This window comes from Chroicocephalus ridibundus, chromosome 5 (assembly GCF_963924245.1).
Source record: "Chroicocephalus ridibundus chromosome 5, bChrRid1.1, whole genome shotgun sequence".
In the NCBI taxonomy this organism is placed as follows: Eukaryota; Metazoa; Chordata; class Aves; order Charadriiformes; family Laridae; genus Chroicocephalus; species Chroicocephalus ridibundus.
In genome coordinates, this window is record NC_086288.1 from 42,243,580 (window position 1) to 42,379,074 (window position 135,495).

Consider the following 135,495-nt stretch of genomic DNA (forward strand, 5'->3'; position numbering starts at 1 on the left):
CGACGGTGGGTAGAGAAAGACAGAGTGACCAGATCCGGGACGAACTGCCTGTTTCTGATCAGCCAACGCATCTCCCTCTGGTATTTCCAGCCCTCTCCGGCGTTGCTTTGCATTCCTCTCTTCTAGTGAATCGCTCTTCTAGTTAATCCTTCTCCAGACTGGAGGTTTTTCTGAAGAGCTTTGGGAACCTTCACCTGACCGGTTGCACAGGTGCAAAATATATTTATAATGCGTGGGAAGGCTGAGAGAGGCTGGAAATCGGGTTCCTCCTGCTGCACTGGCTCAGCCACATGGGTGCAGGGCTAGCTGAGGTGATGCTCGTCTCGCTTTTCCACAATTTCACTGTGTTTGACTGGTTTTGCTCACGTTTGACAAGGGTTTTGTTCATGTGATACGGGTTTTGGCATCTAATATCCTTGATCTCTCTGAGAGCTGACGGGAATGGGAAGATACTCGTGCCTTTTTGTAACTCTCGGGAATTTTGGGGTTGGATTTCTGTATGTGCAACCATTTCCTTTAAAACAGCATAGAGAAGGGGAAAAATGACTTCAGACATTCACGTCTCTGCAGAAGGCTGCTTAGGAAGTGACGGACAGGTTTTAACTTTCCCTTTGTGCTGGCTGCCCAGAGTAAGGCGGAGTAGGTTTGTTGACTGCAGTGTGCTTACCTAATGGATAATTCAACCTGTGCTTTGCATGAGAAACGTAACTGTGCTTCGACAAAACCCCTGTAGCTTTTCACAGTGGTCTGGTGGAGCTCCTGGAGCAGCGGCAGGGTTTTCTTGCCCGGTGGGTGCAGTTATTTGTCTGTTTGCTCACCGTGGGCAGTTTGTAGCTCTGGTGATCAGCCAGCGTCCGGGACTTGCTCTGGTTGAGTTCTTGGTTGTTTCTGTGATAAAGGCCTAGTTTTTAGCTAAGTTTTTTTTTTTTTTTTATGTTCGTCCCCATCATACGTCTTTAAAGTTCGTTCCTTTCAAAGCAATTGCTGTAGCCTTGAAGGGCCGCCTAGTTCATTCTGCGAGATGTCTGGTCTTGCTCTATCTGAATGTGCCATCCCTCGTTCAGTGCCGTGCTCGGCTTTTTTGTTGTATGTCTGTGGTTTTCAAACTTTTCTGCCTGACTTACAGTTCCTAAAGCAAAATTTTAGCACAGGTACGGGCATTAAGACAGCTGATGAGAAACTCTCATTTCTTGTTTACCTTTCATAGAATACTTAGGAGTCATCTGCAGCTGGGATAAAAGTATTGGTCTCATTCATTAATACAAGTATTTTGATAAATTTGGCCCCATATTGACCCATCAAGAACTTCCTGAACTGGTTCCTCTTCCCCTTTTTAAAAACTACGTGATGACATTGGTTTTTCCCTTCAGATAGTTCATTGCCTTCGTTATGGTCACTGCAATCCGGTGCTAAAATAGGATGTAAACAATCATAAAAATTCATGGTGTGACGCCTGTTTTGGAGATGGCCCTGTGTGTTGGTGTCCTGGTGCGGGACAGCTGAGCGCAGGGTCCCGGGCTGCTGGTGGGTGCTGGTGTCTCGCAGCCAGGGAGGAAGCCGCAGCAGGAGGCGGCTGGGCACGGTGGCTTGCCAAAGCCCCTGCGTTGTTAGACCTGCTTGCCATTTCACAGGCAGCAATTAACGCCGCAGACAGCTCTGAGAAGAGGGGCTTGATGACTTTAATTAGACATCTATTCAGATCAACCAGGGAAAGAACAATTATTGATTTTTTTTTTTTTTTTTTTTTTTTTTTTTTTAAAATGCCCCACGATTAACTGTTTGGTCTCCGTGCCTCCCGTCTGCCTGTGCCGCGGTTGTGTGCACACCTTTACCCCGCGGTGCCATACGTGGCCGCGGGGGCATTGGGGAGAGAAGGTGCACGGCGGCCTTGTTTCTCCTCAGACTTTGCCATGGAGGGATGTGGTGCCAGAGGAGATGGGGAAAAGCAAGGCATGGCTGAGGGGGGCAAACCTTGGTGCCATGCGAGGGGGACGGGAGAGAGCGCGGGAGGCATGCCGAGCGCTGCTATGGTTGGCAGTCCAGGGGCATCTCGGTTGGCTTCTGGCGGGAGGACATGAGGGTGGTGGCCACTGCCCGGCACCCAGCAGTGGGTGCTGCCGGCACAGCAGGACGAGCAGGAGGAGGTTTTGCCTTCCTTGTTGCCCCAGTGAGCGGTGGCCGTGCCGGGGCCTTACGGTGGCTGAGCCGAGGCCGGTTGCCTTTCCTCCTGCGGCTCCATGAGGAGCCGGGTAGCGTTAGGACCCAGCGAGCTGGCAGCGCCGGTGACAAGTCTGGAGCAGCACTAGCGCAGAGTAGTCTCCATCAGCCGGGCTGGATTTTTGTATATCCCTGTATTAAAGAATCCTCTGCCGGAAAAGGGCTTTTTTTCCCCCTTTCTGTGTGACCCAGAGGAACGTCGCCGGGGGGGACAACAGGGATGGTTAGATCGGCTGAAACGTGAAAAACCTGCTGGCCATGAACTGAGACCGTTATCTGAAAATAATAAATCTTCAAAATAAAGAGAAAAGCCAGCGGCAGCATGGCCCAGAGCAAGAGACACACATACAGCCGGGTAAGTTGGGGGGAGGGAAACTTATTTACAAACTCCTGGCTATGCTGTTAGATAATATTGTAACGTATCTTAATGCTATCTGTTGCAATGAAAAATATATCTATTTTTATACTGAAATCTAGATTGTGTTTCCTCTGTTTTCATATTTCTGGAATTTGATATCTTCATCACCGACAATGTCTGTTGTGATATACGGTGGGTGGATAAATAGTCTGAATTATATTAGCGGACGTGTCCTTTTGATGTAAGTTAGTCTGTCTTTGCTGTTAATTATCACTGATAATGCAATGAGGTGTCAGCTGAGCCTCCGGTGATGACAGAATCTTTCTAGGGCTTTGCAGCACCAAGATTCAGGGTTGTTTTCCTTTCTGCATGGTGTTTTTTCCTTCCTCTTTGCTTATTTTCCAGGTTGCATGGTGAGATACTGAGCTTCCGAGTGCCTGAAAATCATTTCCAGGTTTTACCATATTGCAGTTAACCCTGGCCTGTGCGGTGGGCAGCAGAACCGGAGCCAGGCACCGGCCCTACAGCAAAGGCCTTTCTTTGGGAGTTTCTTTCTTTGTCATTTTGTTCTTCCTCGCCAGCGTGGTGACATTGTGTCCCAGACACTCGCTGTTTTGGGGACCGGGCAGTGCGTTTTCGGCATCTCTGTCACTTGGTGTGCTTGCCAACTTGGCAGAGTGCTTTATAACTCCAGGGCTGGTTGCAGGGGTGGGAGGGCTGTGCTTCGGCAGAGCTGGGGAGGACAGACCCCTTCCCACCTCCCCGCTTACGCCCCAATCCATGTCCAGCCTGGGGGCTGCCCGAAAAAAACCCTATGCAGGAGCGTGACCTGCGACTGCTTTGCCTGCCTGGGCAAGGGCGTTTTGTGAGAGCACCGAGCCCGGAGCCGCCCGTCACCGGTGGGGCGTACGTGTGTGATTTGGTCTCTGGCCGAAATGATTTGCTTGCGTAGTCACAGGCTGCTGAACGGAGCAGCTGCCATTCAGAAAAAAGGCTCAGGGCTGCCGGCGATAACGTGCGGCTGGAAAAGTTGCTTTACCCACCCTGTGCAGGGTCAAAGTGTGTTTCCGTGTGGGGATGCGGCTGCGGAGCCCTCCCCTGGGCTGGGAAATGATGTCTGCGGGCGTACCGAGGCAGACTGCTCTAGCTTCCAGGACTCTGTGTTTGCTAAATGTTGCTGTTTTCAGTGGGTAAGAGTGGGGCGAAGGAGGTGAAATTTCAAACTGAGCCTTGACAGTTCCGTTCTGATAACTGCATTGCATTTCGGTCAGGCAGGATGGCAGCTGTATCTCATGGATGCGAGCAGGCTTATCTGCGTTTTACTCAAATTGCATTTTGAAATCGGTACCGCGGGGACCGAAGCTGTGCCAGCCCTTCTGGCTGGGCTGGACTGGACTGGACTGACTGGCTGTCCTGGCGGTGTCCATACGAGGGTTTTAGGGACGTGTGGTCACACATCAGTGCCGTGGCCGATGTTGTTGCAGTTGGAAACCTCCAAACTGTCCACATTTGACTTCTTGCTTCCCAGCGTTGAGCAGGATGAATCCAGTGCCACAGCGGTGTTTGCACAGTGGGGGCTTCATCCTGGTGATGCCTTGCTGGCTCATCTGCAAGTCTGACAGCAGCAGACCCGCGCTGCTCCGGCTTCTGCTGGGTGAGATGGCAGCTACCCCCACCGTGTCACCGGCTGACGGGTCTGCTCTTAATCCTGGGGTAATCCCCTCCTTTCAATAGGGATGGTATGGCAGCACCACACACTATCTATTCAGTAATAACTAAGCAGAAACTAGAGTTATTTCCAAGTCTTTCCTTATTCCAGCCATGTTGGGTCACGTCTTGAATTTGAGGCTAAGAGCATTTTAACCCAGAGTCGTGAATCTCATCACGGGAGCTTTTCAGCGGTGGTTGCTGTGTTCAAGGTTCGCCTGAAACTTTTGATCTGTACTTTGAATGACAGTTTGAGGTTCAATTAGTCATATCTGCACGGAGGGAGGCGTCCCTGTGTGCCGGCGTAATGATGTGAGTCTGGCTTCTGGAAGGAATACAATAAATATTCCTTGGGTTATCCACTATAATGGAGCGAAACGCTGAAACCGTCATGCTCAGATGAAACACAGTAGTGACCCAAATCATGCTCAAATCACAAGTCAAGTCACTTGGAATTGCATCCATTTTTCAGTGACTGATAACCACTGTCTTCAAATAACTGAGTAAATGGTCTGGAAATGTGTGTAATAGTTTGAATGGGGGTAGAAAAGGGAAAACGCAGTGCCAGGTAGGCAGCTGCGCAGATGGAGCAGGTGGGCAGTCAAAGTGCAGCCTGTGTGGCTCACTCCACCTGGAGGAGGTTTCTTCTCCAGCCCTGTCCCTGTCTGCCTGGTGAGCAGGAGGAGCAGCTCCTCCTGGGGTGTGTGTGACCTGCTCCTCCTGGGATGGTGGCTTACTCTGAGCCACCTGTGTAGGGACTGTTCTGACGGACACCGGTCTGGTGGCGCATGGGTAGTGACAGTCGCTCCAGTGGGTCAGCGTTCCTGGTTGCTTCTCTGGCTGCCTGATCCCCACCGCCTCCCCTGTCCCCCTTCTCGGGGCTCCCAACTTGGCCATCGGTACTCTGTGCTGTAGGTTTGGGAGAGTGGGGGGAAGGAATGCCGCCTCCGCTATCAGAGTACACTAATTTCTCATTTAATGTAATTTAGCAGCTTATTCACCCTTTAGATCACCGCTGCATGGGAGTGATGATTGAGCTGTTACGAATTGTCCACACTGATGCTTACACAGATCTCCTGAGGGCTCCTGCCTGATTCACTCTGTCGGCGGGTGAGTGGCCCCAGGGAGTGACTCTGGCCTTGTGCACGCACCCCTTCTCCCCACCCATGGTCTATGGGAGCTTCCTACAGTTCTCTGCTCCTCCATCCTCTTTACTCACCATCAGTGTATCACCACCTTGCTCTCTGTGCCCAAAACTTGGGTATCCAGAGCACTGGTGTGGCCTGCTGGAAGAGGTGATGTGACCAGAGAGGATGCTTATGCCTCCTTTGTTCATTTGGCACTGGCAGAAGATGACCTTTTCGTCACTGGTGGCAGGGGAAGAGTTCCCGAAGCTCAGCCCCACCTGAAGTTTTGTCTGTTGGTTTTCCTGAAGATGGAGCCCGCCAAGAGCCAACGGCAGACTTTGCAGCGTGTGAGGCGCACCTCTCGAGACGCGCTCTGCCTGTTAGGATGAGATCAGCGAGGAGCTGGCACGTTGCACTGTGTCTGGAGACCTGAGGAAGTTCTGGGTTGTGTCACCAGCTGCTGTGTCGGGCTGTTGTGCCCTGGTGTCCCCAAGGATGACAGTGCCCAAGTTTGTGGTGTCTCTCACCTCTGTCTCCTTCCTCTGCAGCTGGCAAGGGACCATGGCCGCATCTGACAGGAACGGCTGCAGGCGGGCACCAGCCTCCCTGGCCCGTTGCTGCCATGTCTCTGCCCTTCCACCTCCACTCAGGAAGGCCATCGGGTCTCCATCCCGTGGTCATCTGGCTGGGAAGGTAAATGGGGATGCACTATTTCCAGCTTGGACAGTTTCCTTTTAAAACCCGAAATTGTGGTAGTTAATGTTGTTTTGAATCTTCATGAGAATATCAGTCTTGAGTTGAGCCAGGGAGATTAGCCCCTGGCTTGTCCGGCAACACTGGAGAGCTGAAGCAAGACAGTCATCAGCGAAATCAGGTTGATCCTTGCTTCAGTCTGATGTACTGACAGCAGCGTGGGTCACGGCAAGCTGCAACACGAGAAAAAGAAAATATTGATCCTGGTGCGTTGTCCCAAGGCAAGGACAGTGGCAATCCATGGCTGGGGAGCTGGCCCTGTGGCACACCTGGATCTGCAGCTCTGGGTCTGAGTTACTGCTTAGGATTTTGGTTAAAGCAAAGCTGTGTGTGTTACCCAAACTGTGCTCCCCGGCACTGGGGGAGGAGCGTGGTGAGCTCCTGAATTTAAGACCGTGGAGATGTCAGTGAACGGCATGCACTGTCATCCTCACGTTGGAGAAGCGTAACTTGTCCCACAGTCTTATTTCTAATTAGTTAGAAACAAAAGTTAGAGAGCCATCACCTTGTCTTAAGGGCATGAATATGTTAGAGGCTTATTCTGTGCTCTCCCGTCTCTCCTGAATGTTAAGGATTCAGATAATATTTCTATTAAAATTAGTGCTGGTTGACAAATGGACCTTCAGTATATAAGTTTGGGTGGGTTTTTGCATTGGCCAGACTTACTTTTAGAACATACAGCACTACCTTAGTGTTACCTCTGCTCTTCAGAGGCATGGTTTCACGTTAACATCAAGAACAGGTCTTGAATTTGAGAGTGGATATTGCAGCAATGACCCAATTATCAGGGTATCTGAGTGGGGTAGTTGGTGTGGGATCGGCTTTGATGCGGAGGAGCGTGGTGCTTCTCAGTTTGAACTGCAGCGAGTGGTGCTGGGAGAAGCAGGTGAAGCCCCTGCTGTGACACTAATGATCTTGTGGGGTGATGGTTGAGATCCTGCCTTAAAAAAAGACCTGTGAGTGAAGGTCTGTGGACGTTTTGTGCGAGTGTGCTGTGATAGCGTTATACACGGTACGCTTGAGCTTTCTGCTTGAGCTCTGTGGTCATGCAAAGAGCACTTCCCAGGAGTGGGAGGTGTTTTGGTGTTGGTGTGAGCTGGGGCAAATGTTCTATTTTTTTCCCTTTGTAATGGCTGTGACTGTACCTGTTACCCCAGTGTGATCTGAACCTTTCTGCTCCTAGTCTGTCCTTCCCGCTGAGAGGCAGGTGGACTTGGGATGGTCCTGTTTCTGGTGGGTCCTGGGAAGCTGCAGCTGTGGTGCAGAGCTCCAAGGGGCTCAGTGAGGTCCACCCTAAAGTCCTTTTCTACCCCTCATGCTGTGTCAGCAGGTTCAGGGAGTACAGAATACTTACATACCTTCACAGGCATTGTAAAGTAGAGAAACAGACCTTTCTTTTCCAGTTTTTTTCCACATCCACCCATTGACCCACCAGATCTCCCTCCATTACTGCCGAAGGGCCTTTTGTGTGACCACAGTGACAGAAAGGTGTTTCATCATTGCATCGAGTTGACCGCATAAGGATGTGTGAGCAGAGGCTTCTACACCCTTATTTATGCACCGTGGGATTTGGAGAAGATCATAAAACTTGTAAAAACTGCTCGTAGAAGGTGGGGAGCCAAGGCGGTCTTGTGCAAGGGCCATTCGCTCGCTTTGCGTTGACCAACTTGGCTGCTGGCTGGGGGAGCTTGCCGGCTCCTGCTGAGGAGGAGGAGGACAAGGTGCTGCCGTACATTGCCTGGATTCTCCAGAGCACCATCGACCCCCTGCCCAGCCCGGGGCTCACATTAATCGTCTGTACGCAGAATCGGAGCTTTCTGTGGGGTGGAGGTGGAAGCATGTTTGATCCGGCAGACGTTTCCTCCAAACAGTTTCAGGGAGCTGCACCCATCCGTGTGTCTCGTGCACGTGGCTTTACAGAGGCCAGGTTGTGTCCCTCGTGTGTGCCCATCTGGGAATTTCCTACTCCCCAGTGAAGATTATGCCTTATTTTACAGATAAACCTCTGTTCTTAAGCTCCTGGACTGCCCTTAACTTCTCTTCTCTAACTATTCTTAGCAAATTTATTTTTTTGTTCTTTTTTCTTAAGTTGGGCTGAGCACTGACTTGCATCAGGAAATCCTTGCTCTGGGTCAATATGCACCTTAAGCATTTTCCTTTTTAATCGGTCTTATTGTTGCCATTTCATTCATGCTGAGTTTTGTATTGGTAGAAGTTGTCTTCTAGATGCCCAAAAATGATGCTGTGCCAGTGGAGCAGCAGCTTCTGGACTTCAGAAGTGTGATTTGTGCCCTCTCAATTTTGTCAATAGTGAGGTTCCATTTAGGAAGAGGAACGGGGGAAAAGGGTCGGGGCAGGACACCCATCTGGGGCAGGATGCTACTCCAGAAATTCCTTGGCGAGACATTGTAAGCAGAGTGTGTTTGGTAAGAGTTAATCTGAAATGGTTTTTTGCCAATATTACAAAATACAGCCTTTCTTGGGAAGGGAGAATACTGTGGATTTACTAAGCTTTGTGTTTGTTTTTTAAAATGAAACCTTATTTGATTGATTAAAAAAAATATAATAATTTTATATGTGTCTGAAAACTTTTGCCATATTTAATTGCATTAATTTTTGTCATTCAACACTAATGAGATCACAAGCATGCGAGAAACATGTGAACGATTTGGTTTATTACTTTCTTGTGGTGATGCATATGTTATTAATTGGCTGCTGTGTTAATTGTAACATCTAACTAATGACTTGAGTTACAAATAAACCCTGAGACTGACCCGTGTTCATAGGGGCTGAGGGGAGCTGCGAGGCAGATGAAGACAAAACTTTTTTGAGATGTCGCTATCGTTAATGAAATCCATTACCTGGAGGTGAAATATTGTTAAATAAATCTATTATTTGGAGGTGGAAAGTGGTTTGTGGAGCAGAGGGGCCTCGCTCCAGTGATGGAGCTGCAGGTCCCGCAGCCTTTCTGACAGCAGGACTTGGGTGAAGTTTTGCATGGCACGTTCATGTCTTTCCCGGAGTATGGAAAGCACTTGGATCCGTCAGCTCTGCCTCTGCACGAGCCTCCCCAGCCCCGTCCCTGGGCTCAGCACAAGCGGCCATCACTCTGCTTAGTCGAGGGAGTGTGCCCACGCTGCCGGCGGGACTGCGGCTGCCGGCATCGCTGGCTTTAAATCCAGGGAGTATGGGCACCGTTAGCAGCAGAGACGATGTGCACCAACAGCCGGGCAGCTGAGGTCCTGGCTGGGCTTATACAGACCCGGTGAAGTCCCTGTTCGCTGCTGGCCCCACTTGAGTAGGTGGGAGAGCAGCGTTGCTTTACAAATGCTCTCACCCCGTTGGGATACGGATGGGCAGTGTCCTCAGGGAAATGCTCTCTTTGGTCTGGGCAGGGCTTTGATGGGAAAGGAGGAGGTAAGTGAGGGAAAGGAGCTAAGAAATAGCTAACGCTAGTCTGGCTGTTGGTTTTGACTTACACAGTGTTTCAGCCCTAGAATATGTTCTTAAGATTATTATTTCTTTTTTTAAAAAGCGGTTTAATAGTGCTTTGCAGACTTTAGTTCTCTCCTTCTGAAGTGTGCAAATGTTAGAGATGGGAACGGATGCCAAAGGCTGAATTTCTACTGACCAGCAGCTTTGGGTGAAGTTCTTTTGTTCCCGGGACGGAAGCACAGCGATGCGCCAAAGCCAGCAGACAACGCTGCAGGAGCAGGCAGTATGATGGAAAAAAAGTGTCCTTCGTCCAGGATCGGACACATCGCGCTCATTGCAGCGAAGCGCCTACCGGGATTTCCCGGGACGCAGCAGCTGGGACAGCTATCTCTATATGCATGTGTTTGTTTTTTAAGTGAACACCCCCGGTAATTTAAAGCCTTTTTCTGTTTATGACTCGGAGGCTTAGTCTGAACCTAATGCTGCAGCGATAAATTACCTGCCAGAGCATACCGAAGCCATTTATTTACCCAGCTCATGTCTCTGCCAGTGGAGATGAGTTGGAGGGCTCAGCTCGCCTGTGGGCGCCAGGGTGGCCACATTCACTGCCCCGTGGTGAGGAGGGGCTGATTGCCTGGGGTATTGCCCCCCCAAAAAGGGCAGAAAATATCCACAGCCCCTTCTCTTGGCTCTCCGTGGGTGCCTCCGGAGAGAAAACTGGGGTTTTATGTCACCTAGGGGATTTTCAGTTGTTTTAGCGTGTGAAAAGTAACCTTCAAATGCTTTGCCTGTGTGACTTGGGTACGTAGAGAAGAAATACAAAGCCCTCTGTCTTACTTGCTTATGAAAATGCTAGAACTCCTTTAAAATGAATCTTTAAAAGGGAACGCTACCTGAGTTGACAGTTTTTTCAGACTACTCAGCAGGTTTACAGTAATTTGCATAATTTCGTGTTTTGCTGTGGTAATGCAAATTATTTTGGTCTACCCTTTCGTACCGCTACAGAGAAAAATCCTGAGCTGGGTATCTATTCATAGTCGGGAAAACTGCACATCCTGGAGGCTTTTACCTGCATTTTGATTTTTCCAGTTGCTTGACTGCAGAGCAGAGGCTCTCCGGTGCCAGGACAGCTGGGATGTGAAGGGCTTGCCAGGAGCTGATCTGCATGATGGTTGTTTTACACTCCTTTTCAGTAAAGTCTGGTGTTAGTTTTCTTTCTGCTGCACTAATTGGGTAGCTCGCTGCAATCTCAGGGTGGTTTGATGCAGGGAAAAGGTCTTTTCTTTCTGTTAAAGGACTGCTCGCTCCTCCGTAGGCATGGAAAGGAGTCGCTGTGGCAGAAAATCGGTGCCGGAGCATATTGCAAGTGAAATGTGGTAGAACTTCCAAATAGGCTGATGAGGTGATTCACTCGTTTTGAGTCTGCTGCTAATTCTTAGGGGATGGTCTCTGGAGATGGTTTTGCAAGGAACAAAGCTGTGCTCCTTTCTTTATTATGCATCTCTGCTTCATAATTTGTAAAACAGGCCCTGAAGAGGTTTTGCGGTTTAAAAAAAAAATAATCAGGAAATTCTTTTTCCATGTGAAGTCCCAGTTTTTCTTCCCTGGAGAATTTATGCGACTGCTGACGAGGAGGAGAGCAGCCCTGAGAAACTGGTGGTGTGATCTTCTGCTGCGGCTCTGCCGGTAATTGCCCCAGACTGGCAAATCTGGCTTACAAGACTCCTCACCTCCGCCTCTGCTGCCGGTCCTTTCCTTGTGGCGGGCGTCTGTCTGTGGCCACACTGAAACCTGCTCGAGAGATGGTGTTTTTAAAATCAGTTAGGGCAGCGCACTTGGTGGGTTCATCCGTGACAGAGAATGGGCAAGGAGCTGGAGGGAAGGATGTCAGGAGCCTCCTAAATTGTCTTTGCTGTCAGAGAAGCTGTAACGTGGAGCCTTGCTGTATCCTGTATCCGACTGCTTAAACATCGAGGTGTTTTGGTTACCGTTAATGTGTGCTTTTTCTCTGATTATGCTTTGGAAAGGGAGCAGGGAGCTCTCCCACAGAAGGCGTTCCCCAGACACCCATGTGCAGCCCACACCACCAAATGTGATGATGTTGCAGCAGAGATGGTGAAATAGTTGATTTTCGAGGCCAGTTTACCTGCTACCGCTCTACAGACTGATGCTATAGAAAAATAAAAATGAAATTATTTGTGAGGTTGTCTGGTGAAAGCCTGGCTGGGTTGTCTCTGCTCCGAGGCTCTTGTCGCGTCCTGTTCAAGGCACCTGAGAGGCTGGTTCCTGCAAATCGTGAAGCTTGTGCTCTGCTCCTCCTGAAACATCTCCCTGGGCTTTTGTCTGCCAGTTCCTGCCCCCGGCTGCCTCCTTGGTCGTGTTTCCGCTGGCACGGGTGTTTCTGAGTTTGTCCTGCTTTGCCATCCGTGCTTCTGTCCCAGCAGTGGAGCTGCGAGAGGATGTCTGGAAGCATCTCCAGAAGTTACCTGAGAAACATCCCAATCTTGTGATTTGGAAAGTCACTGGTGCAAGCTGAGCCTAAGCTGGAATATGTTATCATTAAAATAACGAAAATCTAAACGCTGGATTTGAATAAAAGGGTCTGCATGCCTGGAGCTGAACTTTGCCGCAGGAAGACAGCGTGATGGTTTTACCTTATGAATTAGCAGTAAACCTGCCCGCTTCCGGTAACTAGGTACATTATTTATCAATTTATCAAATTGGCCGGAGACAACGCTGTGATGGTGCAAGTCTGATATCTTCAGTTTATAATCTTGCTTCCTTATTTCCTCTGTAAGCGCGTTCTCTGTTTTAACCTTAGCCAACACATGTTGAAGCCGTGTGTGAACACTCGTAGAATGGATTTTCCACCACGATTTAACCGCTTGGACAAGTGTAAGACCCCTTAACCCTGGGGATCCGTGCCCTGTTCTGGGCGGGTGGTACCCGCAGCTCTGATTCCCAGCTCGTGGCGTTTCACGCACCTATAGATCTCACCTGCACTGCAGCTGCCCACAGCCGCCAGAAGCTAAACTGGCCAATATAAACCAGGGTGGATAAAAAGGGAAACGATTGTTTTTTAAACTCGCTGAGCAGGAAGCCATCTATTTGAATGGTGAATCTTGCTTTTCCTCTAGGATTCTTGTTTTCTTGCAGTTTTGCTGTCTTTTTTTTTTTTTTTTTTTAATACCAAGCGGGACACGTTGATTTTACATCTGCAAGTATTTTGCAGAATATTGTTGCTAGTCCTTCTGACAACTGAAAGGATCCAATATTTTGGCTGATATTTGTTTGAGTCTGTAAGCATAAGTTTCTAGATTTGAAGTCTTGTTTTTATCTATTTGCTAGAAAGCGGTGATTGATTTTGTGTTTTGTTTTTTTTTTTTTTTATTAAAAGATTATTCTGTGCTTTTGATTTCTGCCAAATGTTTTTGGATGAAAAGTGGAATTCAGCTTTGTGGGGAAAACTGGCATCACAGTTCTTAGTCACAAAACCTCCTGAGCATGATGGGTATATTCTGCATTCAAACCCAGTACATCAGTATGCAAAGGAAGGCAATAATTTGTTGCTTTGTCTGCTAAGCGTGGTGATTTGGGTTTCTGCGTCTGCCAGCCAGAAGCTTTCAGAATACGCTGGGTTCTTCGTCCAGGCTGAGGTCTACCTGCTGCTGCAGAAAACCCCGCTTAGCGCCTGGCTGCTGCTGAAACTTGTCTTTGCATCCATCAGCTTGAGAGTGCCCTTTCTCGGCTGTTTTCTGTGTCGTGGTTTGGGGGAGTGAAAGCAGCCTTCTGTTCTCATCTGAATAAAGAGTATATTCTTTCACTTAAGCCAGCCCCAGCAGCAATCAAAACAAAATATTTTCTACACAATAAACAGAACTACTGACAAATGGGGTGATGTAAATGCCAAGCGTGCTTCATTTTAGAGACCGCTGTAAGGACAACGCCGCAGTGTCGGGCTGAACGATGGAGCTTCAGCCGAGCAAGACAGTCAAACATCCCCCTCCCATCTTCATCATATTTAAAAGTGGTCGCCTTCTGAAGGCGTCAAAATTTGCAGAGGCGCTATTAGTATAGCATTACTTTTTAAACAATTAAAAATATGGAATTAATTTAGCTTTATGGCAAAATAGTATAAATTTCATCTATTTCACTCAGGCCTCTTTCAGAGGAGGAGGTGTTGGGGTTGGGGGGAAAGATCCCAATGCCTTCCTTGTCTGGCTTCCCATTACAAACTCTGTTACAGTTAAACTAAGACTGAGGGTCTCAAGTGCCTTTAGTGTGGAGTTCCTCACACCTATTGCCTTACGGATGGTCTAAAAGAGTTGATTGATGTGTTAATTTTACCTAAACAGAGGGGTGCACGTCAGGGATGGCAAGCTTGAAATCTGATGATGCGCCCTGAAATTTAAATGCGGATTAATGTTCATGGTGATAATGATTTGAAAGCCTAGTGCATTTACCACCAATATTTTCTGCTCATCCAGTATCCTCATAGGAAGTGCTGTTAGAATGGGTACCCTGGAGTCCTGGTGCAGAGGGGGGTCCCATGAATCCAGTGGGAGACTCATGTGGGTGGTCGGTCTAACTCTGCAGCCAGTGGAGGGCCACCAGGTCCTCTTAACCCCTGACAATAAGGAGGGGTAGGAAAGTAAACTAGCTCAGAAATGGGGTTTCTGTTCCTCAGCGTGTAACGCAAGAGGCTGGAAAGCTGTAGGCAGTTTCTGATATAATGAAAGAAGGACAGAGGAAGTGTCGATTAAGGCAAATATGACTGTGCTAACATCTGCCGCTTCACAGCTGTGGGTTTTTTTGTCCCAAAGCTTATAAAAAAACTTATAAATTTGGTTTATGGGCCCGGTGTGTCTATTAAACACTGAAGCGTAGTAGTTAATGGTGATTTTGCCATTGTTTGTGATGCCTGTTTGGCAGCTATAGCAGAAGGAATTACCTTTTGTTGGCTCCCAAAAAGAAAGGGTGGCGGAGGTGAGCGGGGACCAACCCCTCGGGCTGTGGGTGGCCCCGTGCAGTGTCAGGGATGAAGGGTGCTGGAGGGGAATGAGACACCGATGTCCGAACTGTGGCTCCGTCTAGTTGCACCAGCTGTGTTTAACTTGCTGTGCTTCTCCTCTCTGTCGTCAGGCATCCAGCACCGGCACCAGGATGAGCGTGGAAGCGGGCAGCAAGCCCCTCAAGGTGGGCTCCAGAGTTGAAGTCATCGGGAAAGGGCACCGCGGTACCGTGGCTTATGTCGGTGCCACCCTCTTCGCCACGGGAAAGTGGGTCGGTGTCATCCTGGATGAAGCAAAGGGCAAGAATGACGGGACCGTGCAGGGCAGGAAATACTTCACCTGTGAAGAAAACCACGGCATTTTTGTGCGGCAGTCACAGGTATGGTTTTCTCTGCTTGCTGGGCTTGTCTGGGGTGTGCGTTGCTTGGTTAAATAGAGGAAAATGGCCCTTTGCACCCAGGTGGGGAGAGATAAAGTAAGTTTCCTTCTCTCACAGAGAGAGAGAGTGTGATGTTTCTGGGGCTTTCCACGTTCCATTGTAAGAAGGAACAGAAACAGCTCGGAGCGCAGACAGAAGCCTCGCCTGGAGGCTGGGCTCCTACCAGACCTGGGGTTTGTTCCAATCTGACACGCAGCTTCTCTGCGCCTTTCGTGGAGTGTCTTGATTAGCCCAGTTTATGGGATCATCATGAAATATGTTCAGATGAACTGGGTGAAAAAAAGCGTGGTGAATTCCAGAGAGCATGGAATGGTTTGATTTTGCCTCCAAGATGAAAAGTAAAGTCTGCCGGTTCTCTGCTGCCTCAGAGTTACCGGCTGCATCATCTGTAGCCGATGAAGTTTGGGACCAATATCTGTGTGTTTACCTGGAAGTAAAGTCAGAGAATTTTAATTGAAGAATGTTTACCTTGAAGTATATAAAAAGCGTGACTTGGGTTTAGTTGTTGAGATTTTGCTCTTGATGGGTTGTAGGTAGGAACTAGGAGCTTGGCTACGTACAAACAAGTCTCTTGCGTTTTAATTTCTCCTGTGTAATCTTCATCAGCGCAAGCGTAGCAAAGTGACGCTTCTCTTGAGTCCCACAGGTCGATGTGCTCCAAGCAGGATATCATGGTGAGAGGCACTCAGCTGCTTTTCTCCTTCCTTGGCACAAAATGACCGGTTTAAGTTCCACCCTGCAGCATCTCGGCAGCAGAGCGTGTAGAGCGCTCTGTTCCACTCCCGCACACCCTCCTGCTGCCCCACCAGCCGTGGTGACTGGCTTCCCAGGCATTGGCAGTGGGTGACTGAGGAAGGATGGGGGAAGCTGAACATGAAATAAGGGGTTTTAGGAGTGGGAGTCCTGGGGTGGATCTCAGCATCCTCTGTCCTGGCCATCAGAAGGGCCTTTAGTTCCCACGTGGTCAGGGAGTGCATTAACAGTTCACCGATGAGAGGTGATGGTCCATCGCTCAGCTTGGCCTGCCAGATGGAAAAGCGAGCGCAGAAGTTTACAATTGAAAGTTCTGATCTGCGGGACCGGAATGCTCCGCTCCCAGAGCGGGTAGCTGGAGAGGAGCTCAGCACACAGGGCAGCCTCTTGGCAGGTCTCTGCCCATCAAGCACTTGTGAAATAAAATGGCAGTGCTGGCAGACCAGGGGAGGAATACGCAGGCAGTTACTGTGCTCCAGGCGTAGCATGGCCCTCTGCACCCGTCGGACATCTGGTGACGTGCAGTGGTACATGTGTCCCACGGTGCTGGCGTGGGCAGGTCAGTGTTGATGTGCTCACTCGGAGCCTTTCAGACGAGTTTCCATCTCGTCTGCTGGCGACGGCAGGGTGGTGGTGCAGAGGTTCCTGTGTATGGCTTTGCACTGGGGTATTTGGAGGTCCAACTGAAGGGTGGTCTATAGCGTCTTCTGCTCGAACTCAAAACCTGCTGGGTTGCAGGAGCTGTGTGCGGGAGGGCTGAGGCTCATTGAAGGGGCCAACAGCCGCCTCTCGCTGCGTTTCCCCTTCCTCATTTCGGTTTTGAAACGGTTTGGGTCTTTCTCGTGTGTCCTCAACTGAGGAGCGCACAGTTTGCTTAAAAATAAGCCGCTTTTCCACGGTGATGGTAAGTAATTTCTCTGCCCACTCTTCCCTGTGAAGAGCAAACCCTGGTGTGCGTGTACAGAGAAGACGCACCAGTGCCGGTAGCACTCACTGTCCCTCTGAAACTGTGAAAGGTGAACTTGGTGAGCACAGGGCAGTGCAATCTTTGAGGAGTATATCCAGCACGGATTGCGGCAATTCCTGTGCCTGCCTTGTTCAGCAGCTGCCGAACAGGCGCAGGGCCACAGCTCTGTCTTCTTCGGCCTTTTCCTCAAGCTCTTATTGCAGAGCATAGCTTCCCAGAGGGCTTCCAACACGAGAGCTTAGTGAGCCGGTGAGTCAGCCTGCACCAAAACAGAAGACCAGTAGAGGCAGTGGAGAAAGCTGCTAAAGGGTATCAGCGGCCGGTCACCTAAGTGACCATTACAGTTTACGCATTAATTTTTCAAGAACTGGGTTTAAGATAGAAATGGAAAATGGCAGGATTCCCTTTCAGCGGAGTTAATGCTCTGCTTGTGCTCTCTGCTGTAAATCTGTCTGCTGCTTCCTCCCATATTTCATTTCTAGGTCTCCCCAGCATAGCGGGTGGCTTTCCTGTGGTTACACACGGTGTCAGACCGCTGAATGGCAATAATAAATCATTTTTCTCAGGGGAAAATGATTTGTAAACAGGAAATGTTTTTCTCCTTGCTTATGAAGCAGATCACCTGCATCAATACAAGCACATCTCCTTAAACACACGTAAAGTTGTTTTTTAAGAATTTCCAAGATAAGTAACTTTCTGTTCTCCCCTCCGCTTAAAAACCTATCTCAAAAAATAAGCACCAGTCATACCAGCATCAACAAAGCCTAGCAGTATTCTTTTAATTTATTGCGGAGCTTTAAAAATGCACTGATGGGAACATTTCAAAGATTGAAAGATTTGAGCGGGGGGCGCATTGACTCGCTGCGTGGAGGGCGGGTGTCACGCCAGGAGCGGGCTGCGGAGGGGCTGTTGTGTCTCTGCTTCTGACCATCCCCTCCCTGCTTGTTTTCCAGTTGGCAGAGGGCTGGAGCGCTGTTTCCAGCAGCTGGGTCAACACAGACAGGCATTTCCGAGCAAGTGTTTGCTTGTTATCTTTTGGCAACCTTAACATTTTGCCTGCCTGGGACTTGTATTTGGGCTAGTGATTTTGAACATGAGTATTCTTTTATGGTTTGTGGAAACATTTATCATTGATTTTGACACCAAGCGGAGCTGCCTTTCTGCTGCTGCTTGTCGGAGGAGCTCATCAGCTTAAATCTGCTTCTGCAGCACATCTTGTATGTTGTCGCACTTCCCCAGTCTAACCCAAAAGCAAGCCCTGTTCTGTTTTCCTGCCGCCTTCTTGTCATTAGCCATCTCCCAGTAAGTCTGAGTCGTAGCTGGTGGAAAACCTCAAGACCTCTCAAAATCCCGCCCTCGGTTTGGATAAACCCCTCTGCACGACCTGGTGCAGCAGATCCTCCGGGATCCCGTTTCCATAGTCCTTGGGTCTGGTTTTGTCATTCCGCTGTATTTAGCAAACATTATGAAAATCTGTTTGTTGCCAAGTTACTCTGAAGATCGGGTGCTGCTGTGCCAGAGACGCACTTCCAGCATGATCCGAGGGGCCACTTGCCTTGTCCTCACTTTTAAAGCTGTGGTTTGAGTGTTCTCAGTGTTGGTGCAGCTGTCATGATTTCTGTGGCGTAATTTTGCTCAGTCTCTCTCTTCTTTTAGCTTAAGAATATGTTTCTGGTACATGGGCATCTTCCCAAAATAGAAACCTGTGAGTGACAGGTTTACAGATTATTTTTATTTTTAAACCGAACTCCCAGGTTTTCATGGAAGGGACAGGGCAAATACCTGTCAGGAAGAACTCAGGTGGTGTTGATCTTCTAAGGTGAAGGGACAGTTCTCAAGAGGTAATCTAATCCTTTCCAGCGTTATTTTCTGTATTTATCAGGCAAAAATGTGTGCAAAAATAGTTAACAAAGAGATAGCTTTAAACCCTTCAACTCTTAGATAGCTTAACATGGCTCAGACCTGAAGGTGTTCCTGCGTTCCCCTTCCTGGGGTTCCCTAGAGAGCCGGGCAGCTTTCAGATTAAAAAACCAAAACAAACCCTCCTCTGTTGGCTGTGTTACATTTTGAGTCACTGAAGTTCTCTGTTTCAGGGAAAAGCACTTTCCCTTATGAAGAGAAAGAAGACTTTTGAAATGACTTTTCCTAAGACAACACACAGAAAAATAAAAAATGAGTTTTCTGTCAAGTGTCGGTAACTTAAGATAACTGTCAGGCCAAGGTTCATGAGCTGATTGCTGTGTAGAGTGATCGTGGGACTGTTCAAGGTGTTCTGGGCTGCCGGATCCTGAATTTTGACTTTCTTTATTCCTTACTTGAATATTCTTTATTCCTTATGCGAATAAAGAATATTTTGCTGTTTTCAGGAAGCCTGTGGAAGGGAGGATGGTTGGATAGCTGAGCTTGGATGACTAAATTAAAAATCTTTGCCAAAAAAAAAAAAAGCAGTCTGTATTGTTTAAATCTGCTGCCAAAAATGGACCTGTTTTCTCATCACATTCTGTTTATGGTTTGGGTTTGTTTGTTTTTTTTTTTTTTTTTTTTTTTTTAATAATAGTTGTTATACTTTTTCCCAGATCCAGGTCTTTGAAGATGGAGCTGATACAACGTCCCCAGAAACACCAGAATCTGCTGCCTTGAAAGTCCCCAAAAGAGGTACGGCTTGTCCGTTTAGCCCCAAAACCTCGCCTCTCCCTTGGTCTGGACCAGGCGAGGTTCCACTACTGAACGTGTGTCGGGGGTCCACGTGCTGGGGAGGTGGGCGCCAGCTGCCAAGGGGTGATAGCAGGTATTCCCAGGGCTCTGTCCCGGCTTCGGGTACACGGTCACCCCACCCCAGCTCATCCACCTCTCCCATTGTCCTCTCTGCAAGGTCCTATGTAGTCTTTGGGGATCACAGAAGGAAGAACGGCACGGAAAAGTTGCTCCAGGCAGCTCTGTCCTTACCGTGAAAGTCTGTCTGGTGGGAAATCCTTCCTGGAGGGGTGGGCACATGGAATTAAGACTTGAACTGCTCTGATGCTGTGAAATTGCAGCTTACAGGTCCGCTAGCCGCTCGAGGCTGTGCCTCTTTCCCACCGCTCTGGCAGTGAAAGCTTTCTGCTCGGCGTTGAGCATTTTTTCTGCTTTTCCCCTTGTCAGGCCGCCCCGCAATACCTCGCTTTGTTTTGTACCTCGTGGGTTGCTCTTTTTTTCCTTCTGACAGGCTTGCCTCCCGTTGAGGTCTGTTTTTGTTGGGTAATTATTTAGCGGTACACTTAGGGATCCTAGGAGCTTGCGGAAAAAGCTCTGATAGCTTCCTGTCCTGGATGGCCTGTCGGCGATGTCTGCCAAGTTGGGGATTTCTTGTGAGTGAAGCGTTTGTTGAACGCTTAGCGGTTCAGAATAGAGTTGGGTTTTTTGTTGTTGTTTTTTCCCCTCTTCTGGCCAGTAGAAATTAAAATTCCCCTTCACTTGGCAAAATGAAATCTACCCTTCAGCTGCATGAAACATGCCCGAAGGCATCAGAAGGGGGGTGAGATGATTAGCCCAAGGAGGGGGGGGATGTTCCCGTGAGACGTTAATTTTGCCCGTCCCACGAGTGGAAGGGCAATTTGAATTGGCATTCAAGTCCCTTGGCGTTCTGCCTTCACCTTCTCCTGAAGGGAGCTCCAGGCTCCAACAGCTCACTGCCACCGCGGAGAGCTTGACTTTGGCACAGCCCAGCCACTTTAATTCATCTCTGCGTTGGATCCTCCAATTAGCATGTGCAACTGCACAGAGGAGCATTTAAAACAAGCCAGTTTTAATTTAGGGGTGAGGGTTTAATGCAAAAAAAATGGAAACTTTTCTGCTTAGTATACTAGTCCAAATGTTGGGGTTTTTTTTCCGGAGTGCAAGAAAGCCCAGTCCTTCGTGTGCAACTTCAGCCGCCTCTTTTTATGTGCTTGGTATTCGTAGTCATTGAAAATATTCCTTAATGTTTATATGATCTTTTCACTCTTTCTCAATTGAGACTTAACAGCTGAAAATTTAGTTTTCCTTGTTAGGATTCGGTACTTGTTTAGGGTAAGGTGCTTGTGTGGAGCCGTGCAAGGATTTTTTGCCCACTGCTTTTGTAGGTCTGGGCTTTCTGAATGTGTGTTCGCGGACACAGTGCTGAGCCTGTGCAAAAGCCACAAGCCTGCCAGCGCTGTGAGTTTGCTGTCATTTTCCGCCTCCCTCAGTTATTAGGAGCTAGGAAGAAAAGACAAGTGCTCTTTAGACCCTTACTTAAAGTCTTGAGAATTCAATAGCAACTGATGCGTCCTTGAGCCGGCAGACAGGAACTTAGGGACCAGAAATACATTAACTACATGGAGGCAAGGTAGCTTTAGAAAAAAGCAAGAAACCAAACCTCCATGTCTAGCACGGCTCTTCAGCAAATGCTGCTGCCTTTTAATTTCACTACATCTCTGTGTGTCCATCCGAAGAATCTTTAAATCCTGTGCCATCTCCCCTCGCATTATGTGGAAGTCTTTCCAAGCCTCTAATCTCTGCTGTCTACTGCAGAGTTGTCTCTGGTTCTTTTAAAACCTTTGTCTGGGGCAACCAGCAGTGACTGCGGCATCCGGAGGTGTACGGCTGCTTACTCACGGCACACCGCTGTGATATTTTCAGCGCTGTCTCTCCTTTCTCAGTACACTCTGAAGTTTGTTGTTGCTGCCCAGCAGTGTTCACTGAACTTCTGCGGTGATGCTCTGGCCCCTTTTCCCCACCTGCTAGCTCTTCCGCTCAAATAGGGAAATGAATAAAACACAAGCAGTTCAGGTTTCCCCTCCTGGTGTGCAGCATCAGCGTTGATTCCTCTGCCTTTTGCTCTCAGAGCCCATTTCGGGGCAGGAGCCCATGAACACCGTGCAGGAGGGGAAACGAATGCATTTAGCTCAAGTTTGGGCATTGCAGGATGGGTGTCACCAGCGTTTTCCACTTCTGTCTGCCGGCAACAGCACGGCTGGCCTTGAGTACGGCGAAGTGACGCTTGTACTGTGGGGGGGAGCGTTGCCTGCGGGGGCAGAGTGCACACACGAGCTGGAGTCCGGTCGTTGATGGTTGAACTGGTGAGCCAAGGGGCCGAGCCAGAGCAGCACCGGGTCGGGACAGGCAGCAGGGGCACTGGCCAGGTCCCTGGGGTGCCAGCTCCCTCGAGGTCCCGCAGCGGGAGGAGAGGGAGCCCGGGCACGCAGGTTCGCTTGTTGGCTGCGATGCTCCTTGGCAGGGATGCAGGCGCTCGGATGCGGCTGCTTGCCAGGAGTTTCCATGGAAACGGCAGTGCCGGCTGCTGCAGTCTGACTGCGGTGGGTGATGCAGATTGCTTTTCCCATAGATCCAGCACCTTCCTCTCCCAGACTAGCAGAGGTGTGAGGTACAAGGTGGAGGTGGCTCCTGTTTTTTTTATTCATGAGGCGCTTCTGCAGCGTTTGCTGTTGGGGTGATCAGTGCCACAGATGGAAAATTTCCCTGGTGGAATTGCAGCTGGGAGAGGAGGGGGGCAAGAAGCTCCCATGGCTGTGAGCGGCTTGTGGACCTACCACATCTCCAGAAATGGAGCAAAGGATGTAATTTAGCCAAACCTGCTAAATGCAGTGGTTACCTTCATTTCTGATGCACATAAGCCAAGATCCGTTTCCTCCACACTCACGTAGGTGGCACTCATTGTGCTGTCCAACTGTGCACACCGATAACCCAGAGAACGAGGGAGGAATCCTGAATTTGGGGGGTGGGGGTGAGTTTGTTTGAGCAGTGGGGTTTAGCTGCGTGCTGACATCTGACATCCCGCTGTAATGGCCAGGCTCTGTGACGGTGTGCTCCATCAGCCCTCTGTTAGGATGATAAAACGGGAGCACCTCGTAACAGCCGGCACCCCACGAGTTTAGCGATCCAGGGAAGGCCGGCAGCTGAATCGTCGGCAAATGTTCCTGGTGGCCGCCTGTGCTGCGGGAGGTTTGCTCTCGGAGAAGCAGGAAGGACCGTCTGCTGAGCTTGAGGCCACTTAGGGCTGTGGATGCCCCGCTCGGGGAGGGGACACGCAGGATTCCCTGGGCTGAGGCGGAGAGCGGAGGGAGCAGAGCTGCAGCCAGTCGGTTTGGGAGTGTCTCTGAGTGGTCCCTTGTACGTAAACTTCATGCGCATTCAGGTTCCTGACCTCATACGCACCGGGATGGAAACCTTTTATTTTGCTGTGTGAAGTAAATGGTCTCTGGACCTGTATTTCTGTTGATACTCGCATTAGATTCTCATTTGGAATCCGGCTGATTAGATGTTGTGGTACGAACCTCTAGACTGCCTTGTGTTTCCAATAGGGAGAGTGCTCTGAAGGCGACTCAGGATTCTCTGAATTGCAGTAATTTGACTCAAGAAAAGCAGCATAGCCTGACCTAGTTCTGACACGTGTGCCTGAATACGTGGCTTTCTCAAACTGTGCCAACGGGTCTAATAAGGGAGTCCCTGTTCCTCCAAACCCGTACCCCATTGTACCGCCGTTTCCTGGTTTATCCTCGTCTCTGCTTCACGCCCACTTCCCTAAGAACACCCATAAATGGTCCTTTCAGCATGCCTCGATGCTTGCTGGACTGAAGAGGTACTCGGTATGCGGGTCAGGCCAGAGGCGTCCTTTGGGCCAAAGCTCATGGTTCTCTTTCTGTTTTGTTTTTTTTCACAGATTCCCTGGATGCCGCCAAAGCCAGCAAACTGGTGAGTGCTGAGCCCGTGACTCTGCAAGCTGCTGAAACAAATTCCCTTTGCAGCGTGTGATTAGTGGAAGAGGCAGACTTGCACATGCCGCTCTTACTGACTTTTCATTAACTTATATCACCTCTCTAAAAGCTCCATTTTTCAACCCTGCAGGAGCAGCACATGGAAACACACACATACACAAAAGACACGGAAAGGACAGAGTTTTGCCTGTCTTAGTTAGCCCTTTTCAGTTCAGTGCTCTATAATGAAAATGCCTGTGGTAAAGTGCATTTCTTCTGGAACCCATGGGAAACAGGGCCGTATAAAAAGTAATTTTCAAGTAATGACCAGAAATCAGTAAGTTACTGAGGAATAAAACCCCAGTACAGTTTCCTGTATTACACGTTTTAATCTAATTTCAATCAGTGTTACAACATTCACGCCCTGCATGCCTCTTGGCTGTGTTCCTTTAAGTAATGACCCTTACATCCCGCAGGAAGAGCATATTCCTTGGGGTAATTGAAGTTAGCTTCCTCTGGCTTACACGTTTGGCTTACAGAGAAACAGCGTAAACTTCTGAGTAACTTTATTCGGGAATCTCAATGGCTCTTGAGGTATAAATGGGTACATGCTGTATCCAAATGTGATGGGTATTTTCTAAGGAACAGAAAGTAGGAGCGGGTACTTACCTTCAAATACTTTTGACCCCCACACAAGCACAATTAAATAGATACTTAAGGTTAAAACCACAAAAATGGCCATGCACGTATATAGATACTGAGGAATCTGTGGTGGTGCTGGGGACACAGTGAGTTTGGTTTATGTGTGCTTTGGGATAGAAGCTGGATGTTTCTCAGGGACGGACTGGTTCATCTTGGGTGTAGGCAGCTGTGGAAAAGAAAACAGCTTCTCTGGAGATAAGGGGCTTTTCCATATTGCCCTCTTGTATGCGTGACACCTGCGGTTCTGTGTTAGGGCAGCTTGCAAGCCCAGTCTCATGCGTTGAAGTTTCACGTAGTTACTGAGGTGGGAAAACTTTCCCCCACCTCGATGCAGAGCCGTATGCGGGTCCTGGTCAGACTGTGCGGTGTCAGAATCTGGCCGCAGCCGGAAATGGGTGATGGACAGGCGCTTTGAGGTGCTCCGGGGGTTAATCGGGCTCAGATGCCTGGGAGGTTGTGCCTTGACTGCACTCTGTGTCAAGCTGAGTGCCAGAGTAGAGGGTGGAAAAGAAACCCCCCACCTCATGTTAAAGGGATTTAGCAGATTTTGCAGGGGGTGCCTTTTTCTGCTGAGGGGGGGCACGACTTACCTACCGGTGCGTCTGGTCTGATTGGCCTTTTCCATTCCAGGGCCCCTGGCACTGGCGGCATCTTTTCCCCTTGTGTTCTCTGCCTGTGATGCATAACATTTAGTTTCCTGCTTTAATTATACACTGGAATTAATGTGTGAGTTGCTAGGTGAAACCGAGCAGCGTGCCTTGTAAAGGAGGTCAGACCAGACTACCCTTCCTCAAAATAAAGGCTGCAAAAGGGAGTCGTGAAGCATTGCAAGAAAAATTTCCAAAAAAAAATTGTTTCAGAACATTTGTAATGAAAGACAAATAAAATATTTATGAAGTGGAAAAAAAAAATCTTAGAGTTCATGAAATCAGGATGCTAAAATAGTAATTGTTCTCTAAATTCTTTGTGCTGCTCACATTCTGAGAAGGTTGCAGGAAAGGAGATGAACCAAAAGGGTTTGCACCCAGAAGGTTTAAGAAACCCCAGGCTAAATATCTAATGGTACCTTCTGGCTGCAAGAGTCACAATTTTTTTTTTTTTTTTTTTTTCTTTTGCGTAAGAGGTTGAGAATTTGGTGCTGGCCACTGTTGGAAGCAAAATGTTTTGGCCGATGGAGGTCCATGCTGTTCTGGGCTGGGGATGCTGCTGCTTGATGCGCTGCTGTGCTCTGGGGCGTTTGGTCTGATTTGTCACTATGGAAAATGCTAGAGTTCAAAATTAACATCCTGCCACCTTTTAAATACCAGTGGTGGTGTGACAGGCTCCCGAAGGTAACTTGAGTGATGCCACTGTGATGGGCATATGCAGATTGGTCTTCTGCCTTGTGTGTTAGAAACAGGCGAATTTGGGCTTTGCTGTTTGCCTTCCTGGATTACACAGCTCCTCCCAGGAGCTGCTGCGGCTGGGAAACATGGAAATTAGGTGAAAGACAAATGCTCAGAGCCACTTCCCCAGTAGCTCAGCCCAAACAGGTATCTTTGTTCTGTTGAACGTGCAGCTGGCAGGCTGGATGGCTGTTAAACGCAGGATCCACAGAGCGGGTTGGAGTTGGTCCTGCAGGACTTCAGTCCTTTACATGCTGACACCGTGAAGGGTCCCCGTCTCCTGCGAGCAAGTCTGATCAAACACAAGAGTCGGGCTTCGAGCCAGGGTAACAGCACACTGCAGAAGGGAGCAAAAGCAACTGCTGCCTCTTGAGGAGGCAGAGACCCCGCTCCTCCCAGAGAGGCTGCAGCGATGGGAGCCAAACGAACGCCCGGGGCACAATTTTACCTCGCGCAAAGCCTGAGCTCCAGGGCAAGCGTTCTCCAGCATCACTTGTCGTCTGGACCTCTTAAAGGGTGCTGAGGCGGTTTGCTGAAGGGGATGCTGGAATGGTTTGTAGTCCAAGCAGCAGGGGGCTGGGGAGGTTAGTGTGAGTTACTCCTGTCTTGCGGTGGGTGAGCCCCTCCGTGTGCAGGCTGTGGTGTTAGCAGAGCCAGAGCAACCAGGAGCGGAGAACTTCAAGGCAGTGTGGGAGCAGCCTGTCCCTCCCCAAGAAGAGCCATCCCCTGCCCCTTGAAAACTGTCTCTCCAGACCCCGAGGCGGCTGCAGGAGAGTGCTGCAATTGGCCGTGGTCCTCTCGATCCTTTTTTGCCTTATCCGTGTATGTGTTGGCTTGACTACGTGGTGACCATTGTCACGGTTTGTCTAAGGAAGAGCTGCTATTTTCTGAGGGTAAAACCTCTGACGTGCAGTATTTTGGGTGCTTTCCATCTTGAATGTGTGCTTAACAACTGGTGCAAAAGGTGTGTTTTCTGTGGTACTGCATCCTGTTCTCTGAAACTAGAAATTCATCCAAGACCTCTTCATTTCGTTGGACACTCCTGAAGGCCAGCTCTGCAGCAGCAGCCCGGTGGGAAGCTGGAAGCTGCTGCGGCTCACAGGCAGGCTGCCGTTTTCTGGGTGCAAATCCCACAGAAATGGGAGTACCTCTGATTTCACTGTCCCTTCCCTAGCCGCTTGTTGGCTTTCTCCTGTTCCCACCTCTACTCAGAAGGGCAGGGTATTGAGTTGGGGGTCTTCATGGCAGGACTTGTCAGCTCTGTGTTTGCATCTTCTGAGAAAAGTGTCTGAGGAAAAAAGAGGAAAGTCGGAGGGAGCGTTGTTGGGAGTTTGGCTGGCTGGAGAAGGTGTTCTGCAGATGAGGCTGGCCTGTGCGGCCGGGGAGTCTCATTGATACGAAAATGATAACGGCTTTGCAAGAAGAAGGCGCAGAGGTACCACGGGAAAAGATTTCCAGCACACTTTGGATGAAATGCAGTCTCTTCCCAGCCTGATTGTATAAACTCCCTGCCGCCACGAAACATCATCCTTTGGGCAGCAGTTGATGCAGGGCTTTGTCTTGGTGTGATCAAGAATTGCATTTTAAAAGCAAAATATGATGTTACTGTAAGTCGTGAACGGTCTTTGTGACCTGAGGCATGGTGGAAATGGACCCATAAAAAATGTGGGGGGAAAAAAAAAGTTGGATACAGCATCTTCTTCCCTTTGCAGTGTCTGACCCATAGGTGGGTCAGCGTGGGTGGTGAGCAGTATTTATAATAGCTGGATTTGCAGTGGGATCCCTCCTCCCCAGGGATTCCAGGTTGCAGTCAGCTAAGTATGATGTTTAACTCTTCTTTGCTAGCTCTGATGGCCACCATCAAGTGAATTAATTTTCCTTTAAGTGTGTCCTGGCATCTCAAAAGATTCTGTGCTGGAGGAGTGGAAGGTGGATCAATGACACTAGAGTAAATCGAGTAAATTGGAGGGTTGAAAACAAAGCCCTGTTGTCTGCTTTCCTCTGTTAAGCCTTCTTACATTTGTTTAAATTTACTTGACTGTATTTTCCTTTCTGATAGCATGTATTTTTGCAGCCCAATGACTTTTTTGAGAAATGTTCTCTTTCGTGAATAGCTAGCTCTGAAACTTGCGACGTTTGAACAGGAAGCAGATTGCTTCTCATCACCACTGTTGATATGATGTGAGCTCTAACTTTGTACCCTTTTATTCCCTCTTCATGCAGCGTGGAGTGAAACCTAAAAAGGTGGTGCTTTTTTTGACAATTAATCTGTGTGTTGCCGAGTCTCCTGGCCGCATGAAAGGCCCTCCAGTGCATCCCAGTTCATTGTCACCCATTGCTGCCGTGCCTCCATCGTACCATTGCATGTTTGCTCATTGCATGCGCTCCCCTTCGCCAGCCCCCGGCTTGCTCAGAGGATGGGAGGTAAATGCAGCAAAAGCGATTGCTTCTGAGCCAGGCCACGGCGTGGTGGAAAGAGTTTGCATTGCGGTATGGCTGCTCGAGGGAGGCACGGAGGCTGGCAGCCCGGCTTTGCGCTCAATTGTGAGATTTTCTGCTGTTGCAATTAACCGCGGGCGGGTTTTCAAGTGGGTGCCTGGTGCCGGTTACTGTGTTACCCGCGGGCTGTGCCCAGCATCGCTCCCGACGCGTCTGCGCAGAGTTTCTACATCAACCGGCTGTAAGTCTTGGACACCAGAGAGCCAGCTCACATGTCGCTGCTTCCACCTGAAGGACTGATTGACACACCTCAGCTTGGCTTTCACTGCTTTCTGCCTTCTCTTCCCCTTAATTAACGTCTTAATATATTCTATGATTCTGTGATGATTCCCCGACCTGTGGGTGTTCAAAGTACCAGCTACAGGCTAAGTGCTTTACGTGCTGTGGGAAGCATAAGCAGTGCTCCCTCGCGCTTACTGTCCGACACGGAAACATTTAAAACTCTAGATTTGTTTCGCTAACCAGGTGTGTTATCACAGGGCCATCATCCGGCCCATTATTGACCCATATGTAGCAGGTTTCTACACAATACAAGGCAACATTGCACAAAGAATTTTCTCGTGAGCAGTTTTAATTCATAGCTGGGCAGCGATAAACGAGGGAGCTGCTGTAGCGAAGGAACAAACCCCAAGAGTTTGGAAAAAGATACCATACTGCTGAGAAATACGCCTTGGTGACTCGGAGGCAAGTCTCTGTTTTGCTTATACGTGGTATTTGTCCTCTCCCTGGACTACCGCTTCCCATGCTCCTCCCCAAGGTAAGAACACCCCCCCAGACAGCTTGTTTATAACACTTGCCAAAGCTAAAAATCTGTTGTGTCGCTTATTACCAAAATGAACTAAAACTACAAAGGTCTTGGCAGAGAATCATCATTTCCTGTAGGCTGTTTGGGGAATATTTTTTTTGCCCTGGAAATCTTGCCAAGAGAAAAAGCAAATCTGGCCACTCGAGACTTGGAACAGGCGCAGTACGAGCACCAGAGAGAAAGGGATACGGTACCTGCTGAGTCCTTGGCGTACTCGATGCCAGTCAGTGGTATCTTCGCTACCTCTTTTGTTTCCAGCCACTTTCCTTTCGATCTTGGGGTGGAGAGGTGATCCAAACAGCAGCATTTGTCCATGGGAAGTCCGCAGGCGCAGAGCAATGCAGAAGCGCAAGGGGAAGCTGTGGAGGCACTGTAGAGGGATAGCGGGGAACAGCCTTCTCTCCTGAGCTCCTACATGACCCCTCTAGTCCGAAGTCTCTGCATGTCTCTGAGGCTTCACGGACGCGATGCACGCATCTGCCCCGCGTCTCGGTCACCGCTGCTGTTCTGCACGTGACTCTGACTTGTACCCAGCTGTTTCCTGTGGCTCTGCTGCCTTGGTTGGAAGAACTTCTGGTTTTGGATGTTTTGTTTCTTTACTTTCCCATCCCCGTCGTTTCCAGGCAGTTAGGTTGATAGCAGGTTGCCATACGTACGCTGCCGTCTGCTCAGAGCTTTAGCTGTGTGTTGCTTTTAAGAGAAGTGGTTGTATGATAATAGCTGTCCTGAGAACCCTTCCTGACTCGCAATGCGTGGAGACAGGCTCAGACAGGTACGTCACAACTCTTCTCAGAGGGACAGGCCAGTGCCACGTTTTTGCTGATGTCACCTCAGAATTTAACGTTTTCGGCCTTTAATAAACTTGTCAGCTCTCCACCCCCCTCCTTTACAGCTCTTGACCTTGCACAAGTGTGTGAAAATTGCAGTCCAGTTGGTATGATCACAAAATAACTAGCATAATTAGCAGATAAATCCTTATTCATGAGATTAAGGTAGCTCTTTGCATGTTAAATATAGACTTTAATCGTATTAAAAGCTGCTGCTTGCTGCTTTTTTGTGCCAGATGGTCCTTATCCTCCCAGCTATTGTCCCCCTCACTGTTTGTACTGTTTGCCTTGGTTTTGCTAGTGTCTTTGAGCTCGTCGGGAGCAGTGGAGTGGGGCTTCTTGCCGCTGAGGTCGTGGCTGTTCTGGCCTTTGCTGTTGGTCGCATGGGCCGTGCTCTTGCCAGGGGTGGCAGCCCCCATTGGAGGGACCTTGGTTGTGCCATCTTGAAGCCGGGAGGTCCTTCCCGTTAGCTGCGATGCTGCGTAGTGGTCCAGGGGTGAGGGGGTGTCAGGGGGTGTCCTTGTTCCTCACGTAGGCATCTGCTGTGCATGCCTTGCTTGGGGTGCCGGCAGCTGGTCAGAAGCTGGTGGTCCAGGCTGTCCCCTGGGACACAGGGAGCTGCTGGCCTGTCTCGGAAGGGTTTGCCAGCCCCCGCTGCGGCTGCTGGTGTGCTGGGTGGGGTGGGAAGAACACCACCAGGCATTTATTTTAACAGCAGGAAGAGGGTGTTTCTCTCCTAATTTTTGCAGCGAAATGGGTTGCGTGCTCCTTTATCTCCTCGGTGCTACCCGGGTCGCCGTTTCACTGACCCTGTGGTCACCAAGCCTGCCTCCTCTCTTGCTGAAGTGCCTGGGATGACACTGTGTCACACAGCGCCACCTTGCAGTGAGACAGAGGTGCCCGGTCCGGTGACCAGGCTGAGAGCGGGCAGAGGAGGGACTTTGTCATCCCGTGAGTGACGAAGCCGTGCCACTCTTGCCCCGGGAGTAAGGACTTTCAGGAATGGAGAGAAAGGCTGGACAGGTTCCTTGAAGTTAAATCTTAAGAAATACAAAGTGCACATAAATTATATTTGGCTCAGGGAGTCCTTGAGCTGCAGATGTTGGAGAGCAGCCGGAGCAGAGTATTCCTGAGGTGTCCTTCCCCACCTGTCTAGTCTAGTCCCACCTTGTCTGTCAAACGTAGCTGTGCCAGGTGCCTGGCTTGGCCTTCACTGTGCCATACCGGCACAGTTTGGGCAGGTACTCCCTGGGTCCTGGTCCCACTGGGGAGCAGCATCCCGCTCGGACTGTGCGGTGATGGTTGAGCTGTGCAGAGCTCCAGATGGAAGGGGACAGGCCCCGCAGACGTGTCTGCAGCTCCTAGGTGAAATGTGCTCATCTGCAGTACTCGATTGTATCTGTGAGACCCTCAGAGACACTGAGCATGGAGAGTCCCAGGTCAGCCGAAGCAGAGAGCAAGTTCTGAAGTGGTGGCAGGTGGGAGAGGGTTGGTCCCGCTGGTTTGTTGGTCGTGTTTGCAGCGAGCTCAAGCGTGAGTGGCTGTGAGCCCTTCTCTGGAGTGGGAACACACATCCAGCACTGTCCCCGTATTCCTGAGCTGTGTGACCATCATGTTAACTCTCTTGTCCAGGATGCTTTCTCTCACCACAGGTCACCTGTCCTTTAGCAGAATGAACTAAAGCCAGTTTGATGCCTGGTTGTTGTTTTTTTTTTTTTTCCCCTCTAATAGATTGGCTTTGTCCCAGCATCAGTAACATTCCCGTTCCTTTCATTATCCCAGCTGGCATTCCTTGTGCCGGAGCTGGATCCTCAAGTGTTTTGTTTTGAGCTCTGTAATGAGCGTGGCTTCATCTCCCTCGCTGCTGGGCGTTTGATCTTGCTCTGATTCTTGTCCTTCTGTTTGTCATTGTGCCCGGTCATTAGCCGGGTTCGACGGCAGTGTCTCCAAGCGGGGAGCAGATGGCCCGTTTCAGCCTGATGAGGGCATGGAGCGATCTCGTTCCAGATGGTTTCTTTTTAAAGAAGAGGGGCCAACCCGAGCCCTATTAATCCTTTAAGGGAAAGAGTAATCCGATTATCTCATAAAACGTGCCTCACATCTGAACTGACGAAAGCATGTCTGACAAAAGGGCCTAAATGAACCTGTGCTCTGATTTGTACATGGCTAGCCTTCCTCTTGGCCGGCTGACAAACCGTCGTGGCAGTTCTTTGTGCCTCTGAGGGACGTTGACAGGAACTTGCAGCAAGGGCCCCGCTGCAGAACCGAGGTTATTTTGCTGTTGATCAAGGGAGGGATGAGGAAACCTTGGGAGCTGTGAGCCGAGCAGCATCTGGCGCCACAAGCTGGTGGTGCCGTGTAAATGAGCCAGAGTTAACCCCGGCAGCGTCACGGGCTGCTCCTGCTCCGAACCGAGAGGAGATTCGGCAATCTTCTTAGCTGTGTTGGTGCTAAAAGCTCCGTGCTATTTTGCACGGCTTTAGGATAAGTAACTTCTCTTACATATCACTGAACGTTTCTAAAGGACAGCTCTAAAGGATCTGACACGTGGGGTTTTTTTTCCATTGTGAAATTGCGTTTTCTCATCTGTTGCTTCTGCTTAAGATGGCGCCTCCAGAAGGTGTAGCCAGCCCCGTTGTTGGCATTTATTGAATCCTGGATGTGGAAAGAATTTATACATTCTAGATTTAGAAAATTGAGATGTGCATTAGGAGTGGAGTTGGTTCATTAGAGTAGCTGCTGCCCTGCCCTCCCCTTACTATAATATCCTTAATTCTCTTAAAGTTAAATCGTGTAAGCTTTCATGTGACTCCTTCAGCAATATACGTTCTCTAAGGGGCTTATAGCCATGAATAGAAGTTGCTTTTGTCTGAGAATACTTAATACATATGTGGGCCTTTTGCCTGACGAGTTTGGTTAACGGTTGAAATTGCGCAGTGGAGGAAAGCCTCTGTCCTCTGGGCCGACCCAGAGTTGGAAAGAAGTTCTGCTGGAGCTTTTGAATGCCTTCAGATGACTTAAAATCCACCTCTGTATAAATCAGCTCTTGAGCATGTGCTCAAGCTAATGAAACTTGGTGGTTCTTCATTAATATATGCTATTAGTGCTTTTTGAAATGGCACTTGGCAACCCTTCCCCTCCTGACACCACTTGCTCATCTGCAGCTGGCGGAAGAGCTGTTGGGGCAGAGGGGACGCTGGTGGGATCCTGACCTCGGCTCTTGAAGGTGTCCAGATTTGGTTGCTACCTTTTGCTGTCTGCAGGGGCTCTGTGTAAGAGTCATAGCCAGTTATAAGGAACCAAAAGGCAGTTAGGTTTGGACACTAGATCTGTTTGTTTTATCCCAGAGTTGTTTCTGTGGACGCAGTACTGTCCTAGCTGACAATTCAGTCCTTTGTGGCCCAATGGGCTGACTCTGCTGACCTAGAATAAGCTCTTTCTGAAGAATCGCTATCAAAGCTGAGGAGGAAGGAGCTGGCTGGCGATGGGGCTGGTGAGCTGCCCTGGTACTGATGGGCTGGGAGTATGATTTGGCTTCCAGATTGGTTGTTAATTAGGAAGGTGTGAGCTCAGCAGAGCAGCCAGCCTGAGCATGGAAGGCCAATGCGCATCCCCAAAGAGAGCTCTGAGCATCCCTGAGGAGCAAAATCAAACCTGACGGTGAGCAGATCCTTGCACCAGACGGTCACGGCAGCGGGTGTCTCGCAGAACAGTTTGCCAGGCTCAGGCGTACTCACCAGCAGGCAAGTTCGGCAACGGCAAGCTGGGAACGGAGCTGAGAGCAAAAACCCAAGTGCAAGGCAAGAGAGGGGTGAGCAGAGCCAGTGTGAGAGTGGGGAGCTTGAATCTGATGCTCTCTGCCTCAGTGCCCCAAATTGGTGTGTGTCTGTGGCTTCCCTGGACACTCAAGGATTCATAGTAGGCAAAAACTGCATGGCACAGGGAGACGGGAAAGCACCGCCGGGACCGAGAATAGTCTGTGCTTGGTCTGGTGGTGAAGTGAATGCTCAGGAATGGTGTGAGCGGGTGATTATCCTGAGTGAGTCTCCTCTGCCCTTAGTCCTTAGCTAACAGCTTCTGCCAGCTCAATGCTTCATAACTTGTTGATTTTTCTAATGTGGTCAAAGCTTTTTAATGTCGAGCTCTGGTTTTCTGAGGGCAAATCCAGTTGGGTTTCGGGTTCAGTTAGTATTTGCTAGCGTGGAAGTCGGGGCAGTGTGTGTCTGCACGAGCTGTCGGCTCTGCCTGGGGGCAGGCGGTAAATGGCAGAGTCCACTTTGCCCTGGGGAGCAGGGCTGGGCTGGAGGATGCCTGCGGTGCGCTGCGGGTGTGCATAATGTAACTATATATATATATATATCTTTAAATCCCCCTGGGGAAGCCTCAGCAAGCCTGCAGCAGCAGTTTCCTTTGGGGTCACCCAGTGCCGTTCTCCTTTGAACAACAGAAAATTGTTAATTGCTTGAAAAAGAGTGATTTTAATCTCGGCTTATGTGAAAGATAGTAAAAAATAAGGTGACTTGATACATGTAGCTATCTGGATAAATGTAATTCTGTCCTTAATTAACTTTGCAAATGGGAGCGGTGTCTGTTTGCCTATGAGGATGCATAATTGCCGGTTGCCTGAGAGGCAGCACTCTCAGTTCCTCTTTGAACATTTGCACAGGGTTTTCCTTCTGTGGAGCCAGGTGGGATTCCCCGCCACCGGAGGCTTCCCACCCTTAGGACGTGGCTGGCAAGCTCCTGGACGGAGGGTTCCCCACCGGGTCTGGGGCTCGGCGCTGCCTTTGGCACAGCCTGCGCCTCGTTCTTCCTGGGGTTTAGATACCTGTTGTTTGACGCAGGCAGAAACCTCTGGCTCCTGTCCGCCTGCGGGGTGTGGGGCAGGTCTGAGCTGCCCGTAGCTGTACCTGCAGTGAGGATGTGGAGTGCCGTGGCGTTTGGGCTCCTGAAACCGCTTCTTTTGGTTAACCCCTGAAATCTGCTGGTTTGCCTCAGCGTTTCAGCTCTTGAGAGCTTGCCTAAGCACTTCCTTTTGGCTCTTGATCTGAATATTTAGCCATCTCTCAGCTCATTAGAACATTATCTGATTTGTTTTAATAAATTGCTATGGGATCAGAGGCATTTTTGTGAGGATGATCTTTTTTTTTGTATCCTGTCATGCATAGAGAGTGCTAGAGGTCAATGTTACCACAGCTGGAAGCGACTCCATGCTGGAGGGACCGGTCTTTCCTCGGTGTTTATCTTCTGTAGCTGTTTAAATTTTTTTAATTTTTTTTTTGCACTTTAGGAGCTCTCAGAGGTTGAGGCAGCCCCATGTGTTGCCAGAAGCACCTTTGTACAAACTTACATCTACAATAAATTTAGAATACAGACATCGCATACGATTTGCACCCTAGCGTATTTTGCAAAGTTTGCACATTTTTGCTGTGCAGTTAAAACAGTAGAAGGTACGTTTGTCTCTGCTCTGGTAGAGAGAAACCACATCTCTTCATGGGGTTATCATTGCTCTCTCCTGGTTCCCCAGGAGAGCCTCAGGTCTGATATAGCGATGGTTGGGTAAGAGCCTGCAACATGTAGGGGTTTGTTGTTACCAGGATCTGGGGTGTATATTAGGCAGGTTTTTTTGACAACCATCTCCTGTAGCAGAAGGGGTTGGGAGGTTGCTGACCTGACTCTGGTTTTTCATCACGGCCAGGAGATCCTACGTACCAACAACACAGCCTGGCCTTTATGATCTTCTCTGCGGTACGAGGGGTGCTGCCTAGAGGAGAAAGGCCAAGCAGGATGCTTCCAGGCTTGCCAGATACCCAAAAATTCTTGATGTTGGTTGAAGAGAGACAGTCTTAACTGCTTGGAGGCTGGTGAAAGCCCAGCTATGCTTTGGGAAGGTAAATTGATAGGGACGTAAAAGTAACTCGCATGGGAACCAAGGCTTGCGTGTGCTCCCTCCTGAACAGCCAGTGCAGCCGTTCACCCTCACTCAGGATGCTCTGCAGCGGCAAGCGAGACAGAAGGACCCTCACCCCTGCCCAGCTGTGTCATCTGCAAGGGTCTGCTGGGGTCATCCCCTGCCCCCTGCTGAGCACCGCTGAAGTTCTGCCTCCTTCACCATTGTATTTGGGCGAGGAGTATGGCAGATGCTCTTGCAGCCTTCCGGGACACAGACGGCCACATCTGAACTGCAGAGAGAGAGGGACAGTAGCCTTCGTCTTGAACAGAGGAGTCACCCGTGTGTACAACAGACCATGTGTGTTATAGAAGACCTTGATTATAAAATGTGGTCAGTAATTCTAGAGGGTCTCATGTCAGGTCCATGGATCAAAAGTGGATGCATCATTGAAGATACCAGTGATCAATCTTAGCTGCTGGTAGAGAAAATATTTGAAGTGTTAGAATAAAATGACATACCTTGCTTCCTACGTTAATTATCTTTCTCACTCTTTGTGTGACATATCCGTGTTTGCTCTATGACTTAATCCAGTGGCATAATCTTTTATCCTGTGGGAAGATCTCACAAGCTGCGCCCGTGTTCTGTGTTTGGCAGCCAACCGCGTGCTGTTCGAGCTGCCAGTTGAATGATACTTATGGCTCTGTAAGAATTTCACCGGTTAAAAGCAAACCAAACCAAAACTTGGGACTTTGAGAGTCTTAGAGGAACTAAAGACCCAGAGTGACTAACCTCCCCATGCCACTGTGGGAGTTACTGGTTATCAGTAGCGTGGAGGTGGAGTGGGCCCCCACCATGACCAGTGTTTCTGCACCACATTTACTGAAGCCTTGCAGCATTTATTTTGCTTCTGGGCCTCGGGCAGCATTTCCTTGTGATGGGGATGAACAAAAGAGTTCAACATCTTTGAGGGTGACATGGACAGTGGCATTGGGTGCACCCTCAGCAAGTTTGCCGATGACACCAAGCTGTGTGAAGTGGTCGACACGCTGGAGGGAAGGGATGCTGTCCAGAGGGACCTTGACAGGCTTGAGAGGTGGGCCCGTGCGAATCTCATGAAGTTCAGTAAGGCCAAGTGCAAGGTCCTGCACATGGATCAGGGCAATCCCAGGCACAAATACAGGTTGGGCGGAGAATGGCTTGAGAGCAGCCCTGAGGAGAAGGACTTGAGGGTGCTGCTTGATGAGAAGCTCAACATGAGCTGACAATGCACGCTCACAGCCCAGAAAGCCAAACCACATCCTGGGCTGCATCAAAAGAAGCATGGCCAGCAGGTCGAGGGAAGTGATTCTCCCCCGCTACTCTGCTCTCATGAGACCCCACCTGGAGTACTGGATCCAGCTCTGGGTCCCCCAACATAAGGACATGGACCTGTTGTGGTGAGTCCAGAGGAGGGCCATGAAGATGATCAGAGGGCTGGAGCACCTCTTCTGTGAAGACAGGCTGAGAAAGTTGGGATTGTCCAGCCTGGAGATGAGAAGGCTCTGGGAAGACCTTATAGTGGCCTTCCAGTACCTAAGTGGGTCCTACAGGAAGGATGGGGAGGGTAGATTTACAAGGGCAGGTAGCGACAGGACAGGGGGGAACAGTTTTAAACTGAAAGAGGATCTGTTTAGATTAGATATAAGGGAGAAATTCTTCACTCTGAGAATGGTGAGGCACCGGAGCAGGTTGCCCAGAGAAGCTGTGGATGCCCCATCCCTGGAGGTGCTCAAGGCCAGGCTGGATGAGGCTTTGAGCAACCTGGTCTAGTGGGAGGTGTCCCTGCCCATGACAGCAGGGTTGGAACTAGGTGATCTTTAAGGTCCCCTCCAACCCGAACTATTCCATGATTTGATCATGAAAATGAGACTGCATCTGGGCTCAGGCTGAAGGTGTTTCAACATGGGGAATTCTCACCCTTTCTTTCACGCAGCTAAAATCCAGCAAGATGACACCTTTCCCCCCATTAAGCAGAGCAACCAGCAGCGATCTGTGCCATTAAGCCCAAAGGCTTTTAGGCTGTGCTGGGGGGTCTGGAGCGGGGGTTGGCGTGCAGCCCGTCTCCAACCAGCACTAATGACTTCTAATGTGTAATAAAACCCAGACTCTGCCGTCCTTTTTAGGCAATTGATTGGAGCGTGTAACCTGAACTGGGCGCGCTAAGTGCTTTTCAGTTACCCCAAGGGCTTTGGATCCAGTCCGATAGTAAAATGAGGACGCGGGCTGATGCGTGTGTGATTCAGCTCCCGGCCACGCAGCGTGTGTGATGCCATTGCGGACAGTCGCCTCGGTTGGTCTTCACAGCGGTTTGGAGCAGCTGGTTTGTGCAAATGGATGATAATCCGAATTTTTCAAGGCCAGGCTGGACGGGGCTTTGAGCAGCCTGGTCTAGTGGGAGGTGTCCCTGCCCATGGCAGGGGGGATGGAACTAGATGATCTTTAAGGTCCCTTCCAACCTGAACCATTCTGTGATAATCAACGCCCTGTGTGTTGTTTTTGTGAAATTTGTGTGAACTTTCAGTTAAAGTCTGTACCAGTCTGTATTTCTGTAGCACCGTTGCTGCCCACTTGCTGCGACACTAGAGGACCCAGGAGGGTGGGTTTTGGAAAGCATCACGGTAGGGTTTGGACCTTCTGTTTTTACTGACAAATATTGATACTGCTTTCACGGCAAAAATACCGTGAGAGTTTTTAGTGTATCAAACAGAATAAAAACCCCGATCTGCGTGTTTGAGGTATGAGCCTTATAGGGTAGGAAGTTCCACATGTACAATTAATTACTGAATCCTGGGCTACCTGAAGTGTCCCCTTCAGTCTCTTACAAAGGGTTCCTGATTTTTTAACTTTGGCTGGAGGGAAAGGGCAGAAAAGTTGGAGAGGAGCCGTGGTCTGCTTGGCTCCCGTCCCCACTCCCCGAACCTTCTCCCCTTGCTTTGTGATCAGGATGTGGCTGTGGCGCTCGGACCCCCGTGCTGCAGCCCCTCTTGTCAGCGGGTGCCTGAACCTGGGGTGTCCTGTCCCTATGACTGCTCCTGGGAGGCTGTCTCCCAACTGTCTCACTCTGCTGTTAAGAAAGCTCCTAATTCCCAGCCTAATTACTCCTGGTCAGTTATTACCTGTGGTTCACATGCCACATTGCCTTTTAGCTGCAACAGCTTTCCCCTTTGGTGGCGTCTGCCCCTCGGGTGTCATTACAAAGCGATTGAACCTTCACTTAGCCTTTATTTTGCTGCCTTGGGCAGGGAGAGTGTTTTTAAGCTCTTGTAGAGTCATCCTGGAGGCTTCCTGCAGCATAACAGGAACGCAGGGCTGCAGGGAATGGCGAGAGCTCTGCTCTGATGCTGTGATGGGTGAAATCAAGTGATGCTGTTCCTCCCGGTGCCGGGTACAGTGGCTGTCACCTTCCCTCCTTGCCCAGGTGATGCTGGAGTTGGAGGTGCAGCAGGTCCCTGCTTCTGGGGATGTCTTCTGCAGGAGCTGGCTGCAACCGTGGGGTGTTCCTGGGGGGAGTCCTGCAGCAGTGGGGGACGTGGGTCTGCCAGGGGGAGGACGTGAGGCTGGCTGTCCCCCTTGGATGGGCACAGCGGCGGGGCCAAGGAGAAGGAGCAGCCGCCATGGCCCTCCCGATACCTCCATGGAGCAGTGCAGGTCTGTTCGGGTTTGCTCAGCACAGGTCATTCCCCTGGCCCACGGAAACACTTGGGTGCCTGGAGCATGCTCGATCATCGTAGGGGTGGCAGTTTCCTTCTTTAGCTCTTTCTGACTCCGGCTTTTCTGTCCCAAATGCTGCTTTTTAGTCTGAAACTTCCTGTCTTCCATCTCTGGAGAAAATTAAGTTAATGAGCCCTGGGAAGGGGTGGCTTTTGTTGTGTTAGAAGGCTTTTAAGAGTCTCATAAAAGCACACATTTTGATTTTTAGAATATATATTTACACCCTCCCACCCTCCCCCATATACATATATCTATATACATATTCTAATGCGCTCAAATCTCAAAACTTCAGTCCAGGGTGAACATCTGTGCAAGACACCACAGATGTTCATTTTCCTAATTCAGAAGTTTTTCAGAAATCAAAACCCGCTCCAGATGATCGCTCTTGCAGTTGGGTGCCGACCGCGTGTGGCATGCCGAACGGCGGGACTGCCTTGATGCCCCAGGAAATTTTAACTCCAGGAAAGTTGGCTTTAAGGACTTTTTCCAAGGGATTGCAAGTATTGGGCTGAGTGTCCATAACGACTGGTGCTAAAAATACACTTTGTGTGTAGAGGCTTGTATATGCACATACGACTTAAGGACAATGGCTGCTGTTGGTGAGTCCGGGTCAGCCCGAGCTCCTCTCCCGCCTGGTGCTTTAGTGTGGAAGTATTGCAAAATAACGGAATATAAATGGGAGTTGTCAGTATTGGAAAAGAAGGTCCATGTTTGCACACATATGATGTAATATACAAAATAAAAGATGTGTGTGTATGTGAAATGAATTGATAACCTAAGTGCCGGGATCTCCAGTGTGCGGTGGGGTCAGGGCATTGAGATTCGTGAAGAGCTTGCAGTGAGACCTCGCTCCAAGCGTTACCGGTTGCTTTGGCATTTAGACCTCTGTGTTGCAGTTCTGATGGAGCGCTGGGACGACAAGGATGCCAGGCAGGAATTCGGGGTTTGAGCTTGGCAGTGTAGTGAGGCTCAGACATGGCCGTCTGGCTGACGTGCCGGGTGCTCGTGCTTGTTGGCGGGGGCTTTTTTAGGGCAAGGGTTCTCCAAGGCCGATCCCACCGTGGGGCTTTCGCTGGCATCCTTGGCTGCGCAGGGGTGCATTGAGCTCCCTCGAAAATAAATCCCCTCGTTGGCAGGAAGCGCCTGGCTGGGAGTCGAGCTGGGTGGTGAATGCCATCGCCGCAAGATGGACGCGGATCCTCACCGACATAATGTCCATCTGTCCGGGCTTAGCTCCGTCCGTCTGTCCCTGGGCTCAGGGGATTTGCTGGCGAGGTCCCAGCCGCCCCTTGGGCCGGCGTGGCCGCGGCGGCACGTAGTCCCCCGGGGCGGGCTGTGGTGCTGTGGGCAGGAGAGGTCTGTGGGGCACGGTGTGTGCATGCGTGGATGCCGAGCGGAGGGACGGAGCAGGCTGGACCCGCCGGCCAGGCGGCCGAGCCCGGGGGTGTTGCTAAGCTACTGAGGACCCCTCGCCCCAGAGGAGCATCGCCTGCCGTCGCTGCCGGCTCGGTGCAGCATCCCCGGTGCAGCATCGTCGGCGCTGGGAGGAGAGACCCACCGGCGGCGGTGATGTAATGAGGCGGTGGTTGGAGGCACCGGCGGAGAGAGGACGAGCGGCCGCGTCTCCGGCGGCTGGCATGGACCCTCCCGGCCCTGGCTCACCGCAGCCCCGCTGAGCAGACGCCTCCGTAGCAGCCGGCGCGTCGGGAGAGGCGTTTTGGTGGATTCTCGGGGCGGATGGCGAGCGGATAGAGGGAAGCTGCAGCCATTTGCAAGCGCTGCCGGGCAGCCTGTGCTCCCGAGACAGAGCCGCCGAGAGCCGCATTGTTGTGACCGAGTGTGCTAACAGTCTCTCTCTGCCTCCCTGTCTCCCTTTCTCTCTCTCTCTCTCCCTCCGTCTGTCTTTTCTGCAATGATGAGGCAGGCCCCAGCAACACGGAAGGTACAATCTGCTGCTGTATCCACACCGTCATTGCTAATGCTGCTTCTGAATGTACCTTGTTTTGCTCTTTTTTTTTATTTTCCCTTTTTTTTTTTTTTTTTTTTGGTATGTTAATGCTGCTGAGCTTTAATTGCGAGTTTGACTGGGTTTCAGGTGCCTGTGGACAGACAGGGTGGGGGGGTGGGGTGGGGGAGAGGTTGCTGAATGAGAAGGCAGCATCATTTAATGTCTAGCTTTTTTTTTTTCCTTTCAAGTTTCCGTTCAAGTCATTTCTCCATTTCACCTGTCCGTGCCTGTGTTGCATGCAGCATCTCTGCAGCTCGGCTGGGCTCCGGTGGCTTCTCTGCTGCCGGAGGTGCTGGTGCTTGGCTTGTGGAAGTTGCATGTTAATAATAATAACGTTTTTTCCTGCCTTAGCAATGCAAGCCGTGCCGTTGGGTTCTGCCTGCTTTTAACATTTCCAAATGTTTGTCGTATCCGGGTTCCCTGTCAAGCTGACATTTCGGCAGGTTACAGCACAGACTCTGGTTTGTGCTCTGGTAGTGTCCTATATGTTTATTTTTAGCATAACCAGGATATCACTGTTCAGCTTAAAGAGAAATCTTGAGAATTTTTGCCTGATCTCAAAGAAATGGTGAAAATAAAAATAACTGAAGGCACAAACGTGCAACTTCACTGGCCGTGCTGTGTCAGCGAGAAGACTTTGCCGGTTTATTAACGTTACAGTAAATGCTCTTGATTTATTTACGTATGTGGTTCCTTGAGCTCACCTAATACGGTGAAATACTTTGTTAGGTGGCGATTACTTTAAGAGCTCGTGTTTAATCTGCTTCCAAATGAAAAGTTTTACAAATGCTGATTTTCCTTTGCTTCCAGCAGAAGGGTGGAGCGGTGGGGCCAGCCCAGTGCTCAGCACCCTGTCTGCCCGGGAGCTTTACAAATCTGGCAGACGCTTGATTTAATCCTGCTTTTCCTGTTGTTACCTCCCCTTGCACATGCTGCCTCTGTATGGGATCCTGCCTGTCAGGGAGTTGTTTAGTGTTGCCGGTTGTTTAAAACCCAAAATTTCTCGTCGCGCGTACCCAGCCGTAGCGCAGGTAACATCACCCTGGGAAAAACACCCCCGAGAGGAGCTTGTCCTTCTGTTGCTGGAGTGTCGTGGGGGTAGAGACAGCGTTAATGCCAACAGGTCTTGTCTGGAGAAGGCTTGGTTCCTCCGCGAGGCCGAGTTCCCTGATGGGGAGCGGGATGGCATCCTGCCTGCCCAGGTGGGCAGCGCTGACCTCTGTGGCCTTTGCTCGGTCAATGCCCGGGCATCAGCTCCAGTGGTTGCCAGCCCCCTCCACCCGCTGCTGGAAAACCTCACGGAAACTACGTGGGAAATCTCTGCAGCAGCAATTGCAGCCTGAGAAGTTCTGCTTTTCTCCATCAGGAGCCCTCAGACTTTGTCCAGCAGAAGCGTTCAGCAGTACGGTACCAGTCCTGCCTGGCGTAAGGTGCTGTTAATACAAATGTGCTTGTCCATACTCACAGCGTTGCCAACGTTTAGTGCTCCTGATGGAGACTCCCACACGTGGAGCAGAACCGAACCAGGAGGGACCTGCGGAACTTGCCATCGGCAGCCCTACATTTGAGGCGGGCCATGCCGCTCCACCACAGGCAGTTGTTGGTATCCAAGAGGAGTTTTGCTGGAGTTCTTGCTGCTAGAAGCAAAGTTTGTATCTGAGTGAGTCCGTTCTGAGCCCCAGATGCTCTCTCCTCACTCCTGAGTGCAGGACCTGCCAAGGGAGCAAAGGTTGTATAATGTCATCAACTATTTATGCAGCAACATTACGCAGCAGAGTTCAAAACTGCCATATGAAATATTAATAGCAGCAGCTGGGTGGTGCAGAACATCTTGGGGATCCAGGAGGGCCCAAAGTTTTTTGTATTAAGCTGCTACATAGTCTGGAGCCCGGCAGAAGTTCGAGCGTCTGCTCCCAGCTCCCGAGCAGGCCTCCTGGATGCTCCCGTAGCTGTGAAGAGCTTTGTCGGTGGAGTCCTGCTGCCTCCCTCTTGCACGCCATCTCCTCGCCAGCTGGATGCCGTACCCGAATGGCTAGAAGGGGGAGAAGCCAGCGTGGCCCGGTCCAGCCGCCTTTCTGCCAGCTGCTTCCGAGTGCTTCGCAGAGCACAGTGGATGGATTGCTGACGCGAGGCGTGCTGTGTGACAGACGGATGGAGAGGAAGACAGCCGGGGCGATGGGGAACCTGTTTGCTCTCCCTGCAGCAGAGCATTTCTCTGCCCCCCTTCGCCAAGGAGCCGCTCACCTGGGGGATCTCAGAGCTGAAGCTTCAGCTTTTTATGATCTTCACGTGGCGTTACGTGGAGGGGGGACCAAAATGGCCTTCCACCTTATACCAGAGGAGGCATGAAACCAAGATTAATCTCTGCCGTTTAGCGTGGCTAGCTTTTAGAGACCGTTACCAAGAGGCTTCTCCCTTTTTTTAAGGATTTGGTGTCGTTTGAGTCAGGGAAGACGCCCAGCTGCTCCCCACCCCATAGCCCAGCTAGGGAAGGCTTCAGTGGTCGCTTGTTGAGTATTCTCCCCCATGTCCAGCTGCTGCCACGGGCAGCACTAAGCTGTATTTCGAACGCAGAGACTTGGTTGCCAGTGTGAAACGCCCCAGCCTTTGGCTACTTGTGTCTGCCTCACACCGGGGTGCTTTCGGTGCCGACCGTGCAGAGCAAGAAGCAGGATGGCGGGGAGCACCATGCCTGGTGGTGGTGGGGTCTGTTGAGTTCCCCCCCTGTGTTGGGAGCCACGTGCTTGGCAAGGAGTGGAAGCATCTCCCTGTGCGCAGCTTGCCGAGTCCCCCGGGGAGGGGTGGTTTTCAGGGCGGTTTTCAGATTTTTAGTGCCACTCAATGTAATCTTAATTTAGTAGGACTTTTGAAAGATGCTGGAGTGTTCCTGAGGAGCTTATACTACTGCTTCTAAATCAGCCCTGTATTTATCTGAGGGTTTTAAGCTTTTACTGTTGTCATTACATTTTCCTGGCAAATTTTGCCAAGCAGAAGATGTTACGGAAGATGAGTGTCTTCCCTCAGTATTGAAATGGGCCTGCTGTCGAGTGCAGCCTCTTAGAAAAGGCTAGAAGTGAGCAAAATAGGATTTAGCCCAAGTAATACAGTAGGTAATCGGCTATTTTGAAGTGGTAACCTGTCCAGTTGTAATCCATGTTTTAAAAAAAAAAAAAAACAACAAACAAACAACCACAAAAAACTGTAAGATCTCTCAGCTGGTTGTTTGAGGCCTTGGGTGGGAATATGACCATTGCTTCTGAATCTCAGAGAGCAGCTGCGATGGCGGGTGCGATGCTGCCGCTGGGCTGAGACAGGTCTGCCTCTGGCTCGCAGGGGCCGAGCGTTTGCTGAAGGGCTTTGTGCGACCAAGTGTCCCGCTCATGGCTGCATCCTTGGGGAGTGTCCTATGGCAGCGTTTTTATTGATCTTTTCTGTTCTTGGTTACTCGAAGCTGTGGATCAGGTAATAGAATAAAAAAAATGAAGCAGCACGTTAAAAGCTTTAAAACATGTCCCGGTGTTTTAAAGCTGCAGCTGGGGAGTAGATGTCCCTGCCAGAGGTTCCCTCTGCCCGGTCCGATGGCTTCCAGCACCCGGGAGCTCCCTGCCCGCACCCGGAGCTCTGCCCATCCAGCTTCCCTGGCTGTCAGAGTCCTGTCAGCCTCACTGTTACCTGTTGTTATATCAGCTGTGGGTGGAGTATCTGTTAATGGGAAAAATATTTACGGACTGATGTGCACAGCAAGGATGCGCTGAGATACGCGGGGCGGCCTCCCCACCCTTCGACACGAGAGCACCCACTTGGTGGTGGTTGTGTTACTGCTATGCTGCATGTGCGAACGGTGGGTGTATCTGGGGGTGCAGAGGGTCCTGCCTTCAAGTCGATGGATCCGTTTATTTCCAGGAATGAAAAGAAAATACGGGAGTGTTTGAGCAGGAGCTCCATGTTAACCCTGCGAGTTTTATGACTAAAGAGCAACAGAGCCCGGGGGCTCCAGCATCTCTGTGGTCAGATGGTTTGGTGATGCTCTGGTCCCTTCAGAAAACCAAAGGGGTGAGGGGAGGGGGGAAAAAAAATTAAAAATAAAAGCCCTTCAATCTCGTACTCAAGTGACCTCTCGGAAAGGAGTGTTGAGCTAAATCCACTCCTTGGCGGTAGAACCTGGTGAACCCTGCGCAGCTCTGCAGTAAGGTGGCAGCAGTTTCCAGGCTGGCCCAGGGCAGCCCAGATTTTGCTTTTGAAGCTAAAGATCTCAGAATTTAAAGGTGCATCTGCCCCCGGGGTGTTCGGAACCCCCGGAGTTGGGGTTCGGGTCCAGGCAGTGACCTTCTCCCCAGCTCTGTGGGCCTGCACCTTTGCTAAAGGGGGAGACGTGGGGCTGGAGCTGGATGAGCGATCTGTGGTCTAGGCGAGAGCATCTGACCGGGAGGCTGAGCTGCCGCCGGGCTCTGTTTCTGTGGGAGCTGTGCTAAGCAGGGTTCTGCCTGGAGCTGCCCGGGGAGCGTGGGTTAATGAGCTCGTACACCTGATGCCATGCACACTAATTGCCCTGATGTCTTTTGTTTCCTTTACCTTGTTCTCTGCTGCATCTGCTGCTGCGCTGCTGCGGTCTGTATCTCTGCTCCTGTCTGTCCCTGTATGAATGTCTCTCCTCCTCTGCCTTCCGCTCCCGTGTCCCTCCAGACCACCGCCCGGCGGCCCAAGGTGAGCAGCTGCAGTCGGGGGGGCACTGACCGTCCCCCGTGCGTTAAACGTGAACTCGGTGAGCGCTAACCCCAACGTGCCTTTTCTCTTCTCCTTCCGCCTCGTCGTACAGAGCCTGGAGGAGCTCACGGGAGCGACTGACGTGCTCCTCTGGAGCGTGTCTAAATGGCTGGGGACGACCTGCCTGGGCAAAACGTCTACAGAAAAGTTGTGCTCTTAGCCAGAGCTCGTCTGACCGAGTGGAGCATCAAAGCGGTGTAGAAATGCCCAGTCTGGCTGTCTGGCAGAGCACACTGCTTGGTGTCCCTGTTAATGTTCCTACTTTCTTCTCACTGACTGCTGTTTCCCAGCTTACGTGGGGAACTTTCCAGTGGGATCTTGAGGGTGTCTGTTGGAGGAGAGAGGTGAGAGCCAAGAGTTGCCAGCCAGGGCTGTATCGATTCCAGCTCAGGGAATTGCTCACGTTTTGAGGTCTGCCCCGAGCCAGCAGGACTTGCCTTGCAAAGGGGCACATGGTTAGAGGAGAGCAAACAAAGGAGATAAGTCCTGAAAGAACTCTATAATAGCCAAGTTATGATTTGTAACTGGTGAATTATTTTTTTTTCCTCGTCTATGAAGGGGTACACTGCAGGGAGCCCTGTATTTTCACTGGCATGTACAAGAAACTCAAACCAGGGCAGCGACGGATTCATTCAGTCTCAGGGCAACTGGGATCCTGGCTGCCAGGCATCTAGCTTTCCCCTCCAAAAAATATCTTGTTAACTGTCCTTTTGGCAGTGTAGGGCCAGAGCCCAGGCTGAGGTAGGACCTCATGGCGGGGGGAAAATTGTGTGACAGAAGTATATGAACACAACGTGAGGAGGAGAGTCCACCACTCCTTCTGTAGGTTTAAATTTCCTCTAAAATGTCTCCCCCCGCAACCCTTGAGACACAGCGGGGATTTTGCTGTGAGTCCATGCGATGCATTTGCAGTGAGGCAGAGAAGTGAGCTCAAGGTAAGCAGCTTTTGTGTGCTGGTGTGGATTTTAAGCCAATTTCCATCCCAGCTGGGACCTTACCATTTACCAGGGTAAGTCCTGGAGACCTCTCAGCAGATCACGTTTGAATGATGTCCTTGTTCTTGTTCTCTGCAACTTGTGCTGGAGGGGACCTGTGAGTGAATGTCCTACGTGACCTCCTCCTCCTTCTTTGGCCTCACATCTGTGCTGGGCAGGAATTAGATGGGGTATGAAGACACCCCTGCATGCATGTTGAGATCAGAGCTGTTGCCCGTGTTGCCCAGCTGCTCTGGCACTCTGCAGCATTGAGAGCCCCTCTCAAGCCATTGCATCCTATTTCGGTTGGGCTCACAAATGTGTCCACATCAAATAAAGTCAGCTGGCACGCTGCTTTGTCTGACAGCTTGGACCTTCAGGGGTTGCTGGGGATGGATTTTCAATAGGAACTGTTAGTGAAGGTTGTCCAGTAGCTGTGCAGAGGGCTCTAGGAGATGCCATGCTGCATTTTGGCCCTTTCTGGAAGAAAGTATGTCCCTTGGACCTACCCTGACTGCCAAGGCCAAGTCATGGGTCTCCAAAGTTTCTAGCTCTTCAGGTGTGATGAGCAGTGGAACCATACCGGCTATGTCTCTGGTGATGCTGCTCTGTCTCCACACGTTTTTAATCCCTAAAGCAGCAGTAACAAGAACAACGTCCTTGTTTTGAGTAGTGTGTTTATTGGAGATAGTGCTTGCATTGCATGGTGCCATGGAGACTGTTCCCAGGCTGGGGCTCGCACCGAGTCAGGAGTCAAGTCAATCTTGAGGAGTAAAATAAAGTTAGGAAATTAACGTACGCAGTGTTAGATGGCACAGAGATAAGTGCTCCAGAAATAACAGGTCCATGAGGAGAACAACAGAAGTTTCTGATGGACCTGGTGCTTTCCTTCGGACATCAGCTTCCCTTGGTCCTGTCACCTGAGTTAGATGGCCAGCCTCACTGCTGGATCCCCAGCCAGCAATTAACAGCCTAGTTAGCACGATGAAACCTCACTCTGCTGCTCTGGTTCCTCCAAGTTCCACTGGTTTTCTGTGGACTCTGGTGAACTCTTGCTACTCTTTCATTTTATCCTTCTGTTATCCTAAAATTTGGTGCTTTGTCCCCCGAGCTGGTGCAGTTGCAGGCAGAGGGTGCAGACTGAGACACCGGCTGCAGTGCGTCACCAAGAAGCTGCTGGTGGCACTGGCACACGTGTGTGGGCATGCAGGCACAGCAGCACCCGACTCAGGCTCCTGTAAAATGCTGAACAGATGTGTCCTGTCATGTTTCCAGATGTGGAGGATGGACAGGGGCAAAACCTTCCCTGCTCCTGTCTCGGTGTGCTTTGAAGTTTTGGTGCCTCACCCTCTGGAGCTGGAACACCAAAACCTCTGAGTGTATGTTTCTACCCTGCAAACACTGCCGAGGACCCTTGTTAGTCCCCGCTCTGATCCCCTCCGACATGCTCACTTGCAAGGCAGGGTCTGCCCTCGTGTCCTGGGACCTCGGGGTGTGAGCTGGCCTGGCCATGAAGAGCAAGGACATGGGTCTGTGGTAGGGCGAGGAAGTAAATGCAACACGGTTTGTAGGGAGAGGCAATCTTTTACTGTCCCTGCTACTGCAGGAGGGAGGAGATGGACTCCTCCTGGCTCTGGCCTGAAGCAGGACTTCTGTGCTCAGAAAAAGATCTGTTTTGTTTTTTTAACTGTGTCAGTGGTGTAGTAAAACTTTACCTTTCCCTTCAACATCTGTGAATTTTGGTTGAACCCGACTCCTCCTGGAGCAGCGTAAGATCACAGTGTTCACACTGCCAGGGGTCTCTGCAGTAGTGCTGGTCCTCGGCACGCTGCAGGTCTGGGTACAGCGAGGCTGTGGATGGGCTCCATCTAGCCAGAGCTGTTTTGCTGTTGATGTCCCTGCTGTCCCTGTGCTCTGGGTCTCATCTGTGCTGGAAATGCACAACCACTGGGAGACAGTGGCTGACCTGGAGAAACCACCCTGGGGAAAGAAAACCAGAGCCGAAGGGGCGTTGAAGAGTCCAGGGAGATGGACCGGTTGTGGAAGCATCATCTCCCTTGAAACATGCGCATCTAACTTTCTCCCCGACCGTGTTGTTTTGCAGCCCACCCGGACCCCCAATTCTGCGGCATCCAGTGGCACAGCTGGGCCCTCGGGCTCAGCCTCTGCCTCTGGCGGGGAGATGAGCAGCAGCGAGCCCAGCACGCCTGCTCAGACGCCACTGGTGGCCCCAGTTATTCCAACTCCCTCCCTGACCTCTCCAGTGGCACCTCCGGTTCCCTCACCCACAAAGGTAAGCTGTGGCCAAGGTAAGCTGTGGGCTCTGCTGGTGTGGAGGGTGGTAGCTCCTAAGGGTAGGAGGAGAGAAAACCTGCCACCAGTACTGGGAGGAGGAGGATGAGGAAAAGAAGAGCGTCCCTCTGATGGGTCCAGGTGGTGGTCATTGCACAGGGCTTGTGTGACCGCCTGTAATGCTGTGCTGGGTTTAGGCACCAAGGTCTGCAGGAGGAACAGAGCAGCCGGATGGCCAGGGGACGGAGAGGAGTGTGCATGGCTTGGTGGGGAACTGGCCGAGGACAAATGCAGAGGCCGACACACCAAAGCTGGAAAGACACTTCCAAAGAGAAGAGTGCCATAGCTTAACTCGGTTCCCAATGCATGTTCTCCCTTCCCGGGTCCCCATGGGATAGCGTGGCATCAGATCAGTTTGACAGGCAAACATGCTGGGGGTCGAGGCTCTGAGTCAGAGCTTGAACCTGCCGGTGATCTGGAAACTGCCCAGCTCCACCCACTGGCGTCGGATGGACTGGAGCAGAGGGACCAGCAGTGGATGCACTTTAGGAATGTACCTGCCTTCAGAGAGGTCCAGTATTTCCCAAACTTGGGTGTTTCTAATAATTATATCAGCATAGTTATTCCATTTTTGACCTTTAAAATAGTTTTTCATTACTTCCGTCCTGCTTTGTATTAATTAGTTAAAATTAGAGCTTGTGAAAGATTTGGGGCATGAGGGCAAAGAATTAATAGCATGAGAGGACAAAGAGCTCACTCTGAGGTTGTGTATTGAGGGAAAGGCTGTAAAAGCCATTGCTTGGTGGGAAGAAGGGATGTCCTCACTCCCCCGCATTGCCCAGGAGGACTCTGGTAACGGGTTAATGTAATGGAGCCAAAAACTGTTCTCCTCATAGTATTGGTGGCATATGTATGTCCAGGATTGAGTGAACAGCAGAGGAGAAATCTGTGTGGTTTTCCTATGCTGTTTGATATCACGTAGGACTTTTTCCAAAATCTGTTCCTTCATGTCACCCGGCTTTGTGATTTTAAGCTGGAGTCATGAGTCCTACTGCCAGAAGAAGGGAGTCGTGTCCCCTTCTCCTGCCCTTGCTCGCAGCCATGTGCCCAGGTACCGCTCTGCTGGCATCAGCGTTTCCCTGGCTGTGGGAGCTGATCTGGCCAAAAAAGAACTAGTGAATACAGGATCAGTTTTCCCTAGTGGGAATTCACTGGAGGATTACGTGTCCGCTGCTGTGGGATCGAGCAGGTGCTGCTGAAGAGCACAGGGGCATCTCTGGGGGTGGCTGTCCGGGCTATGCCACTTACAGACTGAATTGCCCTGGGTTCAGGTGGCTGCTCTGCTCTTTGCAAGGGCTCTCGTGGCAGCTGCGCAGGCTGCAAGCGAGGGAAAGTGGGACTGTAAAGTCCAGGTACTGGCGGGAGCCTGGGATCTGCTGTACAGCACCGACACATATTTAAACGGCACAGACACTGGGCTTTCCTCAAAGGTGTGCGGTGACAAGGAACGGGGCGACAGGCACGAGTGGCAGCACCAGGATGTTCCGGCTGTTGTTGTGGAAGAGCTCTCAGGGTGAGGCTGGTCAAACACCAGGATGGGTCTAGAGGGGCTGAGGGACCTCATCCTTGGAGACAGCCAGAGCTTGACTGGATGAGGCCCCTGATCTACTCAGCACAGCTGTGGGCAGGGAGGCGGAGCAGAGACCTCCACTCACGTCTCCCAACCTCAGTTATTCACCAATTCTGTAAAGCATGAGTGTACTTTAGATGTATGGTTTGTGTTCAAGAAAGGCCAGTGTAACTGAAGGTATTCTCTGTCTCCAGAACAGCTCAGCAGCACCTCAGTGTCTCCATGAAGGCCAGGTGACCGCTGCCCCGAGGCTCTGGTTTGATGAGCGTGCATGTAGAAATCGCCCTGTCAGCTCCGTTAATGGGGAGCTGGGGGTTTTGCCGTGACCTAACTCACTCTCCAGTAACAGCTCACGTGTGGCTGTGCAATACCTGTATGACTTTGTGCTGCTCGAGTGGTGTTTCCCTGCCCGTGTGGGCAGTTCTGCAGTTACAGCATAGCCGTTTAGAAACATAGTGCCAACCTTGCCTGTGTTTTAAGGTGAGTCAGGTGTGCCTTTCCTATTGGAACGTAAGAGGCTTGGGAAAGGGAACCCTTATAGCCAAGGGGGGGAGGTTGTGACCCCTGAGGAGGCTGCGTTTGCATCTTGTTGGAAATCTCAAGCCTGTGTCCCTTTTCCGTGTGCCAGCTTTCACTGCCGCCGCCGTTGGCTTTGGTCTCAAGATAACGCTGCAGGACCCAGCTGCAGCACTGTGTCACTGTGCAGCCTTCCCTGGACCAGTGCGTGCTGGTGTTAGTATCCTCCTTAAGCTGTATCTTTTACTGCCGGCAAAGCTGGTTTCACTCTGAAGCCCAACTAACGCAGCCCAAATGCAGGTGGAGCAGAAGGGGGTGAGTTCAGAGGGGTGCTGGTCAGCCAGCGGCGCTGCAGGAACGGCCAGAGGCACCTGCCTCTGGGTGGGAAACGGGCTAAAAAAAGCCTTGGAGAGGGTCTTGGGGTGCCCATGCCAGCGATCTGGGGTGCACAGCAAAGACTGTTTTAGGATTCGGTCTGCCGAGGCAGGAGGATTCCCAGGTTTTAGGCTGGTACCCGTCTCGCCCTTGTAGAGGTGCAGCGGGTCTGACACACCGTGGGTTACAACGTGCACCGGACCCCAGGTAGGGAGCATGGGGGAGACACGACGCCCGCCCCTATACAAACATCTGCTGTGCTCTGTAGGGTGATTGTTGGGAGAGGATGAAAGAGGAGCAGCTCTCACAGAGCGCAGTGAACTTACAACATGAATGCACAGTTTGAGGTGTACCCTACACGTGTGTGTGTGTGTGGGCATGTTTCTGAACTACGCGCTAATAACTAAACCCACTGGCTGCTAGAAGTCTGTACCATCGTGCACGTTGTTTTGATAGAACCTTTCTCTAAGATCTGGTTCTGTTTATGAAAATGCGTTTCTTGCATGCCATTGCTCTGCTTCCAGTAGGAGCAGAAGACTTACCGAAGGGTGAACTTGGACACATTAGTGGTGGTGGGGTTTTTTGTTTTTGTTTTTTAAAGGATTTAGCCGTCCATAGATCCCATTGAAGTCAAAAGCAAGGTGCTCAGGACCTTTTGCCAGTCAAAAAGGGTTTTGTCAGCCTGTCAAGGAATATTTATCACACGTTGTATGTGTAGTAAAAATCAACAGATTAAAGTGACGGACGGACTCTGCAGCTGCAAATGTAGAGTGATGCATTCTTTTAAAACTGCCCCAGCAGCGATGCCAAAATGCAGGCTAGCTGCTGATGGGTCACGTTCTGTGTGGGCTAAATTATTGTATCTGGAGCTCTCCCCAAAGGATGTTGTTGCTCCTTTTGGTAATTCTTGTTTTGATGTTGTAGGAGGAGGAAAATTTGCGTTCTCAAGTCAGGGACCTGGAGGAGAAATTGGAGACTCTGAAGATAAAGCGAAATGAAGACAAAGCAAAGCTTAAAGAGCTCGAGAAGTACAAGATCCAGCTGGAGCAGGTGCAAGAATGGAAGAGCAAAATGCAAGAACAACAGGCTGATCTCCAGAAACGTTTAAAGGAGGCCAAAAAGGTGAGTATCCCTGAGGAGCTGAGCAGCTCCAGTACTGGGGCTTGCACAGGGAGACGTGATTCCAGGGCTAATTCAATTGCTGAAAGTGTGTGTGTGTGTTTTTATGAAATGCCAGCTAGCATTAAACTGCCTGCTGTCCTGACTCCTGTCTTCTGAATACGTGCCAGGTCCTAAAGTGGCCTCTGACCTCACATATCGCTGTTCTCTCCAATGTAAATATTGATTTAGGTGATGAGCTGCCAGTGCAAATCCCAGATACAGTCAGAGAGTACGCCGCATGTTTAATGCGGCATGTGAGCGTGGGTGCCGACTGCGTCTGGTCCATCACGGCAGTAGCACATGCAGCTTGTCCTAAAGCTGAAATCACAGCTTCACTCTCTAACCACACTAGATGTCAGAGCAGACGGAGCCTTTGGACGGACTTTGCACAGTCCTGCAAAGGTACCAGAGATGATGTGTGTCCCAGATTTGCTTTGCTTTTTGCTGCCTGCCTGCCTGCCCCATGGCCTGGCCTTTGAGGCAGAAACATCTGATCTACCCAAGAGTTGATTCCTCCATCAGTGCGAGTTTCAGTCTGGTGCAGGGTAAGATAAGTTGACATTAGAGGTGGTTTCCTTTAATAGATGGGGATGAAGAGTGTGATAGTTAAGGAGCACGTTGCACATCTCTGAAAGGTCCCTTCCAACCTAGGCGATTTTATGATTACATTATTCTATCTCAACTTGTATAATAAATAAATACCTGATAAAAGATATATATAATAAATAAATACCTGATAAGGAAGACGGAGACAGACTCTTCTCTGTGGTGCCCACTGAGAGTGCAAGAAGAAAGGGGCACTGGAGATTAAGTTTAAACATAAGAAAAAAACCAAAACTTTTTCCTGTGAAGGTGATCAAACACCGGAGCAGGCTGCTCAGAGAGGTTTGGGGTCTCCATTCCTGGGGATGTATGAGACACGACCAGACCGGACAGAGTCCTGGGGGAGCCAGCTCAGCTGCTCCTGCTTGAGCAGGGGTTGGGGTAGATGATCTGCAGAGGTCCTGGCCCACCTCAGCTGCTTTGAGTGGTGGTGCCCAGCGACAGGACAAGAGGCAATGGGCACAAACTTGAACATAGGAAGTTCCATCTCAACATGAGGAGGAACTTATTTACTTTGAGGGTGGCAGAGCACTGGAACAGGTTGCCCAGAGAGGTGGTGGAGTCTCCGTCTCTGGAAACGTTCAAAACCTGCCTGGATACGTTCCTGTGCAACCTGCTCTAGGTGACCCCGCTCTGGCAGGTGGTTGGACTAGATGATCTCCGGAGGTCCCTTCCAGCCCTACCATTCTGTGATTCTGAGTGCTGGGCGTGCTCTTCCCTGCTCCAGTGACAGGGGTGTAAGTGGATGCTCCCTTCCCCGTACACCATGTCTTTCCTGGCCTGCTCTGGAGTGGGTTCCTCTCTCCGGTGGCTTCCTGGGGAGGTCCTGATCGTGACTTTCTAATGTAGACTTTAATTTGTTAAAACTCATCTCCCTTTAGCTAAACTAATACATTTTGAGCTCTTGCCCTGCAGGGCTGTTTGGTATGAGTCCCTGCCAGCGAAAGCCACAGGGCTTTGGAGCTAATGAGTCTTAGTGTTGCTCGTTATCGCGAACATTTCTCCTGTGGCCGCTCTGCTCTCGCTGAGCCCTGCCTTGGGGTGTCATTTGAAATGTCTGCTGCAGGTTGGTGATTTCCCTCTTTCCCTTCTCCCCCAGTACAGGTTACCTGCTCTTCGCATCCGTGCCTGGTGCTCCCAGGCAGACTGCAGGCAAAGGAGCTTTTGCTTCTCTCTGCCCTGGTTTTCTGGGGTGGATTTTTGGTTTGTGTCCCCAGTGATTTATTTGATTGTCTGCTCCAGTACAAGCCTAAATATTTTCTGTCTTCATATCTGTCACTCCTCACCTGCAGATCGTTTTTCTGCCGGGCGCTTTGGTGGATAGGAGATGATGTGAAGCAGGGGAGAGGCCTCAGGAGAGGGGAGATGGGCACCCTGGATCACTGGCAGTGGACCTTCCCCTCTTAGCCCAGATAAGCTGTTGTTAACTGAACTGTGTCCTCCTGTGAGAGAACCATGAGAGACATAATTGTCTGAGGCTTGTTGTTTGTGAGAGGGGTCTCTCCATCATCGGCCTTGGGATTCCAGGCTCTTCTCACCCATATGTGCTTGACCGCAGGAAGCCAAAGATGCCTTGGAAGCCAAGGAGCGCTACATGGAGGAGATGGCAGACACCGCCGATGCGATTGAAATGGCAACCCTAGACAAGGAGATGGCAGAAGAGCGAGCAGAGTCCCTGCAACAGGAGGTGGACTCCCTGAAAGAGAAGGTGGAATATCTCACAATGGACCTGGAGATCCTGAAGCACGAGATCGAAGAGAAAGGTGGGAAGGGGTCAGCTTTCAAGTGGTCTCAGCCTGGGTCCCCCTGCACAGGGGAGTTCCTCACTGGAGACCAGAATGCTTGACTGCTTCGGAGCAGTGGTGGCTCCTCTCTGCCATTTGCGGTGGGGCTGCGGCTTTTGCCTCTGTGATTTCCTCCGACAGCCGTTGGGGCTTTCTGCTGCGTCCCCAGCCCTGCTCGGCAGGCACAGGTAGGACCACCACGCATGGGCAGGTCAGCAGCAGGCAGCAGCTCAGCTTTGTCTTAACTTGGGTCCTGGCCTCACTGAGAAGGCAGAGATGGAGCTGCTGCGCTCTCGAGTCTGGGGACAAGTGTTCCAGTCCTGGGCTTAGAGAAGCTCAGACTTAGTTTTAATGCTTGTCATTTTCCCTGGGGACAGTGCATGCTACCCCAAAAGATGTTTGACTGGGACAGGCTTTATGTGGGAGGTAACACAACCGCTTTTGTTGCTCACTGATCCAACCTCTCAGCTTTGCACTGAGATGAGCTTCAAAACCAGTGCATTAGCCTTGTTTTGGTTCCCCTGGGGCCTTTTAGCTCTTGCTATTCAAGGTGAGCTTTAAAAATTACACACAGCAGGAAATGAGCCAGCCGTTAAACACTTGTAGTATTGGAATTCACCTGAAAAAAATGAAACCTGCTGTAGAAGCAGCAGATGATGAGGCAGGCAGGCTGAGGGATGTGACAGAAAGGTAGGCATGTCGAGGGACCGGGAAAAATGTTGGGAGGACAAGACTAGTCTGCAGGGAGATGTGGAAATTACTGAGATGAGCAAGGTCTTTGATTTGAGTTTACTTTTGCTGAATTATGAGGGCTGGGAGGGTTGAGAGCTGAGACTGCTCACGGTATCCAGTGATGCCTTGCTCTGCCATAGCCCAGCAGCTGCCCTGGTGCAGTCTGCAGGTTGGTACAGTGGTTCTTCATCTGCACTGACTGGCTTTGGTGGCACCAGGGGAGTTTCTCGGCCTACGAGCACCAGTGTTATGCACCATGTTTCAGTTTTGCCCTGCTGCAGGAGAGGAACTGATGTGTTTCCCCTTGGTGTGACTCTTACTGGTGTTGGTAATGTCACTTAGTGTTGAGAGAACTGGATCTGTTTCGCAGCTGCTATTTCTGCACAAGCAGAATAATGCTTCCTTTGTACTGCAGGCTCGGATGGAGCAGCATCCAGTTACCAAGTCAAACAGCTGGAAGAGCAAAACGCAAGACTCAAGGAAGCTCTTGTAAGGTAGGAGAACACTATTGGTCCCCAAAGGCTGGAATGCTGATGAGGAAGTTCCTTCCTATGAGCGCCCATGCTGTCTTGGTCTAATAAGAGTTTGTGTCAGAGCACTGATCCAAATACTTATTTTCCAGAGCAGCTGATGTAACACTTGCTTAGCTGGTCTTGGGTTGTTTCTGAGCTCTTGTGCTCCTGTAAGCATGCAACAGAAAAGGCAGAATCTCTTATCACTGGAGACCAATGTAGATCTGAAGAAAATGAAGCCACTTCAGAAAGCTTCTGTATTTCGTTTCTCTGTGTATGCAGTGCTCTGCTTCTGCAGCACAGCTGCAGGTTTATTCAAGCAGCCTGGACAGGACAGTTCTTGCAGATGCCTCCTGCTCAGGTTCTGCTTCAGGTTTCTTGAGCCTGCTCAGCACTGGGACCTGGCTGTTGCCTTTCCCTGGGCAAGCCCATCTGCCAGGGCTTGGGGCTTTTCTTTCTGGAAGCCACATGTGCTGCAGCGAAGAGTTCAGATGGGATCCCTCTGGTAACCACACCGCTCCTCACTGTCCCACCTCACTCCTGCCATGAGGAGGTGGGTTCAGTGGCTGTGGTTCAGTGCGCTCAGGGTGCTGCGTTGCCTTTGGTGCAGAGAACAGCCTGTGCTTAAAGTAGGCCAGGAACAGGTAGAGGAGGTGGAAGCATCCCCTCCTGATAGGAAACACAAGAAAGTGCCTTGCAAGGACTTCCAAATCAGTGCGTGTTTTGGGTGGGAGGTATAAAGAAGGTCCAAATAAGAGGGGCTCCCAGCACTTGCACTCCCTGGGCAGAGCCACTTTGGGGCTGTTAGCAGAGCTGTTCACACAGGGGCTTCAATATACACATAAGCAAAGCTCTGTTCTCCGTTTGTGACAAAACGCCTTTCCTTGCCTGTGCTTTGTCTTTTTTCTGCTGCTGACCTTCTCTTTTACATTGTGAAAGGCTGCGAATGTGACTTATTTTTCTTTGCTCACTGGGTTCTTCCTTTCTGTGCTTTAGCCTGTCCCATTTACAGCTGTTCTTTCTTGTCTGTCTCACTTGTGCTCTCTGTTGTCAGTTTTTCTACATTCTCCTCTTCTGTTCTCTCCATCCCCTATCGCTCTCATTCTTTCAAAGGAAGGTGGCATCTCAGGCACCGATTCACCCCTACCGCTTGCTGTTAATGAGCTGTTCTGTAGGAACGCTGCTCAGGTCCCCACCAGGGAGGGGCTGCTGGAGCCTCCAAAGGAGCTCTGCTTGTGCTGCTGATGGGCAGTCAGGGCCAGTAAGGGCAAGGGGTCTGGACTGTGCTGGTGCCCACCGAGAGCAGTGTCTGGGAAGGGAACAGCTTCTCTTGCTCTGTTACCTGGGCCTCTGCTGGGCTTGTGATGGGTCTGGTTGCTCTCTGAAAGGATGCGGGACCTGTCTGCATCAGAGAAGCAGGAGCACGTGAAGCTTCAGAAGCAAATGGAGAAGAAGAACACAGAACTGGAGTCTCTGCGTCAGCAGAGGGAGAAGCTTCAGGAGGAGGTGAAGCAGGCAGAGAAAACGGTTGATGAGCTAAAGGAGCAGGTGAGTCCATTGCGGGAAGGATACGTGGGAAGGGGAGGTTTGGGGCTGTCTGGGGCATTGACCGTCTGCTGTCAGGCAAGCTTGGGCCACCTCCTGGCACAGAGCATTTTGTCAGTTGCTCTTGGAGAGCCACACTCGGTGATACACCTGCAGGGACTAATACTTCTGGGCCCATGTGCAAAAGCAAACCCTGTTCCAGCAGTGGAACTGTGTTGGACTGTGCTTGGCCATCGGGTGGCTCTTGAACATAGGACATGGATGGTACGTCCTGCTTCCCAGGGCTGGTCTGTGTTTGCTGCTTGCTCGGTGCTGAGCCATCACATCTGCCATGAGGCTTGTTCCTGGCCAGGCTGAGACATTGGTGCAGGTGTGGGCCAGCCATGAGGAAGCCCCCAGGAAGGATCTATATTCAGAGCGGAGCAGCCTGTGCAATTCCTCTGAACTGCTGGAGAGATGCTGGCCTCACGTGCTCTGAGCGTTAGCCTGAGTTATGTAGAAGGTGGGCTGTTGGCAGAGATGATGCATCTTAATGCAAAGAGGCTGAAATGCCCATTCCTCCTTTAATACTGTAAGCGTATAACCACTCGCTTAGGTCCTCAGGGGAGGCAGAGAGCTTGGAAAGCACTGTCGCAAATCTGCAAAGACTCAACCTGAAGGTCAGCATCATTTATGCTGACCTGAAACGGTTCAAACTTGTGCCCTGATGCTGCGGCTAAGGAGACAGTAACAACTCAAGGAGCCAAAGCCAAGCCTGTCTTTTCATGTACCCCTTCCTTCTGGGGCTGCTAGCTGTTCTGGTTTGAGTTGTTTGCTCACGTGAGGGATGCTGTTCTCTGCTATCAGGAGGGAGCTTATGCACTATTTGACAAACCCTCACCCCGGGATGGGGAGACGAATTTATCAGCCACATCCCACATCTTAAAAGGGTGATCCCGTGGTGGTATAAAAGGACTTTTGAGCTGCTTGCTGCAGCGTCTTGAGCTCCAGGTTGGAGTGTGATGTGGTGCGTGCTTGCAGGTGGATGCTGCTTTGGGTGCTGAAGAGATGGTGGAGACTCTGACAGAGAGAAACTTAGACCTGGAGGAGAAGGTCCGGGAGCTGCGTGAGACTGTTGGGGACCTGGTAAGATGGACTCCTCTGCAGGAAGGGCTGGTACTGAAGGGCTTGCCCCTCTTCCTGGTGTGGGGCTGGGCTGATGTGAGGGGCTGGTCCAGCAGTGCCAGAGGGGACTGGGGAACCTCTCTACAGGCATTGCACTGGGTGCCGCTTCCGAACGGTGCACAATATGCCCCTTACACCCCGAGGTGCCCCTCTGTTCTGAAAATGCCCAACTGCCCTCGCTTGCTCAGCTTGGTGTAACTGTGTCCCATGCTGCCTCCTCCTTGCCAGGAAGCCATGAACGAGATGAACGACGAGCTGCAGGAAAATGCCCGGGAGACAGAGCTGGAGTTACGGGAGCAGCTGGATATGGCGACAGCGCGGGTCCGTGAGGCAGAGAAGCGTGTGGAAGCTGCGCAGGAGACCGTGGCCGACTACCAGCAGACCATCAAAAAATACAGAGAGCTGACTGCACACCTTCAGGTGCGGCCCTTTGCTGTCCCCCTCACAGCAGCGGGGCAGTTCTTGCTGGAGCTGTGCTCCTCTGGGAGCCCACCTTGGTGATGAGGAGACCGAGCAAGTGTAGGCAAGAGCATTCCCAGGGGAGGTAGGCAGGGACGGCACGCTGCCTCCTGTTCTCGTGGGAGATGGGCAGAACGCAGGTGGCTGGTGCTTGGAGAGCGGGTTCCGGTTTGAGCTTTCCTGGGGACCTCCAGCAGTGCCAGCCCTGCATGTGCTTCTCGTGACCTCTGACAGCCCTGCCTGTCCTTCTGCCTGTATCCAGATGGGGCTCGCTGGCAGAGCCCCTGCTGAAGTCAGCACTGTAAAATACTTCTGAACACATGGCTGTTTCAGCCGTTTGCCGTGCTGTGCTGCCTGTGCTCCAGGCTTGGAAGCCGAATCCTGGCAGAGACAGAATAGCGTGGGGTTGTTCCAGCACTGGGCTTATTTCTCCTGGGCTTTGCTGGCAGCAAAAGGAGATGGGTAATGAGTCTGTGTGGATTCCTTGGCTTTAATACAGCGTGCGGTCAGCCAAACCTTTGGAAAGCACTTGTATTCCTCTTCCTTACTTGCATCCGTCATTGTGCATGTTGCACAATGAGACCCCGGTGCTCCCCCCCAGCCCCTCCGCGAGCAAGGGGGCATTTGGAGGTTAGGTGTGGAGGTACCGCAGTGGGTGTGGGGTCACAGATGTCCTCCGTGCTGGTTTTCTGTATGTCTCACCGCAGCTTCTTTCTGTGCTCAGGACGTGAACCGAGAACTCATGAGTCAGCAAGAAGCATCTGCCGAGAAACAGCAGCAGCCTCCTCCCGAGATGTTTGACTTCAAGATTAAATTTGCGGAGACGAAAGCCCATGCTAAGGTAGGGCCAGCACGAGAGCTGCGCGCCAGGCGTGTGACCTGGACGGGGTGCATTCGTTCCCTCCCATGTGTGAGGCTCCTGAAGCACTGGCACCGAGGCATGGCACCGGTGTGTGGGTGCCAGTCTAGGGGTGGGTACTCCCTGCCTGGTGTGGGGCTGGCCCTGGCTTTCAGAGTTGGCCTGTGGTGCTTGTGCCAGGCATGGAAACAAGCGACCGTCAGGATGTTTCTCTCTCCCAAGAGAAACATCAAAGTTCAAATCCTGCTGTGCAAAAAGGGATGTTTTCTTGTGAAGGAGCGTGCTCGGAGCGGACAATGTAAGCATTGTTTTTGTCACACTGTGAACGCTGGCTGGAAAGAAAGAATGCTTGTGAGCACAGATACATGGTGTACTCTGTACATGGGGTTAGACCAGAGCTCCAGACTGGTCCCTGCGCACATCCGCAGAGCGCTGGTTGTTCGTGATGAGAAACGTTTTCTGTGACAGCCAGGGAATAAGGTGTTAGCTGTGTCCCAAGAGGAAAGAGGTTCTGACTTTTTAAAATACGGGCTGGCATGCGCTGGTCTGGGGAGGGGACCGATCGGGCTGCCTTGACCGTGTGTCTCCTGCAGGCCATCGAGATGGAGCTGCGCCAGATGGAGGTGCAGCAGGCCAACCGGCACGTCTCCCTCCTCACCTCCTTCATGCCTGACAGCTTCCTGCGCCACGGCGGGGACCATGACTGTATCCTGGTGCTGCTTCTCATCCCTCGGCTCATCTGCAAGGTGGGATGGGTGCCTCGGCTCCCGCCTGCCTCAGGGAGTTAGGCCTTGTCAAGAGCCTGTGTTAATTCTTCCCTCGAAGCTTGGAGCTGGAGCTATCTCCTGAGCTGGGCTGATGCCACTTGGGCTGTCTGGGAGACAGTGGCTGTGCCACAGCTCTGTGGGATATATATCTTTTCTTTCTGTCCCATTTGAATTTGGGATTTTGAATGTTTACTAGTTTGAGAACTTTCAAAATTGTCTGGGAGGAGGGAGGAAGAGGAAGAAGGAGTCCCTGCCCGGAGGTGGTGGTAGGTCAGTGGTTGGAGCACTCAGTTGTGGTACTGGTGGGTCAAGGCTGCCAATTTGGGCAGGGCAGGCGTGTGAGCCTTGGTGTCTTGCAGCACTGACTAGGGAGTTGGCGCCCTGCTGTCCTGCTCGGTCCCCTTCTGGCCTGCAGAAATCTTTCCCAGGAAAGCTTGCTTTTTTGGGGGTATTGGGGGTGTGTGTGTTTGGCTGGTCTGTGGCTAAGCAGAACAGATCAGAGCAAGCGTAGGAAGACTCTGAAGGTTTGCCCTCTTCCCCAACAGGCTGAGCTGATCAGCAAACAGGCTCAGGAGAAGTTTGATCTGAATGAAAACTGCGCAGAGCGCACTGGCCTCAGGGGCGCTGCAGGAGAGCAGCTGAGCTTTGCTGCAGGGCTGGTCTATTCCCTGAGCCTCCTGCAGGCTACGCTGCACAAATATGAACAGTGAGTACCCAGCCCTTCTCCTCACCCTTGATTCCCACCCGCTTCACTGTCTGGAAGCACAGACAACCTCTGCAGCCTCGCAGCAGGGCCTGGTCCCTCTGGGATTAAAGATATTTTGGCAGCTGGGGGGAAGAAGGCTGAGGGATCCCATTTGTTGCCTTGTGATGGGGGTATTCACTTCTCTTGTAACTTCCTCTTTGTTTTCCTCCCAAGAAACGTGAAGGGATCCAATGCTCTAGCACGTATTGCACATTCTTCAGCTGTGACTGTGTCTTGAGGCCAGAAGTAGCCTTGCTGCACTCATTTTTCCATTTGTCCTGCCAGGAGATGCATCACAGTCTCTTGCTGAGCTTGATTGCATCTGGGGTTGGCTCTGGGCTTCAGTCCCCAAGAGCAGGCTCTCCCCTGCAGCACAGGGCCCTCTTCCACGAGTGCCCAGGGCTTAGTCCTGTGCGGAAGGTTTCACGGGGTGTCAGCCTGAACTCTTGATCAGTGTGAGCCCGTCACTAGGCAGGGCCCTGGCAGCACCACGGAGCCAGGGCTTTCCTTGGAGACTGGGAAATACCTTTTCGCATCAAAACGGCTGTGGCTGGGGAGGGTACTTGCCTTGAGGCTTGCTTGCCTTGCTCCCAGGAAAATGGCTCAGTGTGAAACAGGGCACTGAAAGATCCCTTTGCTCCTGCACCAGCACAGTTGATAAACTTGTAGGGTCTCCTCCTGCCTCCAGCACTGGCTTCTGGCTTAGAGACTTGAGCTTTTCTGTTCTGGGGCTCCCTTTCCTGTAGCTCCCAGGCAGCCTATCTCACGCCCTGGTTTTCTATAGATGTTTTGACCTTTGTTAACCACTCTCTAGCTAAGGGGGTCCAGGTGGTGGTCCGGAGGCATTCCAGGGGTCTGAGATTGGCACCGAGAAGCAAAGCTCTGTATTGATGCTGCCTGGAGCGTGTGCCTGTCCCAGCCAAGCCGACTGTGCCTGCCTTCCCTTACCAGGGCCCTGAACAAGTGCAGCGTGGAGGTGTATAAGAAGGTGGGGATGCTGTACCCCGAGATGAGCGTCCACGAGCGCTCGCTGGACTTCCTGATCGAGCTGCTGCACAAGGACCAGCTGGATGAGACGGTCAATGTGGAGCCGCTGACCAAAGCCATCAAGTACTACCAGGTGGGTCTGCGGAGCTGAGAGTGACGGGCTCTTGGCCGTGTTTGGGGCATTTCTGACTTGCAGAGAGGGGAACTGGTGCAACCGCACCAGTGCATGCCACAGCTGGAAATCATGCCCTTGGATACGTCGTTCACGTGGCACATTGATAAGCTGTGAATAAGCTCCTTGGTAGCGCTCTCCTTTGGATATTTTTCATCTCCGGAGCATGCAGGACTTGAGCCTGTGAGTGTGTCACTTGGGAGCTGTGTTCTCTGTCCCTGGGAGGACGCAGTTCTCCCATCCTAGGTTTCTGTACCTCTGTGCTGTAGGTCAGGGTCGCTGAGCCTTCGATTTAGGGGCCACCAGCTCTTTCAGAGGGCAGGGTGTTGAGAGAGGATCTGGTTGGGGTCACTGCAAGAGTTTTCACTTGCAATTAAAAATTAGGCCAAATCCTCAATGTTTGGGGGTTTTTGTTACGTATTTCCTCGTTTGGTTTGTTTGCTTGCATGTGTGGAAACATTTGAGGGGTGCTGATCTCTGCTGATCTCTCTCCACCTAGCATCTGTACAGCATCCACCTGGCTGACCAGGCTGAGGACTGCACGATGCAGCTGGCCGACCACATCAAGGTGAAGTGGCGAAAAAATAACCTGACTCTTTCCTTGTTGCGTGTTTTCTGCCTTTGCCCTTTCTGCTCCCCACTGAGATAATTTTCTGACTTGAAAAGCCTCTTCTGCCCCTCTCCCCGTTGCAGTCACTTTTCCCCAGCTCCCGCTACTAGTGGCAGCACAGCGGTGATGTGGGCTCCCAGGTCAGGGAAAGGGGAAGAAGGCGTGGGGCCATTTGCCCTGCAGACATCGGGGTAGAAAGAGAAGAGCAGCAAGGAGAGTGTGGAGAACCTAGTGTCTAAGAGGGAGTGTTGTACTGCCCTGAGCTTCTAAGCGAAGTACCAGTGTCCTGTGCTCCATGAAGTAAAACAAAAACTGAATACCTGTCGTGATTCAACCCCAGCCAGTAACTAGGACAATGCAGCTGCTCGCTCGCTGTCCCCTGGTGGGATGGGGGAGAGAATCAGAAGAGTAAGAGTAAGAAAACTCACGGGTTGAGACAAAGACAGTAAAAAATTTAATAAGTAAAGCAAAAGCTATGCAGGCAAGGAAAGCAAAATAAGGAATTAATTCACTGCTTCCCATCGGCAGGCAGATGTTCAGCCATGTCCAGGAAAGCAGGGCGCGTAACAGTTACTTGGGAAGACAAAACACCATAACTTCAGATTTCACCCCTCTTCCTTCTTTTTCCCCCGGTTTTATATACTGAGCATGACGCGGTGTGGGATATCCCTTCGGTGAGTTGGGGTCAGTTGTCCCGGCTGTGTCCCCTCCCAGCTTCTTATGCCCCCACAGCCTACTCGCTGGTGGTGGTGTGAGAGGCCAAAAAGGCCTTGACTCTATGTATGCACTGCTCAGCAACAACTAAAACATCCCTGTATTATCAACGCTGTTTTCAGCACAAACCCAGAACGTAGCCCCATACACCAGCTACTGTGAAGAAAATTAACTCTACCCCAGCCAAAACCAGCACAATGCCTCCACTTTTTTTCCTGCTCCTGTAAATCCTGGAGTCGTGGCAAGGTGGTGTACGGAGGGTCTGTCCTGAAACACCTGAGGCCAAATCCCCAGTTTTCCCTAGAGCAGCTCTCTTGCCCGGTCTCTGCTTTGCCCCGAGCTGACAGTACCTGTGTTTGTGCTCTGCAGTTCACCCAGAGTGCCTTGGACTGCATGGGGGTGGAGGTGTGCCGGCTGCGAGCCTTCCTCCAGGTAGGACATGCCAGAGCTGCTTCTACAGGGTTGTGGCAAGGGCTGTGCTGGGTTCCCTGCCCACTGATCTCTCCGTCAGTTTTTCTGAGGTCTGTTCTCTGCACCCTAGGCTGGGCAGGAGGCGTCCGACCTTGCCATCCTCCTCAAGGACCTGGAGACCTCATGCAGTGACATTCGCCAGTTCTGCAAGAAGATCAGGCGCCGCATGCCTGGGACGGATGCTCCGGGTATCCCTGCGGCACTGGGCTTCGGGCAGCAGGTGAGCTGGCTGGCAGAGCAAGGCACCCTAGCACTGCCCGGCGTGGGGCCATCTTAGCCACATACCGGGAGCTGTGGGCTGTACTGGGCTAGCACCAAATGCTGATAGATCACTGCTGTCCTGGCTGGCTCCAGAGCGTGACTGTGACGGTGTGTAGTGCCCTGCTTAAGGAGCAGCTTCCCACTGCTCAGGCAGAAGATGGTGCAAGCTGAGATGGGAATTGATGTCTCTGGGCTTTGTGTTTCTAGTTGGGATGGAGATATGGACTTCTAACCTAATCTTCTCCAGCCTTGAGTTTCTTTCTATCTTTTCTGGTGTTTCCCATCTTCCCAGTGATGCTTCATAAGCAAGTTAAAATCTCAATACCTTCACACTAGGGTGAGGCAAGTGTTGTGCAGCTAGGAGCTTCCCCAGTGCCTGGCAGGCAAGCTGGAAAGCAGCCCATTTGTCTCTGCCTTTCCCAACCATCCTCTTTCTGCCCAACTTTCAGGTGTCGGACACGCTGCTGGACTGCCGCAAGCACCTGACGTGGGTGGTGGCCGTGCTACAGGAGGTGGCCGCTGCTGGGGCGCAGATGATTGCTCCTCTGGCGGAGAACGAGGGGCTGCTGGCGGTGAAGCTGGAGGATCTGGCCTTCAAAGCAAGCGAGCAGGTGAGAAAACCCCTTCTTGACTCCCCCTCGTTCCCTGCTGCAGCGAGGTAAAGCCAGGACCCGTTGTCACTCCAGCGCTACAGACCTGCCTGTGAGCAGCTCTGGAGCCTTGAGGAGGCTTGGAATGGACTCCTGGGAATATGGCCAGGGAATAACGCTAAAACGTGGAGGGCTTTGTGGTCCCCTGCTCTGTGCTGTCCTTCCCCGCAGCTGGCCTTGCTTTCCAGCTGCACTAAAGGGACTAAAGCCACACTGCAGCTTCTTGAGGCCTGTGGCACGTTGTAGGGAGTGGGAGGGGGCTGTAACGGTGGCTGTGAGCTCAGCCTAGGGGCACCTGCCACTTTCTTCCCATCTTTTGCAGATCTACGGCACCCAGGGCATCAACCCCTACGAGTGTCTGCGTCAGTCCTGCAGCATCCTCATCGCGACCATGAACAAGATGGCCACGGCTATGCAGGAGGGAGAATATGATGCAGATAGGCCACAGACCAAGGTGGGCTTCAACTGCAGCCGGGGTCTTGGGCAGAGCTGGAGCATCTGAGCTGCTCTGTAATCTCCCACAGTCCTGCTGCTGCCTGCCCTGGCAGGAGACTCTTCTGGGTGCGATGGCGGGGTAGAGAGCTGGGGAGGTGCAGCAGTTGCCTGCAGAACGCAGGGAGGCCAGGAACGGTCCCCCTCTTGCCGTGTCATCACATCTGCAATTACTGGAATTCTTCTTTAAATACCAATTTTGTGTCTTGTTCCTCTGGTCTCCATTGCAGCCCACCCCACCTGCTGACCTACGGGCGGCGGCTCTTCGGGCAGAGATCACTGATGCCGAGGGGCTGGGGCTTAAGCTGGAGGACAGGGAGACGGTCATCAAAGAACTGAAAAAGTCTCTCAAGATCAAGGTAAGCTGTTCTTCAGCTGATCTCTGCCTTGCTGGCAGGTCAGCGAAGAGCTCTGTGTTGCTGTAGTGGTCATGTTCGTGCTCCAGGTGGCTTGTTGCCTGTGGAACTGTCTCGAGTGCCAGCCAGATCTCCTCCTGGAAATATTGTTCCACTTGTCAGGGAGTTGCCTCCCTGCCAGAGGCTGTCCTGGCCTTTCTCCCACAGTGTTCTGGGAGGGGGAATGTTGGTGATGGGTTCACGTGCCTGGCTACCAAGCGTATGTGCAGTGTGGGTAGGAGTTGTGATTTCTGGGCAGGCTCCCACCAAGTGTTGCAAGGAACTTTTCTTAGTGCCCACCATCCCCAGGGCCCTGGAGTTCCCTGATTTCTTTCCCTGCCGCTACAGGGCGAGGAGCTCAGCGAAGCAAACGTGCGGCTCAGCCTCCTGGAGAAGAAACTGGACAGCGCGTCCAAGGATGCGGATGACCGTGTGGAAAAGATACAGACAAAGCTGGATGAGACCCAGACGCTGCTCAAAAAGAAAGAGAAGTAAGTGTGAGATGGGGCTGCTGTTGGAGGGTCTCTGATGAGGACTGGATGGCTGGTGGTCCCCTGGGCTGGCTAGGAGGCTTTGTGGAGGGACAGGTTAGTGGAGGATCCGCCGGGGAACCAGCACGTTCTAATGGTGCACAGCAGAGCGCAGGCTGGTAGAGGGGTCCTGGGAAAGGTCCTGTTCAAATGCTGTTATGGAAATGGCCGTTGTCTTGGCATGTTCTTACTGCCCTTGCTGTGCTCCAAGCGTCTCTTGCCACCCGTGGTCTGTTGGCAGAGCGAGCCTGTGGACAAGCAGGGAGGTGCAACCTGCAGGCTGGAGGGAGGACTGTCTTGCAGTGTAAAAGCTGGGCAAAACAGCTACGGAATGTTGAGTTCAATATGGATAAATGCTTCTTCTGTGTGCTAAACTGCAATCTATAGTGGAGGCTGATGGGGCTCCAGCTCCTGGATCAGCAGGTCTGTGTTTGAAGCACAGCAGCAGCAAGATGCGTGACAAAGCCAGAAGCTCTCTGCTCTACTTGCCTTTTTCCTTCAGAGAAACATCTCTGACTACACCTATGACTCTGTGTGCTCTTCCCAGGGAGTTTGAGGAGACCATGGATGCTCTTCAGGCAGATATCGACCAGCTGGAATCGGAGAAGGTGGAGCTGAAGCAGCGCTTGAACAACCAGTCAAAGCGAACCATCGAGGGCCTGCGCGGTGCCCCTGCCTCTGGAGTTGCCTCCATCGTGTCTGGCATTGCCGGAGGTGCGTAACCGTCATCCCCAGAGCGCTCGAATGGTTCTGCGGCTGGTGTGGGGTTTTTACAGGCTGGAAAGGGAGCCTGGGACATCCTCCTGATATAGAATCTGGGAGCTGTGGAGTGGGATGCTCTGCAGTGTCTGTGTAAAACCTGCCCAGGAGGCAGTGCTGGAGCTCGTACTGCTGGCAGGAGCGAGCAGCGCTTCCGAACAGTGCTCCGAAAGTCTGCTGCTCTGCCTGCCCGGCCTTCCCACAGAGAGCCAGAGCCCCTGGCATGGCTGGCAGAGGGGCGAGGACAGGAAGCATTCAGGCTGTAATGATGACTGGAGAACGCGGAGAGCCTGCAGCTCCCCAGGGATGTCCAGCAGCTCCATGCCTGGGTGGGCAGGGCAGTGGTTGGCACCTCTGTGGAGCCAGCCTGGGGTGTCCCTGCAGGTGGCTGGGGCTGAGGGACCGGTGGTGGCAGGGCACCTTGCTCTGGCTGCCGTGGGTGGGTGAGTGCCGGTACCACCTGGCCCAGCCCGTGAGCCTGTCCTCCCACTGGGATGCTCCCATGGAGACGCAGTGGTCTGTGCCTTCCCACTGGCGTGTCCTTGCTGCTGAACCCGCCTCTCCAGGGCATAGATGGGCTGTTTGGGCTCTGCTGCTCTGACCCTGGCTGGCTCGGAGAATGAGACGTGATTTCTCTGCGCCTCCTGGGCTCTCCAGAAGCCCAACGACAAGAGGTGGGTGGTGGTGTGGGACGGGTGCTTGCTGAGGTTGCGGGTCCTCGTGCTGACTAGCAGGGGTGTTAGCACCTTCCTTGTCACTTTGGAGGAAATGTCCTATAAAAAATGCCTGGTGGCAGGAGCGGGTCTTTGTCAGGAGCTCTGGCTGCAGGTGCAACTGAGAGCTCAGGTGTCCTTTAGGTCTGTGACCAGGGTGGCTGTGGAGCAGCCTGGCCCTCCAGCCCCAGCATGGCAGTGATCCAGTGGGTCCAGGTTCCTGATCCTGATCTGGGTTGGGTAACACCTGAATGCTCCTTGAAGCAGCAGCTCCTGGCCCTCTCCCCAAGTCACTGTGACCAAGTCACTGAGCTCTGGCTCTCGGGGACACTGGCAGCACGTTCTCGGTCCCAAACACCGTGTGCAGTGCTGTGAGCACTGTGCCGGCACCAGCCTGCTCACGAGTGCTGCATTTCATCAGGGAGAGCTGAGGGCACAGACACCCCAACTTTTGGGGGTGTAGTGCTCAGCGGGTGCAGCAGGGCAGTCTGCGGGAGCTGCTCCTCCACCCCTGCATGGGGAGGCTCAGCCGGAGCACCTTGGAGCAGGTCAGTGTGGATCACCGTGCCTTCAGCGACCCACAACAAGAGGCGGCTGTTGTGGGCTCTGGATGAGCCGTGCCGTGGGTGCACGTGTGTCCTGCTTGGGTTTTTCGCAGCCACACACATGGCCGGGGCTCGCCAGCTCCTAGCTGGATCCTGCAGCTGCGGCACATGGAGCCCCACTGCCCTGGCAGGGATGCTGGGACAATTGCTGCTCCCGGAGTCAGGGGATGGGGGTCGGCACAAGACACAGCCGTGGGTGACCAGAGCTCCTCTGGCCATGGCTCCTCTCAGACTTGATCCTCGGCTTTAATTCTGCTTCTTCTTGTCTTTCCTCTGGCTCCTCTCCTTGTACTGCAGAGGAACAGCAGAGAGGTACAGTACTGCACCCCAGCATGCCACTGCTCCCTGCCTCCCCCGGCCCCCAGAAGTGCATGCCAGGGGGGGACTAAGTGTCCCAAGGCACCCAGCATGGCCCTGGGACAAGGCTTGGTTTGGGAGCAGGGGGAAGGACGCCGGCCCTGCTCGAGGGCGGCGCTTGGCTCAGATGCCGAGCAGCCTGTGGCACAGGGGAGCTCGCGGCTGGTGCGCTCCTGGGCAGCACAGGGAGTCCAGGAAGGGAGTGATGAGCATGAAACCGCTGTGGGCGCAGAGTGGTGTGGCTCCTGCAGCGGAGAGATGGGTCGCCAGAGTGCCCAGAGCACGGCACAGCTCCACATCTTCGGGATGTGGGCACCGGGAGTGCCTGGTGCCAGGCTGCTGAGGAGACGGGGGGATAGTGAGGTGCTGGCCCGGCCAGTTGGTGTCTTGGCCTTCTCCGCGGGAGCAGGACGGGAGTGCCGCATGTTCGTGATGGCTCTGTCGGTGCCTGGGTGCACACTGGCAGACGCTGCTTCTCCCCGCGCTGCAGACACTTGTCCCTTTGCTGAGCCTGTCCGCATGTCCAGTGCCGCCGTAGCAGTCCTGCCCCGCGCTCGTGTGTGACAGTCGCTCACTCTGCTGCCGTTCCTGCCCGTCTGCAGGTGTCGGTGCCGGCCAGGTGACAGGAGGTGGCTCAGGACCCGTCCAGGTGAAGGACTCGCCTCTTCTTCTCCAGCAAATCGATGCCCTGCAGCTTTCCATCAAGCACCTCAAGAACGAGAACAACCTGCTCAAGGTGAGGCGCCTTGTCCCGTGGCGGGTCCCCGGGCACTCAGACGTGCCGTATGTCGGGAGGTCGAGCAGGAGAAGAGGGGAGGACAAGGTGTGGGGTGGCTGGGGGGAGCGTGGTGCCATTGCAGAGGGCAGGGCCATTGCCCTGGGGCTGGGCAGAGCAGCCTGGGGCTCTGGCTGCTGCCAGCACTGCCGGCGGTGACGCGCTCCCTCCAATGCCGCAGGGCAGCTCTGCCCTCCGTGCCGTGGGTTTCCCTGGTGTCGGGGTTTAACCCCAGGCAGCAACTAGGACTACGCAGCCGTTCACTCACTTTGCCCCCGCAGGGTAGGGAGAAAAAAAGAGGAAAAAAAAAAAAAGCCGAAACAACCTTGTGGGTTGAGATAAAGACAGTTTAATAGAACAGTAATGGAAGAGAAAATAATAATTATTATTATAATGATAATGGTAAAAGACTATACAAAATAAGTGATGCAATACAATTGCTCTCACCACCCGGTGATTGATTGCCCAGCGCATCCCGAGCAGCGATCGCGGATTCCTGCCCCCCCTGGCCAGCCCACATTTATATACTGAGCATGACGTGTATGGTATGGAATATCCCTTTGGCCAGCTTGTCCTGTCTATGCTCCCTCTCAGCTTCTCCGGGAAGCTGCAAAAGTCCTTGACTTAACGTAAACTTTACTTAGCAACAACTAAGCCAATCTGTGGTATCAACATTATTCTCATACGAAATTAAAACACAGCAGCTACTCTATCCCAGTCAAAATTAATCCCGTGCCAGCTGAAACCAGGACACTTGGGAAAAGAAACCAGGGAATGGTGAGAGGCGTGTTGGACTCTGCTTTACAGATTGGGGCTCAGCAAGGAGTGGGATGCAATCCACGCGGAATGCTGTGTGCATGAGATGTGGTCCGCATGGGATGAGCGGGAGGAAGGGCAATTAGTCCACCACATCTGGTGGTGGTCAGGTGCACGGCTGTGGGGCTGCAGCGAGCTCTCCGCTAGTGACGAGCTTTGGCTCTTTCGTGGAAGGGGCTTTGGCTCTGGGAGAAGGGTCCGAGCGCAGGGTCAGTGGCTGGGAGCCAGAGCGGCCGGCAGAGCCCGGGGGTGCTGGTGGCATCACTGCCCAGCCTTGGTCCCATCTTCAGTCTGGGGACTCCAGGTGCCGGCTCATGCAGACTGATTAAGGCGTTTATTGATTAACGAACGCACTATGAGGAAATTGGCAAAGCAGCAAATAATTTAATTAACTGGATAACGTTCCGCTAATATTAATTCACAGACATATAATTATGCAGATTATTATGCACAACTGTGAAGCTGTTAATGATAGCTCTTAGATCTAATGAGTCACGTAACGTGGCCACTGGTGAGTTACGGTTCTGTGAGTGACGACCTGTTTCCCTGTCCCCAAGTCTTACGTGTGCTCAGCTGGTTGTCCAAGGGCTTCCCCCCGGTGTCCTGGTGTGTTTGGGACATCAGCGCTGTCCCTGGGCATCTGTGCTCCCACCCTCGGAAGATCCACCCAGGGTGGTTTTTGCTACAGTTTTATGCCCTATTTTTGTTCGCGTGGGCCCCCCTTTCTGCTGCCTTTACATCTCATTTTCTCTCCTCAATTCCTCCCAAACAAACACCCTGCCCCTAATGACCTTCTCCCCGTCGGTCCCAGGGAGCCCGCATGAAGATGGAGCTGGCCAGCCTGACGCCTCTGCAGGTGCCCAAGATCTCCCTCCCCAAGAACAGGCAGGGAGAAGGTCTGGCCACACAAACGCTGTATCGCAAGACCAGCCAGCTCCTGGAAACCCTCTATCAGATGAGCGCCAACGCCAAGGTTGTGGACATGAAGCAGACCAAGTCGGGTAGGTCCTACACAAACGTTCCTTGGATGAAGCATCTGAGGAGCAAGGAGGTCGCAGGCAGCTGTGAGTCGGAGGGAGCTTGGCCCATGGTTTGTGAGCAACCTCCGCGTCTTCCCTTTGCGCCGGGGAGGGACCGGCACCTCCTTCCCATCCCTCTGGCAACTGGAGCAGGGTTTGCTCCAGGGCGGAGCTTCAGCCTACCCGTTTAGACCTGCCTTCAAGGGATCTCCTCTGGTGGCCATAATCCCAGGTTGCTCACCAGGCTTCCTTTTACAGCAGGGAGTGGTCTTGTGCCCCCGAGAGGCGGCTGTCCCTGTCCCCCTGGCTGCGGACATTCCTGTGTCTGGGGACAGCGTGGCACCGGTTCATCACGCTGGGCCTGGCTGGATCTGGAGCCCCGGGGAGGGACACATTCCTTCCCCTCCTTCCTGTAAACCTCCCTCTCCCCTGCGTCGGCATTTGGGTGACCCGACATGGCGGTGGCTGTTGCCTCGCTCATGCTGCAGTGCTGGGTCTGCTCCCAGCCATGGGGCTTGAACTCCCTCGGGGCTGGGCGAGACCGGCCCTGGTGCTCCGTGTTGCGAGTTTTTTGGGGGTAAAGAGAGCTGGATGAGCACCGGTGCTGCCGTTACACCCGCGCAGCCTTGTCCTGGTGCTGGGACAGCCCCCTGGGGCACCTGCGACTCTCACCTCCTGTCTTCTGCAGCACGGAGCTCGTCAGCGCGGCTGCTGGAGCAGACGGCCCGCCTGTGGTCCCTCAAAAACAGCATCGAGACCCTGAGGGTAAGGCAAGCTCCTGCCGCGGGCAGCTTTCGGCTGCTGCGGGGGCGAGGTGCTGGCGTGGGAGGGTGGGTGTCCCGGCGGTGCCCCAGACCCTCCTGTCCTCCCCCCAGGCCCCGGGCACATGAATGGGCACGTCTCAAGGTGGGCACCGTGGTTGACACTGCCGTCCTGTGGGTGCTGCCAGCACCTTGGCATGCCTGATGGCACCTCGGTGTGCCCCATGGCACCTCCAGCTGCAGCAGTGGTGGTGGGGGGACAAGGTGCTGCCCCCTGGGTTTGAGCCCCCCGTCTTGTCCCCAGGGATGCGGGGTGGGGAGGGACACTGCAGGGTGGCGAGGGGCTCTGCAGCTGCAGGAGCGGGCGCAGGGCAGCGGCGTGGTTCTGGAGGTGACCTTGTCATGCCCTTTGCCCCCCCCACCCAGGATGACACGATGAGGGAGACAGTTCAGCAGCAGCTGGGTGCCAGCGTCCCCACCAACTTTGGCATCTTCCCCTCCTCCTCCTTCCTGAAGGTGAGACCCTTGGTCCTGGGGGGGTGCGGGGCAATGGCCAAAGGAGGGGGTGGGTCGGGATCCTCCATGCTCCATCCCCCGTGCCCCATCCCGTCCTGCAGGTGTCCCGGTGGGGTTGTCCCTGGCTGCAGGACGGGGGGACAGGCACCGTCCTGGCTGCCCCCCGCCCTGACGGTGTCTCCATTCTGTCAGGCCAAGCAGGAGCAGGAGGAGGGCATGGCGTACTACGGCAAAGTGACCTTCCCCTGCCCGCCGGGGCACAGCCAGGCGCACCGCCTGCTCCTCACCCCCGAGCTGCTCCACAAGCTCCAGAGCCACTTCGTCTCCTAAGCCGGGAGCCACCGCTGCCGCCCCCCCGCACAGACTGAGGTTCATGGCACGGAACCCGCCCCCGGCCCCTGAGTGTTTCCCCCCCGCCCCCCCCCACGCCTGCCGGAGCCCGGGCCCTGGCAGCCCCCTCCCGTCGTGCCGCAGCCCCCCTCACTGCCCACCTCCCGGGGGACACGAGCCGGGACCCCCACTCCGCTGCTGCCAGCGCTCTGACACTACGGTCCCCCATCAAACCGCCCCCGGGACCCCCCCGCGGCCCGAGCTGCGCACCGGAGGGGGGGGGGGCAGAGCCCCTCACTACTTCCCCCGCCCCGCGGGGTTGTTGCGGGGCCGGGGCTGGGCCCGGGACCGGAGCTGCGGCCCCCCCCCCGGCCTCGGCACTCGCGCTCTCAAATAAAGCTGCTCTGAACCGGCCCGCCGCCCCGCGCCTTCCTGCGGTACCGGGGTGGGTGTGTGTGTGTGTGTGTGACCGGGGGGTATTGGACGGACCGGGAGTGCCGGGGGGGGTGCGGGGGGGGTGCCGGTTCCCGCCACGTGCGGCGGCAGCACGAAAGGCGCCCGCACGCGCGCGGCGTGGGATGGCAGCGGAGCGCGGGAAGTGGGGGGGGAGAGGCGCGCGGCTGGCCCTCATTGGCCGGGAGGCAGGAAGGGGCGGGAGCCAGCGGCGCTTCTCAGGCCTGATTGGAAGAGGCCGCGAAAGGAGGCGGGAGGGCCCCGTCCCCTACCTGATTGGCTGGGGGCGGCTCCCTCGAGGGCAGCCTGCGTTGATTGGCGAGAGGGCGCGGAGGGCCGGCCTCTGATTGGCCGCGGGCGGGGTGGGCGGGCTTCCGGCGGGGTGCTGCCAGTTCCGGGCGGCGGTGGCGGCGGCAGCAGCAGGATGGTGAGTGTCAGCTGGGTCGGGACCGTCGCATCCGCCCGCATCGGGCCGGGCCGCGGACGGCGGAGGCCGGGGATGGGTGTGGGCGGGCTCGGGGCGCCGGGGAGCCCGGGCCGGGGGCTCCTGTGCCGCGTTGGGGCCGGGGAGCGCGGGGCGGAGGGGCGGGAGCGGGGCCTGCGACCGCCCCGATCCCGCCGTGACCGGTGCCGGTGCAGGTGCTGCTCCACGTGCTGTTCGAGCACGCCGCCGGGTACGCGCTCTTCGCCGTGCGGGAAGTGGAGGAGATCAGCCTGCTGCTGCCGCAGGTACGGGATGCCGCCGGGTAACGGGGGAGGCGGGGTGGGGGGGGATCCGCTACCGGGAGGGGGTGGGGGGAGCGGGTCTGTCCTGCCCGGGCGGGCTGGTCCGGTGCCGGGGGCCCTCGTACCCTGGCGCTGCCGACCTACCCGTCGGCCGGGCAGCGTTCTCCGGGGGCGGCCCCGTTCCCGCGGGGTGCTCCAGTGGTCCCCCCGTCCCTCCGGGGCCTGACCGGCGACCCCCGCAGGTGGAGGAGAGTGTCCTCACCATCGGCAAGTTCCACAACGTGGTGAAGCTGGTGGCCTTCGCCCCCTTCAAGTCGGCCCAGAGCGCCCTGGAGAACATCAATGCTGTCTCTGAGGGTGAGTGGCGCTGGGGGGGGTGTTGGGGCACCGGGGTCCTCCATGCGGGGAACCACGTGGCCCCGCTGACCCCCGACCCCCCCCCTTCTCTCGTAGGGATCCTCCACGAGGACCTGCGGCTCCTGCTGGAGACCTCCATGCCGGCCAAGAAGAAGAAGGCGCTGCTAGGAGTCGCCGATGCCAAGATCGGGGCGGCCATCCTGGAGGAGCTGGGTTACCAGTGCCAGACCGGGGGGGTCGTGGCTGAGATTCTGCGGGGTGAGCCTGGCCGCAGGGTGGGAGACAGAGGGGACACCCCGGTGGGGTCCCTCCTCCTGCTGGGGGGAACCCACTGCCATCGTTGCTGGCCCGGAGCCGCGCGTGGTGACGGCTGTGTCCCCACGCAGGGATCCGCCTGCACTTCCACGCGCTGGTGAAGGGTCTCACCGCCCAGTCGGCTTCCAAGGCCCAGCTGGGCCTCGGCCACAGCTACTCCCGGGCCAAGGTGAAGTTCAACGTCAACCGCGTGGACAACATGATCATCCAGTCCATCAGCCTCCTGGACCAGCTGGACAAGGACATCAACACCTTCTCCATGCGCGTGCGGTGAGCGGGGTCCCCAGGGTGGGTGGGCAACGCGGGCCCGTCTCCCCACGCTTACCGCAGGCAGCTGCTCCTCCGGCTGCCTGTACAGAACGGGGAGGGAGAGCAGCCCCTCCAGCGCGCCCCGGCCTGGGCAACTGTGCCATGGCTGGAGCGTGCCCAGGGGGACATGTGGTGGGGCAAGGGGTGAGGGACATGTTGGGGGGGCCGGGCTGCGGTGCTGACGCTGTCCCCGCAGGGAGTGGTATGGGTACCACTTTCCCGAGCTGATCAAGATCGTCTCGGAGAACTACACCTACTGCCGGCTGGCCAAGTTCATCGGGAACCGCAAGGAGCTGAGTGAGGAGAGTTTGGAGGGGCTGGAGGAGATCGTCATGGACAGTGCCAAGGCGCAGGCCATCCTGGAGGCCTCCCGCTCCTCCATGGGTGAGTGGGGACAGATGGTGGGGGCTCTGCTGGGCGGTGAGGTGCAGGTGCAGTAGGAGGGGTCCTGTCCGCCCTGGGAGGTGCCGCTCAGTCCTACAATGCCCGTTTCGCCAGGAATGGACATCTCCCCCCTCGATCTCATCAACATCGAGAGCTTCTCCAGCCGCGTCATCTCGCTGTCCGAGTACCGCAAGGGCCTGCAGGAATACCTCCGCTCCAAGATGAGCCAGGTGGCTCCCAGCCTCTCAGCCCTCATCGGGGAGGTGGTGAGTGCGAGCACGTGCGCGGCCCAGGCTGCCCCGGGCCACGGAGATGATGTCTGAGTGAATCTGTCAATCCACTGAGCCGTCCTGCTGACACCTCTCACTGCTGATCCCCGGCCTGGGTGGGCTGCACGAGGCCCTGGAGCCGGGCTCCCAGGGTGGGGGCAGCCATAACCCCCATCCTCTTCCTTCCCAGGTGGGTGCCCGCCTCATCTCCCACGCCGGCAGCCTGACGAACCTGGCCAAGTACCCGGCCTCGACAGTGCAGATCCTGGGGGCCGAGAAAGCCCTCTTCAGGTACCACTGCGGGGTGGTTGCGGTGATGGCAGGTCTCTGGGCCGCTGGCTGTGACGCGCCAAGCCCCCGACGCTTCGGCTGCGTGTGACCGGCCAGCCCCAGTCTCTGAGCGACCACCGTGGCTTTGTGTCTCACCCAGCAGGGCCTTGTGGGTGCCTAAGGTCGGGGCCGTGCCCCGGGCACCCCCGGAGGTTAGCGGGGTGTGGGGGGAAGGTGTCCGTCCTGTGCGTTGTGCTGTGTTGCCTTGCAGCTAGGAGCCGGGGCTGCTGGGGGAGGAGGGTGGCCAGTGGTGGCTCCAGTCGAGGGGTGCCCTCGGCCCTGCGTGTCCCTACACCGCCCCTGACAGCTCTGCCGGCCGCTTCCAGGGCTCTGAAGACGCGAGGGAACACTCCCAAGTACGGGCTGATTTTCCACTCCACCTTCATCGGGCGAGCGGCCGCCAAGAACAAGGGGCGCATCTCCCGCTACCTGGCCAACAAGTGCACCATCGCCTCCCGCATCGACTGCTTCTCAGGTGCCCGCGGGGACGGGGCGGGGGGACGGGGACCCAGGCGGCCTCTGCGATGATGGGAATATTTTTCGTCAACAGCATCTCACTCTGTGAATGGTGACTCCTGTGGTCTGAGCAGAGCCATGGCGGGGGGAGGCGGGTTCCGGGGCGGGCAGGGCAGGGGGTGCTGAGCCCCTCTCTTGTCCCCGCAGAGGTTCCCACCAGCGTCTTCGGGGACAAGCTGCGGGAGCAGGTGGAGGAGCGCTTGGCCTTCTACGAGACAGGGGAGCCGCCCCGCAAGAACCTGGAGGTGATGAAGGAGGCCGTGGTGGAGGTGAGGCTGCGTGGAGTCAGGCAGGGCCCCGCTGTCGGAGGTGATGTCAACCTGCCATCCTGACCCACCGTGGAGGCAAAAGACTGATTTAATGAGGCTGATCCGACGGGGGCCGCTGGTATGGGTCCTGGTCCGGGAACCTCTCCCGCGCTGACGAGCTCCCTCTCTCCTCCGGCAGGCAAGCGAGGTGGTGGCTGAGGTCAAGAGGAAGCAGGAGAAGAAGGAGAAGAAGAAGAAAAAGCGGGAGAAGGAGAAAATGCGGGAGAAGCGGCGGTTGGAGGCTCTTGCTGCGGCTGCAGAGGAGAACTCTGTGCTGGAGACAGAGGTGAAGGCAGGGGGCTGCAGGGTGGGTGGTGGTTTGTGGGATGGTGCCCCAGCCCCACAGGGGTGAGGGAAGCAGGATGCGGAGCAGCCTCCCAGCTTCCCGGATCAGGCACAGCTCCTGCTGACCCTGGTTCCCCCTCAGGAGAACAACATCGAGCCAAAGAAGAAAAAGAAGAAGAAGCAGCAGCAGGAGCTGGAAGCCGAATCAGAGCAGGAGATGGAAGCTGCCCCGGAGCCAGAGGAGAACGGGCTGGAGGAAGAGGCCTTGCCCAAGAAGAAAAGGAAACTAATGGTGGAGGCTGACCAGGAGGAGGAGAAGAAGAAGAAAAAGAAGAAGAAGAAGGAGAAGGCCAGGGACTCAGAGGAGGAGGACTAGGGGAGCAGGCGGAGCTGGAGCTGGGCCATGCTCCAGCAGTAAGGACTCATGGACTGGCGGGAGGTCAGCCTGGCGCAGCCTCGTGTGTGGCCCCTCTCCTGGCCACTGGCCTTTCGTGGCAGCTGCGCGCCTAGCCGTGTAACGCAGCGGGGTGGCCGCATTAAACACGGTTCGGCACCTCGTGGTCCTGGTGGCTCCCTTTGGCCAGGCCGAGGCAGCAGCAGCCCCTGGGGCAGCGCTGGAGCCTCGCTGTGCCTTATGCAGCATTGCCTCCCCAAGCCCTCCTTCCCGTGGGGTGGCTCGGGCTGCGCGTGGGTCTGTCATGGGGCCGTGCCCACCGCCTGCATGGGGCAGGAACTGCTCGGTGTGGCTGAACCTCAATAAAGGGCTGAGGTTGTTGTTGATCCTCTTCCGTCTTGTTTTGCTGCAGCTGATGTGGCTGAAAGGGCACAGTCAGGAGACCTCAGGACACCCCTGAGGGGCTGCGGGGGCTCTGGCATGGCTTTGTCTCCCCTCGCCCGGGTGGGAGGTGACCATGCTGTCCCTGCTCCTGGCACGGGGACTCCACCTTCCCTGGGGGGAAGTGATGGCGCCGCGTGTGTCGGAGCATGCCTGCAGACCCCCGTCATGCTGCAGAGGCCACTTTTATTAGAGGGAAGCAATAAATTACCGGGCGGGCAGGGTGGGAGCAGGGAGGACGAGGCGAGCGGCCCTAGACATCCAGGGCAGCTATCACGGCTTGGGTGAAATCCAGGGACGTGGCGTAGCCCCCCATGTCCGCTGTGCGCACCTGCAAGGAGAGGGGAGCGTTAGCCAGGAGGGAGGGGGCCCCCACAGCACTGCGGGGACCCCCTGGGCATGTGCTGGGTGCTGTCGCTGCAGGACCAGGCCCCCCGAGGCTCTTTGCAGCCCCTGCTGGGAGACTACCTAAGGTGTCCTTGTGCCTCAGGGAGGAGGCACGCTGGGGACAGCCTGACAAGGTGCACCCTGCCCCGTGCCAGCTGAGAGGGACATTGTCCCCCCCGAGCTCTGGTGCACCCTGTCTGTGCGTGTGGGCACAAGCACGTGCTGGGCCTCTTGCCTCTGGTTCCAGCACAGACCTCAGCTACTTTGGTCCCTGCAGGGGTGTCCCAGCGAGCCCCCACCACAGGAGATGGTCAGTGACAGCCCAGGAAGTGGCTGCCAGCCCCTCTGCCAGTGCCTGCTTCTGTGCAGGTTTTGAAGGGGTGGGAGAGGCAGGAATCGGAGCAGCAGAGGATTTCATGGCAGCCCCTCCCTGGGCTCACCGACCCCAGCAGGCCGGAGGGGACAGTGAGGGGCTGGCAGTGGTGGTGCAGGACCAGTGCTGAGCCCCAGGCGTTCCCCTGGACGCAGCCCTGCTCCTACTGCTGCAGGCAGAGCCCGGCCATGGCCCTGCGCTCGCTGCCAGCTGGGCTTCTAGCCCTGGCCAATTGCCCTGACCCCACAAGCTGCCCCACCACCCCCAGGGGCTTGGGCCAACCCTGAGCCTTACCCGTGCGGTGCAGGGCAGGGGCAGAGCCAGGTGGGGAACAGCACCTGGACCGGGGAGGTGTGGAGGGAAATGTTGGACCCTTTATTTGCAAACATGAATACAAAGCGCAGCATTAAATACATGTATGTCCCAGTCGCTCTCTCACACACACAGTGCCTTGCCCTGGCCACAGCAGCTGCCTGCCAGGGCAGAGCTTCCATGGTCCCACCAAACGCTTTGGCATCGCTGCTGGTCCCCAGCCACCACCCCGGGGAGCCACGTGGGCTCCAGAGGCTCATACTGCTGGGCAAAGAGCTGCCATGGAGGAGCGCAGCAGTTTGGAAGGTCCCGAGCTCTGCCTGCTGCGGGGCAAGCATTTGTTGCCCACGCAGGCGCTGCCCTACCCGGGGGTGGCCCAGCTCAGAGCCCCAGGCAGGTTCCCAGCTTTCAGAAACCAGCCACAAACGCATGAAGTGGGGGCAAAGAGAGCAGCCCCCCCCCCCCCCCCCCCCCATCACCACCTCACACCCTGCACCGGTTTCCAGGAGGTGACAAAACCTCACAGCCAGGATTATGCCAGCACGGGGAACCTCGCTCTGCGTGAGCAGCTTGCCCTTGTGCATTCTGGATGCGGGGCGTCAGCCCTGTGGTCCCATTTATTGCTAAAGTCTCCGTGGGCAGAAGGCTCCTACAGTAACCGTGGTCCCGCTGTCCCCAAGAGCTGCCTGCCGAGGTTGGGATGCTGCCCGCTCACCCCCAATTCGCCCCAGCAGGCCCCGAGAGCCGCACTGCCCTCATCGCACGGAGGGCACAGTGGAGACGCTGCCTACGTGAACTGGGGAGACCCCCAGGGATCCTCACTTCGAAGGGAGCGCTGCCCTCGGTCCCTCCAGCAATCCCCGCTGGGGTGACTGGGGGTGGTTACTTGGCTCTGGGCTGGGCAGGAGGAGAGCCGCCCTCCTCCTCCTCTGCCCCCGGGGCACCAGGGAACCTCGGCCAGGGCGAGCTGCGCCAGGCGGGGAAGGGGGAAGGACGCGCTGCTGGGCTGTAAGCTATGGGAAGCTGCTGCAGGGTGCAATGAAGTCCCCGACTCCCCGGGGCGAGTGGGGTTCCTAGGCACCATAGTGGGGGTGCAGGTTGTCAATCACAGACTTCACGAAGTCAGAAGTGGTGGAGTAACCGCCCAAGTCCCGTGTCCGAACCTAAAAATCCAACACAGGGGAAGGGGAGAAACAAGGGAGAAACGTGATCGTGAACTGAGTGAAACAAGTGCCAGAAGGGAGAGGAGAGCAGCTTCCCTCTATGCACCCTGCCAGAGACCCCTGAGGGGCAACACGTGACAAAGTGGCCATCTGATGTCCCCCAGCCTTGCCAGACCTTCCCTAACCAGCAAGCACCGCTACGGGCAGCAGGAGCAATCCCCGAGACAAGCGCAGAGGGTCCAACTGCAGCCAACTACAGCCACAGCTGCACGCACACGGGATTCGGAGCTGGAAAGAGGCAAGGAGGTGGGAGAGGAGGTGGGAGACGCCCTGGTCTGTCATGGAGAACACAGAGGAGCTCGCTACCATGGACACTCACACAGCTACAAACACGCAGGCAAGGCCGGCTGCCCAACACTCACTTTTCCGACTTTGATCACCTTCTTCACCGCATCCGCGATCAAATTGGAGTGAAATTCCAAGCTGGAGAGAGGAAAGGAGAGCGGGTCAGTCCCTCCATCAGCCCCCGCTGCCCCCCCACCACACCCCCACGTGAAAGGCACCTACTTGAGATGCCGCAGCATGTTGGCAGCGGAGAGCAGCATGGCAGTGGGATTGGCGATGTTCCTGCCCACGGCCTGGGCGAAGGGGTGGCGGGCGCCCTGCAGGAGGAGAAGCCATGGTGATGGACCATCTTCCACACCTGTCCCCAGCAGCCACCCTCCTCGACAACCGGAGGTGCTGGTATAGCACAGCAGCCTCCGGGGAGCTGAGACTCCTCACCATCTCAAACACAGCATACTCGGCGCTGTAGCTCTCCCCTGGAACCACGCCGGCACCGCCCACCAAGCCAGCTGCCAGGTTATCGATGATGTTCCCGTAGAGGTTTGGCATGACCAGGACATCAAACTGATAGGGGTTCTGCACCAGCTGCAAGGAGGGAAGAGGAAGATGTGAGGCCCTGTGCACCCAACATGGGCTGCAGCCTGCTCCACAGCCCTCAGGACAGGGCTACACCAATCTGGTGGAGCAGCAGAACCCGCCGCATTTGACAACGTCCCCAAACTGTGCTCAAGTGACAGCTGGGAGCACACAGAGCCCTGCTGAAACCACCTGGGAGCCACAGACCTACGTCACCTGGCAGAGTTTTGCAAACCCAGATGAGACATCATTGTGCCAGGGGAGGTTTAGACTGGATATTAGGAAAAATTTCATCACTGAAAGGGTTGTCAAGCCTTGGAACAGGCTGCCCAGGGAAGCGGTCAAGTCACCATCCCTGGAGGTATTTAAGACGTGTGGATGTGGCACTTAGGGACATGGTTAGTTGTGGACTTGGCAGTGTTAGGTTAATAATGGTTGGACTCGCTTATCTTAAAAGGTCTTTTCCAACCCAAATAATTCTGTGATTCTATGCTTCTAAATACCCCTGCCACCCGCAGCTCTTGCCCTCAGCTGGAGCAGAGCAGGCAGAAGTCTCCTGTCTTGTGCAAGGAGCAAACCTTGGGGCCAGGGCGGGCACCTGGACCTGCCAAGCTGTCAGTGGCAGCAGCTTTTCAGGTTTCGTATCTTCATGGCTCGGCTCAGCAGCAGCAGGCGGTGCAGAGCGGCTCTGGGGCAGGGAAGCAGGATCCTCACCTGCATGCAGCAGTTGTCAATGATCATGGTGTCAAATTTGATCTTGGGGTAGAGTTCTGCCACTTCTTCACAGCACTGCAGGAACAGCCCATCGCCCAATTTCCTGAGAGACAAGAAATACATCAAAGGGTTTGCAGGACAGCAGCGTGTCTCGGTTTCAGCTGGGACAGAGTTAATTTTCTTCCTAGCAGCTGCTGTGTTTTGGATTTATTATGAGAAAAATGTTGATACCACAGATTGGTTTAGCTGTTGCTAACTAATGTTTACGTTAAGTCAAGGACTTTTGCAGCTTCCCGGAGAAGCTGAGATGGAGTATTAGACAGGACAAGCTGGCCAAAGGGATATTCCATACTATACACGTCATGCACAGTATATAAACGGCAGTTGGCCAGGGGGGCAGGAATCCATGATTGCTGCTCGGGACAGGCTGGGCAATCAATCAGCGGGAGGTGAGAGCAATTGTATTGCATCACTTTTTTTTTTTATATTCTTTTACCGTTGTTATTATTATTATTTTCTCTTCCTTTACTGTGCTACTAAACTGTCTTTATCTCAACCCATGAGGTTTTTTTCTCTTTTTTCTCCCTCTTCTCCCTGCCACACTGCGGGCGGGGAGCGAGTGAATGGCGGCGTGATCCTAGTTGCCGGCTGGGGTTAAACCGTGACGCAGTGAAACCACGACAGCAGCAGGGAATCTAATAGCAACTGGTGTCCCACTGCAGCAGGGCAGGGGAAGGCAGGCAACCCTAGAGCACCCCACAGCACTGCACAGCCACGGGTGGTGAAATCGGGGCCCAGGGGGAGCAATGAGGGATCAGCTTTCAATGCCAGAGCTTCTCCCCTTCTCAGCTGACAGCCTCCAAGATGCAGCTGTCAGGCCTCATGCTGGAGACGAGACCATACAGAGAGGAAAAAACCCACTATTCCCGGGGAAAGCCCAGCCTCTCTGGAACCAGACTGGCACTGCTCTGATCGGGATCAAAAGCTGAGTGTAACAAGGTCCCAGACGTGACAGCAGTCATGTGTCTGACAATTAGATGGGGCTCCAAACCTGCTGCTGTGGCACTCACATGATGTTGGCTTTGTGCACAGCTGTGACCTTAGAGCGCCCTTTTTTGGTGGCGTAGTCAAATGCGAACTTGGCAATGCGCTGCGACTTGGCCCGGGTGATGATCTTCAGGCACTCGATGACTCCCTTTGCACTCTGGACAGGAAAGAGAGTGTCAGCAGCCATCGCCATGCAGCGCAGCACCCTGCACCCTTCCTCACCAACACACACCACGCTGACAGTCCCGGCACCTCAAGACAGAGATGAGGTGTCTTTGACTGACAGTGGATCACCCCTCATCAAGAGATTCCTTAATACCCCTGTCCCCCTTCTTTGGCATTATCCCCCCTGCAGCCCATCACCATCCTCGTTGGGTCTGTGCGTATTCACATCCCTAAATCCTCTTCTAATTCCACCACTGTCACTTCGTACATCCCTGCTGCTCCAGCCAGCTCCTCAGTCATGCTGAACAGCTCTGGTATGGAAAGCAGGAACGTGTCCCCAGTAGCAAGGAAAGCCACACATCCCGGGGCAGGTTTCCCTGTCCTTCAACAGGGCCAGCAATAACCCCAAGCAGAGCTCCTGCGTGCTGGAGGGGGGCTCTTGTACCTCATGTTCCAGAGAGCTGTACTCCCCCTCCGTCTGCTCACGAATGATCACGAGGTCCAAGTTGTTGTGGCGTGTTTTATAGCCTGGTAAGCTCTTCACGTGGACAACATTTGCAAACAAGTCTAATTTGCGCCTGCGAAAGAAGCAGCAGCAGAGTCAGCATTTCATCATGAGCTATTGCTGGGGCAGTGACTGTTCCCTGCAAGTCCTAGGGGTAGCAGCTGGTGATGGCCACAAAACAACAACAAGAAGTAAAATTACAACCTTGGATTTCAGGAGGGCTAACTTCGACCTCTTCAAGAAACTGCTTGGAGAGATCCCGTGGGCTAGGGCTCTGGAAGGCAAAGGGGCTCAAGAAAGCTGGTTGATATTCAAAGACCACTTCCTCCAAGCTCAGGATCGGTGCATCCCTAAGAGAAAGAAATCGGCCAAGGGACGCAGGAGACCTGCATGGTTGAGCAGGGAGCTTCAGAAAAAGCTCAAGTGGAAGAAGGAAGTTTATAATAAGTGGAAGAAGGGACTGACCCCTTGGGAGGATTACAAGAATGCCACCAGAGCGTGCAGGGATGAAACAAGGAAAGCCAAGGCCGCCTTGGAATTAGACCTGGCTAGGGACATCAAGCAAAACAAAAAGAGCTTCTACAAGTATATTGGAAGCAAAAGGAAGACCAGGGAAGTTGTAGGCCCACTGCTGAATGAGGCAGGAGTCATGGTGACGGAGGATGTGGAGAAGGCAGAGTTACTGAATGCCTTCTTTGCTTCGGTCTTTTCTGCTCGGCCCAGCCCTCAGGAGTCCCAGGCATTGAATAAAGTAACAGGGAAAGAAGACGACTTCCCTTGGGTTGAGGAGGAGCGAGTGAGGGACCAATTAGATCATCTAGATATTCACAAGTCCATGGGCCCTGATGGGATGCACCCGAGAGTGCTGAGGGAGCTGGCGGAAGTCATTGCTGGGCCGCTCTCCATCATCTTTGAAAAGTCCTGGAGAACAGGCGAGGTGCCTGCGGACTGGAGGAAAGCCAGTGTCACTCCAGTCTTCAAGAAAGGCAAGAAGGAGGAGCCGGGGAACTACAGGCCGGTCAGCCTCACCTCCATCCCTGGAAAGATGATGGAACAGCTCGTTCTGGGTGTCATCTCAAGGCACGTGGAGGAAAGGAAAGCTATCAGAAGTACTCAGCATGGATTCACCAAGGGGAAATCATGTCTGACTAACCTGATAGCCTTCTACGATGGCATGACTAGATGGATAGATGAGGGGAGGGCGGTAGATGTGGTCTACCTTGACTTAAGCAAGGCGTTTGACACGGTCTCCCACAGCATCCTCATAGGGAAGCTTAGGAAGTGTGGGTTAGATGAATGGACAGTGGGGTGGATAGAAAACTGGTTGAAAGATAGAGCTCAGAGGGTTGTGATTAGGGGCACAGAGTCTAGTTGGAGACCAGTGACGAGTGGTGTTCCCCAGGGGTCAGTACTGGGTCCAGTCCTGTTCAACATATTCATCAATGACCTGGATGAGGGGATAGAGCGCACCCTCAGCAAGTTTGCTGATGACACCAAGCTGGGTGGGGTGGCTGACACACCGGAAGGCTGTGCCGCCATACAGAGAGACCTGGACAGGTTGGAGATCTGGGCAGAGAGAAACCTTATGAAGTTCAACAAGGGCAAGTGTAGGGTGCTGCACCTGGGGAGGAACAACCCCATGCACCAGTACAGGTTGGGTGCTGACCTGCTGGAGAGCAGCTCTGTGGAAAGAGACCTGGGAGTCCTGGTGGACAACAGGATGACCATGAGTCAGCAATGTGCCCTTGTGGCCAAGAAGGCCAATGGCATCCTGGGGTGCATCAAGAGGAGCGTGGCCAGCAGGTCAAGGGAGGTCATCCTCCCCCTCTACTCTGCCTTGGTGAGGCCGCACCTGGAGTACTGTGTCCAGTTCTGGGCTCCCCGGTTCAAGAGGGACAGGGAACTGCTGGAAAGGGTGCAGCGGAGGGCTACGAGGATGATTAGGGGACTGGAACACCTCTCTTATGAGGAAAGGCTGAGGGATTTGGGTCTCTTCAGTCTGGAAAAAAGACGTCTGAGGGGTGACCTTATCAACGCTTATAAATACTTAAAGGGTGGGTGTCAGGACGATGGGGCAAGGCTCTTTTCAGTGGTGCCCGGGGACAGGACAAGAGGCAATGGGCACAAACTGGAACATAGGAAGTTCCACCTAAACATGAGGAGGAACTTCTTTACCCTGAGGGTGGCAGAGCACTGGAACAGGCTGCCCAGAGAGGTGGTGGAGTCTCCATCTCTGGAGACATTCAAAACCCACCTGGACGTGTTCCTGTGTAACCTGCTCTAGGTGACCCTGCTCTGGCAGGGGGGTTGGACTAGATGATCTCCAGAGGTCCCTTCTAACCCTATGATTCTACGATTCTATGATTCTATGACTGTTTAGTTTGAGGAAGAGGAGGCTGAGGGGAGACCTCATCACTCTCTCCAACTACTTGAAAGGACATTGTAGAGAGGTTGGTGCTGGTCTCTTCTCACAGGCAATTAGCGATAGAACAAGAGGGAATGGGTTCAAGCTGCAACAGGGTAGGTTTAGGCTGGACATTAGGAAAAAATTCTTCACAGAAAGAGTGGTCAGACACTGGAATAGGCTGCCCAGGGAGGTGGTGGAGTCACCATCCCTGGATGTGTTTAAGAGTCGTTTAGATGTGGTGTTGGGGGATATGGTGTAGGGGAGAACTTTGTAGAGTGGAGATGATGGTTGGACTCGATGATCCCAAGGGTCTTTTCCAACCTAAATGATTCTATGATTCTATGATTCTATGGTGCAAACAGCTCCCCACCTCCCAAGATGCCTTCCCATAGCTCTGTCTCTGTCTCTCTCCATCCATCTACCTTTCCTCTCACAGATCATGAGCAAGCCACACCTCGTCACAGCATGGCTTTGACAACCCTCTGTCCGGCAGGCCACCACTGTCCATTTTCCAGCCACCCACTGTCTCCTCTCCAGGACCCCCAAGGAAGCAGGCAGCAGGATCACATTCAACAGAGACAGCTCCTGGTCCCTCAGGATCTTCTGCTTCCTGATAATGTATTAATTTCCCATCTGACCTGTACTCACTTCCTTTGGCACCCAGTTCAGGGGCAGAACAACACGACCAAGCGCAATGCTGTTTTCCCAGCAACTGACATGTCAGTCAGGGGACCGGGCTTACCTGAGCCTCATGTCGTAAGAAGCCAGCTCTCCCTTGTACTCCATGGGGGTGTGGATCTTGCCTGTGGGACAACACGGAGCAGGAGTAAGAACACAGAGCACGGAGTGCACTGACAGCCGCTAAGGACATTGCCTGAACCCAGGCGACAGGGCAGCCAGGGTCGGAGCAGAGGGTGCTTCAAGAGAACCTCAGCCAATTGTGGAGACTGATCTTCGCTATATAGGCCCCTGACGAGGCCCTTTGCTTCTCTGGGCCATACTAGGAAATCTTATTTCAAAAGCAGAAGCTGGACAGAACCTCCCCTTTGATAAGCTCAGTAAACCGAGCACGGTAATTTGCTTCTAAGCTTAAAGACAGCACGTTTCCTTCTCCAGGACCTAACCACAGAAATTCCTGCCCTCTAAAAGCACTTAATGGCATCTGAGATAAGGCAATATTTCCTGCAGGCAGAGCCGAGAGCCCCTCCTCACCGGACAGACCGCTAGCGCAAGTCCTTACCTATAAGGGCCACTTTGCTTTCCTTCATGGAGTCAACCACCTGATCCAGTTTCTCTTCCGACGCCATGTTCTGCACCTCACTCAGGTGATGCTCATCGAAGACCACCGGCACGCTGGCAGCCTGCCAGACAGATGCAGAGATGGAGCCACCCCCCCGTCAGATCAGAGACTCGGCAGGGAAGTTACGCTACACATTACAGAGGGCCGCTGACGGGGGGCTCCAAGAGCTGGGGCATGGAGCCTCAAACAGCGTTGATAATACAGCGTTTTCATCGCTGCTGAGCAGTGCTTACACAGAGTCAAGGCCTTTTCTGCTCCTCGTATGGCCCCGCCAGTGGGCAGGCTGGGGGCGCACAAGAAATTGGGAAGAGACACAGCCAGGACAGCTGACCCCAACTGGCCAAAGGGATATTCCACGCGATACGATATGCTCAGCATATAAAGCCGGGGGAAGAAGGAAGGGGGGGATGTCTGGAGTGATGGCATTTGTCTTCCCAAGTAACCATTATGCATGATGGAGCCCTGCTTTCCTGGAGATGGCCAAACACCTGCCTGCCCGTGGGAAGTAGTGAATGAATTCCTTGCATTGCTTTGCTTCCCTGCGCGACTTTATTTATTAAACTGTCTTTATCTCAAACCACGAGATTTCTCACTTTTAGTCTTCTGATTCTCTCCCCATCCTGCTGTGGGGGGGAACGAGCTGCTGGCTGGGGTTAAACCATGACAGTTTGCAAGACTGACGTTCAAGGTGAACCTATTTATGGAAAAGGTGAGATCCCAGGGTTTTCACAACCAGTTCTCTTCCGCACCAGAGGAAACTGACCAGGGTCAGTCCTGGAGGGTCTCTGGATCAGGAGCATCTTTAAGCAATTCTGCAACTGCTGTTCCTCCCTTCTCCGTCCACCCCATCCCGCCAACGGGCAGAAGCTGTTACCTTGAACACCTCCTTGACGGCGTGCATGAGCTCTGGGCCCACCCCATCTCCGGGCAGCATGGTGACCTGGAACGTGCTCTCAGACTTTGCATTTTCTGACTGCACAGAAAGCAAAGAAGAGTCAGACCCTCTGCTGCATCCCAGAGCCTAATCCAATTGGGACCCCTATCTTGCAAGCTGCAAACTAGTGGAAGTTACTCACAATATGGAGAATGAAGAACAATATGGAGAATAAAAAACAGCATGTTTTTTAGTAACAAAAATTTACCGCAGTACTAACAGTGAACTTTACCTTGAAGAGCTCCTGCTCCTGTGATGTTATGATCACCCTGCACAGCAGAGACACCCGATACCCTGTAATCCACTGGCAAGCTAAAGACCTTTTCCTCATACAGCGTCTCATACAGCATTTCCAGGTACGATCTCTCCCTCTGTACAGCAGAAATCCTTCTTACTAGGAAGTAACAGCACAATCTTGCATTATAAGGTTTCTCTCCTTCCTACTTCATGTGCTCGGGATCTCCTAAGATTCCCATGTGAGTCTCCTCTTCCTGCTGTATTCACATTGTCTCACAGACTTTTGTTGAGTATGATTTTTTTTGGGTCCTGAACACAAAATCAGCCTCAAAGATAATTCTCGAGATGTTCCACATGTGATCCACCTCCAAATCAATGCTGCCTGCTCCCCCACCGTAGCTGCCTCCTGCTTTTACATAATCCTTTTACTAATCCCCACCTTCTTTAGCCAGTAATTTCCTGTACAGAGCTGATCTCCAGACGTGGGATTTCACAGAACCAGCCTCACGGACTAGACAGTTGCAGTTAGAGACAAGAATTTCATCCAACAATTTAATTAGACAACAAGAGGAGTAAACAAGTAGCAATGTCAACATGACTCAAGAAATGTACATGCATCAGTGCATGAAGCAGAAGCAAATGGTAATCATATAAATGTAAAATAAAAGAACGAGTGTGAAAAGAAAGATGAGATGAAAGACTTTTGATTTTTAGAATCAAGTTCCAGGGCAGAAAACCTCGCCTACCATTCAGCAACTAAATTTCAAGAAGCAGTAAAGCATCTGCAGAGGGAATCGTGGCATTGGGCCAAGCTCAAGGTCAAAGAACAGTCTCAGTGCCGAGCCCTTCCCTTTAGTATCTTAAACAATAACGTAAGTTGTCTTCACTTATAAATGGGAACTGGACATCCTGTCACTCTGAAGGTGACAAACATAATGTTAATTCACTACCTGGTACTTGGGTTGTTTCTTCTTCCCACAGAAAACAACTCATCCCTCTATCGCAACTCTTATTTCCTGACCTGAGTCTAAATAACGCTTGTATGTGCTAAGCTACGACTCACTCTTACCTTATTCAATCTCTAATCATCACCATACTTTATTTCATGTATTTTTTGCCATTAACTGCTACAGGTAAGTACAGTAAGTTTATGATTAAATGACAAGGACTGAATCAAAACAATTTTCACTACCGCCATCAATGCTGCGCTCTGATTAATGGTTTTAGCTGCACGTAGCAGAAAAACACTCGCCATTGCAACCCTGCCAGCAGCCCCCTGCACCCATGCAAGGCTGAGCTGGGCGCCAAAGGGCCGGAGAGGAACCTCTGGAGAATGAAGGAGCAAGCACCGAGACCATGCTGCTCCAAGAGTGAGAAACGCTGCTTCCGCCAAGTGAACACTGCCTGGGAGCCGGTGGCAGGGAGGGCAGGGATGGCATGGTGCTTTCCAAGCACACCCACAGGGTGCGGGGAAACAGAAACCCTTTCCTGAACAAAGCAAGCTCAATGCAACTCGCAGGAACCGTCCTACACCTCCTAGGTGGTGACAGGATCCTGCGACAGCTTTCTGCTTCCTCTGGCTACATAAAAGTCCCCCTCAGGAGCCCCCGCTCTGGGCCCCTCACGTGCCCAGCCCCGCAGGCCACGAGCACCCGCAGCCCCAGCCTAAAAATAGTGAGAAAGTTTCCAGCGCCCAGGAACCGCCGCTGCCCGCCCCTCGCCCTCTCCCATTCCCCCGCTCCCCAAGGCACCTCTGCGCCCTGCTGTGAGTGCTGGGGGCTGCCCGCACTCAGTGTGGGCCCGGGGGCTCCAGGACCCCCATTCTCACCTTGGCCCGCGGGATCTGCTGGAGGCCGGCGGAGGCATGCAGGCCTCTCCAGGTCCCGAGGCTCTGGGCACGCAGGAGACCCTGGGGCGGAGGAAGCGGGAAGGTGAGATGCAGGGAGCCCACAGGGAGCCCCAGCTTAGATGTGCCCCCCAACCCCCAAACCCAAACTCTTCTCCAACACCCCCAGTCCAGCCTGAGCGCCTGGGTCTGGGCTTAGCCCACCCCCCAACCCCCCCATTCCTCCCAGGCTGAACTAATCCCCACGGCCCAACCTGGCTACACAACCCCCAGCACAAACACACACCCTCAGCCCATACCCTACACCCTGTCCCAGACTGAGCCCCCAAGCCCAGACTGACCCCTCACCGCTGGACCCTAGGGCCTGTTCCGGACTGACACCACCCCCCCCCAGCCTAAACTGACCCCTCACCCTCCCCCGACCCAGACCCCCTCATCCAGTCTGTCCCCCACAGCCCGGACCGACCCCACCCGATCCAAACGGACCCCTCACCCCAGGAGCCCAGACCCTAGCTCCATCCCACATCGACCCCCCCCACCACCCCGATCCACACCAAACCCTCACCCCCAGCCCAGCCGGACCCCCGCCCCGATCCACACCGACAACCGCCCCCCAGGATAGACAACCCCCTTATCCAGTCTGACTCAGACCTGACGCCCCCCATCCCCGATTCTCCCCCATCCCAGACCTACACCCCGCCCCATCCCCGGTCTGACCCCCCCCGGCCCTCACCCTGGCAGCCGCCCGCCCCACGCTGAGCGCCGCCATCTCGCCGCCCCACAATGCACCGCGGCTGCGGCACGGCGTGGGAACGTGAGGCGGAAGGGGCGGGGCCGAGCGCTGGGGCGAGCGGGTGAGCGGGGCAGGGAGGACACAGCCACCGCCAAGGACCCGCCGGAGAATCACGGAGACGCCCGAGACCCTTCCCTTCCCTTCAGGGCACCCCTGGGGACACCCAGGGATTCCCCCCCTTCCAAACCCTTCAGGCCCCTGGCACCCCTCCCCGCACCCCCGTACCCCCCATGAACGCCCTACGGGCCCCCCCATGCCACCCTCCCCCGGGGCCCCTGTCCCCGGGGAGCCCCCCCACCCCCCTCCCAGGCTGTGGGGGGACAACGGGGACACTGAGCATTTCTCACCAGGAGGCAGGGCAGCGAGCTCTACTCTTTATTGAGCAAGAAGGGAGGGGGCTATAAGGCAAGAGGGTTGGGGCTCCCCCCCTTACCTCCCCTTACCCCCCGGGCAGCCGGTGAGGAAGACCTGGGCCTGGTGGTGGCTGCAAGGTGGACACTGCCAGGGTGACCACAGCCCTGGCGCAGGACACAGACACCCATCTGCCACTCTGCCCTCGTCCCCAGTCACAGGCAGCCCCCCAGCAAGGTCGGGGGTAGGGGGAGCAGCAGCCTGGGCTGGGGGGCGATGAGGCTGAGAAGACTGGAGCGGTCCCAGTGGCAGGATGGGGGGCCTGGAGCCCCCCTGGGAGTGGGCAGGGGGCCATGGCAGGGCCCCCCTCGGTTGGGGCTCACTTCTTCAGGAGCTGGGCTCGGGCCCGGTTCAGCTTCTCCACCACGGCTGTGTCGGTGCTGGCCGTGCACTTGGACAGCACAAAGTTCATCTCTGTCTCGTTCTTGTGCTCGATGGCAGCATCGGCCGCCTGGTCCAGGTCCCTGCAGCAGAGCGGGGGAGCTGGGGGCGGTGTGGGGACAGCAGCCCCAGCCACCGTTCCCCCACGTCCTGGAGGCACCAGCCCCAGCAAGGGCAGGCACCCCATGCAGCCCCCTGCAGAGGCAAGGCCCAGGGTGCCCCCTGAGTGCTGCCCACATGCTCCTGGGGGGTCTCATACACCCCTGTCTCTCCCTGAGGCTCCCAAGCCCCCAGCCACGCTGCACAAGGACTTAGCTGCTCCTGGGAACAACCCTGCCCCGGACACCCTGAGCTGCCCCCACGCTCCCCCACCTGCCCCCAGGCTGGGGCTGAGCTGACGCACCCCACCAGGACGAAGGCCTTGACACGCTGCTCAGGGGTCACTCGGGGCGCGTACTTCTTGGCCTCGTAGCGGTTGTGGTGCTTCACCGAGATCTCCACAAAAGGCTGGAGAGAAAAGGATGAGGGTGGAAGGGTGGGGGGCTGGCGGCTGGGCTCCCCTGGCCCCCAGCTTCAGCCTTTGCCCCATGTCAGCCTGCCCAGGCTGCTCCACGCAGCGCCCTCCTGCTGCCACATGTCGTGGCCAAGGCCCACAGCCACCCACGGGGCAGGGCTGGCCCCCCTCCAGCAGGGAAAGCTCTTACCAGGTACCCGATAGGCGATTTCTTGCTCTTGGAGAACTTCTCCATCTCCTCCCAGTCGCCGCGGTTGGCCAGGGCACTGATCTTCAGCCACCAGTACCTGGGATGCAGGTCAAGCCGGCTCCTCTAGCTGCCAGGGCCCTGCAGCCCCCCAACCCCAGCCCCACAGCATGGCTCCTGCCTGGGGCGAGCCCCCGGCGCTGCACAGAGGAGCCCTGCCTTGGACCGACCTCTTATCAGGGATCTTGAAGTCCCGGTAGAGCTGCTCAGCTCGCTTGTGGTGGCCGTCCAGGATGAGGTTGGAGACAGTATCGTGCAGTGAGAGGTCGAGATAAGGCTTGTCAAAGTCTTCCTGGAGGTGTCGCTGGAGCCGCAGGAGCTTGATCTGATCCTCTGTGGCCTGCAGAGCAAAGTGACAGCCTAAAGGGTCCCTGTCCCAGCTCTGCCCCTGGGGCCCAGAAGGTCCCTGCCCCAGCAAGTGATGGCAGAAGCCCACCCAGCCTCAGCTGTGGAGCAGAGCAGGGGGACCTGCAGTCAAGCAGAGGTGGCCCAGCGAAAGCCCCATGCCCACCAGTGATGCCCTGCTCTGCTCCTGCCCAGCCTCAGGAGAGTAGGGAGGACCACACGTCACCTCCATGCCTGCACTGACCTTGGCAGCAAACTCATTCTTGGCTTTGTAGTACTCGTCCAGGGCATTCTGCAGAGCTCCTACTCGGCCCTCGATGCGCTGGGGACAGAGAGCACAGCCACTTCACCCCCTGCCAGCACAGATGTCGTGCTGCAGGGATGGGGCAGCACCCTCTGAGCCCCACAGGTAGGTCAGGAGGGGTGCCCAGTGCCAAGACACGGCCAAGGTGGAGCTCTGACTCTGCAATGCTTAGCTTTGATCCCCAGAGATGGGTAGAGGGCTGGGCCCTGCCTTGCTCTGGGTGGGATCCTGACCTCCCCCGTACATGCAGGTTGGGCTGGGTGTCTGCTAGCACAGAGCCTCCAGGAGATGATGGCCCTGGGCTACGAGGTGAGGAGCCCACTTTGAGCGTGGGGAGGGTGAAACCTCCGCCGGCTGCAAACACCCAGCGGGTGCCGCTGAACTGCATGGGGCAGAGGCAGCCACCAGGCATGAAATGTCCCCGTGCCCCTTCCCCAGCACACTCCCTCTCCCTGGCCATGCAGCTCCCTGGGTGAAGACGAGCCAGCCCAGAGCCTGCCAGCCCTTCCTCCCCACTCCTCCTGCCACTATCAGACCTTCTCCGAGTAGCTGGAGTGAACGTGGAAGTTGCCAAGTTCCTGGTGATTGTCGTCCTGGTTATACAGGTCCTTCAGCGTCTCCCGCTCCTGGTGCTTGCAGAACTGGGGAGCGATGGGGTGGTTAGGGAACATGACGGCAGACACCACGGTGGCTCCCAGGGGCCACGCGTGCAGTGGCAGCCCCTACCTGGCGGTACAGGCTCAGAGCCACCGGCTGGTTCTGCAGCGTCATGAAGAAGGTGCCACGATTCAGCTCATTCTTCAGGTGGAGCACGACGGTATAGACTGGAGCAGAAAACGGGGTTCAGGATGGAGGGGATGGGGACCTTGCCCCAGCATGGCTGGCCCCATGGAGCAGCACCAGGAGGGGAGTGAGGGGACATCCAGGCACAGAGCAGAGACCCATGCTGAGGGTGAGCACTGCCCCATAGGACTCAAGCAGCTCCTACCACCCTCATCCCATAAGGCACAGAGCCATGAACAGGCTCCTCAAGATCCCATGTCTCTCCCCTCCTCTGCTGAGCCCCTCTTCCTCTCAGCCCTGACCCTTACCCAGATCAGTGTCCCCACTCTCGATGGCTTTGCTGAGGGCCAGCTTGCTCCGCTTCATCTTCAGCAGCAGCGGGACCTGCTCCCCGGAGCGTGGCTCATACTCCAGCAGCTGCAGGCAGCAAAGGGGTCATCAGCACGTGGCCACCGCATGTGACCCCTCCAGCCATCCCACCACCCAGCTGGACATGCCACAGCGCTAGCCAAAAGACCTTGATGGCCAGCTCTGTCCTGCCGCAGTCATAAGCCCGGGCGGCAATCTCAGAGTAGGAGATGCCCGGTGTGTCGCCCAGCTTCTGGTTGATGGCGTGGGCCACCTCCTCATCGGACTTGTCCTTCTGCTGCACCTGGAAGGGCATGACCAGAGAGGTCTCTGCATGGCCACAGACAGGCAGAGCCTTCCAGGATGCATCCTTACCTTGTAGCAGGCCCAGTGGGCCAGGATGCGGCTGACGCCCTGGATCTCCGAGAGGCGCAGGTACTCGCAGATCCTGATGGCCAAGGGGTAGAGCCGCCGCAGGACCAGCCTGGTGTGACACACCGGGGGTCAGCAGCACGGCCCCACACATTTCTGAGGAGTTGAGCAGCTCAGCCGGCCTCGCAGGGGGCCCCGAGAGCTTGGAGCCTGCTCTGCCCCTGGCCAGGGGGATGGGGACCATGGGGATGGGGACTTCACTGTGCCTGGACACTGCCTTGGCCCAGGCTGCCTGGGGACAGGGCCAGAGCTATCCTGCCCAGCTCTTGGGGACCCTTACCTGTCCAGTAGGACCTCAATGGTGAGCCGCTTATATCTGCAGGGAAAGTCAAGGGACATCTTGAACTGCAAAACCCCATGGAGCACAGGCAACGTGTGCTGGGTGCCTGCCCGCTTTGTGGCAGCATCCCTGTTGGCACCCCCAGGCCAGCCCTGGCACATGTGGCTGTAGGGCCAGTTCAGATCTGCAAGCACCCCAGGCCAGCTCTGTGGGGTGTGATGCGCATAGAAGTCCCAGCTACAGACTCCTGCCATGGGGCCCAGAACACAGCTGGTGCCCATACCCTGCAGGGCTGGCAGCTGAGCGTCTCCGCACCTTTCTCCACCCCATCTTGCTCCACCTACAAGGTGGTTGCCCCAGCAGGGCCCAAAGCCCCAAAACAGCACCGATCCTGCCCGGGCCAGATCCTGCACCCACCCCAGGGTCACCATTCGTGTGCCCATCCCACGGAGGATACTGGGTGAAGGTGAGGGGGATGCCGATCTGGTAGTCCCGGATGGCGTTGAGCACCCGCAGGTCCTGGCACATGCGCACGAAGCTCTCCGGGGGGAACTTGTCGATGAAGCACTTCCCGAAGGAGGCTGCCTGCAGGAAGAGTCAGGCGGTGCTGGGGCTGTGCCGGCCATGGCACAACCACCGGCCAGCGGGAAGTTGTCTTCAGCTGCAGCCTCCCTTCGCCTCACTCACCCTCAGCAGTGACTTCTGGGTGTCCGGCTCGTGCTCGTAGCCAGCCGCCTCGATGCACTGGCTCACCGCCTCCGGGAGCAGCTTCTGGTCCTTGATCTCCCGCAAGTACTCATCTGCCTTCTGGCTCTCCTTCTGCAGGGGAGCACGGCCCATGGGGAGAGTGGCAGGGTGCTCACCAGACAGGGTGGGCCCTGAAAGCCCCAGCACCCCTGGGACTGAGGGCGAAGGGAGCCCTTGCCCTGGCACATCAGCCCCATCAGGGATCTCTGGGATCTCCCCCTTCCCGTCACCACGGGATAATGCTGACAACGGTTTGCATCGGAGCCACCCCAACCTCCTCAGGGGTAGGCAGGAGCGGGGCAGCAGGCCATACCTCGTACTCCTTCTGTGCCTCCAGCAGGAGTGCCCCCGGGGCCATGGAGGCGATCTTGAAGATCTCCTGGCTGGCCTCTGCAAAGACAGGGAAAAAAAAACACGTGAGAGGCTGCCCCAGCCCAGGCACGTCACCTCACCCACTGCACCCTGCTGCCCCACCATCCCTGCCTGCCGCTCTGGGACACCAGGAGGACACCGTGGAGTGCCACCATGCTGGCACTGTCCTTCAGCAGGGCGGGAGCACGGCCACCACCGGCCCAAGGAGCTGGGCAGAGCTGTGTCAACGGACAGCTTGAGGCTGCTCTTCCAGCCCTTGCGAACGCAGCCCCCAGTAAATGCCAAGCCAACAGTCCAAGAGACAGAGACGGGGGCAGCTGCCAGGACACGCAGGTCCCAAGGAGCTATTCCCCCACACAGAGCCACAGCAGCTCCCGGGACCTCCGCTCTGGAAACATGAGGGTGGCAGCAGCACAGGAGGTGAGGAACAGGCGTGCTGAGCTGTGCCAGGCTTCTGTTCAAAGCACAGGGGCTCTGGCAGCAGGAGGGGGAGGTGGCAGCCTACAGGGCTCTGCTCAAGGACACAGGGGCTCGGCAGAGCTGGCAAAGGAGGTGACCAAAACTGGCACGGTGCTGGGGAAGGAGGGAGCCCAGGGCAAGGCAAGGGACTGGATTAAGCCCGGCACTAGACGGCGGGGTCAGGGCACAGCTCTACTCTGCTGTGGGGCCCTCACGCCCTCCTGAGCCTCCAGAAAGGGCTGGGCAGGCCGGACCCCCCCGCTCCGCCACAAAGCTGGCACAGTCATGGGCACTGAGCAGTGTCAGAGAGACCTGCCTGCCTGTGTGCAGGAGGTCCCACTCAGCGTCGACACCTGGCGCCATCTCACCTGGGATCTCATGCAGGAACTCGTGGGAGGTGCGAGACAAGATCCGGACCCCGTCCAGCTCGGGGACCAGGTAGGAGTCTTCATCCAGGACAAACCTGCGCTCCCCGCTAAGGGCTCACGGGAAGAAAGCAGCTCTGGGTGCAGCCCATCCCTGCTGAGGGCCAGCCTCACCGATGCCATGGACTGCCCCCCTGGAACCCCTGTCCCCCCTGGCTCATGACCACCCTTTCCACAGAGAGGCAGGAGGGCATGGGATCAGCACTTGGGGGGGCAGGAATTCCCCCACCCACAGGAGCCCTCGCCCATGGGGAATTAGGACCAGAGCAGACCTTGGCAGGGACCTTGGCTCTTCCCTGCTGCAGGAGCTTTGGTGGCTCCCAGCACCAGTTCTGCTCTCGGAGCCGAGCGGGAGTGGAGTCCCCTCAGCGGGAAGGCTTGGACAAGGAGGGCAAGGGCCAGTGGGGGGAGACAGTAGGGGTTTTTGCTGCTGTACGGGAATGGAGTGGCTGGGGCGGGGCAGGGGAGATTGTGGCAGAAATGCAGAGGAGAGGAAAAAGATCAACCTCCTCTGACTGTCCTGGGGGCTGCTGACGCCAAGGGGGGCTCCAGGGACACCAGTGCCTGTGACAGATGGCAGTGGCCCAAGGAGGGACCATGGATGCTGTCCGTTTGGGCTGGCCTTTGGAAACACCACTGGTCCCTCTTCCCCAAAGGATACTGGATGCACTCCGTGGAGTTCCCTGCCACCATCATCTGCCGGTCCCAGGCCACCACCACGGCACGCTGCCGGCTCCGGGGACGCATGCACCTGTTGGGGAGCCCCAGCTTAACCCCAGCCCTGCTGCAGCCCCCCACATCTGGGGCGGGGTCACGAGAGGGTCCCTCTTGTCCCAGAGAGGCAGAAGGGAGGCCACAGAGCCGAGCAGACTCTGACAAAGGCTTGGGGTACTGGAAGAGCACGGGTGGGCACAGCCTGGGGCAGAGCGGGCCTGGAGACCACTCACCAAACCATCTGCTTGGGTGGGGATCGGATGCTGCTGTTGAACTCGCAGAGCTTCTCCTGCGGCAAGAGAGAGATGGGTCAGGGGGACAGCGGTGCAGGGACAGGTGGCATTTTGTGCGCACTGGGGCCAAGAGCTGAAGGGAGCTGCTGGGGGATGAGCAGCACAGCCCAGGCTGTGCCAGGCCCCGGAAACGTGGGTGCCATTCCGTGAGCAGGTCCCATGGGAACACCTGGCCCAGTGTCCAGCTCTGGAGGCAGCCAGAGCTGCGTCTGACGCAGCCGAAGGGTTAGGATGCTGCGTGAGCGCTTAAACAGAGTGTGAGAAACATTCCTCCATTGCTGCACACACGCACTGCCTGCACGTAGAGCAAGTAAGCAAACGAAGGTAAAAGGAGTTGTCAGAGGACATGGAAGGCAACCAGCACCTCACCAGCACGACACCACAACGTGGGGGAATATACAGGGCGGAATCATGACTCGCAAGCAAGCCCCCGACGCCGAAGTGACCACAGCAGTGATGATAAGGCTGAGATTGCCTGGGAAACAGTATGAGGACCAGCAAGTTTGGGTATGGAAGTAACAGAACTGTGACCAATAGGGAAAAGGTAGATAGCAGTGGGCTGTTTATCTGAGGGGAGTTTGGACAGAGAAAGGGAGGTGCAAGGCCAGCAAAGAGGTGGGTCCAGAAATAGAAAAAAGTGTAGAGTAAGGTAGAAGATCAGGCAAAGAAAAAAAGAGAGTGGATCTCCCAAGTGCAGGCACCTGTGGGGGCAGTGAGGCCAACCTGCAGCCCTGAGTCCACAGGGACCCCAAGGGAACCTGCTTGGACACTCCACCCTGCTGGGTCCATCTGCCAGCCAGGGAGAGGAGGGGTGGGCTGTCACCCTAATGCCCTGCAATGAGGAGAAGGGAGACGCTCACCTTCAGCGTGGCCAGCCCCATCCAGATGTAGCCGGTGTCGGTGAAGAGCGCCAGGCAGCGGTAGTTGAAGGACACGGCCATTTGCAGATAGGCACCAGCAGAGGGGCTCATGCCAGGGGGCGTCTGGGACAGGGAAAGGGTGAGGGTCACACCTGGGGGGCACACTCTGGGACGTAGGAGACGTGCCACACACCAATGCCAATGCTGCCTAGGGACTAGTCAGAGCAGGTGTCCCTTCCCACCCTGTGCCCACTCAATCCTCACCCCTTTGCCCCTGGACAGGATGGGGCCATATGTCCCTGCTGTACACACCTTTCCATGGGACAGTAGAAGGAAGGACCTGCCAGCAAGTGCTGGGGGCTGGAAAGCATCCCATGGGACAACAGGGGACAGGGGAAGGACCTGCCAGTGAGTGTGGGGGACTGCAGACCACCCTGCTCCCTGTGACCGGCCACCACAGCTCACTCACCACCACAGAGCAGGAGGTGTTGTCCAGGAGGTAGAGGTCCTGTCCGACTGCCAGCAGGACAATGGTGACTCTGTCCTGGGACAGCACAGCCCAGCAGGAAGGAGGCTTCTGAAGACCTGCCAGGCACCAGCGTCAGACCCCTGCACCCAGCCGGAGCAGGGGGCAGCGGGGAGGGGACGCACCGGGAACCTCGGGCATCCTGCGCAGCTTCAGGTCGTCGATGTTGGTGGTCAGGGAGAAGCGGTGCGCCCCAGTGAGGATGGCCACGCCGGTGCCGTACTCCGTGTGGAAGACCTTCGCCTCCAGCACGTGGTTCTGCAGCACCTCCTGTGCCACGGAGAGAGAGCTGGGGCCAGGCCAGGGCAGCCGGGGCTCGTCACCATGCTGCCGCTGCTCTGGGAACAAAACTACCCCAGGGAGGAGCGAGCCCACCCCTGTGCTGCACTGCTGGTAAGTGTCCCAGCCCAGACAGGACTCACTCCTGCAGCAAAGCAGAGGATCATTCCGGCCCCAGGGGCCATGGGGACAATTGCCAGCTCATTCCCAAAGGCAGGCAGCCCTACAGGGAGGCTGGGAGAGACCCAGACTCCCCACTGCGCCCCATGGGGCTGGGGGATCGCTCAGGGGGGTCTTGCAGCACTTGATTCTCCATCACACAAACCCAGCCCTGGGCATCTCTTGAGGTCCCCATCCTGCCCCACTCACATTGCCCATGCTGAAGTGGCGCTTGAACTCGCAGAAGAGGTTGTAGATGAGAACGGTGCCATCCTCCTGGATGCACAGCAGGTCCTCGCTGGCCGTCCAGCCCAGCTGCACCAACTGGCCACTCTTCCACTGCGGGCAGGAGACACATGAGCATGCCATGGGGCTGCTCACCTCCCAGATGGCCAGCCCAGTCCCAGAGACTTCCCTCCAGGAGACACACATGAAGCCAACAGCCATGGTTGGGCATCTGCAGCTCTGATGCCCCTGGCTGCCCTGGCTTTGTAGGGCCCTGTGGTTGTGGCAGGTTTCCTTGTCCCTCCATGTCCTCACTGCCCTGTGTCCACCCCAGCCCCAGATAGCAGGAAAAGGAGGACGCTCCTGCGGTGCCAACGCTGCGGCTCCTGTCCCCACCCCAGCCCCTTCTCCCAGGGCTGGGCAGCCTTCCTCTACCTACAGCTCTCCCTGTCCCCCCTTGCACACATCACCACTTCCGAGCAGCTTCTCCAAAGCTTTCAGGAGGCTGTGGGAGCTGCATGGAGCCATCACCCTCGAGAGCTTGGGGTGCTCAGGACACATAGCAGCATCTTGCTTCCCCATGGAGAGACCAGAGGAGATGCCCAAGGGCATGCGAGCGAGTGGCACAGCAGAGGTGACTGCCAGCCTAGCAGCCCAGTGATAAACCTACAATACCCAGCCCATAACCCAGCTGTATGGCCTTCGGTGCCACTGGTGATCCCTTCCGCAGTCCCTCTGCCTGGCTTATCGCTGTGAGGGACAGAGAGCTACAGCCTCAGGCATCCTCTGATGGGCAGCCAGGACTGTCCCAAGCTCCCTGGCACATCACAGACCTCCATGGAGCACCTGGGGCACAGCTTAAAGGAGGGGGCGGCCGCCCCCAGAGCAGCTCACCGGGATGCTGGCCAGGAGAAGCCCCGAGGCTGAGTAGATCTCCAGCAGCGGGCGGGCACTGGGGGATTTCTCCTTCCGGGCGTTGTTCTTCAGCAGAGCTGTGGGTGGGATGGGACAGTCCGTCTGAGCCATCACTGCTGGGGGTCCAGGACAGCCCCTGCCCCAGCGGAGGGTCCCAGGGGGCCGGGGCCTGACCCTACCTATGGGTCCCCCGTACGGGGCAGCCGCCACCAGGCAGTCCCGCAGGTCCTCCTTCAGGTTCCACTCCATGGTGTACAGCTCGAACTTCCTGCGGGCGATGGACAGATGGATGGGGGCCCTAGGGACAGTGCCCACCCCCTGACCAGCCCCGGGACCCCCACTAGCCCCAAGACCCACGGCCGCCCTGGGACCCACCGACCAGCCCCGGGACACCCCAGCCAGCCCCAAGACCCACGACCAGCCCTGAGAACCCCCGAGCAGCCCCATGGCCGGCCCCAGTACCCACCCGACCTCCCCCGGGACCCCCTGGCCGGCCCCAGGGATGGGGAGGGGCTGCCTCTGGCCGGTACTGGGCCCAGCCTCTGTACCGGGCCGTCCCCCGCCGCCCCTCACCGGTAGAAGGCCTCCTCGCCCAGCGGGTTCCAGTTGGCCGTGTAACAGTCCATGGTGCCGGGATGGGACGAGCCGGACCGGGTACCGCCGGCGGAGCGGCCTCGACCTGGGCTTCTCTCCTGCGCTTCCGCCCGCCCCGCCCCGCCGCGACGCCGGCGCGGCCGCCGCCATCTTGCGTGAGGGCAGGGGAAAGAGAGGGAGGGGTTAACCGGGGACCGCGGCCATCTTCAGTGAGGGCACGGCGCGTCGGCGCCGCCGCCATCTTCAGTGAGGGCATGGCCGCCCGCCCGCTTTTGGGCCCTGGAGACCCCTGTCCCCGGGGGTATCCCCTGACCCCATCCCTGGATTAACCCCCCCTCAGCACCCCGGGGGCCCCTGGTCCCCTCATCCCCAGCACAAGTGTCCTCCTGCCCTGGGCACCCAGGATGCCCTTGTCCCCCAAGATGTCCCCTGTCCCCCAAGGTTTCCCCTGGGACAGCTCGGGGACAGCCCCAAGCCCTTCCCGCAGGCAGAGCGGGCACACCGATGCGGGTGGAATCTCCCGTGTTATTCGCAGCCCTGTGGTGGGCAGGGGGTGTGGAGTGGGGGGGCTGGCAGGCGTGCGCGGGCCCGGCCGGCGGGCACAGGCAGGCTGGCATGCAGGGGCACGCGTGCGGACATGCGGGGCACAGCCACCCGTGCACACACACAGGCAGACCCGCGTACACACACAGCCCAGGCGGCTCACCCGCAGGACGCTATATTTATTTCTAGAAAACTAGGGATGGGCCCTGGCAGCCCAGCCAGGCATGGCCTCCCCCCACCCCAGCTGCCAACCCCATGCGAGTGCCACGGCGGTGACAAGGCTGAGGGGGTGCCACATGCCGGGGCCAGGGTTTGGGGTGCCGCGGCGGTGGCTGGCATGGCACGGGCTGGGGCCAGGGGTGACGCAGCCGGCGCCTTGTGCGCCGGGGATGTGGTGGGACGTGCCGCGGCGGCGTCAGGGTGCGGTGGCAGCACCTAGCGTGGCGGGGCGGCAGTGCCACCGGGCAGGTCGCAGCGGTAGTGGAAGATCTGGAAGCAGAGGAGGCTGCCGAGCAGCGAGGGGCTGAAGGTGCCCACCTTCTTGAAGCCCTGGCCCTCGTAGAGCCGCTGGGCGGCCACCTGCACCATGGAGGTGGAGAGGACCACCGCCCCGTAGCCCCTCGCCCGGGCGAAGCGCAGCACCTCCCCGCAGAGCGCTTTGGAGATGCCCCGGCCCCGGTAGTCCTTGCTGACCGACATTCTCTTCAGCTCTAGGGCCACCCCTCTCTCAGCCGGATCCTGCGCCGGTGCCACGGCCACCATGCCCACCACGGACCCCCCAGCCTCCGCCACCCAGAAGCAGGAGTCGGGCGCCCGCAGGTAGCTGGTGGAGATGTCGCAGAGGTCGGTGCACAGCGCATCTTGCACGTAGGAGGTGCTGAAGGAGCGGACCACGGGCCAGGTGGCCGCCAGTGCCAGGGCCACGGCCGCCAGCCCCAGCACCCAGTAGCCGGCAGCTGCCCGCACCGTTGCGAAGAGGACCAGCAGCCCCAGCTGCGCCCGCGCCGAGCGCAGGATGTGGCGGTAGCCGGCCGGCGCGTGCTCCAAGATGCCGCGGGCGAAGAGGGTCCGCACGGCGTCGTAGTCCTGCTCCCGGTACTGCCGGATGCGGTAGGACGCCATGGGCTGCCGGCACCTGTGGTACGGCACAATTGGGGTGTCGGGGCAGTGCCGGCCTTGGACACGGAACCCCTGGGCATCCCCAGACCCCGTTGCTGGAATGGCACTGGCAAACAGGCAGGGATCGCTGCCTGAGCACCGTGCAGCTGTGTTAGCTCCTGTGGGCACCAGCCTGCGCTCTGTGTCGCCCCACCAGCATAATTACCCTCTTCCCACTAAAAATCCCCAGCACCAGCCTTGCCTGGGGTGGGCACCCAGGAACCCCGGCCCCTTTTGGGGTTCCTGCCCTGACCCCCCTGCCCCTTTTGGGGTTCCTGCCCTGACCCCCCTGCCCCATGCCTCCTCCCACCCCTCTTTTTCCCCTTGGGGATCCCAGGAACCCCTCCAAGCATCACCTGTCTCATCCCGGTTTTCCCTGCTTCCCCCAGGGCTGGAGCAGCAGCCATGCCAGGGGGGTGGTCCCACATGGGAGTCTCCACAAGGGCAGGAGCAAAGCAGGCTGGGGACTCCTGTCTCCCCCCTGATGGGGACACAGAGACGCTCACCCTGCCCCAGGCTGCGGGGAGCGGGTTTGGGATGGGACACCCAGGAGCGGGGAGCAGGACCTGGGCGGGGGGGTGAAAGGAGGACCAGGAGGATCTGGGGTTGCCAGCCCCCCCCGACTCCCCGAGCAGCACCAAGACCCCGGCACTCACCGATGGCGGTGCTGGCTCCCCAGGAACCACAGCACAACAAAGCCCGGGCAGAGGTGGGCGGCTGCCTGGGTGCCCGTCCTTTGCCCCGTGCTGCCGTGGGAGGAGCAGGGCAAAGGGACATGGAGGGGGAGATGATGGACACAGGGAGATGATGGACACAGACCCCCCCCGGGGGCTGCTCGGGACAATCAGTGGGTTTGTGCCCCGGATCACGGGGAGGTGGGAGGGGGGCTGAGCCTGCGTGGGGATGGCTCCCCCTGCCCCGAGGAAGGGGTTGGGGGCCCTGAGCTGCCGAAAACACCGCGGGGGTCTGCACTGGGGGCTAAAGGGGACCGTGGCCTCACCCCCCCGCAACTGCCAGGGCCCCGGTACCCCGCACCCCCCCCCTTGGCAAACTCCCAGTCCCTCCCCCCCCACCTGCTGCTACCGGCTCTGCTCCTCCCCAAACCCGGGACTGCGGCTGTGCAGGTCCTCCGAGCGAATGCAAATGGGGGGGTCCCTCGCCAGGCCCTGGGGGTCCGGTAACCCCCCCTGCACGGGGGTGGGGGGGCCCTTTGCTTCCCTCAGACCCGGCGCTGGCCTGTGCGTGTGGCTCCCACCGCTGTCGCAGAAAGATGCCGGCTCCGTTCAGCCCATCGTTCTGCAAACCTTCGGGGATGTCGCCCAGCTTTGGGAGGTTGGCGGGGGGCTGGGGGGGGGGTGGTGGTGCGTGCTCCGGTGACGGCACCGGGCTGTACCCCCCAGCTCGGCCCTTACCCGGGCTGACGGCGGCTCCGGGGACGTGACAAGCGCAGGCGCCGAAGGAGAAGTGCCGCCCCCGCTGATGCCGGGATGCTGCCATAAACCGAGCCCTGAGAAGGTTATAGGGTCACGCACAGCCTTGGCTGGGTGATTAGCGGGGGGGTTCACTCGTGTGCGGGGATGGGGGTCCCGGGCAGTGACGGGGGACGGGCAGAGCCCGTCCCCCGTCACTGCCCGGGTCCCCCATCCCCGCCAAATGGAGGAGATGCTTCGGCACTGGACCCCCGCGGTGGGGAAGCCTCGCTGGGATGAGGAGGGGGGGTTTCCAGGCATATTTAACCCCTTTGCCAGCTCCCGAGGGCTGCTGCAGCCCCCAGCCCCCTCCACCCCCAGCTCCCTTATTGCAGGTGGGCTGAGCCCCATGGCACCCACTCAGACCAGCCCCACCGGGGGACTTTGCCCGGACCCAACCGCAGGCAGCGGCGGTGGCCGGTGCTGCCAGGCTCCCTGCCAGGGGGTTGGGGCTCGTTTTATGGCCAAGTCACCTTTTCATGCCTTAAGCGAAGGCCACCCGTGTCCAAGGTGGGGGGCACAAGGAGCCCTTGGGGATGGCCAGCCCCCAGGAATGCGTGTCCTTGCCCCAGGGGACTGGCTGGCAACCAACTGACCACTGTCCCCTGCCCTGGGGAGCCCCACCAGCACAGCAGGTTTGGGAAAAATGTGGGAGGGGTGTCCCTGTGGTCTTACAGTGCCCCATGCATCCCCATTCCATGGGGATGCCATGGGGCTCCTCGTGGTGATGGGGACCCCCATCATTCCGCTGGGGTGGCCACCCCAGGACCCTGTGCCGACATGGGAAGAACGACCCAGCCCCGCGCTGCGGACGGTCCTTTATTTCTCCACCCCATGCAGGGGCAGCACCTGACCCGCAGGCACTGCGGAGCAGCCAGGGAGGGTGGTGGGGGGGAACGGCTTGGGGGGAGGCAACACATGGCCGGGGGTCTCTCTCGGGTAGCCACATGCTCCCAAGGGGACACAGTAGCATCAGGGCCAAGCAGGACTCAGCCTGGCCCCCTCCCGGAGACTGAACCCCACCATGGGGCAGGGCACCCTTGTGCCCCACAGACCCCCCCACCGCATGTGGCACAAGGGTCCCTACCCCCCGTGTCACCCCCGTGCCGGCGTGCAGCACACTCCCTGAGAAGCAACGCCCACACGGCTCCATGGCAAGGCACAGCCAGGGGTTGGGAACACGGCACCCACCGCCCCACGGCGGCGCCGTGTCCAGCAGGCACGGTCAAGAGCAGCATCCCACAGCACAGCCCGCGCGGCCATGCCGGTGCCGGGGCACGACGGCCGCCCTCACCGGCGCTGTGGCGGGGCTCAGGGTGTGCCGGGCAGGTCGTAGCGGTAGGTGGTGATGGTGCAGTTGGCCAGGCGGCCGTAGGCGGTGGGCAGGACGTAGCGGCGGTGCTGGCGGAAGCCCAGGCGCTCGTAGAGGGCCCGGGCCTCGTGCTGCAGCATCAGGGTGTTGAGCACCACGGCCCGGTAGCCACGCTGCCGGGCAAAGTCCAGCGCGGTGCGGGCCAGCGCCTTGGCGATGCCCAAGCCTCGGTAGTCCTTCCGCACCGACATCCTCTTCAACACCAGCTCCCCGTCAGCGCCATTGTCGGCCGGCCGCACCCCCACCGTGCCCACCACCCGCTCGTCCGCCTCCGCCACCCAGAACTGGGCACCGGCGCTCTCGGCGTAGGCAGCCCCGATGTCCCGCAGGTCGTCCCCGAGGCAGCGGTCGATGTAGGTGCTCCAGGCGCAGCCCAGGAGGTGCCGGGCCAGGGCCAGCAGCAGGGTGAGGGCCAGGACGGGCAGCAGCAGGGAGCGGGCACTGGCTAGCAGCAGGCAGAAGGTGCAGCCCAGCGCCAGCAGCGCCCAGGGCTGCCGCAGGACATGCAGGCACAGCGCCGGCGCGTACTCGCTCATGCCGGTGGCGAAGACCTCGCGCACCGTCTCGTAGTCCTCCTCGCAGTACGGCCGGATCCGGTACTCCACCATGGTGCCAGCTGGGGCGGGAAGTGTGTGTGTGTGTCGGGGCTCAGCTCCAGCAGGTGTCCCCCGCCACTGGGGCAGGTTTGGGGGTCCCACTGCCTGCAGGGCCGGGACAGTGCAGGCAGGGAAGCAGCTGCCCCCAGCCCCGCAGAGCCCCCCCCATCCCACAGACACCCCCTTGCACCCCATGGGCCTGTCCTGTCCCCCTCCATCCCCCAAGGGACCCTTCCTCATCACACCTGGGAGTGACCCCCACACACCTCCCTACAAGCCCGCCCCCCTCGCATCCCGTGGGCCCCCTCAGCCCCCCTGTCAGACCCCTCATGGTCCCAGCACCCCCTGCATGCCCCCCAATACACCACAGTTCCAGCACCCACAGACCCCCCACCCGGACTCCCCCCAGGCCCGCTATGGTCCCAGCACCCCATGGACCCCCCCACCCTGGACAGCCCCAATGCCCCCAAGGTCCCAGCACCCCACAGACCTCCCCACATTAGACTCCCTCATGCCCCCACCACCCCACGGACCCCCCATCCAGACCCCCCCCCAATGCCTCCATGGTCCCAGCACCCCACGTCCCCCCACTCTGGACCCCCCCAGGCCCCTCACAGTCCTGTCCCAGCACTCCATGGAACCCCCACGTGGACTCCTCCCACATCCTTCATGGTCTCAACACCCCATTTGCCCCCCACCCTCCGAACTCCCCCCAATGCCCCCACGGTCCCAGCACCCCACGAACCTCCCACCCTGGAGCCCCCCATGGTCTCAACACCTCCCGGACCCCCCACCTTGGACTCCTCCCGGACCCCCCACGGTCCCAGCACCCGACGGGTCCCCCACATTGGACCCCCCCAATGCCCCCACGGTCCCAGCACCCCACGTCCCCCCACGCTGGACCCCCCGCCGGTGCCCCCGACGCCCCGCGCTCCCGGCCCCGCACCCGCGCCGCCGCCAGCGCCCGCCTGACGCTGACAGGGCTCGCGGCCCATTGGCCCTCGCGCCTTTCGGGGGCACGCCCTTCCCGCCGCCACGAGCCAATCGGCTCCCAGCAAAGGCGTCCCCGGTGTGACGCCAGCGGGCGGGACAGCCGGTCATGTGGGTTAGACCTAAGGGAGGCGTGGCCAGAGCGTGGGGGCGTGGCCTCCGCCGTTGAGCTTCAGGGTGAGGGCGGGGCCACGTAAGAGGCGGGGCCACGTAAGGGGGCGGGACTTGCTGTGTCCCCAGGCGGGGCGGGGCGGGGCGGGGCGTGCGGCGGGATCCGCTCCGGTGCCGTTGCCGGTGTGCCGGGCCGGGGCACGATCAATCCCGGTCCCATCCCCGCGGGATCCGTCCCCGGACAGAGGCCCATCAGCAGGCGCACGGGCAGCACAGCCAACTTTACTGAGAGGCGTCCCGCACAGCGGCGACGCCGGGAGCTCCCGCTCCGGATCCGGCCCCCCCGCGCCTTCCCGGTCCCGCCGGCCGCCGGCTCGGGCTCCAGCCCTCGGTCCCCGCGCCGAGCCCGCGGCCCCGGGCCGTCCCGTCCCCCCCCACCACCGCCAGCACCCCCGGTCACGGTGTGCGGCGGTGGGCTCGCAGGCGGCGGAGGCGCTGGCGGCGCAGCCGCAGGTCGGGGGGCAAGGGGCCGCCCGCGGGCAGCCGCCCCCGCAGCCGATGCCGCCGCGCCCGGGCCAGGCGAAAGCTGCAGGGGGTGGGCACGTTCTCGTAGGAGACGTGGCACGGCTGCGTGGCCGCCTCGTAGCCCTCGGCCCGCGCCGTCACCTCGTACTCCCCCGGGTTCAGCAGCCGCCAGTAGTCCCCGTCGAAGGCTGCGGCAGCGGGGTGGGGCCCGTGGGGCGTCGGCGCTGCCACACACCCAGCCCCAGCCCCGTGCCTTGTCCTTATCCCCACCCTCTTCCCCTTCCTCGTCCCTGTTCCCATCCCCATCCCCGTCCCCATCCCCAATGCTATCCTCTGCCCCACCCCATTCACATCCCCAATCCTATTCCTGTCCCTACCACATCCCTATTCCCAGCCTCTTCCCATCCCCATCCCATTCCCCTTCCCATTGCTATCCCTGTCTCATTCACATCCCCAATCCTATTCCTGTCCCTGTTCCAACATCATCCCCTTCCCATTCCCATCCCATCCCCATTCCCAACCTCATCCCATTCCTATCCCAATCCCCTCCCTACCCCATCCCCATTCCCATCCCCTCCCCATCTCCACCCCCAATCCCATTCCTGTGCCCATCCCATCCCCATTCCCAGCCTCATCCCATTCCCATCCCAATCCACAATCCCCAATCCCATCCCATTCCCGTTCCCATCCCCATCCCTGTCCCACTGTACCCGTCCGGACGTCGTGGTTGATGCCGTCCACAGAGATGATGGCGTTGGCGATGCCCTGCTCCGTGTCTCTGTCCCGAACCACCCCCTTAATCCCACGGTGCACCTGGGGACCATGGGCCGGAGCGGGTGTCAGCGGGGCAGGCGTGCAAGGGGCACACATGTGCACACACACACACACACACATGTGGTGCTGTGTGTGCCCAGACCCTGGTACGGCACACGGTGTCATGGCACACGCAGCGGGTGGCGCACACCCACTGCACAGGTGTGCTACAGGCGGCACCGGCACACCAGGCACACGCGTCTTGCACACACAAACCCGTGCAGGGAGCACACACACCCCATGCATGTGCACTTGCCACGCGCATGCCGAGCCCATGCACTATGCCTGTCGGGGACATGGAGGGGGGACGTGGAGCTTTAGGGGTGTTTTGGGACCCCTGAGCCACTGCTGCAATCTGCTTGGCCTCTGCCAAAACCCTGACCCCTTGGTGCCCACGTCCCTTGCAGCACCCCACAGCGTTTTCCCCCCCCACAGGACCACGGAGCCACCCAAGGGGGTCCCCGTCCCCGACCTGCTCCATGTAGAGCAGCAGGGACTCCCGGTTGTTCTCCCACTCGGCCGGCAGCTCGGAGGCGTGCGGGAACTTGTCGCAGGAGAGCTCCACCGTGATCTCGAAGCAGTTGGTGTGCAGGTAGCTGAAGTCGTTCATGCCTGCACAGGATGCAGTGTGGGGAGAGTGTCAGGGGGGGTCCCTGGCTACCCCCCTCACCCCATCCCGGCCCTCCCACTCACTGCCGGGCACCGTGTGCCAGTTGGCCCCGTTGATGATGTTGCCAAAGCGGATGAAGTCATCGTAGTGGCAGAGGCGCCGCTCCTCGCTGGCCATGGCCAGGTTGGAGGTGGCGTAGACAGTGGCCAGCCAGCGGAAGACCCCGTCGTCGGCGGTGGGGGTCAGCTCCTGCGCCTTCCAGTAGGTGCGGGTCATGTCGAAGGGGTAGGTGACCACCAGCTCCCCGCCATGCAGGTTGGCGCTCAGCACAAAGGGGTACCGCTGCATCCAGTCGATCACCGCCCGCGTCTCGGGGGCCACCTGGGTAGGGGGACACTGTGTCAGAGGGGACCGTGGTCGGTCCTGGTGGTGAAACCCCCGCTGGGCTGGGGGAAAGGCTCCCATCGTCCTCTCCTCAGGGTGCATGGATGAGACCTCATGGGTCCGTCCCTGGCGCAGCCCCCCCACGGGTGGGCATCACCCAGGCGCACTGTGTCAGGAGGAGGGGTGGGTTTCAGGGTGCCCATGGTGTGCTCACCGTGGCATTGGCAAAGGTGTAGTACTCAGGGATGGGGATGTAGTGGTTGGGGAACTCATGGGGCACCAGGTCGTTGTCCTCAGCATCCCACAGCGCTGTGTTGAGGTCGGCGAAGTTGTGGTTGAGGTCGATGCCCTCGTAGGTCCAGCGGCCCATGGCCCAACCTGACAGCTCCGAGCCCTGTCAGGGGACAGGGTCACCGGGGACCAGCGCTAGAACGGCCCCATGGCGGGTCGGTGCTCAGCACCCTGGGACTGGGCAGCCCGACCCTACCAGCTTGTAGGCGGTCTCGTAGCCATCGGGGTTCATGGAGGGCAGGAGGTGGATGCGGGTCTCGGTGACCAGCTGCACCACGCGGGGGTTGCCCAGCCGAAACTCCCGGCACAGGTACTCCATCAGGTTGAGCAGCAGCTCCCGGCCCAGCACCTCATTGCCGTGCATCCCCGCCACGTAGCGGAACTCTGGCTCGCCTGCCAGGCACAGTACACAGGGGAGGGGGGGGCCTCGGCCACTCTGGTCCTCTATACCTCATGCCAGCCTGGGCATCCCTGGTCATCCCGTCCCCATCCTGTACCAGCCTGGGCATCCCTGGCCACACCATCCCCATCCTGCACCATCCTGGGCATCCCCGTCCATGCTGTCCCCATCCTGTACCAGCCTGGGTGTTCCCAGCTGTCACCTCCCCTCCCTCCCCTGCAGCCGCAGGGTACCTACCCACTTCGTGCTGCCCGGGGTTGTCGGAGATCTCCATGACATACATCTTGAGGCCCAGGTAACTCTTCCCGATGCTGTAGACGCGGGTGATGTCGGGGCACTCGTCGTTCACTCGCTTCATCAGCTGGGGAGGGCACAAAGCTCTGGCTCAGGGTCCAGGAGCACCTGGAGCCCTGCCCCATTCCAGGGTGCCCCCAGAGGTGCGGAGACTGCCATTGCCCCACACTGTGCTGCGCCCAAGGGGGTGTGGAGCCCCCCTGCCCCATGCTGGTGTGGCAGGGCAGGCACCTTTCTCATCTCCTTGTAGTTGTGATGGCGGAAATCCAGCTTGTCGGTGGGCAGGGGCTGGCTGTCCCAGGCGTAGATGTTGTTTGGGTCTGCGAGGAGCCGGGCGGGCACCAAGGGGACAAGGGAGGGACACAGTCAGAGACCCTTTACGAAGTGGGAACAGCCCAGACCCCAACTCTGGGGACAGCCCTGGCAGAGCGTGCCCATCCCAGATGCTTGCAGGTCGGGTTGAGGGGTGGCGGGCAGCAGGCAGAAGGCAGCGGGCACCCACCTGGCAGCGGGCAGCCCAGGACCTCTGCCCGCAGGCAGATGGTGCCGTTCTGGAACCAGGTCTGGGGGTTGATGCGCAGGTAGCGTGCCACCACCGGCGAGGGCAACAGGTTGAGCACCGGCGTCTCGGGGTCCTTGTTCCCGGGGAAGACCTGGAGGGAGGGATGGATGCAGCCCCTGTGGGTCCCTGTGCCGGGGGGGACCTGGCTGGGGGCTGTGAGGATGGGGAGCTGCAGCAGAGCCACCCGCCAGGGCCCAAAGGGTTACAAGCGCCGCAGCCATGTCCAGCCCTGGCCTCCCCTGGCCCCTCTCCAGCCCCTAATGAGGAGCAGACAAACGGCTGCGGCGGGTGGTGCCCCAAGCCCGGCACCACCGACGAACAACCGACGAACCGGAGCCCCAGTGGTGCCACAGGGCCCGGGGCGCCCGTGCCGCTCTGCACCCCCAACCCCATCACCCCAGCACCCAGAGGGGAGGGTACCCCCGCATGGTACCCAGGAATGAGCACAGGGACACCAAACCCACCCCTGGCACAGCCTTGGCATGGCAACCCCCAAAGGGGCCACTGGCATAGCCCTGGCGCAGGGACCCCAATGCAGCCACTGGCACAGACCTCGCAAAGGGACCCCCAAACACCCCCCTTCCCCAGCCCTGCCACAGGAACCCCCAAACCCACCCCGGCACAGCCCTGGCATGGGGACCCCGACCGCTGGTCCCTGGCTGTGGGAGCAACGTGGCTGGCTCTGGCAGCCCCTATATCTGACGCCTCCCTGAACACAGGCGTGCCCACGCCGGGGGGGCTCGCACACCCCCCTGTCAACTCCCACACGCTTGTCCCTGCATGGGCAGCACCCAGAGGCGCACACCCGAGCACCAGGCTGCCATGTTCGCCTTCGGGCGCTGCCGGCCGTGTGCCGCGTGTGCCCCCACCATGCTCACACGCGTGCACCGGGGGGGCCTGGCAGGCGGCCGGAGCGGCAGCCAGGGACAAGCAGCCTTTGTGCCTGGTGCCCAAGGGGGGAAGTACTGGAGGATGCTCACGGGTGGAGAGGCCAAAGGCAACAGAGCTGGGTCCCAGCACGGTTAACCCCCCCCGGCACAGTTAACCCCCCCATGCCCTCGCTCTGCTTGGGGAGCCGGCCAGGCTGGGGGGTCCCGGGGGGGATCCCTGCTCCCACCAACCCTGCCCGGGGCTGCTCCCCATGGGGGCACCTACCGCCTCCTCGGTGCCGTTGCGGCACGGCTGCCATGTGTGAGTGTCGTTGCTGACCTGAACTTTGTAGGATGTCACCCAGTCGTACCTGCGTGGGGGAGAGGGTCAGCGGGGGTCCCAGTCCCCCACCCAGCCCCCCGGGGGATGCCTTACGTCCAGATGGAGTTGAGCCCCTGTGTGATGACACCGGTGAAGTTGGTGAGCCGGCGGGCATCCACCTCTAGCCACTGCTCCGTGTCCTCCTGCCCCGCGCACCAGCCGCCGTCGTAGAAGTCCCCGTCGTACAGCCCTGACTGCGGTGGGGGGAGTGTCAGGGACAGGAGGGGGATGCAGGGGATGTCCCCACTGCCCATCTGTCCCCAGCCCCGCGCCACCCCTGTGCTCCCAGCTGCATGGCACCACTTGGCTGGGGGACCAAGTCCCAAGTTTAACGGGACCCTTCAAGGGGCGGTGGCAGGGTCCCCCCATCCAACATGGAGGTGGGTCCGGTGGTGCTGGCAGATCTGGCTCCCACCGGCCGTGGCGAGGCTGGAGGGGTCCCTGTGGGAGAGCCCCTGCTACATGTGTGCCATCCACATGCCATCTACACGCCACACACACAGTAGGCACATGCCATGCGCATGCCACAAGCCACGCAAACATGCCACACACGCCATGCCATGCACATGCCACGCACACGCTGCGTGTCCTACCTGGATGTTGAGGCGCCCGCGGTGGGCGCCCAGGCCGTAGCGCTTGTCACTGGAGGATCGGAGCTGGGAGTCCAGCACCCGCAGGGACTCCAGCCCCAGCGGGGGACACACTGGGGGCAAAGCAGAGGGGGCCGGGCTCGCTCAGAGACCCCCGTGCACAGCTGCCCCCCCACAGGGATCCCTCCCCAGGGCTGTCCCCGCTCTGTGTCCCTCCCTGTGTGCCCAGGGGCAATGCCTGGCAGGTCCCGTGCCATGTGCCTGCTCAGTGAGGCTCAGCAGCCCGCCTGTGCTGGCTCCGTGCCTGCCACCCCCCCTGGCCCCACTCCCAGGCTTTGTGGGGCCGGAGCGGAACACACAGGCGAGACCCCAAGCTCCAGCTCCTGGTGCAGGAATGCAGCCGGGCTCTGCAGCCACGGCCACGACCGCAGCCAGGGCAAACCCTGCTCCATGTCGTGCAAACCCCACTCTGCGTCACGCAAACCCCACTCTGCGTCATGCAAACCCCGCTCCCCTTCACGCAGAGGGGCAGGGGGGAGAGTGGGGGCGTGGGGGGGGCAGGGGAGCCCTGCCAGCATCCTCACTGCAGGATGGGTGTGTGTCCACACATGCGTGTGTGCGTGCATGCGTGCGCACAGTTTGCAGGGGGCTGTTTCTGTGCCGTCGCAGTGTTGCTGGTTGCGCGTGTCCAGGGTGTGCATTGTGTGACAGCACGGAGACCATGCGTGTGATGGCATGTGCCTGGCATGGGTGGTGTCGGTGACCCCCCCGGAGCACAGGGGAAGGGCTGGAGCTGCTCCCCACATATGTGGGTGCATGTGCCGAGGTGTGTGGGTGTGCACCCCTGCACCGAGCACCCAATGTGGGTGCACACTGTGGAGGTGTGTGCATGGCGCGGAGGTGTGTACACATGCATGTGTGCCCATGCAGCCCCCCCAGGACCCTCTGCCCCGTCCCCCGGCGCTGAGCATACGTACGAGGCTCCTGTGGAGCAGCTGTGTCCTTGCCCGGAGCCTTCGGCTTCTTCTTCACCACTTTCTTCTTTACCACTTTAACCCGCACCAGCTTCTTCCTGGGTGCCGGGGCTGAAGAGGGGCAAAGGGACCCCCGGGGTGGTGGGGTCCTCAGGGACCCACGCACCCATGCATCCCATCACTGCCCACACATATGCACACCCACACACGGTCCCTAACACTCATGGGGGCACCCTGGGGCACCCCCTCAGTCTACATGGGCTGCGGCACTGCCCCGGAGGTGTGCCCGGCCCCCAGCACACACACACACACACACCACACACATGTGCGCACACGCACCCTTGTGCACACACACTTTAAACCACTCCCCTACACACACACACACTTGTGCACACACATCCCTGCACACCCAGCCGTGTGCTCACACACACACACATACACACACACGCTTGTACACACACGGGTGTGCTCACACACACTCGCACCCCCCTACCCGCCCCGAGCAGCCCCCCGCCCCCCCCGGCGGCTCCTACCTTTGGCCCCGGGGCCCCCCTCCTTCAGCCGCCCGCGCTCGGGGGGGCCGGAGCTGGAGGGGGCTGCGCTGCCCGGGGTCCCCCCCGCCGCGCTTTTTGGGGGGGTGGCCGTGGTGCTTTTTGAGGTGCTCGCTCCGGTGCCCTTCGGGGGGGTCGCCCCGGTACCTTTGGGGGGGCCCGACGTAGTGCCCTTCGGGGGGGTCGCTGCCGTGCCTCTCGGAGAGGTCGTGCCGGTGCCTTTGGGGGGGCCCGTCGTGGTGCTCTTCCGGGGGGTCGCTGCGGTACCTCTGGGGGGGACCGCCCTGGTGCCTTTGGAGGGGCCCGCCGTGGTTGGGGGGGGCCTCGGTGCCGTGCCTCTCGAGGGGGCCGCCCCGGTGCCTTTAGGGGGGGCCGTCGCGGTGCTTTTGGGGGGGCCCGCCGCGGTTGGGGGGGGGCTCGGTGCCGTGCCTCTCGGGGGGTCCGCCGCCGTGCCTTTTGGGGCAGCCCCCGCGGCGCCCCCGGGGGTGCCCGTCTGCGTGGCTCCGGGGCGGACGGGCTCGGTGGGGGCGGCCGCCAGCCCCCGGGGACGTAGGGGCTTGCCGGGGGGCGCCGCCCAGGCGGGCGGCGGCGGGGGGGAGAGCAGCAGCAGCATCAGGGCGAGGGGGAACCCCAGCATGGCCGCGGCGGAGCGGAGCAGCCCCCGGCCCTGCCTGCCCGGCGCTGCCTGCCCCGGCCCAGCCTGCCCCGGCCCTCCCCCGCCGCTCTCGCCGCCCCTCCCCGCCCCCGCCCCCCGCCCGCTCCCGCCTGGACGGGACCCCCGGGGGAAGGCGGGGGGGGGCGGCACCGGTCGCTCGGGGCCGTGGTGGAGCCCGGCCGGTCACGCACGCTCCCACACCCCCGCGGCCCCGGGTGGGCTCCCACCCTCGCGGCCCCTCTACTTTCCCGCTGAGCACGTCGCTGCCCCCCCCGACAGGAAAAGCGCCTTCGGGCCGGGCAGGGTGGCAGGGCAGGGGTCCCGCTGGGCTGCCCGGGGGTGTTGGGTAAAACTGTCCCCCGCCTGTGACCAGCTCCCCCGAGAGCCCCTTCGAACAGGGGACACCGCGTCCAGCCTGCTCACCCTGCGGTCCTTGTACCGTGTCCCCACCGTGTCCCCACCATGTCTCTGCTGTTCCCAGCACCGTACAGTGTTCCCGCTGTCCTCGCACCCTGTCCCCACTGTGCTTGCACCCCGCAGTGTCCCCACTGTCCCCAGCACCGTATCCCCACTGTCCTTGCACCCCGCAGCGTCTCCACCACCCTTCAGTGTCCCCGCTGTCCCCAGCACTCTGCGGCGTCCCCACTGTCCTTGCACCGTGTCCCTGCTGTCCCCAGCACCCTGCAGTGGCCCCGCTGCCCCGGCACAGCCGGCGTCTGACCCTGTTCCCGGGGCTGAAGGGGAGCAGCCGCTGGGGCCCCCGGAGCCGATCCTGCAGGCAGCCCCCCGGCATCGCCGCGCAGGGCGGGGGGATGCTGGGCGCCGGCAGGATGAGGCCCCGGGAGACGGATCCCTACCGGGGTGCGGCCTCTCGCCGGCCGCGGTCCCACGGGAAACCCACGGTCCCTTCCTCCACGCGCGCAGCAATGTGCCGGGATGCCGGGCACACCGGGCTGGTGGTGCCCGCCATCCCCCGGAGCTGCCGGCCGACCCCGGTGCTCCCCGTGCCTCTGCCGGTGAATGCATCCCGGCTGCTCCCGGCGCCGGTTCTCCCGGCACGGAGACCCCGAGCGTTTCCCGGTGGAAGCCGGAGGCAGCTGGAGCGGCTCAGCCCTTTCCGACAGGGAGGGAAGGGAGAGCTGCGGGGGTGTGTGTGGGGGGGTCCGCCATCCCCGCCTCTCCGCAGCCGTCAGTGCTGCCGGCCGAGCCCGGGGACCCGGGAGGCCCCGGGAACCGCCTGCGCGGAGCAGAGCCCGCCCGGGCTTCCCAGCCAAGTCCCGGCACAGAGGAGGCGCCGAGCAGCGGCGATTCATCCCCGGCCTTGCCAGGCAGTGGGGGATGCCTCTGCCCGGCAAGGGACCCCCCCGCGGAAGGTGGTAGCCCGCAGTGCCCAGAGCCCGGGGCATCGCCGGTGGGACGGCGGGAGCGGGGCACCGGGCACTGCCAAACCACTGTGCCAGCACCGCGGCAGGTGTGAGCGGGCCGGGCCCTCCCCTGCCCTCCCCCGGCATCTCCGGCCGGAGCCAGCGGTGAGGTCCGAGATGTGCGCGGTGCCGGAGCCACACAGGCAGTGCCGGGCTTGGCACTGCCCACGTTGCCGCTGTGGGGAAGGAGCGAAGCACCGCAAGGACAGAGGTGTGGGCAGGGGCTGGCAGCCCGGTGGGATGCCCAGGGTGGGAGGTAGGGGTCCGGGTCAGGGTGCCCAGGGGCCGCCATCCAAGTGAGGGGGAAGGTCTCTGGGTTCTGCCTCTGCTCTCACCCTGAGCAGGATCCTCCAAAAAGCCATCATGCTGCTGCTGGCACTGCCATCAGCCTCCCATGAGCTCATTTTCCACCCCAGAAGGACTTTCCCAGCCTGACTTTTATTTCTTTTATTGGGATTTTCTACAGCTTCCAGCTGCAGGGCTGGGCCAAGCGGGTGGGAAGGAGCTGGCTGGGCTTGGGCCACTGGCACCCTTTGGTGGCAGCTCTATGTTCACCCAGCTGGAGCAGGCATGGGAGCGGAGCTGGCAGCTTGGGGTACTGGTCCCATCGCCAACCCCATCCGTGTTCCTGTCCCTTCCTAAAGGTCTTCATGGGGCTGCTCCAGAGCTTGCTGCAGCCCATGGCACTTGCAGCCAGTCCAGGATCCTTGGATCCCTGTGCCCAGCGGCTGCGAAGGCAGCACAGGAGTTGGGGTGGTGCAGGAGGCCATCCAGCCGCAGCATGGCTGCGTGTTCCTCCCGGCTGAGAGCGTCCCTCGGGACCTGCCAGCACCAAACAGGGCTGTGCTCGGCTGAGGACAGAGTGGGACCGGCTCCTCCAGCCCTGCAATGCCACGGGATGCTCCTGTGGGACGGGGCCCTCTGGCCCTGTATCACCTAAGGATGCTCCTGAGGGATGGGGTGCTCTGTCCCAGCAGCACCTGGGGTGTTCCTTTCCCATCACTGGCTGGGAGTGGGGGACAGCTGGGACCAGACTGGCGCTGGCGCGGGGCCCAGATGTCTGGCGCGCAGGATGATGCTTTGTTACATGCCTGTCTCTGGGGGCTGGATGGTGGGAAGGGTTTTGCTATGAAGCTGAGGCATCTCCCGCATCCTGCCGAGGGCTCTGGAAAGGGCCCAGGAGGGGAGGCTGCCCTCACTGGCGTGACTCAGTCCCCACGTGATGGGACTTTCTAGGTTTGCTGAAGACCTGGCACCTCTCTGCACCCTCCCGGCTGGGGTGCTGGGCGCAGCGCCCGGCTCCGGGGCAGGAGAGGCCAGCAGGGCTGGCCCCGCTCCCGGTTCCCCAGGGCCAAGGCACACAGCTCGGCAGGCTCCGGCGCTCCGATTCAGCCTCGCTCAGCACTTCCAGGGATGTTATGAATTTCCCCATGCAGCTTGGCTGGGAGTCAAGTCGGCCGCGTCCGCACTGCCGGCAGCTGCCAGCTCCTGCTGCGGGAGATGACTTAAAGGCGCCATAGCCTGTCCCGGCAGGGATGCCGTCGGATGGCTGCCTTGTCCCCCCACAGCACCCCACAGCCAGAGCAGGGGTGGCAGTGGGGCCAAACCCACCAACTCGGCTTAGGAACTGGTGGCACCACCAGTGCTGGTGCTCCTGGGAAAGTCTGCTGCTTTCCATAGGTGTGGAGAAGTCCCCCCTGGCACCCCTAGTGTCGGGGTGTCCCAAAACGGGAGTTTCTCCCTTAGGGTGGAATGGCTGAGCCCTGGGGATGCCGGTGCCCAGCACCCGGTGCCGGTGCTGCTGCCTGCCTGGCTCGCTGCCCCGGCATGGGAACCGCAGGCTGCGGCTGAGGTTGGGGCTGCCAGCCAAGGCAAACGCTTTGGCAGCCACCAGGCTGGCCACGGGGCTTGTGCCCAAACCGCTGGGCAGTGCCACATCCACCCAGCGGTTCCCCGGGCGGGTGGCGAAGCACTCGGGTGCACGGGATGGGTGAGGGATCTCAGGGCTGGGTGAGGGGTCCCCAGGCCAGCCAGGTCCCATCTCTCCTCATCCCTGTCCGAGTCCCCCGTCCCAGTGGGGGGATGTGGGCTCCGCAGGTAGGCAGCGTGGGACAGAGCCCTCCTGCATCCCCCGCACTGGCAGGGATGGAGGCGGTGACAGTGGGGAAGGAGCAGGTCACTGTGGTCTGAGGAGGGGTGAGGTGCTACCAGGTGCTTTGTGAGGGCTTCCCGGGTTGCTTGGGGCTGTCCCCGGCCACCACTGCCCTGCACGAATTGCCAGAGCCTTCTGCCCATGGCTGCTCCGCAGAGCCTTGGCACAGAGGCAAGAGTGTCCAGCAGCTGCCCTGGGTCTGGTGCTGGGTTCTGCCATGGCCCCCTGGTCCCAGGGAGGACGGGCTCCAGGGCTGACCCCTTCCCGGGGGACGGTGTCACCCCAGAAGCTCTGTCTGTGACATTGCCCACCCTGCTGCCCCATCCAGGACCTGGCCATGCTGGGCTGGGGGGGACCGAGCAGAGGCTGGGGGTGCCGGGGGGGGTCTCAGGTGCTGAACACCCTCTGGGAGCATCCCTGGAGGGCTTCCCGGCTGCAGCACTGGTGATGCTCCATGCTTTGGCATCTCTGCAGGATGGATGCAGCTCCTGGGGCTGCGCAAGGATGATGCAGCTGCACGGCAAGAACCAGCAGCTTCTGGAGACAGTGGCCTGTGTTGCCCTGGCCTGCTGCCTCTGCCAGGCAAACCTCCTCTTCTTCTACCTGCTCCTGCCCCTCATCTTCCTCTTTGAAGAGCCCATCGGAGGATGAGGATGGCCCTGGATCTTGCTCGTGCTGCTCAATAAGGAGCCCTGCCTTCACCAATGCAGTGCCTTTTCTGGGCGTGGGTGGAAGGGTGGATGTGGGCAGCCGGCCCTGGCAGCAGCTCCATGTCCCCCCTGCTTCTCCCTGCAGCCCTTCCTGCTCCCCTGCCTGTGGTGTCAGTCCCTTGCCCTGCAGCGTGGCACCCATGGCAGCATCCCCTGCCTGAAACAGCCACCCTGCTCAGAGCCAAAACGGAGGAGCCGACCCCTCTGGGTGGCCCGTGCTGACCCCAGGGACGTGTGTGGGGTGTCTGCCACCAGTGTGGTGGTGGTGGGCTCTGTGGAGGCCCCACGGACAGGCTCAGCTCCCAGGACTTCGTGTTGGCAGCATCCCTCTGTCCTCTGCCCACTGCCTCCCACCCACATCCATCCAGGACACTGGTGCTGGGACAGCCTGGGGACCAGGGACCATCTCCCCCACCTCCATGGTACCAGGGCAGCAGCCAGGGATGGGAGCTGGCACTGACGGGGTCCTTACTGGGGATGGTCTGAGCAAGCTTGGCTCCAGAATCGGCCCCTCCAGCCCCCCCGGGCTCTGGCCAGCCCCATCCTGCTCCCCATGGGCAGCTGCAGTGGATGAACCCCACAAAGCACCATGGGGTTGCACGGGGCGGTTGGGAGCCATGGGGGGAGAGCCGGAGGAGCTCTGGGCAGCAGGTCCTGCCCAGGGACATGCTGGAGGGGCCAGGCAGCCCCGTGGGTGCAGGGGGAGCTCTGCTCAGACCCCTGAGACCCTGCGATGGGATGGACCCAAAAAGGGAACCCAGGGAAGCAGTGGCAGGACCAGGGGACATCCAAGTGGCCTTGGTCACGTGCACCCTCCGGGCATGCACAGCCACTGGACACGGACATGTGGGGACATGCACATCCCGGCAATGCACAGCCATAGGACGTGCACACGCACACTGGGTGGACAGGGATGGGTACACCGTGTCCTGGACATGCGCAACTGTTTGACACAGTGACTCGGTGGCCCCAAACACTCCCATCTGTTGGACACCCACAGCTGGTAGACATGGAAGCGCGCACCCATGGGCCACCCACACACCCGGGACATGGATGGACACCAGGGGACATGTGCACAGGGACACATAGGACAAGCACACCCCTTGTGAGATGCTGGCAGGCAGCTTTATTGATGGTGGTGTTGGTGGAGGAGCTGGGCCCATGGTGGTGTGGCGGTGTGGAGGCAGTGGTGGTCTGGGGTTTCAGGGACACTGTCTCCACAGATGCCTGGTGCTGGAGTCACCTCAGTGGTGGCAGCTGCATGTCCCACTCTGGCATCGGCTACTCCCGTACCGGCGGTGTTGGCTCCACAGCCTGTGGGGCCACCAATAGCACATCCCTGGGGATGGCAGTGAGCCCTCTCCTGTGCCAGGGTCAGGCCCACGGGCAGGATTTGCCCAACCAGCCGTTGGGGACGTTTTCGCAATCCCAGCTCCCTGCTGGGAGATGCTGCTCTCATTCCCTCTCTGCCATTTTGGACTCACCATAAACAGCCAACAAACAAAGCCTTTTTACAGATGGTGATATTGAGGTATTCGGGGATGATGCCAGGAAACTCCTGACCGGAAGGACATCTTCTAAATGGGCCTTTTCTTAAGCACTGTCAGGGCTTTGCCTGCAGGGAATGAGAGCTGACAGGCAAAGCCCCTGAAAAAGCTACACTTGGGGAATCACGACATCTGTAACAGTGGAGAAAATGCTGATTATCCACTGGATAGTAAAAAAAAAAACCACCCATGCTCAAGACATCTCTTCTTTTCCCATTATGGTGTCAGGTTTTTAACACGGTGGTGGTGACACGGGGCCGGTGCTGTCGTGGGGACTGGGGCCGGCCGGTAGCCATGGAGGCCACGGGTAGCCAGGTGGCACCGTGGGGACATTGTGATGTCACTGCGGTTGGGCAGGTAACGCGCCTCGCCCCGGCACCCCTATAAAGCAGGGCGCAGAGCGTGACCCCCAGCAGCACGGGGTGGCCGGACACTGCACTCGTCCAGCACCAGCATGGCCCGCGCCCGGCGCAGCAGGAGCCGCAGCAGGAGCCGACGCCGCCGACACCGAAGCCCCAGCCGCCACCACAGCCGCCGTCGACGCCGGTATGGGAGGAGCCAACGCCGGCGTAGGACGAGCCGACGCCGGTATGGGAGCCGCCGGCGGCGTGGGACGCGCCGAAGCCGACGCTGAGCTGGACCCAGCGCTGGACGTCTGCGGAGCCAGTGTCCCTGAGAGCCCCGGCCACCACTGCATCAGCGCCGCTGCACCACCATGGCCCTGGCTCCATCAATAAATCTGAAATGATCTCATGATGGGTGTGAGTGTCCCTGGTGTCCCTGTGTGCCAGCTGCGTGTCCCCTGGTGTCTTGTCCCATGGGTGGGCGTCCATGTTTGCTGGGTGTGTGTGTCCCATGGGTGTGCATATCCAGGACCAGCACACCTCTCCAGGGATGGGGATGCCCCATCCTGCCTGCTCCTGTGCTGGGTCTGACCCCCTGTCTCCATCTCCCAACCCGTCTCCCTCTCCCAGCCCATCTCCGTGCCTCAGCCAAGCTCGACATACCAAACCCATTGCCACGTCCCAACCCATCTAAGTATCCCAACCCATCTCCATGTCCCCAGCTCATGTCAATGTCAAAGCCCATCTCTATAGCCCCGCACATCTCCATGTCCACCACCCACCTCCAGGTCCAAGTGTGTCTCTATGTCCAAGCCTATATCCATGTCTCCAAACCATTTCTACGTCCCCACTCATCTCCATGTCTCAGCCCATCTCCACATCCCCGGCCCATCTCCATGTCCCCAGCCCATCAAGGTGTGGAAGAAAGGACCTTGAAGCTGCTCTTGGCGCTGGCAGCCCCCGCTGGCAGATGAGAGGAGACTGTGCTGGAGAACAGTGTCATCCCCCTCCCAGAGCATGCTAAAGCTGCCCTTTCGCCTGGGAGCTCTTCCTTAACCGCGTTGCACTTTCCAGAGAAAGAAAGGGGAGGAGACCAGAGCAGTCCTTGAGGCTGGACCCCTCCTGAGGGGTGGGGGGACTAATGGCCACGCACAGACGAGTGTGAGCAAGGCAGTCTGGCAGCAAGGCTTTGGAGACGAGATGGTGCACCGTCATCAGCTCAGATTTACAAAGGAGGGGAAGGACGTGCAACAGGACGATAGGAAAGGTCCTTAGACAGGTTTAGGGTTTGGGTTTTTTTAATAAATAGATAAAATAAAAGCAGGAAGTTGATTTTTTTCCTCATTTTTCACAAGGGAAATGGCGGTGTTATCATGGCAGGAGAAGGCAGTGCACCCAGCAAGTGTTTCACCAAGTGTTACTTTGTCCCCTTGAACACTTTCTCACTGGTCTGGCTTTGCTTTTTGTTGCTTTGGGCTGCCCTGATTCATTATCAATATATTCATAAGTTATTAAACATCATTACAAGTTTCCGATGTCTTTGCTAAAAATGTATTTGTCCAAAGTACTGACAGTTCCCGTTCCTTTTAAATTCCTTCCCAGTTTGGTCCAGAGCCCTGCAGCGACAATTTACCCCACCGAGGCCGGCTCAGCCCCCGGCTCCTGTCCCGGGGGCAGGATTTGCCCGATCAGCCCAGCCCATGTGGTGGTGATGTGGGGCTGGTGCTGGTGCAGGGGGATGTCCTCCTCCTGGGGACTGGGGCAGGCCGGTAGCCATGGAGGCCACGGGTAGCCAGGCGGCACCGTGGGGACATTGTGATGTCACTGCGGTTGGGCAGGTAACGCGCCTCGCCCCGGCACCCCTATAAAGCAGGGCGCAGAGCGTGACCCCCAGCAGCACGGGGTGGCCGGACACTGCACTCGTCCAGCACCAGCATGGCCCGCGCCCGGCGCAGCAGGAGCCGCAGCAGGAGCCGACGCCGCCGACACCGAAGCCCCAGCCGCCACCACAGCCACCGTCGACGCCGGTACGGGAAGAGCCGACATCGGCGTAGGACGAGCCGACGCCGGTATGGGAGCCGCCGGCGGCGTGGGACGCGCCGAAGCCGACGCTGAGCTGGACGCAGTGCTGGACGTCTGCGGAGCCAGTGTCCCTGAGAGCCCCGGCCACCACTGCATCAGCGCCGCTGCACCACCACGGCCCTGGCTCCATCAATAAATCTGAAATGATCTCATGATGGGTGTGAGTGTCCCTGGTGTCCCTGTGTGCCAGCTGCGTGTCCCCTGGTGTCTTGTCCCATGGGTGGGTGTCCATGTCTGCTGAGGTTGTGTGTCCCATGGGTGTGCATGTCCAGGACCAGCACACCTCTCCAGGGATGGGGATGCCCCATCCTGCCTGCTCCTGTGCTGGGTCTGACCCCCATCTCCATCTCCCTTCCCACCTCCCTCTTCCAGCCCATCACCACTTCCCCAGTCCATCTCCGTTTCCCCAATCCTTCTCAATGTTCCCAGCCCATCCCTATCACCCAGCCCTTCCCCATGCCTCCCCACTACTTGTCCCCTCCCTGAGGCATGTCCAGGGATTTCGGGCCATGAAGGTACCTAAGAGTGATCCTGAGCACGTGGGAAGGTGCCCCCTGACAGCGATGCCCTGACTACATGGGACAAGGAGCCTGGCCTTTCCCCTGGTCCTGGTGGAGCCACCTGCCACAGTGCCCCAGGAGAGAGGGGCTGTGTCTTTTGTTCATTTTTGTTCACTTTTAAGAGAAGACTTTTGTGGAATAGTGTGAGAATCAGGAGCTGCCTGCTGCAAGTCCCCAGCAGGGCATTGGCACTGTCCCCATGTCCCCGGCAGGGCACTAGCACTGTCTCCGTCTCCATATCCCAGGACACCAGCATTGTCCCCATGGCCCAGGACATGGGTGCTGTGACCCCTCCGTCTTGTATGGCCCCTGTGGCCTCACAAGAGCCAGCAGTGACAGGTGCTGGCAGACCCTCGGGACGGGCCAAGCGTGGTGCCTGTGTGGGGATGCCCCGGTGATGGTTGGTCTGCATAAGAGGTGAGTGGGTGCAGCCCTTGTGAACATGAGCTCGGGGTCCATCTCTCAGGGGGAGCCCAGAGACCTGCCAGGAGCTGGTAGCTTGTGTGACAGCGGTTGATGAGACCCAGGCAGTTGAGGAGCAATGGTGGCCAAGCGCACATGTGAAAGAAGCCTCTGGGGAGCGCCAGCTGGCAGAAGGCTATGTCCACTCTAAGCTCTGCACCCACCATGAGTGAGGCAGCTCTGGTGGGAACACACTGCCACCCAGGTGCCAGGCTGCGGGCTGTGCCCTACTCCTCTGCCAGTATCAGAGGGCAGCAGTGAGCACACCTGTGGGAGGTGTGCCCAGGGAGAGGAACTCCTCTGCTTGGCGACAGAGCTCCAGGAGGAGGTGAGTAGGTTGAGGAGGATCAGGGAGCGCAAGAGAAAGACTCCTGGAATCACAGCCTACCTTCCTTGCGATGGGCCTGACTGGCAGACATGGATTCCCTATCCTCTCTCCACCCGTCTGAACACGGTGACTCAAGAGAAAGGGGGGAATGGTGACAACCTCCTGCCCAGAGCAGCAGGCACATCTCCTTGGTGACCATCCCATCTTCCCAGGTGCCCTTGTACAATAGGTACGAGGCTCTGCAAGTGGAACTGAACAAGGATGAGGATGACGGTTCATCCAGCTTGGAGGTATCGCCAAGGTTAAGTTGGCCTACACCCTGCATCAAAACCCCTTCCATAAAGAAAAATAGATGGTCAATGTCATAGGATACTGCCTTCTGAAGGGAACAGAAGACTCGATACGAAGTCTGGACTCACGTCGGAGAATCTGTTGTCTCCCTCGGGCCCGGGTTAAAGATGTGAAGAGAGAGCTTCCTACCCTGGTATGGGCCTCAGATTATTATCCATTATTGATTTTTCAGGTAGGCAGCGATGAAGGTGCAACAAGAAGTCCAAGGGCAATCAGGAGAGACCTGGGGCCTCACCCCGGCACCCCTATAAAAGCAGGACGGGGGGTGCAGAGACGCACTCCTAACTATACCTATGCATCTAAGCTCATGTTTAAAACATTTAGTGAGGTTACCTGATTAGCATGCTCATTATTCACAAAGGGGTGTGTATTTTAGCATTGTAATGACCCAAGGTTAGTTTGGGATACACTCTTGGCTCGACTTTGGCCCAGAAGTTATAATTTTTTGCTATTTTATGTCTTAAGTCAGCAACTACAAAAGAACACGTAAGACGCACTGTTTCGTTTCACACCCTGTGCAGGGTTAAGTACCTTCTGTGATGTCTCGACCATGTGCCCAACCAAAACTTCTCGATAAACTTTGCTCTTTCGACATCACCCCCACCCCGGCACCCCCCCATCCTCAGGGTGCCCCGTCCCTGTGGCTGAGCCCCCCCTGTGTAGTGTGTCTCCCCCGCTTCCCCCCCAACCCTGCAGGGTGTCTTACAGCCTGGGCTCTAAATAATTCAGGAGACAGAGTGGTGCGGGAGCTGCGCCCTCACCTCTCACGCGAGGAAGCGAGCCACGTGCTGAAAAGCTGCGCGTGGGATAAATTAATTTACACCAATTAGCGAGGGCTGTCAGGATGCAGCATTGTTTGGCCGGGAAATTAACCGCGACCAAGTGGGGAGGGGGGCTGTACTCTAAGTTGACTCCCCTGTGATGTACTTCAGAAAACGGAATCTTTCGCCGAGTGAGATCAAAGCCCTACGAAAAGGTTACGAAGGTTTGGTGAAACGGGATACTTCGCACAAACAATCGGTGCCTTACCGAAAACTACACCCTCGAAGAGGAACAGAAGGCTGATAAAAGGCAAACATCCCATTGCGGGATGCGCCGAAAAGCGTCTGAAAACTGGACAACTGCTAAAATAAGCGTGAAGTCAACAAAGATCCGCGCTAGCTGGGGGAAAGGTAAAGGCAGCAGGGGGAGATCGCGACCACCGACTCAATTAGAGACCGGGCAGACCTTGTCGTCCCCCCGCTGTATTGAGCGCATCAATTAAAGGACACTGTAGCTTTCTATGAAAGCCAGGGGTATTACTAACCAATAGAAATTGTTAAGATAAGGCACTAACCAACAGTTATAACTGAAGGCGTGTATTTCTACGTTTTGAATCACATAAATACACCAAAGTTTTTGTAAACCGGCGTGCTAGCTTTGCGGCTTGCCACCTAGCACCCATCTCTGCGCGGAGATGACATCAATAAATAGGTCTGCTCTGCGCGTGCGTTGGCGTCTTGCACGCTGGGTAGGTGGCCCCTCTTTTGGGACTACACCTTGGAGCCCCTGGGCCCTGGAGAGTGGGGTGCATGGGCTGGGCGAGCTGCCCGGGGAGGGAAACGCAGCGCAGGGAGGCTGGGGAGCACCCACCCTGCGCCCCCCCGGGGAACAGCTTCGTCTGGCACCCTCGGAGCGGTGCAGAGAGGAGCAGGGAGCAGGCAAAGGTGGGATTTAGTCACGTCTCACCCCTGTGACCACCCCCGGCAGCGGATCCAGCCCAGGTGCTGCAGAGGGGTACGTACTGGGAGAGGGCGCGGGGACGGGACATGGCTCTGCCCACAAGCTGCTCCATCTTAGGGACCAAGGAGCCCCCCCTGGACTCCTCCTAGGCCCTGACGTGGCCTTCCCAGAGACATCCATCTGTCCCGGAGCTGAGACCCTGACCGATTCCAACACTGGTCCTGGAGCCGCAGTCCCCGGAGCTGCACGGCACCTCTGCCCTCACTGAGGGACCGGGGCTCACCCAGGGGGGACAGGACAGGGCCGACAGCCCCCATGCAGAGGGGTTCGCCACCACGGTGGGCTCTGGCAACCTCTGCAGGGACCTGCCGGCTGTGGGGTAGAAAGGGCGCATATTCCCCTGGTCCCTCCGGGACCCCTCCCCAGCCTGGCACAAGGAAGGCTGCATTGGGGCGAGGGTCTCGAGCACTGCACGGCAGCCAAGCGCGAGGGTCCAGCCTTGGCCAAGCAGCACCAGCAGGCGCGTGATGCTGAGGAAGAGGATGACGGGTGGGAAAAGCACAGCAAGGAAGGCAGCCAAGGCTGGCAGCAGGCGGGTGAGGAAGATGCCAGCTATGGGGAGCACGGCTCTCCGGAGGACAAGCAGGGCTGGCACTACGTGGTCCTGCAGCACAAAGAGGGGCAGGAGCAGGACGAAAAGGAAGAGCAAGGTGGAGTGGAGCGGGAGCAGGATGAATGCTGCCGTGAGGCCGAAGGAGAGGAATATATATTTCCTACCAGTTTGTAACAATATACAATACACAACAATTTGTAACGTTAAACAATTTATAACTATTTGCAAGTTTAATATAACACATGAGGGGGACGCTTGGGTCCCCCGTGGTGGGGCTGGGACTTCTGGCTCCTGTCGACCTTTCCTGGAAGACTCCCAGCCCCACAACGAAGACCACTAACAGAAAGCACAACAGCAGGAAGGTGTCACTTGTGGGGACAGAGGAGACACATGGCAGGGGGTTGATGACCCACTCACCCCCGTCCCCAATCCCTCTGCAGTGAACCCAGGTGTCCAGGCCCCCTTACCCATAAACAGCAGGGCCACGTCTCCCCAAAATGTGCGATGTGGCCGGACACTCAGCAGTATTCTGTACGTGGCCATGAAGAAGTTTATTGCAAGTTAAGAGCTGAGGGGACCCAGGGGTAAGTGATGGGACCCAGGTGTGCTGGGACCGGGGCTCCCAGTAGCGTCCAGGAGTTTGGGCAGCCCCAGGCATCCACAGGGGGTGGGCCAGAAGGACCCAGGTGTGTGGGAGGGGGTCCCTGGAGAGCCCAGGCACGTGGTGCGCCAGGAGGTCCTGCCCCGCACTCCCCAAACCTGCATCCCAAACTTCCACCCTGCACCCCAAAACCCTGCCCTTGCACATCCAAAACAGACTTCCACAAAATAAAATCGCTCAGCCCCCCCCCCCAACCCCTGCAATTGCACCCTGCGTCCCAACCAGACCCTGCACCCCAGACTCCCTCCCACCCCCCACAGCCATTGAGGTGCTGCTGAGGGGGAGGGGGACACCCCAAAACACACCTCCATCAGCTGCTCCTCCACCTTCTCGGCTCCAGCCTGGCAGGACAGCGCTGCGGGGCAAGGGAGGATTTTAGGGATCCCTCTCTGGTGTTTGGGGGATCTCCCTGCCTGGAGAGATCCCTGCAGCAGCCTCTGGAACGCACCGCCACCTCTCCCCAGTTGCCCTCAGGGCCAGGCAGACAGCAGAAGAAGATGGAGGAGATGACCCTAATCAAGCCCAACCAGCATAAAACTGCAGAACTAGTCCCTGTTCTCCCTCTGAGCACTGTGTCAAGTCTCAAAGTCCCTCTCAAAGGATATCAGCATTGTCACTCTCCTCCCGAGGAAGTGTGTTGAGGCTCGGTGTCACGCAAAAGGAGAAGGGCTTCTGGGGGTGAGGGCTGTGCCCATCCACCAGGGCTTTGGGGTTACCTGTGCTGGAGAGCGCTGAGAGAAGAAAGAAGCTCCGTTGAGAGAGACAGCGGAGTGATGATTAAGCACAGCCATCTCTCTGCGAGGCGGGAATGGCTGCCGAAGTAACGGCAGCAAAGAGCTTCAGGCATTCAGAGCGCTCCGCAGTTGTGACTTGATTTTACCTGGCCTGGCCTGGCTCAGGTTTTCTTCCCACCCTTCTTTCACATTCTCTTCATCTCCGTTTCCTCCAGCTTCTGTCCCTGTACCTTTCTCTGTGCCATGCCCTCCCACGTTCGCTATTGACTTTTTTCCACCCTGTTCTCTTGTGTGAATGGTCCCCCTCTTGTTCTCTCCTTTCACACATGGCCACGCTGCTTTTCTGCTACTCCTTTGGCTTATGCCCCATTTCTGTACCCTGTGCCCACCAGGACCACAATGCTGGCAAAGCTCTGGGGGGTTCCTCTTCTGGCTTTGAGCCAGGCTTGCCACACACAGTTCAGCCTACTAACTGTCAGAAGCAAATGCCTCGGCAGGTCCTAAAGCGGACAAACTTACGCCAAAATAGATACACTTCTGCTTCAGAAAGAAGGTGCTGATGAAGAAATGCATGGGAACACACTGCCTTCAGGTGGAGCGTGCTGAAAAACAGCCAAGGAGATAAAAGGTATCACGCTGAAGTATAATGGCTCCACTAAGGGCAAACCGTGCCTGACAAATGTGTTGTCCTTCCTCAGCGGGGTTACAGTGTTGGTGGATGAGAGAAGAGCAACTGACATCATGAAGTTCAGCCAGGCCATGTGCAAGGTCCTGCACATGGGTCGGGGCAATCTCAAACACATGTACAAGCTGGGCAGAGAATGGATTGAGAGCAGCCCTGAGGTAAAGGACTTGGGGGCGTTGATGGATGAGAAGCTCAGCACAACCCGGCAAAGTGCACTTGCAGCCCAGAAAGCCAACATCATCCTGGGCTGCATCAAAAGAAGCGTGGTCAGTAGTTTGAGGGTGATGATTCCCCCCCTCTACTCTGCTCTGGTGGGACCCCACCTGGAGTACTGCATCCAGCTCTGGGGCCCCCAACATAAGAAGGACATGGACCTGTCGGAGCAAGTTCAGAGGAGGGTCATGAAGATGATCAGAGGGCTGGAACACCTCTCCTATGAATATAAGCTGAGAGAGTTGGGGTTGTTCACCCTGGAGAAGGCTCCAAGGAGACTATAGCAGTCTCACAGTACCTAAAGGGGCCCTAGAAGAAAGCGGGAGAGGGACTATTTGGAAGAGCAAGTAGTAATAGGACAAGTGGTAATGGCTTTAAACTGAAAGAAGGTCCGTTTAGATTAGATAGAAGGAAGAAATTCTTCACTCTGAGGGTGGTGAGACACTGGAGCAGGTTGCCCAGAGAAGGCATCACTGCCCCATCCCTGGAAGTGTTCAAGGCCAGGCTGGACGAGGCTTTGAGCAACATGGTCTAACGGAAGGTGTCCCTGCCCATGGCAGGGGGGTTGGAACTAGATGATATTTAAGGTCCCTTCCAAACCAAACCATTCCCTGATTCTATGATTCTATGGGCAGGGACATGGAGATGGACTGTTGACATGGAGGTGAGCTGGGGATATGGAGACGGGCTGGAAGAGGGAGGTGGGAAGGGAGATGGAGATGGGGGTCAGACCCAGCACAGGAGCAGGCAGGATGGGGCATCCCCATCCCTGGAGAGGTGTGCTGGTCCTGGACATGTGCACCCATGGGACACACAACCTCAGCAGACATGGACACCCACCCATGGGACAAGACACCAGGGGACACACAGCTGGCACACAGGGACACCAGGGACACTCACACCCATCATGAGATCATTTCAGATTTATTGATGGAGCCAGGGCCGCGGTGGTGCAGCGGCGCTGATGCAGTGGTGGCCGGGGCTCTCAGGGACACTGGCTCCGCAGACGTCCAGCGCTGGGTCCAGCTCAGCGTCGGCTTTGGCGCGTCCCACGCCGCCGGCGGCTCCCATACCGGCGTCGGCTCGTCCTACGCCGATGTCGGCTCCTCCCGTACCGGCGTCGGCTCGTCCTACGCCGATGTTGGCTCCTCCCGTACCGGCGTCGACGGCGGCTGTGGTGGCGGCTGGGGCTTCGGTGTCGGCGGCGTCGGCTCCTGCTGCGGCTCCTGCTGCGCCGGGCGCGGGCCATGCTGGTGCTGGACGAGTGCAGTGTCCGGCCACCCCGTGCTGCTGGGGGTCACGCTCTGCGCCCTGCTTTATAGGGGTGCCGGGGCGAGGCGCGTTACCTGCCCAACCTCAGTGACATCACAATGTCCCCACGGTGCCGCCTGGCTACCCGTGGCCTCCATGGCTACCGGCCTGCCCCAGTCCCCAGGGGGAGGACATCCCCCTGCACCAGCACCAGCCCCACATCGCCATCACCATGTGAACAAACTGACACCAAACCAGATCCACTTCTCTTTCAGAAGGAAGGTGGTGATGCAGAAATGCATGGGAACACACTGCCTGCAGGTGGAGGGGGCTGAAAAACTGACAAGGAGATACAGGTATTGGGCTGAACTGTAATAAATTGGAAAAGAAGAGATGTCTTGAGCGTGTTTTTTTTTTGTATTATCCAGTTTTATGAAAGTGGATAAGCAGCATTTTCTCCACTGTTAGAGATGTTGTGATCCCCGGGGCAGGAGCTGGGGACAGAGACGGGATTGGCGGGGTGAGTTGTCACTGCAGGGCTCAGGACAAAACTGGGGAGAAATTTAAAAGCAACGGGAACTCAGTCTTCACTGTCAAGGGCTCCAGCCACACTCCCGGAGTCACAGAAGACAATGGCAGGGGTTGGACAGAACTGCCTATCGTAAGTGAAGATCAGGTTCGTGACCATCTGAAGAACCTGAAAGTGTACAAGTCCATGGGACCCGATGGGATACACCCATGGGTACTGAGGGAACTGGTGGATGAGGTTGCTAAACTGCTCTCTATTATATTCCAAAAGTCATGGCAGTATGGTGAGGTCCCCACTGACTGGAAAAGGGGAAACACAATCCCCATTTTCAAAAAGGGAAAGAAGGAGGAACCAGGGAACTATAGGCCAGTCAGTCTCACCTCTGTGCCTGGTAAGATTATGGAGCAGATTCTCCTGGAGGCACTGCTGAGGCAGAAGAATAACGAAGAGGTAATTGGGTACAATCAACATGGCTTCACCAAGGGCAAATCGTGCCTGACAAACCTGGTGGCCTTCTATGAGAAGGTCACAACATCAATAGACAAGGGGAGAGCAACTGGCGTCATTTACCTGGACCTGAGCAAAGCCTTTGACACTGTCCCGCATGACGTCCTGGTCTCCAAGCTGATAAAATATGGGCTTGATGGACTGACAATTCAGTGGATAAAGAACTGGCTTGATGGCCACACCCCAAGAGTGGCCGTCAATGGGTCCATGTCCAAGTGGAGGCCAGTGACAAGTGGAGTCCCTCAAGGATCAGTACTGGGACCGGTCTTGTTTAACATCTTTGTCAGTGACATGGACAGTGGCATAGAGTGCACTGTCAGCAAGCTCGCCGATGACTGGAAGGAAGGGATGCCATCCAGAGGGACCTTGACAGGTTGGAGAGGTGGGCCCATGCCAAACTCATGAAGTTCAACAAGACCAAGTGCAAGGTCCTCCATCTGGGTCGGGGCAATCCCAAGCACTGATATAGGCTGGGCAGTGACTGGCTTGAGAGCAGCCCTGAAGAAAAGGACTTTGGGGTGCTGGTGGACGAGAGGCTCAACATGAGCCATCAGTGTGCACTAGCAGCCCAGAAAGCCAATCGTATCCTGGGCTGCATCGGGAGAAGCGTGGCCAGCAGGTCGAGGGAGGTGATTCTCCCCCTCTACTCCACTCTCATGAGACCCCACCTGGAGTACTGCGTCCAATTCTGGAGGCCCTACTACAAGAGAGATACGGACGTGCTGGAACGTGTCCAGAGAAGGGCCACCAGGATGATCAGAGGGCTGGAGCACCTCTCCTATAAGGACAGACTGAGAGAGCTGGGGTTGTTCAGTCTGGAGAAAAGAAGGCTCCCAGGAGACCTTATAGTGGCCTACCAGTATCTTAAGGGGGCCTACAAGAAAGCTGGTGAGGGACTTTATAGGGTGTCAGGTAATGGTAGGACCAGAGGGAATGGATTAAAACTAGAGATGGGACGATTCACATTGGACGTTAGGAAGTTTTCACCATGAGGGTGGTGAGACACTGAAACAGGTTGCCCAGAGAGGTGGTGGAAGCCCCATCCCTGGAAGTTTTTAAGGCCAGGGTGGACGGGGCTCTGAGCAACCTGATCTAGTGGGAGGTGTCCCTGCCCATGGCAGGGGTGTTGGAACTAGATGATCTTTGAGGTCCCTTCCAACCCTAACAATTCTATGATTCCATGATTCTATGGTTCTAACTGTCAGTACTTTGTACAAATACATTTTTAGTAAAGACATCGGAAACTTGTAATGATGTTTAATAACTTATGAATATATTGATAATGAATCAGGGCAGCCCAAAGCAACAAAAAGCAAAGCCAGACCAGTGAGAAAGTGTTCAAGGGGACAAAGGAACACTTGGTGAAACACTTGCTGGGTGCACTGCCTTCTCCTGCCATGATAACACTGCTGTTTCGGTTGTGAAAGGTGAGGAAAAAATTCAACTTCCTGCTTTTATTTTATTTATTTATTAAAAAACCAAACCCTAAACCTGTCTAAGGACCTTTCCTAT

The 135,495-nt window shown here is 56.6% G+C and overlaps 7 protein-coding genes and 2 non-coding genes across 22 annotated transcripts; 4 read left to right on the plus strand and 5 right to left on the minus strand.

Moving 5' to 3' along the window:
- The first annotated feature begins 2,289 nt into the window (after window positions 1-2,289).
- DCTN1 (dynactin subunit 1) lies at window positions 2,290-74,578 on the plus strand. Of its 8 annotated transcripts, XM_063336397.1 has the most exons (33): window positions 2,290-2,572; window positions 14,740-14,988; window positions 19,345-19,423; window positions 23,448-23,479; window positions 27,792-27,812; window positions 41,267-41,284; window positions 46,034-46,054; window positions 49,193-49,381; window positions 51,205-51,243; window positions 52,826-53,023; window positions 55,224-55,428; window positions 56,597-56,675; window positions 58,082-58,241; window positions 59,259-59,363; window positions 59,631-59,822; window positions 60,586-60,702; window positions 61,314-61,466; window positions 62,033-62,193; window positions 63,184-63,352; window positions 63,891-63,959; window positions 65,085-65,147; window positions 65,257-65,406; window positions 65,897-66,058; window positions 66,420-66,551; window positions 66,820-66,948; window positions 67,333-67,475; window positions 68,062-68,228; window positions 69,889-69,903; window positions 70,551-70,684; window positions 72,351-72,540; window positions 73,247-73,323; window positions 73,746-73,835; window positions 74,028-74,578. In XM_063336397.1, the coding sequence occupies exons 1-33, from the start codon at window positions 2,540-2,542 to the stop codon at window positions 74,163-74,165; spliced, it is 3,879 nt and encodes a 1,292-aa protein (XP_063192467.1). In that variant the 5' UTR covers window positions 2,290-2,539; the 3' UTR covers window positions 74,166-74,578. The 8 variants fall into 8 exon arrangements, with proteins under 8 accessions (XP_063192467.1, XP_063192469.1, XP_063192468.1 ...); XM_063336398.1 differs by lacking the exon at window positions 51,205-51,243 and having other exon boundaries at window positions 2,291-2,572; XM_063336399.1 differs by lacking the exons at window positions 27,792-27,812; window positions 41,267-41,284.
- A 105-nt stretch (window positions 74,579-74,683) lies between these two features.
- NOP56 (NOP56 ribonucleoprotein) lies at window positions 74,684-79,197 on the plus strand. The gene is made up of 12 exons (XM_063336002.1): window positions 74,684-75,045; window positions 75,258-75,347; window positions 75,587-75,701; window positions 75,798-75,959; window positions 76,088-76,286; window positions 76,522-76,709; window positions 76,824-76,975; window positions 77,169-77,269; window positions 77,635-77,783; window positions 77,972-78,093; window positions 78,272-78,418; window positions 78,560-79,197. The coding sequence occupies exons 1-12, from the start codon at window positions 75,043-75,045 to the stop codon at window positions 78,791-78,793; spliced, it is 1,662 nt and encodes a 553-aa protein (XP_063192072.1). The 5' UTR covers window positions 74,684-75,042; the 3' UTR covers window positions 78,794-79,197.
- On the plus strand, window positions 77,828-77,898 carry LOC134516778 (small nucleolar RNA SNORD56). The gene has a single exon (XR_010071433.1). It is a non-coding gene; the product is annotated as a small nucleolar RNA SNORD56 (small nucleolar RNA).
- On the plus strand, window positions 78,129-78,197 carry LOC134516777 (small nucleolar RNA SNORD57). The gene has a single exon (XR_010071432.1). It is a non-coding gene; the product is annotated as a small nucleolar RNA SNORD57 (small nucleolar RNA).
- A 221-nt stretch (window positions 79,198-79,418) lies between the features above and the next one.
- Window positions 79,419-92,363, minus strand: IDH3B (isocitrate dehydrogenase (NAD(+)) 3 non-catalytic subunit beta). Of its 3 annotated transcripts, none has more exons than XM_063336004.1 (12): window positions 92,297-92,363; window positions 91,546-91,626; window positions 89,421-89,519; window positions 88,487-88,607; window positions 87,989-88,049; window positions 84,780-84,912; window positions 84,193-84,326; window positions 83,123-83,225; window positions 82,271-82,417; window positions 82,055-82,149; window positions 81,910-81,970; window positions 79,419-79,583 (listed from the first exon to the last, which is right to left on the minus strand). In XM_063336004.1, exons 1-12 carry the CDS (start codon window positions 92,330-92,332, stop codon window positions 79,506-79,508), a joined length of 1,149 nt encoding a protein of 382 aa, XP_063192074.1. In that variant the 5' UTR covers window positions 92,333-92,363; the 3' UTR covers window positions 79,419-79,505. The 3 variants fall into 3 exon arrangements, with proteins under 3 accessions (XP_063192074.1, XP_063192075.1, XP_063192073.1); XM_063336005.1 differs by having other exon boundaries at window positions 81,867-81,970; XM_063336003.1 differs by lacking the exon at window positions 79,419-79,583 and adding an exon at window positions 79,646-81,487.
- A 426-nt stretch (window positions 92,364-92,789) lies between these two features.
- Window positions 92,790-103,104, minus strand: VPS16 (VPS16 core subunit of CORVET and HOPS complexes). Its single transcript, XM_063336859.1, has 24 exons — window positions 102,949-103,104; window positions 102,555-102,643; window positions 102,355-102,452; window positions 101,446-101,574; window positions 100,923-101,067; window positions 100,741-100,856; window positions 100,272-100,394; window positions 99,352-99,407; window positions 99,066-99,155; window positions 98,348-98,442; window positions 97,462-97,538; window positions 97,089-97,220; window positions 96,859-96,986; window positions 96,402-96,437; window positions 96,065-96,173; window positions 95,859-95,993; window positions 95,650-95,758; window positions 95,285-95,382; window positions 95,095-95,199; window positions 94,499-94,576; window positions 94,080-94,249; window positions 93,853-93,949; window positions 93,552-93,655; window positions 92,790-93,231 (listed from the first exon to the last, which is right to left on the minus strand). Exons 1-24 carry the CDS (start codon window positions 102,999-103,001, stop codon window positions 93,087-93,089), a joined length of 2,517 nt encoding a protein of 838 aa, XP_063192929.1. The 5' UTR covers window positions 103,002-103,104; the 3' UTR covers window positions 92,790-93,086.
- A 567-nt stretch (window positions 103,105-103,671) lies between these two features.
- Window positions 103,672-106,159, minus strand: LOC134516054 (N-acetyltransferase 8-like). Of its 5 annotated transcripts, none has more exons than XM_063335890.1 (2): window positions 106,083-106,159; window positions 103,672-104,647 (listed from the first exon to the last, which is right to left on the minus strand). In XM_063335890.1, the coding sequence occupies exon 2, from the start codon at window positions 104,632-104,634 to the stop codon at window positions 103,948-103,950; it is 687 nt and encodes a 228-aa protein (XP_063191960.1). In that variant the 5' UTR covers window positions 104,635-104,647; window positions 106,083-106,159; the 3' UTR covers window positions 103,672-103,947. The 5 variants fall into 5 exon arrangements, with proteins under 5 accessions (XP_063191960.1, XP_063191961.1, XP_063191959.1 ...); XM_063335891.1 differs by lacking the exon at window positions 106,083-106,159 and adding an exon at window positions 105,894-106,020 and having other exon boundaries at window positions 103,672-104,652; XM_063335889.1 differs by lacking the exon at window positions 106,083-106,159 and adding an exon at window positions 105,754-105,990.
- A 778-nt stretch (window positions 106,160-106,937) lies between these two features.
- Window positions 106,938-109,135, minus strand: LOC134516087 (probable N-acetyltransferase camello). Its single transcript, XM_063335972.1, has 2 exons — window positions 109,054-109,135; window positions 106,938-108,127 (listed from the first exon to the last, which is right to left on the minus strand). Exons 1-2 carry the CDS (start codon window positions 109,100-109,102, stop codon window positions 107,451-107,453), a joined length of 726 nt encoding a protein of 241 aa, XP_063192042.1. The 5' UTR covers window positions 109,103-109,135; the 3' UTR covers window positions 106,938-107,450.
- Window positions 109,136-109,423: 288 nt separating this feature from the next.
- CPXM1 (carboxypeptidase X, M14 family member 1) lies at window positions 109,424-117,090 on the minus strand. Its single transcript, XM_063336293.1, has 14 exons — window positions 116,436-117,090; window positions 115,906-116,013; window positions 114,932-115,041; window positions 114,393-114,532; window positions 114,243-114,327; window positions 113,028-113,178; window positions 112,757-112,845; window positions 112,469-112,592; window positions 112,028-112,224; window positions 111,755-111,934; window positions 111,240-111,537; window positions 111,019-111,158; window positions 110,444-110,546; window positions 109,424-109,921 (listed from the first exon to the last, which is right to left on the minus strand). Exons 1-14 carry the CDS (start codon window positions 117,088-117,090, stop codon window positions 109,665-109,667), a joined length of 2,637 nt encoding a protein of 878 aa, XP_063192363.1. The 3' UTR covers window positions 109,424-109,664.
- Between the last annotated feature and the right edge of the window lie 18,405 nt (window positions 117,091-135,495).

Excerpts from the sequence above, each read along its gene's own strand:
- DCTN1 (XM_063336397.1), top strand. The coding sequence starts at position 2,540 with ATGGCCCAGAGCAAGAGACACACATACAGCCGG. Across the intron at positions 49,382-51,204 it reads CGGTTCCCTCACCCACAAAG|AACAGCTCAGCAGCACCTCA; the intron begins GTAAGCTGTGGC and ends CTCTGTCTCCAG. Across the intron at positions 60,703-61,313 it reads AGACGAAAGCCCATGCTAAG|GCCATCGAGATGGAGCTGCG; the intron begins GTAGGGCCAGCA and ends TGTCTCCTGCAG.
- NOP56 (XM_063336002.1), top strand. Across the intron at positions 75,348-75,586 it reads TCAGCCTGCTGCTGCCGCAG|GTGGAGGAGAGTGTCCTCAC; the intron begins GTACGGGATGCC and ends CGACCCCCGCAG. Across the intron at positions 78,094-78,271 it reads TGAAGGAGGCCGTGGTGGAG|GCAAGCGAGGTGGTGGCTGA; the intron begins GTGAGGCTGCGT and ends CTCCTCCGGCAG.
- IDH3B (XM_063336003.1), bottom strand. The coding sequence starts at position 92,332 with ATGGCGGCGCTCAGCGTGGGGCGGGCGGCTGCCAGG. Across the intron at positions 89,520-91,545 it reads AGCAGATCCCGCGGGCCAAG|TCAGAAAATGCAAAGTCTGA; the intron begins GTGAGAATGGGG and ends CTTTCTGTGCAG. Across the intron at positions 84,327-84,779 it reads ACAGCTCTCTGGAACATGAG|AGTGCAAAGGGAGTCATCGA; the intron begins GTACAAGAGCCC and ends TTTCCTGTCCAG.
- VPS16 (XM_063336859.1), bottom strand. The coding sequence starts at position 103,001 with ATGGACTGTTACACGGCCAACTGGAACCCGCTGGGCGAGGAGGCCTTC. Across the intron at positions 101,068-101,445 it reads GCCACTTCAGCATGGGCAAT|GAGGTGCTGCAGAACCACGT; the intron begins GTGAGTGGGGCA and ends TCCGTGGCACAG. Across the intron at positions 95,994-96,064 it reads CCCACTGGGCCTGCTACAAG|GTGCAGCAGAAGGACAAGTC; the intron begins GTAAGGATGCAT and ends ATGCCCTTCCAG.
- LOC134516054 (XM_063335890.1), bottom strand. The coding sequence starts at position 104,634 with ATGGCGTCCTACCGCATCCGGCAGTACCGGGAGCAGGACTACGACGCC.
- LOC134516087 (XM_063335972.1), bottom strand. The coding sequence starts at position 109,102 with ATGGGCCGCGAGCCCTGTCAGCGTCAGGCGGGCGCTGGCGGCGGCGCG. Across the intron at positions 108,128-109,053 it reads GGGCGCTGGCGGCGGCGCGG|CTGGCACCATGGTGGAGTAC; the intron begins GTGCGGGGCCGG and ends TTCCCGCCCCAG.
- CPXM1 (XM_063336293.1), bottom strand. The coding sequence starts at position 117,090 with ATGCTGGGGTTCCCCCTCGCCCTGATGCTGCTGCTGCTCTCCCCCCCG. Across the intron at positions 114,533-114,931 it reads GCGGGCGCCTCAACATCCAG|TCAGGGCTGTACGACGGGGA; the intron begins GTAGGACACGCA and ends CCCCCACCGCAG. Across the intron at positions 111,159-111,239 it reads CTGGCACACGGTGCCCGGCA|GCATGAACGACTTCAGCTAC; the intron begins GTGAGTGGGAGG and ends CATCCTGTGCAG.